The sequence below is a fragment of the Schistocerca piceifrons genome, chromosome 10 (genome assembly GCF_021461385.2).
Source record: "Schistocerca piceifrons isolate TAMUIC-IGC-003096 chromosome 10, iqSchPice1.1, whole genome shotgun sequence".
In the NCBI taxonomy this organism is placed as follows: domain Eukaryota; kingdom Metazoa; phylum Arthropoda; class Insecta; order Orthoptera; family Acrididae; genus Schistocerca; species Schistocerca piceifrons.
Window position 1 is genome coordinate 143,270,989 of NC_060147.1, and position 144,179 is coordinate 143,415,167.

General features: G+C 41.0%; 1 protein-coding gene across 1 annotated transcript; it reads right to left on the reverse strand.

Annotated features, from left to right (window-relative positions):
- Window positions 1-16,398: 16,398 nt before the first annotated feature.
- LOC124719049 lies at window positions 16,399-91,475 on the reverse strand. The gene is made up of 7 exons (XM_047244720.1): window positions 91,078-91,475; window positions 85,496-85,578; window positions 75,563-76,631; window positions 57,649-57,836; window positions 51,753-51,941; window positions 22,431-22,570; window positions 16,399-17,200 (listed from the first exon to the last, which is right to left on the reverse strand). Exons 1-7 carry the CDS (start codon window positions 91,136-91,138, stop codon window positions 17,185-17,187), a joined length of 1,746 nt encoding a protein of 581 aa, XP_047100676.1. The 5' UTR covers window positions 91,139-91,475; the 3' UTR covers window positions 16,399-17,184.
- Between the last annotated feature and the right edge of the window lie 52,704 nt (window positions 91,476-144,179).

Sequence of the window (144,179 nt, forward strand, 5' to 3'; positions counted from 1 at the left end):
TACTTCAGTTGATCAATGAAAGGAGGTATCAATATGTTCAGAGAAATTCAGGAATACAGAAATAAAAATGGTTGAGGAATGAAATAAATAGGAAGTGCAGGGAATCTAAGACGAGCTGGCTGCATGAAACATAAGAAATAAAAAAAAGAAATGATTGTCGGAAGGACTGACTCGGCATATAGAAAAGACAAATCAACCATCAGTGAAATTAAAATGGGGGGTGGTAACATTAAGAGTGCAATGGGAATTCCACTGTTAAATGCAGTGGATAGAGTGGATAGGTGGAAAGAGTGCACTGAAGACCTCCATGAAGTGCAAGATTTGTCTGACATGATAGAAGAAGAAACAGGAGTCGGTTTAGAAGAAAGAGGGGATCCAGTATTAGAATCAGAATTTAAGCAAGCTTTAGAGGACTGAAGATCAAATAAGGTAGGAGCGATTGCTAACATTCCATCAGAATTTCTAAAGCCATTGGGGGAAGTGGCAACTAAATGACTATTCATGTTGGCGTGTAGAATGTGAGAGTCTGGCGACATACCATTTGACATCCAGAAAAATATCATCTACACGATTACAAAGATTGCAAGAGATGACAAGTGTAAGAATTATCATACAAAAAGCTTAACAGCTCACGCGTCCAAGTTGCTGACAAGAATAATATACAGAAGAATTCCAGAGAAAATTGAGGACACGTTAGATAACGATCAGTTTGGCTTTAGGGAAGTTACAGGCACCAGAGAGGCAAATCTGGTGTTGCAGTTGACAATGGAAACAAGACCAAAGAAAAATCAAGACACATTCTTAGGGTTTGTCGACCTGGAAAAGGTGTTTGACAATGTAAAATGGTGTAATATTGTCGAAATTCTGAGGAAAACAGGGATAAGCTATACAGAGAGACAGGTAATATACAATATGTACAAGAGCCAAGAGGGGAATAATAAGAGTGGACGACCAAGAACGACATGCTCAGATTAAAAAGGGCTTAAGACTAGGATGCAGTCTTTTGCCCCTAGTCTTCAATCTGTACATTGAAGAAGCAATGATGGAAATAAAAGAAAGGTTCAGGAGTGAGATTAAAATTCAAGGTGAAAAGATATAAATGATACAATTCACTGATGACATTGCTATCCAGTGTAAAACTGAATGCAATGAACAGTCTAATGAGTACAGAATACAGATCGAGAGTAAATCGAAGAAAGACAAAAGTAATGACAAGTAGCAGAAATGTGAACAGTGAGAAACTTAACGTCACGATTGGTGGTCACGAAGTAGATGAAGTTAAGGAATTCTTCTGCCTAGGCAGCAAAATAACCAGTGACGGACGGAGCAAAGAGGACATCAAAAGCAGACTAGCAATGGCAAAAAAGGCGAACCTGGCCAGGAGAAGTCTAGTAACGTAAAATACTGGCCTTAATTTGAAGAAGAAATTGATGAGAATGTATGTCTGGAGTACAGCATTGTATGGTAGTAAAACATGGACTGAGGGAAAACCAGAACAGAAGAGAATTGAAGCATTTGAGACGCGGTGCTACAGGCAAATGCTGAAAATTCAGTGGATTGATAAGGTCCTGTGAAGGATGATACGACATCAGGGAATGATTTCCACACTACTAGAAGGAGCTGTAGAGGAAGACAGAGATTGCAGTACATCCAGCAAATAACCGAGGATGTAGGTTGCAAGTGCTGCTCTGAGATGAATTTGGCACAGGGGAGGAATTTATGGTGGGCTGCATCTACCTAGTCAGGCGACTGAGCACTCAAGGGGTGGATACTGATCGTTTCTCCTGGAGCACCACGTATACTCTCACGTATATTGCAATTCTACACTTCATTTGAGTATGGCCGTCAATCCAGTGCTGTCGTTTGATTTCTTTTCGGTGCACGGAGACTCTTTAATTGAGAGCGGTGGCTTTTTCCGAAGTACAATTTTTTTCCCTAACACAAACACATAAAGTAAACTTAGAAGCAATTATCTCTATTATCAGCTCGAGTGGATTAGTGCTAGCCACAATTTGTCGTCAGTACAGAGGGTCAGTAAAACGAGGGCAGAGCACCTACCACACCGCGACCACAGAAGTAATCGCCACACGTGTTAAGACATTTATCCCACTTCCCGTTTTAACGACTGTGGTCGGCTTGCCGACGGACCCACTGTCACACCAATTCTTGAACTCTCTCGTCTGACTGAAACCGAAGTCCACGCACACCTTTCTTCGGGTCACCGACGGTGTGAGAGTTGCACGGTGCAAGATCTGGGCTGTACGGAGGATGTCACACTATATTGCTACTCAATCGCACAAGTGCAGCCTTTGTCCAATCGGCAGTACAGGGTGGGCATTATAGTGGGACAGGACGATTCCATCCCACACCATATCCCGGCATTTCGACTCTACGCCGCACTGCGAGCTACCGGTGTGCCCCGTCACGTCAGGGGCCGACGGGGCCTTACCGGGCACAGATTGTCTCTCGGTGGAGTGCGCCCTTCCCAGAATCTCCTCTTCCAGTCGCGCACACACGTAAGGTACACACGGCAGTCACTGTACGCGGCGGATGTGCGATGACAATTTTGCGTACTCCAGTGCCCTCGGCCACTGTAAACCTAATCGCACCTCGCAGTTCTCTTTCGCTCGCCTCCACGTAAGAATCTGGACGAACACACTAGACGGGTCTGCCAACTATCGAGGTCATCACCTGACAACTGCACCGATGTGGCTGTTTCCTGGCGACAGTGGTAATAAAATCGAAATGTACTGACTGCAGAGGCCAACTGTTGTGCAGATCATGTGTTCCGTGTTTGTTTGACTGCCGTTTCCACTTTACAGGTGGAGCCAGCAGCGGCTGATCGTACCTACTTTTCACTGATTCTACATCCTTGAAGTCTCTTCTTTAGGTTGGGTTTTAGGGAGCAGGTTGTGCAACTGCTTAAATGAAAGCAGAATAAAGATTGTAAAAACTGCAACTATGATGATATGTGCATTTTACTTTTACATCATATGTGTTGTTGTTGTTGTTGTTGTTGTTGTTGTTGTTGTTGTCGTCGTCGTCGTCTTGTTCTTAGCCCCTTCATGTCAGCACAACTACTGCAGCTGACACCCATTTGAACCATTGTACCTGCTTATTGTGTTCACCCCTCAGTCTCAGCATACACCCCGCCGCCCCCCCCCCCCCCCCCACCTCCCCCAAAAATTTTCTTCTGTAACCAAATCCGATGACTTATTGACATCTCAGGTGTGCCATGTAACTGCCTAAAAAGCGAAGCATAAATGTGAGGTAAGCAAAAATGCTGATCCCCAACTAGTGCTGCAGGTAACCTAAACTGAGGACCACACGTGATCTCACTGTAGCAAACGATTAATTCGAGAAGTGCGAAATCCAATATGGGGAATAACAACAACACGCAGAGGACAGATTGCTACTCATCACATAGAGGAGGCACTGAGTTGCAGACATGCACAATGAAAATATTGCTAAATATTTAAGCTTCCGCACAAAAAAAATCCTTCAACAGTACTTCTGCCGGCCCCCAGTTGCCAGAGACAGTAGCTGTAGCTGTGTGTGTGTGTGTGTGTGTGTGTGTGTGTGTGTGTGTGTGTGTGTGTGTGTGTGTGAAATGGAGGGGTGGGACGTGGGGATGGGTTTGCAGGGTATGTGCTACTCCCGGAGGAAGACTTTTTTGTGTGAAAACTTAAATGGTGTTCAATCTTTTCATTGTGTCTATCTGCAACTCAACACCACCTCTACGTGATGAGTAGCAATCTATCCTTTTCAAGTAATCAATTCTTGTTTTTGAGGAATGCAAATATAATAATAATAATAATAATAATAATAATAATAATAATAATAACACAGCAGAAAATATAGAAAATATCTTTTATTACAAGCAGTGTGATTTATAAGTGACATTTGTAAATCAGTCTTAGTAAGTACATAGCTCAGAACTACATACATAAGGCTAAAGAAGCTTATACAGTCTTCTCAGTCACCACTACCATTCCGACAATCGGTGTGACAAATTTTTGGCAAGTTCCCACAACAATTTTGAGTATTTTCAAATATAAGTCAAATTCAAAATCAAAAGAAAAAGGCAACAAACTGTAATACAAAGAGAAATCATCAACTAAAGTATCCGATTTCGCAAAAGAAACAAACTGACAAATTACAGTTTCAGAAAATAAGTGAGATACACACAGAAGCTCCAATTTGTAAGAGGAGTGCCAACTGTGTTCTGACCAATGCGCATCTGCGTACCTCACACAGCATTACGAATCTTAAACTTCTGCGCTTGCAATCAGACGAGACTGAAATAAATCGTTAGCAGTTTCATAATTTTTTACGGTACCAAAGCATACTACATGAAATTCTCCACAAATTTCAGATTTTTCTCAGCAATTAGACACAATTTTCTGTGGAGGAGTAGGAGAAGGAGACTAGTGTTTAACATCCCACTGTCAACGAGGTCATCAGAGATGGAGCAGAAGCTCGGATTATGGGAGGAAATTGGTCGTACCCATTCAGAGTAACCATCCCAGCGTTTACCTGAAGTGATTTTGGGAAATCACAGAAAACCTGAATCGAGATGGCTGAACCGTCGTCCTCCCGAATGTGAGTCCAGTGTGCTAACCGTTACAGCACCTCGCTTGGTGAACCTTTCTGTCAACGCTAACCATCTGAGAACAAATTTAATTTAGAACCAATACTATACTACATGGCACACATTTAATGATACATACTGTAACAAAATTAGTTTTATGGATTTTGTGAGGAATTTCCTCAGCTGAAAGATTATTAAATTCACAATGTGCACATTTTGATTCTTACACGTGTATGGAAAACTTATTTTCTGCTGGTCCAATAGTGAAGAAAGACCACAGATTACATGCAATAAGGGTAAATTTAATTTTATGGTAAATTATTGTGTAATATTTTACTGTGTCACATAAAAACGACATCTTCACCTCCTTGGCAACAACCATACTGAACAAATAAAAATTATCTTACCTGCCATTTGAGAGAAGCTCGCTGACAGGTTACATTTAAAAATGTTTTCAAATTAGCATTGCCCAATTAATGGTACCGGACACTGACGCTTTGATGGAGAAAAGGGGAATATTGATTAACTATACATGTTTTTGTGTTTAATATGCAAACACAAGCGAGTATGAAATACAACTCAAATGTAAATACAAATTTTATATTACAACATTATTCATCTTCTGGAATGGGGGACATGGAAAGAGCATCCCAGAAGAGTGTATAACCCACACTTGGGCGTCCCCTGGGGAAAGGCGATGAACCGGCAGATCTTTCCACTCCAGTATAACCAACACTTATTGACAACGGTTAATAGCCCGCACAATCGGCCCCTCTCAGGATCGAAGCTGACAGTCATATCAATTAACATAGAAGGCATAACTTCAAACAAGGAAACTCTGCTACAACAACTGTGTCAAACCAATAAGTGCGATGTTCTCTGTGTTCAGGAGACTCACAGAAATGCTAACCAAAGGTGACCAAGAGTCGCAGGAATGCCCTTAGCATCTGAGAGACCCCATGAAGTGCTATTTTCATAAACCCATCACTACAAGTAATATCTACCACACAGACGACAATGACATCAAAATATTATCAGTTGAACTATCTAATTGTATAACAACATCTGTATGCAAACCACCGACTGTTCCCTTCCACTTTGCCGAACCAGACGCAGGGCGAGAGGAGAAGATCCGTGTGATTGTGGGAGAATTCAACAGCCATAGCTGCCACTGGGGATACAGTGAAGACAACGTAGATGGTGAAGCCGTGACTACACGGGCAGAATCTTATGAACTATCTCTAATACACAACAGCAAACTACCTGCACCTTTCAACAGCAGCCGATGGAGACGCGGATACAATCCGGATTTAATTTACGTCAGTGCGGCTATATCACAGCAGTGTGTGAAGAACGTCTGTGAATCTTTACCCAATACACAGCACAGACCCACCACGTGCCAAGTCGTATCAGCAGTACGCCAACAATCTGTCCCATTTAGGAAAAGATATAACTTCAAAAAAGCGGATTGGACGAAATTCACAAAATGCTTAGATGAAAGGATAGCAGATATCCAACCTGTCCCAGAGAAATATGTTGTTTTTACTACTGCTGTGCTAGAACGCTCTTGTAAGTCAATTCCATGAGGCTGTAGGTCTCATTATATACAGGGCTTAGACCCCAATACAGCACATACGTTGAAAGAATGTATCTCCTTTTATGAAGACTACCCATTTAGCAAGGACACTATTAAAACTGGCCGACAACTAATTCAGTCTACGGGCAAAATAAAGAGTGAACGTTGGGTTAAGCTGATGGAAGAACTCGACATGGCAAAAAAAAAAACAAACAAAGTCTTGATAAATGGCAAAACAAATAAAACAAGAAGATCATCTAAGCTCCAAAGAAATGTCGAACAAGAAACATCTAACTTTTCCAACCCATTCACTATCAGAGAGTTGGAAGACGCCATAAAAAAGAGTAAGACAGGCGAGGCAGCCGGACAGGTGATATGCGTATGGAGCAGATTCATCACTTTGGAAACCTTACCAAGCATTGGATTCTACAGCTTTTCAATAACTGCCTGGAATTATGACAAATCCCTAAAATCTGGAAGAAGACTACTGTTGTTGCTGTTCTGAAACCCGGAAAGCCAATAGACCCAAAGAACCTCAGGCCAATATCACTCCTGTGCCATCTTTACAAGGTTTTTGAAAGACTGTTATCGAATCGCATAACACTACTGGTCGAACCTCTTCTCATCCCAGAGAAAGCTGGAATTAGGCCACTAAAGAACTGCCGTACACAGATCCTTAAACTGACAGCACACAGAAGATGGTTTTCAGCTCGGACATATCACCGGAGTGGCCTTTCTCAATCTCTCTTCAGCCTATGAGACTGTACAACAGCAAATCATCCTAAGGAAGATTTACGGCCTTACCACGGACTTCAGGCTTACACAAATCGTTGCCACCCTGTCGCATAATCGACATTTCTTTGTAGAATTTCAAGGCAGGCGGATGAGATGGAGACTACAAAAGAATGGGCTCCCACAAGGCAGTGCCTTGACAACAATACTGTTTAATACCTACACCAATGACCAACCACTTCCTCGACCTGGCATTGGCAACTCGGGGTAAGAATTTTGAGACGGTAGAAGAAAATCTCACTGCTGCTCTGAAGATTCTCTCAGAATATTATGAGGAAAACCATATCAAGCCAAACCCATCAAAAACTGAAACACACTTTTCATCTGAAGAACAGAGAGGCTTCTCGACAGTTGCACGTGCACTGGAATGGAAAGGAGTTAGGACACTGCAGTGCTCCAGTTTACCTTGGTGTTACCCTGGGCCCCTCCCTGACCTCCGAGGCATGCTGCACCGCCCTCAAGCCGAGGTTTCGTAGCGAAATTGCGTACTGTCCGAGGTAACTGGTTCTGGATGGGGTGCCCACCCCCAGACAGTAAGAACAACTGCCGCTCCGGTGTGGTACAATTCTGCATGTGCAAAAAACGTGGACACCGCCCCGAATGAAACCTGCAGGCTGACACAGGCTGTCTGAAGCCAACAACAATACAGACGCTGTATACACTTGCAGGTACAGCCCCAACCGATATTAGACGCGAGATAGCTGGTAACAGTGAGAGGCAAAACATCTGCAATAACCCGGCCCACCCCTCGCACGAACATCAGCCACCACCACCTCGACTGAAGTCCAGGAAGAATTTTCTACAGTCTTCTGTTCCAATTGACAGAGACCAAAGTATAGTCAGGGTTGAACTGTGGAAGAAAAGATATCCTGTCCATCCAGAGCGAGACATAATTGAAGAAACTCTGCTACCTGGTCACCGAGAAGGACGGGTGCACACGTAAGTCCTCGAACGGACTGCGCTCCGGCGTTGCGAGAACGGAGGACGACTCGAAGAAATTGGGCATTGCACAAGGCGGAGACACACTGTGTGAGTGTGGAGATGAACAAACTACAAGCCATCTCCTGGAGTGTCGTCTCTGCCCATACTCTTTTACAGGTCTCGAACTGGTCTCGGCTTATAGCAACACAATGTTGCCAAATACTGGACACAACTAGTGTAAATGTATTTATTATGTAAAAATTGATTTCTTGCTCCTGTGCGTACTATGTAAATGTTGATTTCTTACTCTTTTTCCCCCTAAGTGTTCATTTTATTACGTTTATATGTCTTTGAATTACCTGTGTATACAAATATGCATATTTTTAAATCAGCACAGTCTGTGCCCTGGTACTTCTGACACAAATTAATATCAGTTGTGAGGACTACCAAGTTTCTATTAAACACTGATCCATGTTCATAATTTTTGCAGAACGTTACAAGCAATGTGCAAGTATACATACACTGAACTTGGCCATTTTGTAGCATTAGTGCAGGAATCTTCAGAACTACAACAAATTTCCCACAAATATTATTAATGCGTCATTGTAGTACACCTAACCAGACACCTGATTGTCAAAATTAAATGTTAAAGCATGTTTTTAGTGACAAGGCAGTCACAGGGTTGGAGAAGCAGTGACTGCAATAGGTATTCATTAATATTTTGGATAGCTGTCGGCCAGCACATCAAAAAATGTCACGTTTGTTGTGGCTCCAGTTCAGGAGCATTGTGAGTAGCTAGCCTGTACACAACATGTGATGCATGGGTACTCTTGTGCACAAATCTTGGAATGTTCCCTGGCAAGACACTACTCTATATTGCAGGAAAAGTCAATACAACTATTACCTATTACAGAGTTACTGAGAGATGGTCATCATCTCTCCAGCGTGCGCCCACACACACACACACACACACACACACACACACACACACACACACACACAGAGAGAGAGAGAGAGAGAGAGAGAGAGAGAGAGAGAGAGAGAGAGAGAGAGAGAGTGAGTACACTACAGTGCCCTCGAGCTGTGCCCCACTCTGCCTGCTGAAGCTTTATTTTTAGCAAGTACGCTAACTCTTTTATACAAGGTTATTAGACAATATGGATTCCATTTAATTCATTTTTGTTTCAGGGTGTATAAATTGGATACAGATATTCTACACACCGTCAGAAAAAACAGGATCGGAAGTACGGTCGATACTGCTACTTGACGAGAGTCATGTAAACGACCGCCAGACTGTCAGTTTGCATTAGCTGTGAGTGAGGTGGTTGCTGTCAGGTGTAAGGTTCTCTGCAATCTAGAGTTCAGAAGAAGCACAGAGGCTATTTCGTCTCCAGTTTGTTATCGAACCACCGACCCAGAAATTTATAAGATGTCAGTTCGATCAATTTCGACAAAGGGGATGTCTCGGCAAAGGATGACATGTGGGCTGACTACGTGTCTAGTTAGTTCTCAGACAGTTACTGTCTGACGAGAGGGCGACACACTGAACATTTACGACCTTCATTTGTAAACTATAAAACTTTCTGTTCACAGCTGCATATAGATTAATATCTAATTTATATTTAATGAAATGACAGTTAATTAAATTTGTTTATTTTTTTAAATAACCCTGCATCTGTACTCCACGTGGGGTAAAGGGGGCAGAGCTCGACACAGCCGCGTCACTAGGAGACTGCTGCTTTACCTGAACACTGTAAGTCTCGTGTGTTAACAATTAAGTTCATCACATTCCCGTTTCGTAGTTTTTAAAAGAAATTGGTCTGAGGATTGTAGTACAGCTGCAACTGATAACCGTATACAAGTTATCTATGATTTGGAAAGCAATACTGGGTAACACAAATGAATTAGTGTATGAAAGTTGCTTAGGAAATTGCTCCAGAACAGTGGCACGGCTAGACTGTCTGGAGAATCCTTAACAGACTGAGGATTGAAAGGAGCAAATCCAAAAACTATTTAGTTAACTGAAGATCCCATATGCTAATGCAGAAAAGCTCAAACTGTATCACATATTTTTACCTGCCCTCAAAATGCTACGTAGTTGGATATGACAGAACCACTGTTAGTGGCAGACAAGACAGTAACAATGACAGCATACCACAGTTTTAAAAAAAGAGCAGTGTCATTACAAATTTCTTTTGTCGTGAGCATTAAACTAACAACAGTTTCTCAGATTTTTAAAGTATATTACATCTGATGCAACATAAATGAGTTATTTAAAGCAGTGGTTATATTAAAAGCAGCAACATATTACAGTGAACTGTGAGAGCAGTAACAAGAAAAGTTAACTGTGACTCGGATTTTGAAGGAGACAATTTTGTTTCTGCCAATGTGCAGCAGCCTGGACAGTGAAGACTGACGTAATACAGAAACAACTTTTCGTGCAGTCCAGTACGGCAGGTAATGTGAAAAAGAAAAAGTGGAATCATTCTGATAAAAGTTACTGGCAACTAGTTCAGTACATGTAAACATTGCAGGGATAATGCAGAGGCTGTGCCGGAATTCCGGCCGTCGTGGTAAGAGAAGTAAGGGAAGAAATGCAGCATCAGACAATGGTGATTGTCTGTGCCTGAAACAGACGAATTGGTGCAAGTACCGACAGTCAATCTTTCCTTCCTGTCCCAACCGGTAAGTCTACCATGACCCAGGTTTCTGGGTGATACTTCTGTAACTCTTCCCACTACCTAACATCAGCAGTCCTTTCCCTTCAACCCTTCTAGAAGAAGGAGCCACAGGTTTCCAAAGAATGTGTATTTCCACACCTTCTATAAGTGTTTTGCTGCATTACTCAGTGAGTAGATTTTTTATCTATCTGACAATGTCCATCATGTACCACAAAATACAACAGATGAAATTGGAGAACATTTTCAATGAGATGTAAAGTACATGGGTGCTTTTAAGCAGGGAAATTATGGGAAATCAGTTGTAGCCAAGCATATACACGAGACAGGCCATCCACTGACAGAGAAGAATGGAAGAAAATGTTAGATACCTGAAAGATTTGAAATATCAACCCAGCAGCACAGATTTGATGATGTGCTTAATGTACAAACAGCAGACAGCCACAACGGATTCCGCAACATATTTGTGGACCTTTTATGATGTCAGCTCTCACCTGACATGTCGGATTTTCCCAGAGAAAAATAGTAACCATTTGAATTGAGAGAGATTGTAGAGTTACTTAAAGAACTGTATACTAATACAGCTGTACGTGCTGTCCTGTCGATGTAAGTCAGCTGGACAAACGATGTGCGAGTGCCGAGACATAAAACCGGACAGTTAGTCTGAGAACCATACTTAAAACTGTTACGGTAAGCCTCACAAACTTAATTGTAAGTTATCGCATAGTTCTAAGAGAGCTCAAGCTACTCCAACACACTCATTATGTACCTACATACCGGGACAGCACACATTTCTTATACATACGCTCCTACTATATATGCACACATTTCGTAAAATTACTAGCTTACTAACTTACCGTCACTCATCGTATCAAAACCACCACAGATATGCGAGTGAAGCAGCGGGTACCAGATAGTTAATGTATAGTTCCTCCGTCTCAAAATAACACCCATTCATCTGTCTAGGAGTACTGCCCTGACAAAATATACCTAGTGTTGCATAATTAATGTCCTTTTTTTGTGTTCCATTCGGTTAGCTTGCTCGATCGATTTGTTAACTGTGCCATCGTCTAGCTTTAGAGGCGATAAATTTATACGAAAGTGAAACTAAATGACCGTATTTCAAGTTTATAAAAAATTGTCATTGTTCTGAGAGATGACATTTCACATCTAAGAAATGAAACTTCTGAGTTGCAGAAATCTTGACAAGTTCCAAACAATAAAACAACTAAACCACAAAATGTGAATGGAGAGAGTTACGAGAAGCATAAAGGAAGCACCGAACAAGTAATGAACTTAACAAATGAAATTACGTTCATAAATAGAAACAGGTACAGTGTACTGTCGACAAGCGGCGACAATTGCAAAAGGGATGACAGACTTTGTAGGCAGCACAGACTGAAATTCACAACAAAGGACAACGTACTTTTGCTTGCCGATAGCTACAGAAGAAAGCTAGCTGATACTAAACGAAACGGAAATCGTTAAATTCCAGTTAGCAACATGGTGAAGTGAGAACAGAAAACGTCACAGTAGACGGAGTTTTAGACAGAAAAGTGTTTGACTAAGTATCTAGAACAAAATAGATTTGGGGGGGAGGGGGGGGGGGGCACAAAGTATGAAAAATGTTTGGCTTTAGGTATACAGGTAAGTACATTATATAACAGCATTTATAACAAATGTGAATCATATTTTAAATATGAGGTAAGCACTTTTTGTGTAAAAAAAAAATTAGCAAAATGATTGCAGAAAAGATTGAACTGAGTGGCCCAACATACGAAAACAGCTCATTTCAGAGTGAACTCGAAGTCCCTCTTTTGAGTGTAAAGTCCCTTTTTTGTGTAATGTAGCCCTCATGGGTGCACTAAGGAAGGCAAAACACACACTAACAGCACCAAAGAAGACAAAAAATTTAAAATGACCAAACCTTATCCTTGCAAGTCTTACACTGTGAATGGCCTTTATAATAAATACATCGATCCAGAATCCCATTTCACATTATACAGAACGAAGGGTAGGCAAAAAAGATGAGTACCTCTTAAGATAATGCACCTAATCTGAAGCGTGTTAGAAATAAGCTCAATTTGCTGCAACTTTTTTGTGGATGAGCACTCACAACACCTATTACTTGTAACAGAACATTAACTGAAAGTCAATGAAATTGAGTGTCATAAATTAAATGTTTACGCATTAGCAGATAGTTACTGCAGGCAATAACAGAATTAGGGTAAGTTGGCAATATTTGTTAATTAATATCTTACATTAATAAGAATCTCATTCCTCTAACAATACATTCACAAAGGAGCAATTGAAATGACTGGTGTCACAATCCACACAGAAGCTCATTCGAGTGGATTAGCTAAACATAAAGCTATTGGAATGTGCCAACAAGTTCTGATGTGTCATGCAGTACTGATATGCTTAACAGTGCAGTTTATGCAAACAGACTACTGACCTCTGTATTGTTGAAGACCTAAATAATGATGCAAACTGCTGTCATATAACATACATAAAAATGACAGATACATTAAATTCGTATAATCTCACAACAGTAAGCTCTGACACTCGAGCTCCTGTAAGACAGAAGTGTAACAGATTAAGTGTCGATTTTCATTACTCTGACCACTGCTGTCAGATGTTAAGAGTACTTAAGCTCTGCTGTACCAAAGGAACAGAAGTAACGGAGAGGAAGCGAATTCCGAATAGCGCCGACATCGGTGCCTTCGAAACTGAGCTGGCAGGAGGAGGGGTGGGACATAGTTCACTGAGCCAGAGCCTCAGAAATGAAACGGGATTAATTCTTCGTAATCGTGTCGAGGCATTTTGACAACTGCTGGCCTTTCAAAGAAATAACGTGGATACAACAAACTGTAATATTGGAATTAATAGGTCTGCTAGATTGAAACTTCTGCCTGCCCAAATTAAGTTAGCCAGAATATATATGATCCTGACCATTTACAACAAGACACAAAATTACATACGTTTAAAAAAAAGTACAATAAAGCCAAAAAACCTTCAAGGGAGACCTTTTACACTTCAGGAAACAGACAGACAGACAATGAGGCGACAGACAGACAGACAGACAGACAGACAGACAGACAATGAGGCGACAGACAGACAGACAATGTGGCGACAGACAGACAGACAATGTGGCGACAGACAACATATACAACGCATCCTAGAGAGAGCTCCATAATCACTGCAATCCTCCAGCAAGGTGCGGAGTTAACCACTCGGCACAAGACGTGAAGCCCACATAGCGAACGATCTGAGTGCAATATGTATTTATTTGATACGCACTTTATCTATCCATCTGGCCAATAAGTCCCCGTTACAGATCAACCGGCTTACACCAAATAATCTCACATACACTGCAGGGCTCAAATCTGTAGAGATTAATCGACAGGAGGCATTTAATGCAATGCGAAAGCTAACAAAAGAACACTCGTACGCATGGGACGGTATCTCGACAGTGGTGTTAAAGGAATGTGCCAATGAGATCACTAAACCTGTTAGATGAATTATTAATTGTAGTACTAGTGAAAATGAAAACCCGAGTGCCATAAAATAAGTGTAATTCAGCCAGTCCACAAGAAGGAAAGAAAAGAATAGGTTAAGTACTCAGTATCAAAATGGCGCCAATTGATGTAGAAGTAGTGCTCCGGCAAAATACACCTAGTGTCGCGTTACTGATGTCCTAGTTTTGTCTCCAGATCACTTAACTCGCTCAGCTGAGTCGTGAACTGTACCGTCATCTCACTCTGGTGGCAATAAATTTGCACGATGCTAAAACATTTGAGACAAGTGACTTACTTCTGTTCTGGCTGTGAATGAAAGAAGAGAGATTCTTCTAGATGAACATATGGCATTTTGAGACTGATGAATTATATACTACCAAACTGTTTAATAAAAAGGAGTGTTATTTCTGTGTTTTGGCTTTTACTTTTACAATGTGTTAGATTAAATCCTCTATAGAATTAACTGTTTTAGCAAATTTAGTAGATCTAAGAGAGTAAAAATGGCACATTCCACCGTCACGTAAAGAAATCTCGGCTTCATACAAACTGATGACGGAGGTTAAATTATTTGGCACAGAACTGAATGGAGAGAGAGAGAGAGAGAGAGAGAGAGAGAGAGAGAGAGAGAGAGAGCAGGCACTATGAATTGCTGCCTGTCTCTCGCTAAGATACGGGCTCCCCAGGTGGTGCACAAATACTCCCGTGTGAGCACGCAATTACAATAATCGTGTGCCACCCACAGAACGCTACTGGAATAGTCCATAAACTTCTATGCCTGAACTGTTATTGAATTATTATGAAAGAAATAAATGACAAACGACAGTACACCAAAGTTTTTTATGCTTAACAAGAGTGCCATAGACTTAACGCGATAGCACCTTTCCAGAGCACATCGAAATTGAATTTGACTGCATTCTGTATTAACAGTGCAGTAACGACAGCAGAATCTCTCCGTTCCGATTCTCTGAGAAAAGGACGTAAATAAAAATGAAAGTCTACAGAATTTGATGATTTTTACAGAAAGTGTCGGTTAGAACTGCAACAGAGGGAAGTACCCGACAGCTAGAAAAACAGACTGATCTCTCTGAAAAATATAAATTATTCTGGCTCAGAGACCTCCGTTCTTGTCTTCTCCACTCATTTGGTTTTTGATGCAGAAAGTATAATAATCGCAAACATTTTTATTGGAATGGAGAGACACTGCAGCAGCAAGAAAGAAATTTTGTGTACGATGCACTTACTCATGCCGAGGACAATAGTTTTGTAGCATACTTTGATAAAACTCGGGTTTCATAATACCACAAGCGAAAATATATTTTGGTCGACTTCTACAGAAGTATTGGCCAGAAAGTACCTACAATTGTTTTTGTAGAGCATACATCAATGGTTCGGGTAGTGGGTGCGGTGGCAAAGGGTTAGTAGGAGCTGCAAATAAAAAATTTTCAGGAGGTAGGGAATATTCTTGGTTGTATTAATGTGAGCTGTCGGAAGTAAAATCCCGGCACCCGAGTACTCACGTGCTGCCGCGTACTGCTTCCCTCGTAAATAAAATGAGTTTATATGTGATGTGATACAATAATGCTGTCTCCAATGTTGCCAAAAATTATTTCACAGTTTTCTTAGAAACTTTCTCGCTAGAAGTTTCTACGAGGTCCAGCAAAATGCAAAGTCATCAGCAATGACATTTCTTATTACACAGGCAGAACAGTTTCACATGTCTCTTATGGTATTTTATTTTTTATCTCAGAACACTTTGCTGTTTTCACAATGAAATATGTATCACATGCATCTATAGACTTTGATAATGTTTATATATAATTTTCATTGGAATAGATCTGTGGTTCTGTTTCTTTTCTCACCCCCCCCCCCCCCCCCCTCACAACTGCAATAAGAAAACATTTTTCTTCAAAATTTCTTGGAATGTGAGATTAGCTTTCTGAGAGAAGACTAAGGGCAGAACACTAAAGCAGTACTGGGTCACAAAGTGAACAGTTGAGATGCCTATGCACAGGAAGGTGCACGATATGGAGGTGGACTGAAATCACCTTTCCCACTAGCCCCCCCCCCCCCCCCCCTCCTCCTCCCATGACACTGAGAACAGTTTCCATCTTCAGGATAGGAACAGGCTTAACAATGGACTGAACACTCCTGCAATGTACTCGCAGGTTATCTGTCCCAAATTTTCACAACCTGTCAGCAGTTGAAAAAAGGTAAATAAAAAAATAAAGAAGCACTGATAGATTCACAGCCTCAGGAATAATTAAGTACAGTTAACTCAACTTACACAGTTACAAACGCACAGAAAAACAGTGGCAAGCTTCAATGAAAATAATTCTTTGTATAGTAAGAATTATTAATTATCTTTGGATTACATAAGCTCTAGTTCAGTCTTTTCGAGCTTGTGTCCCCGTTTATAGCCATTTACTCCATCATATTTAGCCTCTAAAAGGGTGATGCTCATCTTCCTTTTCCCTCCTAAAACAAACACAAAACTAATGCATTTTTTCTTTTTTTTCACCTATCTACTCATGCAGGCCACAGTTCAGTCTCACTATGTGACAAACAGGCACAAAACTTATATAATGAAGGCACTCATTAAATATTACCACCGACTGCAGTGACAAACGACAGTAAGTATTTAGCAAAAATGCAACGACCGTGCAGTTAAATGCGTAATTAATGTGCACGTCAGTACTGGACTAGATACAATTATTTTTGGTAGGTGAGGAACTATTTGGTAACCTATTCTTGTGAAATAAATGCTGGTTGTACAAAAAAATGTACAACGTTATCATTACAGCTTGTCACTCAGGAGAGAGCAATCGAGTGTGGTGTGGAGCTGAAGTGTTTTGTTGACATCTCATTTAGTATTTGTGCAGACAATATGGAAGGTGTGTAATTTCATATATATAGCGAGTCTAAAGTGGTATCTGAGTTCAAAAAGGCACAGAAACAGCACAGCCAACAGAACGGCAAATTTTTCAATAGTAGTACACCTCGTGTTGCAATTGGCTACTCTACAGTGATATTCTTCAGTGCAGGCAGGCTTCTTCTGCTGAAACAATCCACGTGACAATACCTCAATGTGGTACGTCACGCCTTCCGCTGCTATCGTGTGGCAGGCCTGCAACAAACCAAGAAAAGTCAGAGGTGTTGTGCAAGAACTTAAAAAGAAAATCAGGCTCTAAAGAGGGAGGGACAAAGGAATAATAACCACTGCACAAGCACTTTTTTAAATTGTGTAAAACACGAACAATGATACTGACGTTATGATTATTTTTATTAACATTTCGGCTCTGCCAGAACATGCAATGAACAAGAAATGGCATTTAAGACTTTTTCTCAGCCTCTCTCTTTCCCAATACTAATTTGATTTTCTCAGATTGGACTCTTTTCTTATCCTCAGGCCAAATGGTGCACAGTTGTGAATTTTCAGCTTATATTTTTTCCTTCCCAACTGACAACTTTAGAACGCATTTAGAAATTTCTTAAGTGAAACACCATCACAAAAAAGGAAGCCAGAAAGATATGTTACACTTCTCTGCTGCCTGTAGTTTCAAAACTTCTGGAAAAAAGGACTTTATGAAAAGACTTGTAATTTTTTTTATATAAGTTACCAATAGAATCACAACAAGGCTTTAGAAGAAACACTCAACCGAAACAACGATATTTTCTCTTCTACATCACGCGCTACAGGCATTGCATAGACAGGAACATACATCAAACATATTACTGAACTTATCAAAGTCCTCAGATATCATTACTTATGATAAAATACTAAGTATTAGGGGAACAGCACACAGATGGATTAAAGCATGTGTCCATGAAAAGAAAACAGCTCAGTGATAAGACACGAAGTGTCAGATTTATTAGCAGTCAAATACTGAGTTCCCCAAAATTCCATACTGGCTACAATCCAGTTTTATGTTTTTACTTTATGTAAATGATTTAGAAGTAAGCAGTATTACAGACAACAGTACAGATTTGCAGATGACACCAGCATTTTAATTACAGCAAGTATGAAAGAAACCTTCAGGGTGAGCGGGGACAAACATACTACAATAATTTGACGTAAACAATTTGCAGCATGCTGCTGGTGAAAAATAGGTTCACAACATGCTTCATAATTGAAATAAACGGTAGTAGCTCTGACGTAAGTTTCGTTATGAAGGATATTTTTTATTTCTTAAAGGTGACTACTTTTGGACACCTATGTCTAGTTTCAAACCACTTGTATCGTATGCCTAAGTACAAAAATTGCCTACGCAGTGACAACCGAAGCAGCCAAAAAGCTGACTTGACAGTAAACACACCATACAGAATACGCACTGGAGGTCTCCAATGTCTGTTCTATGTGATCTGTTTACTGCTGTTGAGTCAGCCATGGTGGGATCATCACTGCAGCAGTAATTTTTGTACGTAGGCTTTCACACGTATTGTCACGATTAAAATATAAGTGGTTTGAAAATGGACATAGGCGTCCAAAACTAGTCACCATTAAGAAATAAAAAAGGTACTTCTGAATGAAACTTATGATGGAGTTACAACCATTTATTTCAATTATGTAAACAATCTGGTAATAACTATGGAAAAAAAATTGTTGAAATGGACATATTAACCACCCATAATAGGACACCAGCTAATCCTCATATTCAAATGAATGGACAAGTGACTGGGGTAAAAAACAGAACACTATTTCTCAGGATGTGGATACAACAAGACATGAAATGGGATAGATATGTGGACTATGTGAAGAGAAAACTCAGAAAAACATAATTAGCAATACGAATACAAAGAAATGTTCATCATATTGAAAGCTCAGGCTTACATATTTTGATTATACTTGCTTGATATTGAAATACGATGTAGTATTTTGGCTAGACTGTGGAACAATTCTGAAATCACTAGGATTGCAGAAGTAGTAAATAATTATTATTTTCTTACATTTATGAAGTGGTTTTGAGCACCACCAAAAACTTGTATTGGAATTCATATATTTCAAAACTCTTAACATTAAGAATCCTATTTGCTATGTGCATTAGCATATATAGCTTAGTGTTTCAAATAAAATATATAAATATTTCTGAATAAAATGTTTTCATTGAAAAAAAGGGAAAGAATATAAAAAGCAAATAGAGTGAGACTTGAGGTTCACATAAGAGCACATCCATTTACACCTTACTGAATCATTAAAAACAGATTTTCATCCGCATCTGAGTCATGCTTTTTATTATTTTTCTGGAAAATATGAAAAGAAAAATTTCCTGCAAATTTTTTTGTCTCAGTAGTGAAGAGGCTACCTAGCTTAGCAGTAACTCGTGTACTGTGGGCTGTCAAAATGATTTCTCCTCGATGCTGATGAACTTTTCATATTGACAATTTAGTTTTATCTCAAGCACTTTCATATTTTCTCTGTGTTAAATGCAATATCAAGGTACAAATTAGGTCTTTGTTCCTCATGTTTCTGCAGCACTACTGATTACAATTTGAATTTCTTCTTCTTCTTCTTCTTCTTCTTCTTCTTCTTCCTCCTCCTCCTCCTCCTCCTCTTCTGCTAAATTTGTTCTTCAGTCTTAATGCTTCCACTGTTCCAGAAATTACTGCATATTATTTCACCATTTGTAGCGTTTTCACTTAGAGCTGTTTCTTTTATCTTAATGTTTACTTTCTTTGGCATGTAAAGATAATGATGAGTACAATGGCATGTATTTAACTACATTTATTTTTACATATGTGCACAATTTGTCAACGGACACCCATAAACTAATTATGTAAAGTTTCTAAGCTATTCCCACTGACCAGCAATGGCTTATTTGCAATAAGTTTCACAAGAAGAGTTACATTGGAGACCCAAAACATGACGACCACTGCTCGCCAGGAGTCTGAATGCTGCCTCGCGGCACGGTAAGGAAGGTACGTATGTGGAGCACAGATGAACAGGGGATCATTCTCATTACGACAAGGTCGTAAGGGAGGGAATTCATTGACAAGAGTGAATCGGACACTCCACGATGCCTGGGAAAGACATCTCGGAAATGCTGAAGCCTGTCACCTATTCACGAGTTTCTACTGTGAGTATGTGTGAAAAGCCATCATCGTACACTGAAATCACAAGTAGGTGACAAGGTAACGGATGCCCACACGTCATCACAGGACGTTAAGTTCAGGGGCTCACCAGCTCCGTAAACCAGGAAATGTGCCGATCTGCAGCCCAGTTGAAGACAAAGTCCAGTGCCGATGCAGGAACGAATGTTTTTAGAGCAAAGGATTTGCCACATCTCAGTCAAACGTGGAGCTCTGCAGCAGACTGCCCTCTAGGCATACCCACGTCGATCTGACGACATCATTGGTTACGAATCCAGTGGGCACAGGACCATTGAGATTGCACAATGTATCGACAGAAATGGGTCACTCTGTCAGACGAATGCGAGGTCTGTTCAAAAAATTCCACAGCATTTTTCTACACTTACCTTTTACTTATGTGCATACTCAAAATACTCTCCTCCACAATTGATACATTGCTCCCAATGCCATTTCCACTTCCGGAAGCAGGCTCGGTACACCTCTTGCTGGACTGCACGAAGCACAGTCTGTGAATTTTCTTTTATCTCGTCTATCGTTGACAATATTCATAATTTCAACGGGGTTTTCAACTTTTGAAATAAAAAAAGTCCACAGGGGCCAGGTCTGGTGAGTATGGAGGACGAGGCAGCACACTGATTTCGCTTTTTGTGCAACAGCTGTGCACCTGACAAATGTGCTGGTGTGTTACCGTGACCGAGAGCCACGAATTGTCCCCCCACATTTCAGGCCATTTCATTCTCACAATTTCTCGCACGTGATGCAACACGTCCCAACAGTACCGTGGGTTAATAGTTTTTCCCTATGGCACAAATTCAAAGAAAACTGTCATCATGGCTTTGACATTTGACCTGACCTGATGAGCCTTCTTTGGTCTTGGAGAACCTTTCCTGACCCACTGTGAAGATTGAACATCGAGACCCACGTCTCGTCACCAGTTAAGATTCTCTTAAGGAACATCTCATTCTCATTTGCGTGATCTAAAGGCTCTTCACAGACTGCGAGGTGAAGGTATTTTCGGTCTCGACTCATGAGTCGAGGGATGAACTCGGCGGAAACACTACGCATTCCGAGATGCTGAATCAGGAGTTCATCACACATTCCAACTGAAATGTTACATTCTTCTGCAGTCTCTCCGACAGTCGCTCTTCAATTGGCACACACAATTTTGTTGACTTTTCCGACACGAGGGTCGTCGGTAGATGTCGAACGGCGTCCTGAGTGACAGTCACCTTTAACTTCCATATGGTCATTTTTAAACTGTGTAAACCATTCATAACACCGAGTACGGCTTAAGCACTCATCACTGTAGCCTTTTTGCATCATTTGGTGCATCTCTGCAAAGATTTTCTCGAGTTGCACGCAAAATTTAATGCAGAAGCGTTGCTCCTCTAACTCTGCCACCTCGAAATTCTCAAACTGTGTGACACCACGTTCTACTCAATAGAGCACTGAATAATAACTAACAGACGTACAACAATGAAATTTCCAGCGGTTAGATATTCAACGCAGGTGTGTGCAGTGATGCCAATCGCATTTCGCTCCAACACACCATTGGTGCGAAATTACGAATGTTTTGGAATTTTTGGAACAGACCACGTAATGTTTTTCATTACACTAGGTCGACGCACGTGTCCGCATGTGCCACTGTACGCGCAAACGTCCGCTCGATACGTTCACCACGGTTACACCACAGACCGATTGTAGGCAGTACAGTGCTCTGGGTGGAATTTATCTGGGTTTCTGTGGGACCCGTGAGAATAACTGAAGGCACCGTCTGAGCTACGAACTACGCAAACATCATTAAGGGCAATCTACTTCTCTCCGTGTCCGATACCTCCCTCCCTACGAGGGATCTCCGAGCAGTATAACCGCTCCCGTGACACGGCCAGGATCGGGCTACAGTGGTTCGAGGAGCAGAGGGAAGGCACCTGGGACACTACTGGGTGCTAGCTGAGCGTCCACAAACCACCGGCTTACAATTTGTGGGAAATGTGTGATCCGTGCAGACACACCCAGTGGCACGCACATCTGGAAAGCTACGGGGTACTTGTCGAATCCACACCGTGCAGAAGTGCTCTTCGTTCTGGAGGTGGACCGGCAGCTGCTAAACGAGTGGTCACAATGTTATGGCTCACCAGCTTACGTTCTGCGAAGTACCTAAAATGCCCGACTCCCACAGGAGGTGCACGCAAGTCGACTGAGGGTCACAGCACCACATATTATTCTTACAGATATCTAAGTTCTGTTAGGCTGCAAGTCATTGTAATTACCGTATGCTGTGCAGACCAAGAGAGGCTGCCTTTAGCTGGAGATATTTCAACCTCTCCCTGTCAGCTGCAATAATCTTCATCCTCTCTCCAGTAGAAATATCGAAAAATGTTTCGTAAAATGTACTGCATGCAGCAGTCAGCTGAAAAGTTAAAAATATGTATATTAAATTACGATTAAACGGAAAGGAATTCGGGGACCAAAAAAACTATTACAATAGCTGATTGTAGATGAGGATATAGATGTGAAAATAATCTACAATTTTATTTACAGTATGAAAAGTATATACCATATTTTCAAAAATACACTGTCCAGACACACAAACACGGCCATCGCCTGTGCCAAAGTCAGTGTGCAATAACACTCGAGAGATGGCAGGTGCAATGCTACCAGTGGAGGGCATATAAATTGTGTCAGGAGATGCAGAAAACAGTGCAGTCATTGTCATAATGCAGAACTGGAGCTATTTATCTGATGTCCAAAAGGGAACGATTATTGGATTTGGGCCAAGGTTGGAAGCATTTCCGAAAAAGCTAAGTTTGTAAACTGCTAGTGTGATGTCACAGTTGAAGTATACCGTGCGTGCAAAACTAGCAGTATCGGCGACGGGCGACACAACTGTGGCACAGACGATGGGAGCGAGCGGAGGCTACAGAGATGTGAACGGGCAAATAGACGTGCTACTTTTGAGCAACTGAATGCCGATGAACCGAGGGGCTACCAACAGTGTCTCCTAAATGACTGACGAAAGAACACTGCCGCGTACCGGCCTCCTCACCAGGCACCCGGCTTGTGCACCTGTGCCGACTGCCGTTTTCTCGGCGACAGAAGCCGGCGTCTGAACTGGATGTCCACCGAGCTTCGACAGGCGACCTTTTCAGACGAGTTTGAGGAAATAGTTCGATTGGATAGATAAAAAAAATCTACTCACCAAGTGGTGGCAGAACACACACATAAAAGAGGGTCGTAATTAGCCAAGTTTTCAGAGCCAGTGGCTCCTCCTTCAGGCAGAACGGTTGAAGAGGAAGGAAGAGGGGTGAAGGAAAAGGACTGAAGACGTCCAAGAAAAGGGCTAGATTTTGGGAAAGTCACCCAGAACCGCAGGTCAGGGGAGACTTACCGCACGGGATGAGAAGTAAGACTGATTCCGTGTTTTCTTCTCATCCCGTGCGGTAAGTCTCCCCTGGCCTGCGGTTCTGGGTGACTTTCCCAAAATCTAGCCCTTTTCTTGGACATCTCGAGTCCTTTTCCTTCACCTCCCTTCCTTCCCCTTCAACCGTTCTGCCTGAAAAAGGAGCCAGTGGCTCAAGAGCTTCCCTACTTACAACCCTCTTTTACTCGTGTGTGTTCTGCCGGCATTTGGTACGTAGATTTTTTATCTGTGCAATTAAATTATTTCATACATGCAGTTTGCTTTTCCTCGTGATAGTGACATCTACCGGCAGGACAGAGCACGTGTCACGTAGCTCACACTGTACGAGTGTGGTGCGATGAGTGCCAGGGAGTGTTTATCGTACCCTCCCGGCCACTAACCTCCCCAGATTTAAACTCAGTCGAGAATGTGTCGGAGCTCCTCGATCGGGCTGATCGCACCACGTATCCTCGATTCGGAAACCTAGTGCTGTCGGGCACAGCCTCGGAATCCGCACAGCTCCACATCCCTGTCACTATCTTGACAGGTGGCCACATTAATGCGACTGGACGTGTACTGCTTAACAATTTTTTGGTTAAATTTCAAATTTGAAGTATTTTCAAAGCTATTAAAGAGGTATTTACTGCTTCAATAGAAGGTAAACACCAACAGGCCAAAATGCACAACTTATGGGAATGGGTAAAATCAACAACTTTTTAAATTTTTTCAAGCTATAAGAACAACAAAACAATAGGATTCCACCACATAAGTATGCATTCTAGGTAAAGTCACACTACAACTACAAACAATAGCAGTCTACAGATTCTATTAAATGTCTTTTCATGCCGGGCAGCTTAATACGTATCTTCCTGTTTGAACAGCAGCTAATGGAAGCCTGCTTGTTACCTACCGGTACAGTTACAAGTTTAGACAATTTCCAAATCAGCGAATTCTTGAGAATGCACAAGACAATGCAAAGAACTAAATTGTTACAGACAGCAGAAGAGTGTCACAATCCTTCTACAATATTTTTGTTAAAGCTGTGTGATCGAATTCGACGTGACTTGACCGATATTTCTGCAAAGATGTGTTTAGTTTCTGTGTGCACCAGCAACAGAACTGGTATGCTACTCTTGATGTGTAAAAATGACAAAGCTCAGCACACTTGGCGAAATGGACAACTGATCATTTCTTGAGAGCGACCATCTGGCCTCAATTTTGGCATTGTGGGGCCTCCAAGATTCAGGGCACTGTCATCGAGACGTCTTGGGATCCGCACGGCTCTCTAATCGGTTATAAAATTACAGACAGGCAGAAAGGCCATCCAGTACTTACCTTCACGAGGTGAAATACCCAGTGGTGCTGACACACACACACACACACACACACACACACACACACACACGCGCGCGCGCGCGCGCGCGAGAAAGTAGAAAAAAATTTCCTAGCTGTCCAAAGCATTCTACTCTAATTTAAATTAGGTGGCATCTAACTTTAATGGTCCAAAGGAGGGGGATTTGTCACAACAAGACTGTATGCTGGAAGCAACCATGGTGCTCTGCAGGGACTCAAAAATCACTATAATCTCTCAGTTTTCTACAAAACTCGAGCAAAAAATATTAAACCCAAGATATGGTACAATGTTCTTATGAAGTGTTTCAAAATTCTGTAGTTAATTTTAATTTACATTTTCACACAGCAACAACAGTTGCAAACCCTTCCTCCACCAACTGATCACCAGAAACTTATCTCTGCAACAGATCTTTCCAAAATCTTGTATCAATTTGTGTTAACAACATGAAACACTTTCTGCCATTAACAAATTGATGATACCTTCATATCTCAGGACGTGTCATATCAAACAATTCATCTTTTAGTCAAATTGTGTCATAAAGTTCTTTTTCCCGTCAATTTGATTCAGCAGCTCCTCATCAAGTACTCAATCTACCCATCTAACCTTCAGCATTCTTTATAGCAGCACATTTCTAAAACTTCTGTACTCTTCTAGTCTGAACTGCTTATCATTCATACTTCACTTCTGTACGAAGCTTTACTCCAAAATACCTTCAGAAAAAAGTTCGTAACAACTAAATTTATTTTCAATGTTAACAAATTTCCCCTGCCTCTTTTCTTCTTATTGCCAATCTGCAATTTTCATATTCTCTAATTTGGCCATTGTCAGTTATTTTGTTGTCAAAATAACAAATTGCATCTACTACTATATTTCTTAACCTACTTCCCCCAGAATCTGTTTATTTAATTCATCTCAATTCCATAACTGATTTTTGTTCACGCTATAACTGCTTTTCAAGACACGATCTATTCCATCTAACTGCTTTTCTGTGTCCTTTCCACCTTTGACAGAATTAAAATGTAATAAGAAAATGCAATTTTTTTAATTTCTTCTCTGTGAAATTTAATTTCTATTCTCAGTTTCTCCTCAGTTTCTTTTACTGCTAGGTCGAATACCATCGGGGGGGGGGGGGGGGGGGCACGGCACAACCCTATCCACTACCTTCTAAACTATCACTTTCCTTACATGTCCAACTCTTACAACTGCAGTCTGCTTTTTGAACAAATTGTAAATATCCTTTTTTTCCCTGGATTTTGACCTCGCTACCTTCAGAATATCTAAGAACATATAGGCACCGACAACGTCAAAAGCTTTCTGCAAACCCAAAAATTCTATTATTATTATTCATAGCCTTTTCCCCTGTAGATCTTCCCTCGTATGCGTTCGACTTTCATATTGGACACACCTCATCCACCCACCTCTAACTGGCCACCTCAGTCTGTCTACCTTCTCCTCCCCCTCCCTCTGACCATTTCCTCCACCCCTATCTCCTTTCCTTCCCCCTCGTCCTCTTCCTTTTCCTCCAGCCCACTATCCACCTACAACTTCCACCTGCCGCACGCACCTCTACCTCCACCCCTCTCTCTGTCCATTTCCTCCTCCCCTCACTCTGTCCATCCCCTCCTTTATCCACTCCAACCTTTCCCCAGCTGTGCCCATCAGCACATGTAGTCCCTGCAATACAGCTCGATAAAGCGGGCCAATATTCCTCCGACAACACGCCTGTCGTGAAGAGGAGGCTACGTATCGGGAGCTTATTTGCCTCTGACGTAGAAGCCAGTGTGCAAAAGAGGTCGATAAAGATGGCCGATGCTATTCCGACACGACCCGCCGGTCGAGGAGGGCAGAATACGTGTCGGGGCCCACAGAGCTCTTTCCTGCCCCTGAAACGTAGGCTGCCCTGCAAAGCAGGTTGATGTGGCAGGTCAATACTGTTCCCACACAATGTCTGTCATGCACAGCAGCCTATGAAGCAGGGGATGGAGAAAAAAAAAAAAGGTTTTGCCCATATCTGTTTCTATTAACACAAGAGTGCCAATATTCATGAGGCCCCCTGTTTTTATGCCAAATTTGATTCAAATCGATCCAGGGGTTTGGGAGGATATCCCGGACATGCACACTTACACTCTCCTTTATAACTATGAGACTATTAACTTTACTGGCGACATCAGACGTCTTGAACCATTACACATTCAAATTTTCTTTGAAATTTCTACTGTTTAGTTCCTATATTCCAGCCAATAGTGTTTCATTCTTTATAATCGTCACTTTCTCAATTGAAATTTTCTATAATATGTGCCATTTTTGTTGAAAATTTGTGGTTCTTACAAATAGTATATTAATTTAATCTTTGTTCTCTGTATCTTTCATTTGGAGTCAAACTGCTCTAAGAGCTTTCTGAATTTATTGGATCCATTTTCCTCCTGTCTTCTTTCTAAGACTTCTTCCCCCAAATTGTTGTAAAATTCTTTCTCACATTCACAAGATGCAAAAGAATTAAGAGATTCTTTTCTTCTTCACTGTGCCGATAATTGGATCAATCTATCGACAGACAGTTTCATCTGGGAGGAGTCTCCACAATCCTTTGTCTGTGCTTTTTCTATTTGGGCAATCTCTAATAATAATTCTTTCAGTTTTGAGAAGATGATCACTTCTTTCATTTTTATTTTTGAACAGGATTCTGAAAGCATATGTGGCTTCCGCGAGAGTTACAGATTTATAGTGTTTGATCAGTGCCTACTACAAGCATTTCTTATTATTCATCATTTCAATTTGTTGCTCTTGCATCTGCCATGTTTGCAGTAAAAATAATTTCTTATTATAGGCTGATCAGGTTAGAAATTGAGTTTCTTTTTTTTCCCCATTTTCTCAGTTCTGTTAACCACATTTTTTTCTAATTCAAGTTATGCTCGACAATTTCTCCCAAGATATTTAAACAGTAGGAGTACGTTTTAAGGCGATTTCTCAGACTGGTGATCTGGGGACGAACTACTTCCACACTGAGAGCTAAATCATTTGCAAATGCTTGTCAGTTTCTTTTTATTAAGGGTTTTGCTCCAACTCCATTGGGTTTTCTTTTTGCTAAATCTTCATGCCAAAAACCTGTTTTTAATTTCATGTATGTCCAATCTTTTCGTTTTTTTCCCCCCGAAATAGCTTCATTTTTCACACCTAGAAAAATTCTGTCCTTAAGAATTGCTGAGCAGACTGCTCTGTGGAGCAGGAGCTGCAACACAGTGGGAGCCGATGCTGGCAGTGGTGCGTGTGTACAGCACAGCTGTCGAGCTGCGATTTGCTGGTGGGGTATTTCAGCCTGCTAGCTGTCAAACAATGACCGATTGAAATAGGACTAGAATTCCTTCCTTGTGAAGGGAAGAGAAAGAAGTTAGAGAAGGCTAGAAGGAGAGACAGGTCACCCAGACCTCAGGATTAGAGGGACACCCTCCTGTTGTGAGGACACAGGAAGCAAAAGTATCCTTTTTCCTTCCCTCATTGTCACAGCTACAGATGGATCCCTCTACTTTCTTATCTTCCCAAACGCATTCTTCTGTCCTCCCTGAGGAACTAATCGCACTTCCGGAAGCTAGGTAATGTTCTTTTTACTTTAATGTGATTCTATCGGCAGTACTGGAATTTCACTTCCTGAAGGTAAGTTCAGACCAGTCATTCTCCCTCCTTATAAAATTATACAAGGTTATTACAAACGACTGAAGCCATTTCAAAAATTCACTGTAGCTACATTAATTGACAATCTGTCACGAAACTCAACACTCATACAGAAAAAAAATCAGAAAGTTTTGCACTGTTGCAGCTGCACTTTAGGTTTCTACCACAAGAGCGCAACAGTAAACAGTTAGGCAAGATGGCAACAGGCGCTGAGAAAGTGTGCACCGTGTTCAAAATGCGTGCATATCGGTCCGCTGTAACAATGCGGCGACAATTCAGAGTGAACTTTGACAAATATCCATTAACTGCCAGCTCCTTTCAGCAACAGTACGAGCGGTCTAAAGCTTCGGGATGCACATGTGAGGGGACATTGATGGGTTGGCCTACAGTGAGTGAAGCAGCTAATGGCATGCAGGCGAGTTCCGCACGTAGCCCAAAGAAGTTGACGAACAGAGAAAGCAGAGAGCTGAATGTATCACAACCGATCTTTGGAAAATGTTGAGGAAACGTCTGAAGCCTTACCACTTGCAACTGCTACAAGCCTCAACATTAGATGACAGAAGCCAGGTGCTTTCGATTTTCAGCACAGGAGCAATGGCTTACGGAAGATAACCGGTTTCGTGAGAAACTAGTCTTCAGTAATAAAGCAACAATTTTGGGTATGGGCCAGTGAACAGGCACAGTGTGCAAATCTGTGGGACAGAGAATCTCCACAGTATCATGTGGCACATTTGAGATTCATTAAAAGTTAATGTGTTCTGCGCATCTCGCAGTTTAACCCTTTTAGTGCCAAATACGATCTGATCGTGATCCAGATTTTCGGCGAAAAATGCCAGCAACGATCTGATCATGATGCCTTTCTCATTCGCTAGGAAATACTAACAACTTTGCCTTCAAGCGCGGAAAAAATGAATGAGAAAGGCATCACGATCAGATCGTTACTGGCATTTTTCGCTGAAAATCTGGATCACGATCAGATCGTATTTGGCACTAAAAGAGTTAAAATTTACTGTAACTTTTCCTTCTGCGAAAAGACCATAATTACACACGTGCATCTAGACATGGTGTAAAATTGGCTCGTGCCACAACTGGAGACAGATAGTGTGGATTTCATCCACCAAAAGGTCAGTGCTCCACCCCAGCTCCATCACGACATCCGTGAATTGTCGAACAGGAAATTGAGAAGGTGAGGGATCGGTTGTGGTGGTGCTGACGATCAGCAATTTACATCATGGTCTCCATATTCTCCTCACCCCAACCTCTCGTGATTTTTTTGGATGAGGTTATGTGAAAGATTCAGTGTTCAGGTACCCTCTACCGACAAACCTACAAGAACTGCAAGCTCGCACCGATACTGCTTTCGAACAAATTGATAGGGACACGCTGTGTCGAACGAGGGAAGAGCTCGATGAGTAGGGGACAGGTACGGAGCACCTGTACTATGTCAAAAACACTTTTTGAGTTTTTCTATGCGTGTGCAAATCCCCACGGCAATCTGTCAAATAATATAGCTACAGAAAACCTGTGGAAGGACTTCTATCAACTACAATAACCTCGTATTTTCCTCAGACAAGTTTTGCTGTTTAGTTACACAATCACTAGCCTTCAAGTTAACAGCTTCCATCTGTACACAACACTTCTAAATCTATGTACGGCAAGCCACTCTGCAGTGTGTGGCCGAGATTTTTATTATCTATTACCCACAATCTCCACCATTATCAGATGAATTTGTGCCGCATACCGGAGTGGGAACATCACTAACAGCAGTGCAAATCTGCTCTCTGAGATCTTCTCCGACAGGAAGGGATTTTCCGTAAAGATGACTGGAAGAACAGGAGAGAGACTTCAAAGTAATTAGAATACCTGAATATTTTCCGAATGATAAAACAACTGACCACTCAATTGTCTCTTTTGCTATGTGAATCCTGTGGTTCATTTTCTACGTTTTCTGATACACGCATACACTACCCAATCAAAAATACCTGCACAGATATTACTAACATCTACAGCTCTGCTGAGAACTTTTCAACGAGATTTCTGCACATATTTGAAAGAATAGCAGCCCATACTTCACCAACAGTCAAAACCGGTGAAGTCGGCGACACGTCTGACGCTTGAGTCCGGAGTGAAGTCAACGTTCTATCTTGTCCCGAAAGTACAATATATTTCATCTGGTGAACATTCGCAACTGAGAAACATATTTATAGAATTAAAATATGCTCCAGTTGCTAGGAATTTTCTTAATTTATTCAAAGGCTGGTTTTGAAGCTTAAAGCTTCATCCTCAGGTGCCACCAAATAATCACAGAAAGATAAATGTGTGGCATTTGAGTCACTTGTGGGAGATCACACCCACATCAGAGGAACACACGAGAGCTTAGGACCCGCAACAGCAGTGCCCGCCTAGAGAGCGCGACACGGAAATGACTAGAGTCGGTGCGACCACCACACATTTATGTTTCTGTAATTATTTGGTGGCACCTGAAGACGAAGCTCTAAGCTTCGAAACCGGTTGTGGAATAAATTAAGAAAATTACTGACAAGTGAAGCAGATTTTTATTCTATAATTACATCCCAAAGGTGTGCCATTGAGTTCAGGTGGGAGTGGGAACTCTGGGCAGGCCAGTACATTTCAGGAATGCTACTGTTTACAAACCACTGGCTCACAAATGCCGCTCTACGACAGGTGACACCGTTATGTCGGTACAAAGCACTGTCGTCTGCCAGCTGTTGCTCTATTGTATGCAGTACATAATGCTGTAAAATATGTTCGTATCCTCCTGCATTTAACATTTTCTTACGTGCAATAAGGGGCCCACACCCCAAATGGGAAAAACACGCCTACAGTATAACACCACACACTCTGTACTTCGCTGTCGGCACTACTCACCACAGCAGGCACCGTCCTCTAGGCATTCGCCAAACCCTAACCCTCCACCAGATTGTCGCAGGGCGTACCTTAAGTGTACAGAGTCTCTCTTATATATCCTGATTTTATATCCGTGTAATGAAGCTTCAAATGAAGGAACAGGCAGACCGAGTTGAGAACCAGTGCATTTCTCGTTAAGGAGATAATTACCATCATTTCAGTTTTAGAATTGTTTCGTTTTCGTAGTCTGCAGTTGTCGTATTCTCGTCCGAGGTATTCCTTTCGAGCTACGTGCGGTGCCGAGAGCAGTCGGGCTGCCGGTGACATCGTCGCACGTAGCGGCAGAGAGAGCCCGGGCTGGACGCAGTTCGTGAGGAATACCGAAGACCGGAACGTAGAGCTGACAAGAATTTCGAAGGGAAAGTCAATTGTTCCTGGCACGAGAACGAGATTTTTAGTCATCTCGCTTGTCTGTATTCGCCTACGTTTATAAAGGAATAATAGGTCGTTATCCTGTATTCGAGGAATGTCGCTTCTCATTTAGTAGAGTAGTGTCATACAAAACAAAGGATTCTGTCCCGAGTCGATCGACATTTGCTCTACTGAAGACGGTCAGAGAACCTCGCGTGCAGCACAATTCGTCAATCCAATCGGTCACCCACTGTCCAATGACGTCACTCTTTACTCCGCCTCGATTGTCGCCTGCCGAGAACTACAGAAATGTACAGCTTACTAGGAGCTGCTCGACCATCGTATTTAATTCTTTTTAACTCTCGACACACAGTCGTCATGGTAGCTGGACTGGTGGTAAGATTTTAGGCACTTTCAAATGTTTCCTTCCACAGATTTCTCCCGCAATGCCTGACGGCCCCCACCTGTCTGTGAACGAGATCTGCCCGGTCTCCGCTTACCTACGGTCTTTCCTTCGTATTTCCACTTCACAATCACACAGCAGTTGACTGGGGTAGCTTTACGAGGGACAAAATGTCTCCGACGGATTTTTTATTCCGGTGACGTCAGACGACCGGCCCACATTCGAAGTCAGTGAGCTCTCCTGACCGAGCCGTCCTGCTGTTACTGCTCCTCTGCCGACCACACGGAACGGCCCACCTCCTTTCGTACCGGCAGGTCCGCCTCGCATGGTCCCCGGTGCCCGATTCGCCGTTACACGTGGGTGTCCTCACACTTTCGATCGGACGGTGTACCGGTCGAGTGTCCGAACTCTACCATACTAGACGGCGCAGGTGGTAGCCGAACGGACCTAGAAACGGTACGCGGTGAACCGTTTAAAGTCTCAATTTCACAGAGACTCGCGAGTTCACCGAGGGCGTTTCGAATGGAATTATTTAAACGAGAGTCGGCTGCCGGTAGTCTCCGTGCGAGGCATCATCGGGCACACTTCTCGGTCGGCTCCTTCGGCAGAAGCTTGCGATCTGCGAGACGAGACGGGCACCTCGAGTTCAGTTCTCGCGACACGTCGTCCGTGTGCCCGCGCTGCAATTACTCGTTCCTGGGTCGCACCCACTGTGGTCTGCTCTCCTACGATTGTCAGAGGGCACCTTCGTAGTAAGTTCTTTACTGTTTTAACCCAGCTCTCTTTTGAATATCTTTCTCTAGTTTCTAAAATTACTCTCCAGTAATACCAATACGAAAGCATCCCGTGCAGTCATTTCCCTGAAAACCACGGTGAAGTTCAATACCTCTTTCAGCTTCTATGAAATTGTACAACAGCAACCTACATCTAATGGGGTAGTATGTATTTATAAGAGACTTGTATCGAGCTTCACTTTACAGCTAAAGATGCACTACCGAGCCACTAGTATGTTCACATTCCGAGTGCATATTATCAAATATCTAGAAGTTACGGGCAACATCAGAAGAGGAGCTACAAATGTTTATCACTTATTACTTACACAGTGGCTCTAACGGCCCCCAAATCTGGAAGGCAGCAATACAAATAAATTTATAATAACTGGCTTTCCAGAAATTTTCACCATTGAAAACTACAATAACGTTTGCAAACTAGTGTCAGCATAATGGCCGTATAATTCAAATCACTCTCAGAGGTCACATCGACGGACAGAAAGAGTATCAGTCGAGTAATTATTTTATACCACTAAATGAACGAAAATGTGTCAATAGAATCGTTTTGACATACTGAACAAGTGTATCTGATCAGTTGTCCGGTACGAAGCCACATCAAAATTTCTTCCTTTACCAGTAGTTCGGCTAGGAACCACCCACTAATGTTTATAAGAGTCAAACACTGATATTTGTCTACCCTCACAATCACCTGTTCTAGCAGATACCTGTGCATAAGCTTCTAAGGTGAAATATTGCAATTTGAGGTGCAGGTATCACAGACAAAATGAAGTGGTTAGCCAAACATGTATTACAAATAAGCACGTATTACGTGACAAACTGTAATATACTGACCGAGAATTATCCTAAAGTTCACTGTTCACAACAAATGTTTTCATTTATAATGAATTGAATGTCAAATAACCTTCAGCTTTCACTGGCGTTTATTCAATTGATGGCACATCGGCAGGTGGCCACATGAAAACGTGTGGTATCAAATGATTAATAGTTCGCACAAAAGTGTTAATTTGGTAAAGTTTCCCCTACATATTTCTCAGCCCGGGGTCACACAAACAGTACTGTGATCGGTTTCGACTCGTCAGTAAGTCGTAATACGATAATTTATTACGGGGTCACACCTGGTCACAACACTGTGTGACCGAAGGCTGAGAAATGCACAGAGAGAATTTCATTACGTTACAGTCTCTGTGTCAGACAGTACGGCTAGGCCGGACATTAATTTGCCGACATACAGTTTTTATGAAAAATTCTGGCCGGAAACATCAAAAATAGTTTTGCCTACCCCTAAACAATTACACTTCACTCAGTGGCAAGTGCTACTCTCTTTTCCAAAATAACACACACTACTTCTTTGTAATTCATTGAACAGGTTCTACTATTTTGGACCAGAATTTAAAAAATTTTCATCATCACATTTTTATGTGAACAATGAAAACTTTAAAAAAACCTAAAATTTATTCCATGTGCTACACGATCGGAGGCATCCAGGTGCCTACTGGAGGACACTAACACAGGGTGTGTCACCCTCTGCCTTTATGACAGCTCCCGCTCTTCTGGGACACTTTCAATGAGGTGCCCGACGTCCACAGAGGAATGGCAGACCATTCTTCCTCGAGAGCTCAAACCTCACGTCAAACACTGAAGTTACAATCTGTAGCGTATCAACCATACCTGTTCAAAAAATATGCCGGGGCAGAAGTGAGTCGTGACAGAGGCATGCGAGCACGTTACGCGTCTCGAAGCGAAACGCAGCCGATGGGTGTCGCAGAGAGCCAAGCGCTGTATAGCAACCTGACTGAACGATACGCTGGCGGAAGGATGGGAGCCTTTCCTCACTTGCCACCACAGAAGTGTTTAGAGTACGTGCCTTAACGCCTAAACAAACACAGTCCGGAGCATACGCGTACTCAGCTGTTCTTGTACCAAAATATTCTCATCTCAGTATAACAGCCTACACTTCGAGCCAGTGAAACTTGGAGCAACATCCCGGAATGCAGTACGGGATCCGCCGTTCGAACGAGGGACGGGGCAGCCAGTCCCGAGTCACACAGAGCAGCCACTCCCCAAACGTACAACAGCCCGCTTGCCGGAAGGATGTCACGGCTGCACTGACACCACCTTCTTAGAGTGGCGTCTGAACCTACAGCCTACAGTACAGTGAGCCCAAAACTTTAGAGTGTATTTTAGTTACAGAGAAAAGGTTTGACAGTGGTGCATTTTGCAAAGTAGATTTCACTGCAAGTAGCGAGTAGATGAATTTGTCTAGTTTTAGAGGTAATGGATGTCACGATCGGTTAGTGCCTGTTAGATGTGCACAGTCTAACCTCGAGGTCCGCTCCGTGCCAAGTACAGAACCGGTTCCAGTAACATGTTATACGTGTAATCGTTGGCGACGTGCAGCTGCGCAGTGTCAGGACTTGAGATGGCTCACGATTAGACATAAGAATTATTAAGTTAATTTAATCTGTTTTCTTGTCCTGTGAGGGTTAGTTCTCAAAACGAGTGTCATCAAAGACGGCGCTTCGTCAGAAGTGGAGACGCGAGGTGTGTCAGAGCCGGAAGCAGTATACGTATTGTTAGAAAAGGTAGCACAATTAACAGCGAATGATACGGGTCGATAAAATTGCGATCGTCACGACGGAGTGTACATTTGTCAGTTGCAAGTTTAATAGTTCCTCTTTCTGGAACAGCCTTTGTGGGAGACCCTGGAAATCTGGCTAAGATGGAAAGTTAGTCTGATAAGGAATTATTGAGTTTTGCAAAATTGAGACTAATAAAGGAACCTAAGACTCCACAACATTTGAAGAATTTACAGAAGAGTTAATTCAGAGATATACGAAATGAAATAGTGCCAGACACTACAAGGAATTATTAGGGGTAATAACTAAGAGAAATACAGAAACTGTGGAACAATTTGTGGATAGGACACGGAAAACTAATGGATGTACCTATGAATTAGGACAGGATACTGCAGTCAATGAAATTAGTTTGCACGAAGCTGAGTAGAGGCTGCTCAGTGCTTTTTTAAGAGGGCTGCCATCAGAAATGTCTAGATATGTACGGACAGGGGGACTGGCAGATTTGTACACACCAGTGTGGTTAACTAGAGAGCGTGAGGGGATCAATTTGTCGACTGGAATGCAGGGTAAACGGATAATGTTTGCAGTTAATATAAAACGTTTCAGATGTGGGCAAACAGGGCATGTAAGGAGGCACTGTCACCACCCTCAGGGTGATGTGAATAAAGCAACCAAGAAGTAGTAGTTTTACAAGTAGAGGGCCAGAGAAAAATGATGTGTTTAACGACAATGGGAACCCTGGGCTCACCGATAATCATTCCCAGTAAGATTGGATGCTACGAAATCGTATGCAGAGGCAGATTATATGATACGAGGAATAGTAGGAAATAAAGGTTACAGGATATTATTGGACACAGGGACAGATGTATCTGTTGCCAGTAGTAGTATGGTGAATCATAAGCAACAGAACCCACCACGGTGCAGATAGTGTGGAGTGGGAGATACAGATGTCACACCGTTAGCATCGGTGGACGTAGACTTTTGCCTGGATACGGTTCAATTTAAACAATGTGTAGACATTGTGCCACATACGAGTGAGGGCTATGATATGATTCTAGGATTAGATTTCTGCTATTAGCATTGTGCTGTAAACAATGTTCAGCAACATAGGATGGAACTTGCTGGAAAAATGTTTCAGTCACGTAAAGCCACTGCCAGTGTTGCGATGTCACGAGGGAAGTCTGTCGCAAAAGACGAACTGATTAAACCGTGAATGACCACATTAAGGGTACTGGGAAGTCACTTTGCATCAGTGATGACGCTAGCTTGCTGGTAGGAAGTTAGTGTGTGGTGGAACCACTCCAAGAGAATCAAGTATAAGACCAGGGAGGTTGCCTAGTTAAAAAGCGGTATTGTACACGTACAAGAAATAAAGGTTGAAAAGAAGGTACCTATAGATAATTTTAGTGCAGAGGATTATCAAAGGGGTTGTTAACCAATAATATGGTTATCCTGGAAGGAAGGAGGGGTGTCAGCCACAGAATTTCCAGACGCAACTGAAACTGCATTGCGAAGAAGAGTGATGCACCTAGAAGGAAGCAATAGAGAATGGACGGAAAAATTATTTTTGGAATTTAAGGGCCATTAGCAGCTATGCATATTATGCAGCAATGCTTACCAATGGAAAATCAATCACCAGTCTACAGCAAACCATACAGAATAACTAGGTACTTACAGCCAATTTTGGAGGAATTTGTAAATGAACAGCTGAAAGATGGAATAATTTAACAAAATAATAGCACACAGGGGGTGGGGGGCAGGAATAGTGGTTGTGCCAAAAAGGATCAATGGATATAACATGAAAATATGGCTTTTGTTGCGATTACAGATATCTAAATACAAAAACCATAATGAACACCTATCCTTTGCCAAACATCACAGAAACCTTGAATCATTTAGGGCAATGCAAATATTTTTTCAACAATGGATTTGAAGAGTGGTTATTATCAGATAGGGGCTGCACCAGAGGATCGTCACAAAACACCATTTTCAGCACCCTGGGGACAATACCAATTCGGAAGAATTCCATTTGGATTAAAAAGTGCACTTGCAATGTTTCAGTGATTCTCAAATGACATACTCCAGAGGTTTAAAACTACAGCAATGCTTAATGTATCTCAATGACATAATTGTCTATGGGAGTGATACGGTACAGAATATGCAGCGATTAAGGGAAGTATTCCTAAGGTCAGAAGCAGAAAAGTTAACACTGAGCACAGAAAAGTGTAATTTTGTCATGGATGAGGTAGCACACCGAGGTCATATCATACATAAAGATGGGGTTAAGATACGCCCAAGATTAGTCAGAGCTGTAAGTGAATATCCTGCACCACAATTTGCAAAGCAGTTACAATCACTCTTAGAAGTCACAAACTATCACTACCGGTTCGTAAAAGGATTTGCAGATACTGCCAGACTGTTGACACAGTTGTTAAGAAAGAGAGCTACTAAATTTGTGTGGTCAAAAGAGCGCCAGCATGCTTTTGAAGAGTTGAAAGAAACTTTAACACTGAGTCTGCTATTGGTATTTTCAGATTTTAATAAAGAGTTTGTTTTATCATACGAGCCATCAAACACTGTACTTCGCTCTGCATTATCAGACGAGGTAGAAGGCACAGAACATACAGTAGCTTACCTGTCAAGACGATAAAATCCTGCAGAAAGAAATTATTCCACAATGCTAAACCTTGTTTATGACATAACATATTTTAAATGTGAGCTGTGCGGTAAAAAGTTTAGATTAATAACAGACTGTGTAGCATTAAAATGGTTTTTGGGGTTAAAGTATCCTTCCGGTAGGATGATGCGATGAGCAGTAAGACTAAGTGAATTTGATTTCAAAGTCACATATAAACCTGGGAAGAAGCACAGAAATGCGGATGGCTTAAGTAGAAGAGTAGCAGTATTACATACTGGGGGTAATGAGCATAAGGAATGTCAAACGGCACAGACAGAAGATGACAAATGTAAGCAGTATTTAAGCAGTCACGGTTTTGTATGCAGGATGGGTTACTATACAGAGAAAACACGTTGGGACTGCAAGTAGTCATACCAGTGAAGCTAAGCAATAGAGTGCTATAAGAAGCTCACGATAACATACTAGCGGGTTGTAGAGGTTGCAGGGGAGTAGCAGAATGGTATAGGTGGAGGAATAGGCAGGCAGATGTAAACCAGTATGTGTGCAATTGCATTCAGTGCACACAGATCAGATTTGTGTCGAACAAGAGTACCATAGCAGAGGCTACCTGAAGCATTATCACCATTCAGATTTCTGAAGATGAATGATTTAGGTCCATTCGATAAAAAACCTGCAGGGAAACAGTACGTACTCACAATCACAGATTATTTTTCAAGATACACAGAAATGGTGCCAAACCGGCACACAGCAGCAGTGGCACAAACACTTGTGAATAATTGGATACAGGAACATCGAGGAATTATGTAAGTTACTGAATGTGAAGAAGCCAATGGGATAACTGGAAGGGTGCACAGTACAATCGGGACTATGCTCGGATACTACGTTGACTCACATCGTACCAATTGGGATACCTATTTAAAGTACGTTGTTTCTGACTACAACTCAAAACAGCATACGAATACAGGATTATCGCCATACAAAGTAGTATACGGTCATAAAATGCTGCCACCATTCGACATACTGAAAACGACGAAACGGAAGGCTGGAGAGTCTGTTATTGTCAGAGTGACTAGGAAAATTTGGAATAAGAGTACACACGGCAAGTACGTGAGCACCGAAGAAACGGGAAGAGGCAGCAGACCGTATGACAAGAATGTCACACTATGTGGTCGGTCAGTGGGTGATGCTATCAACTTCGTATATGCCAAAGAGACAGACAAAGGAGGGAGAGTAAGGAGAAAGGTATCGAGAGATTAACAAGAGGTTGTGAATGAACGGTAACGAGGAACCAGTACGGATTAAGGCCTACAAGATGGTCACTTATATTTTTTCAAGTTTGGTATAGATTTAGTGTAATTATTACAAGCAGATGTGGAGCAGCAATAAATTTAATAGGGAGGAAAGTAATAGGTATTCCTGCTCGTAGGTGAGATCCAGAGAAGGCGAGATGATGCAATTTATAGCAGGAATACTGATCTTCATCGAGGTGGAAGCATTAGGGAACCGGCACCTGGAAGGGGAGCTGTTCGCCAAGCAGGGAGACGTAGTCATCACCAGTCACCCCTTTGTGATACAGTTGGTATTCAACGTACGGGAGATGTGTACTGAGGTGAGAAGGTTGGAAGAAGCGTTCGAGAAATTCTGTCAGGAAACAGAAAGACACGGGACAGTCGAAGAGGATGCCCGGGTACGCGGGAGAGTACAAGGAGCGTACGAGAAATTGAGGAGTGAAATGCAACAGGTATTGTGGATCATTCCTCGTACGCGGAGAAAGAGGCGTCGGATCGACACTGGAAGTTGACTTACGAAAACGATATCTGGCATTGCTGATGAGGAAGGCATTTGAAGGGTGAATGACACCAAAGAGGTGAAGCAGTGTGCAAAAAGGAACAAAGCTGTAAGTGATTGGCACACTACGCAGATTACAAGTTTAGACTACAACTGACTGGAGCAGTAATGTGGTATGCCAGAGCTACAGAAGAGGCACTTAATCAGAATACCACGGAACCACAAACTGAAGTAGGAGTCTTAGATAGGGAAGTAGTAATGACAAAATTGTTGCAGTCCGTAGAAGATAGAGTTTGGGAAGCATGAGGGAAAGCGACAGAACTACAGGAGGCTATGCAGCAGGCTGTAACAGGTCGGCTACGGGTAAACTTGTTGTCACCAAAGCAGTATTTAGTGGGTCTAAGGAAAGTACAGAACGCGAGCACAAAAACTTACTTTTTATTTCAAGGTAGTCACAGTATTTGTAAGAACTAACGGAGTGAAAGTTTACATTTCTGTTTATATACCAGTAGCACACAAACGAGCACATTACGATTGCCACGTAGTTCACGCTTATGCTATCGTGTGAGGGATATCAAATAAATTTGTAAGATTAAAAACACGGCTACTACCATTAATTGCAAAAGACGAGGGAAGATATGTAGAAATGGAGGAAGTAAAGTTACAAAAATGCTACCGAGGGGAAATTGCAGTCTGTCCAAATACGGTGACAAGAGAGAGGGAGAATTCCTGAAGAGTGAAACTGCTAATGGGACAAAAGGAGGTAAGAGAATGCAATACAGAAGTGATTGAGCCAGAATTTTACTTTCAGCAGGTCGAGGTGCATCGGCTGTACTCTACCTCTGACAAGATGGTAGTAGTAGCTAGTTGTTTTGAGCAGGGGAAACTGACGTCAACAAAGAGGCTAGAATTAACAGGGAATGGTTTGTTATTAAATGGAACAGCACGTGAGACACTGGGACCTACTTTCCATCTGCTCGCTGCAATTTCAGGGCTAACCTGTCTGAATATTTCACAGCCTCGTTCGTATTGGCCAGAGGAGCTCACAGTAGTGCAACGTGCCACGAGTCTAACCATCTTAAATCAGACTCTAGGGCCCGAATTAATGCAGTCTTATAAACACGCTTCTGAACAAGCAGGAGGGATGAGTCTCCCTGGAAACCTTATTTCACCATGTAAATTTATATCAGGAAAATCAGTACTGGAAACAGACGTCACCGACTACTGTCATATTGACTACTGAAGGGGCACTCTGTCTGCTGAGCACAGTCCTCATTTTGGTGCACAGAATAAGAGAACGAGACTTAATTCAGATTCCAGTAAATTAGACACCCAGAGCATAAAAACAGAGTAAGGGAGATGTACATGCAAAGAATTAGTATTACGCATAATTGATTAGTAGTTATTGAGCAAGAAGCCTAGTAATGAAATAAGTTCCACGGTGTTTGAGTTAAGGATCAGGGCAAGATGCCCTGTGGAAATGTGTAAGGTTAAGTAGCAGCTTTAAGGAATCTGATCATTTGAATAATTCTTAAGAGGCAAAACAGGGCCAGAAGGGCCTGTCACCAGGAATCCCACGTAAAGGATAACCTAGTTCGGTCGACACGAAGGACAGGGTCTCGATAAAAAGGAGGGCAACGCAGCGTATCAACCGTATTCGATGAAAAAGTATTCCAGAGCGGAAGTGAGTTGCAACGGAGCCAGCTGCAAGCAGGCGAGAGTATTACGCATTGCGAAGCAAAACACAAACGACAGGCACTGTGAAGCAGAGCTGGCCGGGTGCAGTATAGTGACAGTTGACGCTGCAATACACTAACGGCAGAACGAAAGTATTTAGAGTACGTGCCTCGAGCCCTAAATGAACACAGTGCGGAGTGTACAAGTACTCTGCCAGTCGTGTACTAAAATATTTTCGTCTCAGTATCGCAGCTTACACTGCGAACTCTCGACAGCCAGAGCGACGTTCCGGAACGCAGTACGGGGTTTGCCATTTGAACACGATACGGGGCAGTCCACCCCGAGATACAGAGAGCAGCCGCCACCGGAGTGGAGAGCCACCCGCCCGTTGGAGGAAGGTCACGGCCACCTCCGCAGTACCGCCGGCAGCACTGCCGCTCCGTCGTCACGGTTGCGGCGGGAGATGTTGCCGACTGCACCACTCGAGTGACGCCACACTCGGCCCCACTCTTTGCGCTGTCGGCAGTGCTGTATATGTATCGTTTACAGGAGAGGCAACTGGACAACTTCACAGAGATGTTCCCAATGTACTACAGCCGAGGGCCAGAATAAAGAAGTAATTTAAACAAATCTGCTGTTGTCCTTTATGGGTGACAATCCGTGGATTGTGTACCAGTTCCAACTTATTCCACAGGTATTTCATTAGATCAGTGCAGGGCAGCTCTTAGTCGACAGACCAGTGCCTCACACGTGCTGTTTTCTGACAGGGACGCTGATATAATCAATCACTGTATCTGAACTGTTCCTATACTACCATGCAGTACACAATACAGTAAAATGTATTCACATCATTCTGCACTCAACATTTTCCTACATGCGAAAAGGGGACCGGGACCTAACCACGAAAAGCATTCCCGTACTGTAACACTGCCACCTCTGCAATTCACTGTTGGCACTACACACGATAGCAGGTAATTTTCCCCACGCGTTTGCCAAACCCAAATCCTTCCGTCAGATTGGCACAGGGTATATCACTCCAAACCACTCGTTTCGGATCTTCCACCGTCCGGCGGTGTCGCACCTTTACGGCGCCTGGTCGATCGGGAGAGCCCAGTGGATTTGAAGGTGGACCAGTCACTGGATGTCACCTGAGTAACAAATCTGTCAGGGACATTCTGACCCTTCTAAAGCTGCCCAAATCGACTGTCAGTAATGTGATTGTGAAGTGGAAGCGTGAAGGGATGACCACAGCTAAACCGAAACCGGGCAGGCACCGTCTTCTGATGGACAGAGACCGTCAAACATGGCAGAGGGCGGCTGTAAAAAAAATCACTTGAAATCGGCGGAAGGAATCACTCGAGAGTATCAGACTACAGATAGCTGTCCTGCGAAGGGACTTAAAAAGCATCGACCACAGTGGTCGAAGAGCTGCTCGTGAAGTGTTATGTGCCGTTTAGGCAAATAACATTTCACACAACCTTTGTGTAGTACGACATAAGTTGATTGTGACAGAGTAATATTAAGTAGGGAGTAAATCGCGTAATGTATGCTGGAGTGTCACTCAGCACAGAAGAGATGATGAAACTGGTATCAAACGTAGGCACTAATTCCGAGTTTTAATGAATGGCTGTCTATAGAAAGCAGCAGCAGGAGGACTGTGTATCCGTGCTCACCCGGTGTAGGCCTGGCACCGTGCAGGCGAACGGACTGTGCACGAACAAATTTTTGAACTGTTTGCGCATTTAGCATTTACGTTTCACTACTACAAATTAGTAATGGTAGTACACACTCATTACATATGTTCTGCGAGAGGAAAATCGGCCATTTATGCCAGACTACAGTGTTTGGCTTCCCAAAAGAGCCTCGGGCCATTCTTGGCTTCCTTTGTATTTCTTGGAATGTTCACCTGCAAGTTTTTTTCACTTCTACATATATTAATAGGCAAGCTGTTTCTGTAAATTAATCATTCACATTTGCTGTTCCATGTTTGCACTTTATTTTGATCTTACCATAATTGATATTCAGGTCTGTCATTGTACTTGTTATGATGTGTTCCTCCTCCTTTCGCTGAAGTTCTTTTGGATCTGTAGCAAACAAAACAGTGTCATCTACAAATTGAAGGTGGTCCAAATCGGACACGTATTCCTCCTCCGTGCCAGTTTAATGGTGTGAAGACCTCTCCCGAGGCTGCAGAAGACAGTTTTGCTGAAACAGAGCCCTTCCCAAACCCCTTTCTCAACCCGAATTCTCCGTTTTCTCGATGTAATGCTGTGAAGGCTGTGGCTAAGCCGTGTCTCCGCAATATCCTTTCTTCCGGGAGTACTAGTTCTGCAAGTTTTGCAGAAGAGCTTCTGTGAAGTTTGGGTGGTAGGAGACGAGGTACTGGCGGAATTAGAGCTGTGATGACAGGTCGTGAGTCGTGCTTTGGTAGCTCACATAATAGAGCACTTGCCCGTGAAAGACAAAAGTCCCGAGTACGAGTCTTGGTCCGACACACAGTTTTAATCTCCCAGGAAGTTTCAACTTAATTTCTTTTCATTATCCGTCACACTTACTACACTGCATCACATTAAGTAAAACACTGCACACAATTTTAAAGAGTTTTCAGAGGTAAAATCGCATTGTGTAAACTTTGCGTGCAGCTGATTTTAGTTCACACATTGGAATGAATGAAATGTAGATAAGATAAAAATTTACGGCACAACGATAGTTCTGTTGAAAAACTTTTATTTTACAGAAGAATAACTGCTAACAAATAACTATTAATGTAATGAGAATTTAGAAACCATAGCCTGTTACATAATTTTGACATACCTCTGCCTGGATGTCAGATGGCACTGGCGAGAAACCTGCAGTTCAGGTAAAAAAAACTCAGTGAAGAGACTGTGAAAATGAGTGCATCTGGGCAAAACTTTTGGAAGAAGGAACAAAAGCAATCTGGCAAACGGAGAGAGGAAAAAACAGGAAATTGTGCAATATGGGCAATCTCCTGGCTGTCCTCAATGGTTAAGAAATCAGCAACAAATGTCAGTCACCACCAGAAGTTCGATAAGGAGGCTACAGCAGACAATGCTGCCAACCACAGTGGGGCTGCGATGCCGGAAGACTGCAGCGACACCTGCACGGGATCGGTGGCCAGAGAAGTACACTACTCTGAAGTAAACGACAATTTCTTTCTTTGTTGAAAGATCGCCACCTGAGATGCCACCCAAAGCCACGACGACCCGAAGACCGACTCCAGGCACCCGAGAGGAACGCAACCTGCAACAACAGTGTGCCGGGCACACACGCACGCTACTATGGGGCAGCTCGATACGGACTCAGTTACACAGTACCGTTTCCTCGACGACGATGGGTGTGCCTCAAAATCACAACGGCCTTTTTCCAAGCGAACATGTTCTGAGATGCAGATATATACAAATTGCACTCAGATGTGAATTTCCAACTCGGTCGGAAAATGGTTAGGTGATTCGCAGAAAATGTTCAAATGTGTGTGAATTCCTAAGGGACTATTTGTAGTAGAAATATTGCTACACAGAAGACGTTAGAAAAAATTCACTGAACATTCCACAGACAAGAGAAACTTTGAGGCCCACATTACAACAGCACATTTAACAGTGTTCCGTATCTGAAGCCATTGTTAGTTCTGGCTGTATGTTACTCGAGTCACAGTCCCCACAGTAGGCAGCAAAATGGCTGCAGACTGCCTGCAGTGTTCACTGCTCGCCATTAAAACTGCAGCACCACACAGACCTCAGTTATTTGTTGGATGTATTCCAAACCAAGTTAGATATAGTGGGAATTAGTGAAGTTCAGGGGCAGGAGGAATAAGACTTCTGTTCAGGTGAATATAGGGCTATAAATACAAAATCAAATAGGGGTAACGCAAGAGTAGGTTTAATAATAAATAAAAAAATAGGAGCAGGGGTAAGCTACTACGAACACTGCAGGCAAGACAGACACGAAGTCCTCGCCTATGACAGTAGTACAATTTTATATGCCAACTAGCTCCACAGATGGAGAGATTGAAGAAATGTATGACGAGATAAAAGAAATCGTTCAGTTAGTGACGGGACATGACAATTTAATATTCCTGGGGGACCGGAATTCGACTGTACAAAAAGGAAGAGAAGGAATAGTAGTAGGTGAATATGGGCTGGGGATAAGGAATGAAAGAGGAATCCGCCTGGTAGAATTTTGCAAAGAGCATAACTTAATCATAGCTAACACTTGGTTCAAGAATGATAAAAGAAGGTTGTACGTGTGGAAGAGACCTGGAGACATTGGAAGATTTCAGATAGATTATATAATGGTAAGACAGAGATTTAGGAAACATGTTTTATATTTTAAGACATTTCCAGGGGCAGATGTGGACTGACCACAATCTATTGCTTATGAACTGTACATTAAAACTGAAGAAACTGCAAAAAGGTAGGAATCTAAGGAGGTGGGACCAGGATAAACTGAAAGAACCAGAGGTTGTACAGAGTTTGAGAGAGAACATTAGGTAGCAACTGACAAGAATGGTGGAAAGAAATACAGTAGAAGAAGAAAGGGAAGCTTTGAGGGATGAAATAGTGAAGGCAGCAGAGGATCAAGTAGGTAAAAAGACAAGGGCTAGTAGAAATCCTTGGGTAACGTAAGAGATATTGAATTTAATTGATGAAAGGAGAAAATATAACGCAGTAAATGAAATACGCAAAAAGGAGTACAAACGTCTCAAAAATGAGATCGACAGGATATGCAAAATGGCTAAGCAGGGATGGCTAGAGGACAAATGTAAGGATGTAGAGGCTTATCTCACTAGGGGTAAGATAGATACTGCCTACAGGAAAATTAGAGAGACCTTTAGAGAAAAGAGAACCACTTGCATGAATATCAAGAGCTCAGACATACATCGTATGTTCCCGTAACCCTCCCGGCCTCAACCTTCGTTAGCCACTGTCCTCGCCCATCCAGCCCCCTCCCTGTTCCCATTCCAGCACTACACAGCTGTCATTTCACCACCACCACACCCAATCTTTTAATTTCTTTTTATTTCTCTCCTTTCTGCTACTTAACCCTCCCCCCCCCTCCTTCTCTCCTGCCCTCTGTCTAAACTGCAGCACTGCTCTGTCTGCCACCCCCACCATACTATCCTTCCCCCTCCCTGCCCCAGCCTCCTCCTTACCCCCACCCAGTCACCACTACTATCATGGACTGGTGCTGGTTTCAGTTGTCTGAGACTGCAGACGTGTGTGCAAGTTGTGTTTGCGTGAGTGTATGTGTGTCTATTGCTGATAAAGGTCTTAATGGCCTAAAGCTATAATTGTGTGAATCTTTTCGTTGTGCCTATCGCGACTCAGCATCTCCGCTATATGTAGATGTAGATGTAGTACACTTTATGTCAGTGAGACGCTTACAGCATGTCGCCTTAATGCTGCTGCAGTTTTAATTTGTACTTGTAAGTACTCATAGAACATAAGCAGTTATATTAAAGAAGAGGTGCGACCGTTGTTCAAGTATACAATATGGCCCAAATCATTCATATTTAATGCCACCCGTATGAAGTCTCACCCACAGATTCTACTGATTATACTTAACAAATAAGAAATATACTCACCTACCAGATCCTGAAACCAGAGCAAATAGAGAAGAGGCAACAGACACAAAATTAGGAGGCGGCAACACAGCAAAAGGGCCATTTTTCACGTAAGTTATTAGTCGAGACGGAGAATGTGTCATCCCCCAAAGAAATAAATTTAATAGGAACTATACAAATGTTACTGTATTTGAATTGTTTTGCAGTTATCCTGTCCGAATTTTTTAAGGTAGATTATACTTCCACCTTAAAGGTAAGCATAATTCAGTAGTATATCCAAACTAATCACTTTAAAATATTAATACAAATACGAATGAAGAAATCCTCCAAAAGAAACCACCAAATTGGTCGGCGGAACCAACTCTCAAACGTCTAGGACTGAATCACAATGGGCCTCATATCCCTTCTTCGGCAAGTTATTCTGTAACTATGGTAGTTGTATCACAGAACTCTTAATTCTGTGGCCAAATGATGCACTGTGCTGCACCACACACACATTAAGAATGATACAGTGTAAGAACGTACACATTTGCAACCTCGATATTTCTCCATGTTCTCCTCTTTTCTGGCACATAAATTTGTATTTCTTCTGAATTTGGGTCTACACGTGCAGCATACGTACAGTATAGTTCGACAGTGTTCTTCATACACTGCTACGATTACTCTACCGTGTAAAGCAGAGTGAAGTCACAGCAAGTGTTCACGGGCCAAATGCAGGCCTATGGACGAGATTAAGACGCACGGCACGTGAAGGGCCTGTTCTGTGGGGACCGAGAGTGGGTGTTGGGCAGGTGGACTGCACCTGCGTTTTCACTGTGTCAGGCATGGGATCTGTCTCTTTCCGTGGCGCATCAAGGGCTGTACGAGGAAGTGGCAGAGAAAATATCGGGCATTACAACGGCCATGTTCTACAGAGGCTCTCCGATTACAAAGCCAACACGACAAGAAAACAGTACAATTTCTCATGAACAACATAACAACCAAATAATGTAGTGTTTACTACAGTTACAATGTTTCCCCTTACTTTCAATGAAGCTAAATCTGTAGTTGAGTAGAATTGCAGACAATCATGTCTAAAAATATGCAATAAATTTGAAATTAATAACACACACCCACTCACAAGCACATGCACATGCTCACCCCCCCCCCCCCCCCCCACACACACACACACACACACACACACACACACACACACACAGAGCTATTTTCTCTTAGCAAAACAGAAATAAAGATCAATACGTACTGATGATGGAAGGCAGGAAAAGTCACTCCAAATGCTGGGCAAGAAAGTTTATAATGCGCAGCAAATTAGTCATGTGAACATATGGAGAAAACCACTAAAACTTACATTTACAATATGATAATGTACTGGGTGCAAGTAAAAGATGGGATAGGCTCGAAACAAACTGTACTGAGAAAGACTTGATTGTTGCAGACCACACTGGGTGAGATTTGAAAACCTGAGAGCTTAAATCAGGGTGGCTACTCAAAACTGGAGGAAAAATTAAAATATCCTGAGGATTCTAGGACCGAGGAAGAAGACAGTTTCAAGAAGCTCCTGATAATTGGTGAATGGAGACTGGGGCAAGGGCAGCATACCACAATAATGACTTATTTCCTCTCAGCTGAGCTATATACCTGCCACAAGCAGTAAAAGCACCATTTTTAAACATAAGTACTCTATATGGAATAATATTCATATTATTTACACATTTGGACATATTAAGATTTTTAAATTTGTGATTTATAAAACTCAATAAAATCTGATTTAAATACGTCAAAAACGCACAATTCCTTGAGATTTTATGAAATTCTTGAAATTCCCAAAACTTCACCGATTTTTCCAGGTAAAATGTAATTCCCTGAGAATTCCAGGTTTTCCAGAAAGAATTGCCACCCTGTTAAATCTGGAATATACAGTAATACACAAGACAGAAATTACTGACTAAACATTATGAGGTGACTTACCGAACAAAAGCGCTGGCAGGTCGATAGACACACAAACAAACACAAACATACACACAAAATTCAAGCTTTTGCAACAAACTGTTGCCTCATCAGGAAAGAGGGAAGGAGAGGAGAAGGCGAAAGGAAGTGGGTTTTAAGGGAGAGGGTAAGGAGTCATTCCAATCCCGGGAGCGGAAAGACTTACCTTAGGGGGAAAAAAGGACAGGTATACACTCGCACATACGCACATATCCATCCACACATACAGACATTTGGTGTCTGTATGTGTGGATGGATATGTGCGTATGTGCGAGTGTACTGTAAATTGAGAATACCGACATTGATAAACGACCTCTGGTGATGACTCAGAAATAGTAAATTGGGCTGTTCTCTAACAAATTGCTCCATTACTGCCAGCAGCTGTATGTTCCATAGACATTTTGTCTAAGATAAAGGTTATTTAGGAGAACTGGTATCTCCAGTTTTATCATACGGCTGAAGAAACGTTACCTTGCTGCAGTGGTTCTAAAAGTTTTCTGCTTTTGCTGCATGCATGTGATTGTATACCTAGGTAAGTCTTTCCGCTCCCGGGATTGGAATGACTCCTTAACCTCTCCCTTAAAACCCACATCCTTTCGTCTTTCCCTCTCCTTCCCTCTTTCCTGATGAAGCAACCGTTGGTTGCGAAAGCTTGAATTTTGTGTGTATATTTGTGTTTGTTTGTGTGTCTATCAACCTGCCAGTGCTTTCGTTTGGTAAGTCACATCATCTTTGTTTTTAGATATATTTTTCCCACGTGGAATGTTTCCCTCTATTATATTCATATCGAAAAGTATAGTTACTGTGAATAAGGGTGTCTGGGGAAAGAATGCAGATGGCACGTGTGGTGAGAAAGGCACCGAGGTCACGACCGTCATGTTGAAGACGGTACTCTGCAACAGGATATTGTCTGCTACAACCATACATCCTCTGATTCTACAACTTGATAGTTATGACCTCAGTGCCTTTTTCACCACACATGCCATCTGGAATCTTCCCCCAGACACCAGTTTCTCAGAACTCCACAGGTGGGAACTGGCATTACAACCTGGCCTAAATTTATGTCAACTCCTTTGGACACAGGACTTCTTCTCAGTAACTACTCCTTTTCTTCACTTCCTTTTAGTTTTGTTCATCTTCCATTTTCTAACCTAACTAATTTTCACCGCCCTTCTCCCACCTCCATTACATACAACGCACTTCGATTTCTGCTCTTACACACAATGTTTTGTCAGTAATCTCAATCTTGCTTATTAACTTATCTTCTACCTTTAAGCTCTCAGTTCTTCAAATCTCGTCCGGTGTAGCCCCCGACAATCACAGTCTTTTATTCTCATCCCGTCCAGTAAGTGCCTCCATTCCCGGGGTTCTGGGCAATGTTTCCAAATTCTCATTTTCTACACCTCACCAATCCTTTTTCTTCACTCCTTTTCCTTTCCCTTTGACCCCCTTCTGCCAGAAGAGGCAGCCACTGACCCCAAGAGCCAGTAAATTTCTGTAAGCTTTATACACGTTTTCTCCTGCCGCTCAGTAGATTTTCTTTATCTATCCAACTATATCATATTTTCAAAAATTAATTATTTTCATCAATATGTACTGTGAAAGAAGAACACGGGTGGTAAACATTGTGGTAATGTGAAATTCTGTGCAGGCACTAGGAAAGATAACCAGTCACGGCAAAGAAAAAGTCCCACTCAAGCTAAGGGGACAGGAAGTCAACAACAGTGTGCGGTGCTCCTGGGGCACAAAGTGTGTACTCTGAGAGTTAAACTCTTATTGTGTGCCTCTGAAGCTGCTACTTTTGTTGCATTCAATAAGGTTCCTTTCGGGCCCTCGGGTCTTCAAAATATGTCACAGATTTTTAGAAATTTGTCAATGTCTGGCAAATGATTCACATGCATGCAGCAAAAGCAGAAAACTTTTAGAACCACTGCAGCAAGGTAACATTTCTTCAGCCGTATGATAAAACTGGAGATACCAGTTCTCCTAAATAACCTTTATCTTAGACAAAATGTCTATGGAACATACAGCTGCTGGCAGTAATGGAGCAATTTGTTAGAGAACAGTCCAATTTACTATTTCTGAGTCATCACCAGAGGTCGTTTATCAATGTCGGTATTCTCAATTTACAGTACACTCTAGCATGCGAATATCATGTTTGGTAAAGACACACCTTGTTGCAGTTGCTGCTATTATGCTGAAACAGTTATATGTACATGAATAGTAGAAATTTGGAACGATTTGCAGTAACATATCCTAAGCTTTACGTACTCTCGAGTCTGGGTTACAGCTAGCTGTGTTTCTTAAAAATTAAATGTAATCTCTTAACTGACAGGATGTTTAAATGGCAGATAGGCAGAGAAAAAGATCCGATCCACTGTTAATGCCATTTTCAGGCTTGTCAGTTTTATACTGAACAAGAAACAGCAGGGCGAGGAACAAGCGACTCCTACCTGCTGCAAGAGCCGATCGTACAGCTCCTGGTCGGCACGGAGTGGCCTCAGTGACTCTCCTTTCAACTCAAAGATGCATTTCAAACTCTCCTCCATGGTCTCTATCAGGTCCTGCACGTGCTTCGTCTTCATCAGCCTCCGGACGAGGTAGCCCCTCGCGGCAGCATTTATAACTGCCGACGCTTTCATCTGCAGGCAGTAAGAAATGGTACAAACTGAGAAGTGAATGTAGTTGTTATTAATGCAGGGAAATGTGAGAACCTGTAAATTAAACACTGGAAAATTCAGGACAGAGTAACTATATGAAATACATCAGTGGTTCGACCCATCTGTCACACCCGTAACCCGCATCTCCAACACCACAGCTCGAATCTCTGACGCCACCGCTCGAACACAGAGAGATTTTGTGTCATTTTTGCTTCTGTTTCACGCCCTTAAAATGCTAAGCCCCACATGCAACTCGTAACACTCTTTTTCCACCTCAATGTTTTTTGTTTTGTTTTCAAATCAAATACTTTTGTATTAAAGGAGATCACTCCAAAAAGCAGAAGCACTGAGAGCTGTCGATAGACTAACACAAAGAAAGAAAACTTGCTAACTTTTTGAGTTATCCTGTCTTGCGCACAGCCCCCCCCCCTCCCCCCCCCAAAAAAAACCATACCCATCCCATGACCCGAACACATCCAGCACCATGTAGGGGCACAGGATGGTGTGTGTGTGTGTGTGTGTGTGTGTGTGTGTGTGTGTGTGTGTGTGTGTGTGTGTGTGTGTGTGTGTAGTATTTCTGTCTTGCATTAATTCCCATTTTGTATTTTTTTATTTACTGCGTTAACAGGGTGATGTGTCGACAGAAATGCCAACACAGTGTTATTTCGAGGGGGCCGATAGGCACGCGTAATCTCACGTTGGCTAATGAAAGGTCTGAAACAGGATACGTAATAAATGGTAACAAGAAAAGTACGTAGCTGCTATTATACTTAACTTTTAATTCTTGTTGTATACATCGTTCTTGATGAGACATTTCATACGATAACTATCAAACTATGTAAGGCTAATGGCGCCTTGCTAGGTCGTAGCCATTGACTTAGCTGAAGGCTATTCTAACTGTCTCTCGGCAAATAAGAGAAAGGCTTCGTCAGTGTAGTCGCTAGCAAAGTCGTCGTACAACTGGGGCGAGAGCTATCCCGTATCTCGAGACCTGCCTTGTGGAGGCGCTCGGTCTGCGATCACACAGTGGTGACACGCGGGTCCGACATGTACTAAATGGACCGCGGCCGATTTAAGCTACCACCTAGCAAGTGTGGTGTCTGGCGGTGACACCACACAGAGTGTATACACGGACAAGGGAAAAAAATTCCCTTATTTTTCTGGATTTCCTGGGTAAAAATACACTTTCTCCCAGGTGAAAACACATCTTTTCTGTGTGACTGACTACTTTTCCTCTTAACTGTAAAGCTCAACAATGCTTTATGGTTTTATACACCGCCACAGAACTTCCTGGACATTAGAAAACAAAACTCAAGTGGGAAAAAAAAAATGTTTTGGAAAGATCTTTAATGTACACCAATATGTACACTGCATATTTTTCATACTACAAAAGCATAAATTCGAATTCCACCAAACACTGCACGTTGCTTTCCGAAGCCTCGAAATTGAGATTGTGATGCGCTTTCGTAAGCCAGTCATGGCTCGTGTCACGTGATCTCGCCAGCCGATGAAAGAGGATATTCAAAGCGTAGGACACATGACGTAGTCAGCCAATAGCAATATCACTGTTAAGTAGCGTGAACACACAAATAGTAAAAGTTAATGGTTTAAATTAGTATACATAATGTTGCTAGGAGAAAAAAAGCTTTCACATATAATATGAATCTCTAAGATTAATAAGCTGCAAGAGAAGCTAAGCTTTCATGTATAATGTCGATCTTTTTTCTGCGTGTTACATTTAGGATAAATCACACAAATGTACCAGTAAAATTTTTAAGGATGACACAAATGGCTGATCATCTGGGCTCGAAATTCTTCTAAATGGTCATCCTCAAAGTATTGATTTTTAAATAAGAGTCAAACGTTCTGCGATTTAAGAAATTCATTGTACATTCTCGCACATAGTTCATCTTCTGTAAAAAGAAATTTACTTCGAAAGTAACGCTTTTCAAACAACCATTCACAATATTTTCCCGCACCTTGTTAGGAATAGGTCCGTTTCAGCAATTGCCAGAGAGCGCCGGGTAACAGGCGTCACCACGCTTGTGCAACTACGGTGGCAGAGGAAGCCCACATGTTCGCATTTGTAAAACACTGAAAGATCTTACATTATGTCATGAAATAAACAGGACATTAGAGGACACTCCAAGAGCATAAGCATTTTGTGAACCATACTAAAATGCATAATTCGGCTTAAAGTGTAGATTCGTATGTCCAAATTTGGATGTAAATTTTCTTGGAGTATCAGTGCCGTGTTATATAATGTTTGGTTTTTTATTATGGCATAATGACACACATGCTAGAAGATGAAAATGTGCACTTGAAATGCAGTGAACAGTTGAAATTAGCTAATTGTATGGAATTAAACACTTCATTTCAAATAAACTGACTGCCTCAGTGGAAAAGATTAATAAAAGTCTAATTACTTTAGCAATCCGACAAAAATAACTTCATTGTTCTGCAAGGCGATTAGTGCTCAACTGTCAGAAAGGCGGAAATGAAATAAAATAAAATCTGAAACTAACAATATACTTCAGCCTTCTGTCATTATTTGAATGTATTTTAATTCACTCGATAGCTCCCGGCCACAGAAATCCGTTTTGTTTTCATTTGACGTGACATGAATAAATGAAGAGTAAACAGCAAAATCACTAAACATAAACACGAGTCACATGGAGACTACCCACCTCCCCACTACACACTACAACTCAGACTGCTCTGTGCATCACGTCCGGATCTCCGATATTTCCGGACCGGGGCAATACGAGATAGTGCCCCCCCCCCCCCCCCCCCCCCTGCCCCCCATCCGCACCCCAAGCGTTTGAGGTAGGACGCCAAAAATTTGTTCATTTTGTAGTGCACATCTTTCTAAAGAGTCTGACACATAAAACATATGTGCTTGAGGAAATGTAAGATGTGTTATTTGGTCTTAGGTGTGCCAAAGTGCAGTCCCACGCCTCTTCACACATTACTGTTCAATTGCACATCACTGTATTTCGCTCTGTGGAATTCGGACGTGTAATATTTTGTAATGGATGCCATCAAACTATATTCAGGACAGGGAAAATTAAAATGTCTTGTGGTGCCTCTCCTGCCCCCAGTCGGCCAGTTTTACATCCTGCTCCTCTTAAAACAAACTCGCAATTAATACTGGATGGGGTTATTTGTAACCGGGAGAACAAGAACTCTTCAGAAAACTTTCATTCTCTATTGCCTATTAGCTAATAACTTGGTGTTTTGTGTGACATAAAATTAAATATAGGATACACACAACCAGTAAAGACAAGAGCCAAACAAGACAGTACACATTTCTTCAGTCCTTAAGTCCTAGCATTATTTTCTTTCTAATCTTGCTACAGCTTTGCGTGGCGTGCTTTCCTTTCTGGGAAAGAGTTTATTAACTCAAAGTTCGTCAAACATTTTGCTACGCGAAAAAACAAAATGTCATTATCTAATACTGAAAAAGCTGAAAATACAAACACTACCTGAGACTGGTGTGGTTTCTCGATCTGATTACGCGTATTTTGTCACTGTCTGTTAGATAAAATCAAATAGGCCTGCCTAATATTGCAGCAGTTTTAACACACACACACACACACACACACACACACACACTAAATAAACAACACTGTTTTGCCACAAATGGCCATTTTTATAACACGACGGAATATAATTCGTGAAGTACCAGTATGAAATGCCTATTAGGCATACTACAAGCGAAAAGCTTTATGTTAAGAAATAGTTTCACAGTTCACTTACACTCCAGCTTCTCAAACATGAGATCAAAAAGTAGCAGTACAAAATTTTTATATAAATTTGGAATCATCATATTCTTCCATAATTTGTTTGATGTCCCTGTTTCATCTTCTTTGTCGTTCTAATAAACAATCATGTCATCAGTAATTGTGTAACTATTCCTTCCAGTGTCAAAACTTATTCTCCAGTTAACTTCACTAACCCTACCACACTCACCAGTTTAGTTATCCCGCATTTATTCTCCAGTTGGGTGTTATTACATGTTCGTACAACATGTTTTCCAGGCTACTCCCAGAAAAGATCTTAAGCGGCTGCTAGCCAGGAAATGTACAATGGTCCTTACTAGTGTAGAAGTCTGGCCAAAAATTTTCTGTCAAACTTTCACTTTATTGGCTACAATGAGAAGATGATACGTAATCTTTCTTACTTGTTATTCCTGTTAGTTGTTTAATTTCGTTCTTACTTGTTGTTCCTGTTAGTTGTTTATTTTCATTCTGGTAATCTGAACCTATGATTTCACTAGTAATTATAACAACGCTGATCATTCCCAAATCCAGTCAAACACATAAACAGCGATTGGCATTCACCTGCTCAGCTCGTATAGCCCCGTCCCCTTTTGTCTGCAGGAAAGTTTATTTCTAGATGCGACAGGGATTCCCCTGACAGAGACATCACGTACACAATGGATGCATTCAAAAAATCAACTTATGATTCATTTGGAAATCAAACTGGAATGTGTTCAAGTATGTTCAAAAACCAACAGGGATGCGATTCAAAATTATATGAATAATCGATAGACCAACATGCGCTGGATGCTAGGCTCTTTGTGAAACAAGATTTTTTTCCCTCAAGAATATGAAATTTTATTTTTTAAGCTTACTGCAGTGCTGCGTGAACAGGGTGAACTCGGTACTTTGGAGGGTCTGAAGATGGGGAATGACATGCCCGAGTTGAGCAGCTAAGACCATATAGATCAGAAAAGTCATTTGAAAATGACGAGGTCAGGCAGAAGCTATTTGCATAACTAACAGTTTGTAAGTCTTCAGATTTCACCTGATTATAAGCCAGAAAAAAAGCTTTTTGTTAATATCATGGCCGCAAGGGTTTTTTGAATGCATTTCTTGAAAAAACAAGCACCAGTGTTATTGCTGCAAGTCGATGTAGTTTAAGGTCTCAATTTAACACTAAGCCCAGGTCAAGACTTAAGATATCGCCAACGGATGCAGAAACATTCTGGGAACAAGTAAAAATAACAAGTAATTGAGAAAAAATGTACAAAGTCAATGACAACTGAGACTGTTGGCACATAAACAACAGCAGGAAATAACTCACAGACATGAGTGTCATCAAGATCGTTTACGTAGGTGGTGGAATATATTTAGTGGGACACACCACTCCGAGGCAATTACGCACTCCTCCACACAGTTCGTGCTGGCAAATGGTGACTGAAGCGGAAATGGGACAAATATAATTCTCAGATACTGTCAGCATTTCTATTTCTACGTACACGTGGTGATATATATCTGGGGTTGACTAGTGCCTTCAGAATGAGGCATTCACGACAATTTATGAAGGTGTGTCGAGAAGAAGTACCCACTCGGGCGTTCGGTCAGTCGATCTGGAAGAAACTTCGTGTTCGCTCAGCGAGTGACCTCGAGCACTGGCGCTACCATTCATTTAAAGCGGTCTGTTTGAAAGCGTACAAAAATTAACGCACATTGGATTATTGTAATTTTTCAAGGCACAATCTAAAGATCAGAGAAGTAGGTCGGATAGTCACTGTGAGAAGTCCTGCGACCGCGTGCATTAAAAAGGTCGAATGCTAAAGAAAATACGGCGTCAGCTGCACACGTGACAGAGTAACACCACAGCCCGCAGCAGCTGACCTGCTTAAGCCGCCAGTGACAGTAACACAGGGATTCCCGGCACTCACCTGCAGCCGTGCCGACTGCTGCACCTGCACGAACGACCTGGCCAGCGCCTCCTGTTCAGCCCGCTGCCTCACCAGCAGCGCCTCCATCGCCGCGTCGAACCTCTTCCTCAGCTTCTCCCGCAGCTCCGACACCTTCGAACTCGACACCAGGTCCACGGTGTCGTCTTCGATGTCCGGCAGCTCGAGCTCTGAAGAAAAAAGTCTGTGTGTGAATTGGTAATGCAAACTGTGGCAAGAACGTTGATAACATATGTGATATGACAATACTGAAAAATAGGAAGTGTTTCTATAAATCAAATCTTCTTTCAGTTTAATGGAGAACATAAGGTTTCAAAGTTATTATTTAATGGAAAGGCCAAAAATTCTCACACATATTTTGAACTATAAAACATCTGTGGACTCAGAACATAATTTATTGGTTATGAATGGAAGATTAAAACTGAAGGGATTGTGGGGAAATAAATCCAATGGGTAGCTATGAGAGGTGATACATTGCAGTCAGCAGAGGTTGAAACAGGCTAAAAGACAAGACTGGATAAATTCTTAAATAATGCATGCGATATTTTATTTGACAGAGAAAAGGGGAAAAAATTAAAATGTAGCAAATGAAGCATGCAAAATCCCGTGTGTACGTCTAAAGTAGGAGACTGACAGAAAGTACAAAGCAGTTAGAGGAAAATTGCAGAGCTATAGAAGCATTAGGGGAAAGGTAGACTGTCTGTAAACACTTTTGCAGAAAAGAGAAGGAGCTGTATGAATATCAACAGCTCAGATGCAAGCCAGTACTAAGTAAAGAAGTGAAAGCTGAAAGGAAGGAAGGAAGGAAGGAAGGAAGGTAGGTAGGTAGCTATTGCAAAACTATTCCACTAAATGTGGAAGATATGTGAGACACAGGAAGTATCCTCAGACATTAAGAAGAATGTAAAAATTTCAGTCCCAAAGAAGAAAGGTGCTGACAAGTATGAATACTACCAAACCATCAGTTTAATAAATGACAGTTGCAATATAGTGACAAATTATTTACAGAGGAATGGAAAAAAAATGGTAGAGCTTGGGGAAGATCAGTTTTGGTTCCAGAGAAATGTAGGAACATTGAAGAGATTACGGACTCGATAACTTGTCTTAAGAGGTTAGTTTGAAGAAGGGCAAACCTACACTTCCCGTGTTTGTACATTTAGAATTTTGATTGTAGCACGGATAAAACACAGGGAGCGAAAGATTACTTACAGCTCGCACAGAAACAAAACTACAGATTTTAGTGTAGCATTATCATTCTGGTGAAGCAAAGTGCCACACAAGCATTTTCCGAAGAGAAGAATGATAATCGCCACTACAAAAAAGTTTATTTTCTTAATGATTTAGAATAACCTACTGTTCAGATGTGTGCTTTACTTGTGCATGTGTATCATGAAATGAATGGACACAACAGATCTGCAAACTGGGTCACAGATAAACATCGTACCACATTCGCGATACCTGCCGGTCGGGCAGTTTACTCCGTGTCGTCGGTTCCTGCTTCGGAGATAATGTGTGAACCACTGAGGAAGACTGGCCGTGACTCTGCCTGCAATGTCGTGGGGACAAGAGAAAATGTGTTATATACTTACCCGATTGGAATCTGTTAAATATGACAGATCATTTTGGGACTCTTAGTTCACATCACTGTATTTGCCATGTTCTGAATAATGAAGCAGTTTTGTAATGCAGGGTCACAGGAAACAAGAGTACAATATACGGAACACGCTTTATGAGAAGTGTCGTATTTATTTCAAGAACTGGATTTAGGATTTGTACTGTTACACTTACAGCAGGAACTGCAGCACTTCGAGGAACAAAAGTGGATCAGAAGGTATTGGCGAGTGTGCGGAATTAATAAGGTGAGCGAGATTGAATAATAGGAAGTCTCAGCTCCAGATCAGACTTCACTTTGCCACCCACTGTCACGGCAAAGAATTGGCGGAACGTGACGATTTACGACAGTCAGACAACAGGAAAAGGAAGCACCGGTCGAGAAGGGGTCGTAGGTTTTCCTCGAAGGTAATCTGTACACTAAGCAAGCAACAAAGAACACAAAGAAAAATGCAGACTGGCTATAGCAAGAAAAGCATTTCTGAAAAAGCAGTATTTGTTAATATCCGACAAATTTAAACAACGGAAACTCTACGTCGGAATGTCAGCAGCATAGAAAAGATATATTGCTACTAACTGTAAACATGATAGGCGAAGGTCCCGAGTTCAAGTTTCGGTCCGACACACAGTTTTAATCTGCCAGGAAGTTTCAGTTTCCAGCACGTCTATCCTATCACCTTCCAGCCTCTCCGTTTGCTGCCCCCTCCTACTTTCCAAACTACACAGAAGCTCTCCTGCGAGGATGGAGCGTGAGTTGTACTTGGGTAGCGCAGATGGCAGAGCACTTGCCCACGAAAGGCAAAGGTCCCGAGTTCGAGTCTCAGTCCGGCACAGAGTTTTGATCTGTCAGGAAGTTTCGTATCGGCGCACACTCCGCTGCAGAGTGAAAATCTCATTCCGGCGTGAAAACTGTCGGGTGGAGGGCGTGGGGACAGTACATTACTGAGCCCGAGCCCGGGATACTTACGGGCGTGGAGAATGTGCGGTACAGATAGCTCGCATCTGCACAGTTTCAACTCTGTCACAGTTCATCCCAGAGGACAGGTGGTCGTCAGTCGTACCAATATAGGAAACATTTGCAGCACATCTGGTGCGCGACATGGCCGCTTTCACAGGTAGCCCGGCCCCTGACGGGGTAGGATAAACCTGTGACACGACTGGAATAGGAAGTACTGCACGGCGGATTCGGCAGGCCTTTCCTCGAGACAGAAAAGCTCCCGTTCACGAGTCTAGCTCGTACAAAACTTGGCTCGCCCTTTTGTCACGGTATCCTGTGAACCGGGGATGAGGGGAAATAGGCAGATTCCATATTCCCACATTTCCGGACAGCATTAGACACGGTGCCACACTGCAGCCTCCTAACGAATGTCCAAACGAGTTCTCAGGTGTGCGTGGCTCCGAGATTTCGCAATTAATAGAGCCCACTGTGTTGTCCCAAACGGTAAGTGTTTGCCAGATACAAAATATTATTAGGAGTGCCCCGGGGAAGTGGGATAGGACTGCTCCTGTTTTCTACGTACATAATGATTTGGCAGATATGAATGAACAGCTATCTGCAGCTAACTGCTGATGATGCCGTGGTGTACGGGTAGTGTCACTGCCAAATGACTGTATGAGGGTACGAGATGACGTGCACGTATTTGGTGTGATGAGCTGCAGCTCGCTCTAAATGTACAAAAATGTAAGTTAATGCGTACGAGCAAGAAACATTCCTGTAACGTTTCGTTGCAGTATTAGTGATGAGCTGCTTTCACACTCTTGTCAGTTAAATACACAGGTGTGACATTGCAAAGTATTACGAAACGGAATGAGCACGCGAGGGTAATAGTAGGGACAATAAACGGTCGACATCGCCTTATTACGAAAATTCTGGGAAAGTGTGGTTCATCTGTAAAGGCGACCACATACACAACACTTGTAATATCTATTCTCAGGTACTGGTCCAGTCTCTGTGTTCTCCACCAGATCTGACAAAGAAGACATCGAAGCAATTCACAGGTGTGCTGCTATGTCCATTTGTTACCAATATGGCTTATCACCACGTGAATATTACAGAGATGCTTCGTGAACTCAAATGGGAATCCTCGGAAGGAAGGTGATATACATCTACGTCGTACTCCGCGAGCCACTTAATGGTGTGTGGCGGAGAGTACTTTCGGTAACACTATCCGATCCTTCCAATCCTATTCCACTCGCGAATAGTGTGTGGAAAGAATGATTGTCAGTCTCTGTATTGGCTCTAATTTCTCAAACTTTCTCCTCAGGGTCAATATGTGAGATGTATGTGGGGGAGAAATAATTTGCTGTCCGGCTCCTCCTGAAAAGTGCTGTGCTGAAATTTTAATAGTAAATCTCTCTTGTAACACCTGCAAGTGGAGTTTGTTTAGCATCTCCGCAATACTTCCTCTCCAACTAAATGATCCAGCAACGAAACGCGCCGCTTGTCGTCGGATCTTCTCTATCTCCTCTATCGGTCCTACCTGACAGGGAGAATCGGGCAAACGAGCGCCTTGTAAGCCACTTCTTTTGTGGACGAGTTACATTTCCTTAAGATTCTTCCGATGATTTCCTCAAGATTCTTCCGACGAATCTGAGTCTGGTGCCTGCCTCTCCCACTATCCATTTTATGCGGTCATTCCACTTAAGATCGCTCCGGATAGTTACGCCTAGATATTTTACGGCAGACACTGTCTCCAGCTGTTTGTCATCAATAGTGTAGTTGTACAGTAGTGGATTTCCTTTCCTGTGTATGCACTTCTGTGAAACACTCTTAAGAAAATGTGGAGAAATGGTATTTGCAGCTGACTGCAGAATGATTCTACTGCCACCCACATATATTACATGTAAAGACTGCAAAGACAAGACAAAATAAATTAGGGCATATGGAGGAATATAGATAGTTGTTTTGCCTCTCACAATTTGCAACTGAAACAGGAGAGGAAATGACTGTCATACCCCTCTGCCATGCACGATACGGCAGCTTGTGGAGTGTCGGTACACGTGTGTTACTTAGCTCTGCCCCACCAAAAAGAGAGAGAAAATACAATCTGCAATGAAGGCCTCTGTCAAAAATTACAAGCAAATGAACCACTACTTGTAGGCCTAAAAACGTCACATTCGGAATGGATCGAGTATGTAAAGATGACAAATCGAACAGTAACAGCAAGAAAGTGGCTCGAAAAGAACTCTAACACGAGAGAACTGTAGGCTGGCCCCAGAAATGGTGGAGCACTCAAATGGGGCAGGACGTGGAAGGAGGAGACACGGAATGGTGCCGGTTAAGAGAGAAGGAGGCAAAGGTTTAAAGCACTCCTGTAGTGCCCCTGCGAGGCTAGGGATGGGTAATGGATGATGATGATGATGATGATGATGATGATAAGGTGGTATCCGTAAGTTCCCAAAATGTATCAATTTAATTATTACATCTTATCTAGGCCTTATTCTGCTCCTTACCCTTAGAAGTACTCCTGGGAAAGGATACACTGACCACGATGTTTCTGTCAGTTTTGAAATGCACCCTGCAGTCCTTTCTTAGTTAGTACGTTTATTACCAACAACCATTCTGCCCGAAACTCCTCTACTGTATCGAGTCTCTGATCCTTCAACTCGACTTCCATCTCAAAGAAGAGGAAGAAGTCATTCAAAGCTAAGTCTAGTGAGTATGGTGTGTGGAGAACAAAAAATTTCCTGAATACTGTAGGCCACATAATGTCACATATTGTTACAGTTGAGTACACACTCATTGTACGGCACTTCTACAGGCATTTTCTCCTCCTGTCCTCCTCCAAACATCTTGGAATCAACAAAAGAAATTTTATTGAGCATACAATCAGGAGGGACAAACTCTTTACGTACAATTCCCATAATATATGAGAAAAAGATCAACGAAAGCTCAATGTTATTCTCTCTAACTTTTTGTCGGTCGAGGTGAAGTGGGACACCTCCACTGCGACAACTGTGCTCAGTTTCAGGTACGTGTCACAAATCCAACTTTTGAAATTAAAGTTTGGACAGTTTAGGAGCAGTCAAAGTTTGCTGGAGACCTCCACACGATGTCACTTATGAGCACATTGATGCAATTTGCTGGACTCCTCCTCGTGTCAATTCTTGTGATAAAATACGTTCGTATGTACTGTAACTTACTCCCAAATTGTTGCAGAGTCTCAGATGATCCGTTTCTGATGTTGCAAAATCAAATCCCTCTCTTTCTGGACATTTAACTGTCGGACTCCAGTTGACTGTGAACTGGAGCAAACATCAGCAGTCGACATATGACCATTGTTTTAAATACGTATAGCATCACAACTCCGTGTCTGACTTAACGCGTTGCCTCCACAAGCTCGCTCCAACTGTCTGTGTGTTTCTGCAGCAATTTTCCCAAGTTTACAACAAAACTTAATACAAAGTTATTGCTCTTTCAGGTTGGCCACTGCAAAGTGGCAAACTAGTCCAAATAAAACAATGGAAATACATTCGACGACAACGAAACAAACCACCTGTCCTACAGCCGTTTACCACACTGACCTGAGGAAGATGTATGTGGAGACCCTAGCAGTATTTCAGTATACAGGTAAACATTGTGACATTACATGAGTATGTACTATATAGTCGGATCTACTTTGCATCATGTGAGTGTAGGGGAGTCGAAACTAGTAGTGACCCAAGATGTCATATGAACTTGAGATTTTTTGATATGTGTCATTCATTTCTAAATTTTATTGGTTATTTACAGAGTAAAGAATTTAATACGGTACAACATTTAATAGGTAATGAGTTTTCATGAGATAGATATAAATATGTTTTGACATAGCAAATCACCTTGTTGCATTACTCGTTATCTGTTCTCTCTTTGTAAGAACAAAAAACTTCCGTGTTGCTCGAGTGCACGATCAAGTAGTCGTCGAGTGCGGATATGCTGTAGCTTACATGTATGGGCATTGACGACCCACAGTTGATTTAAAAATTATTTTAGCAAACCATGGCCCGACTTTGGTGCAAACAAATCGCGCGCGAATTCTCAAATATCGGCGCAGAGTTTAAGATATGCGGCTGGATATCGGGTGTTATCATAGCGTGTGTGATTCAGTAACATTAACCGCAATTTACAGACATTAGCTTGATAATAACTATCAAAGACTTAAACGAGTGGCATAGTAATCATCTTGATTACTAATGCAAGCGAGAAGCGATTTACTGTCGGGATACGACAAATATTAATCATTGTATAGTCAGCTTGTTGATACGTTGCTTAGCAACTCATAAACGGACAGTGATAGAATTATTGAAACTATCTTTTAAGTATTAACAACCACTACATACACATCAGAAACTGATTACTTTAACTGTGAGTGACTTCTGGATTGGACGAGTTTTTTTTAATTTTATTTCAGTAAATTGGTATAATAAATTTCTTTCGAGATTGAAACGTCATCAATGGTGTCGCGCTCATTCAGTTTAGTAGAACGATAGATAGTACTAACTACGCTACTTTTTATAGTTTTAAAAGAAATTAGAGCACATACCTGTTTTTCTTTTAAGAAATGTTCATAATTCAGTCACAGTCTTCTCAAACCAGAGGCACGAGTGATGCTCCCTCACAGCACTACGATATCGTCAACCACCACGCACGTGCCCCCTCATCACTACATTTCTGCATTGAAAACCCTGAGATATAGCCGCGATACGAAGAAGGAAGAAAGAAGAGGAAAGATCAGCGAAAGAAACGGAGCAAAGAGAGAAGGGAAGGTCACATTTGGCACCCAATGAGTCGGTCTGAGTGCTTTGCCGTGCAGGAGACATCTGGTCGCAACGTCTATCTTCGCACGGACCGACTGAGTAAGTATTCGCTATTGAAATGCGAGACTTGCAGGTATTTGTAGACTAGTGAACCAGAACTCGCTATAGTATTCTTTTGTGTGTGTCGTAACGAGGTCAGTAGCAGCAGTGCGTTGGGAGATTTAATTTGTGAAGTGCATACTCGAAGAAAAAGTGATTTGAATAAGAGTACGAAAAATATGGACACAGGGAGTAGTGATTAGGAAACAGAAGCTGAGCCTCAGGGTGAGGCGTTTCAGGAATTAAGTGTGGGACAGTCATTGCATGCGCTGAGGGTGGAGAGCCATGAAATTTCACATGTGAAAGAGATAGAATCACAAACACCAGGTTTGGGTGAAAGTGATGTGCACGATACTGAAACAGATACGGAGACAGGTGCCATAGCCGGTGACACAAGTGAGGTAGAGATGTTCACTAGCATGATAACGGACAGGGATGCCAAGATATTGGATTTGTTTGTGGTATTAAACACAAACGTGCGTTCACTGAACACGATATGAGTTCATTGAAAACAGACATGTGTTCCCTGGACACAGATATGAGTTCATTGAAAACAGACATGCATTCCCTGAACACATAGATAGGTTCATTGAAAATGGAAATGGGTTCCCTAAATGAGAAATCTGAGAAATTACAACTTAACTGGGAAGAACAATTAAATGCTAAGTTTCAAGAATTTGAAACAAAATATTAATGACTTACATTCTGAACTTACAGGAAAAATAAATGAAGTAGACAGTAAATGTGATATTATTTCACAAGGGTATACCGATTTATCAGAGTCAGAAGTTGCGAAAGTAGCTGTCTGAAAACCGGTGTGCAGATCGAAGATCTGTCCGCAAAAATTACAGGTTTCGAAAACGATACATGTAAGGGCATTCATAAGTATTTAAAGGAACACCCTTCAAAATTGGACGAAGATCTTAATGAATGGATTGAGGTTAAGAATAAGGAGGTTGAGGAGAAATTTAATAATGCTCTCAAAATGAAACAATCTGAACTTATCGAAAGGGTACAGTTGGAACATGACAAGCTTACCAAATTGTTTACGGATGAATTTCAGGCAATTAAGGAAAGGATAATTGTAGAACTGCTGAAGGGGCAAAGCGACATGAATTTTAAAATGTCTGATTTGGTTGGAGGTCATGACTAAATGTTTGGACTGACAACAATCATTCAATGGACAAATCAAAAAACAGTAGACACTGTAGTGAGAGTAAATGTAACTACAATACCACGGTAACTGATAAATCTTATGAACGTTACGAGAGTGAACATGATCCGTTTGTACAGAGAGGGTGCCTATTATCTCTACAAGTTGAAACTAACACATTTAAAAGCAGGCAATTTCAGACATTTTCGTCAGATGGAAACCAAACGACACACTGTTGTTGTTGTAGTCTTCAGTCCTGAGACTGGTTTGATACAGCTCTCCATGCTACTCTATCCTGTGCAAGCTTCTTCATCTCCCAGTACCTACTGCAGCCTACATCCTTCTCAATCTGCTTAGTGTATTCATCTCTTGGTCTCCCTCTATGATTTTTACCCTCCACGCTGCCCTCCAATACTAAACTGGTGATCCCTCGATGTCTCAGAACATGTCTTACCAACCGATCCCTTCTTCTAGTCAAGTTGTGCCACAAACTCCTCTTCTCCCCAATTCTATTCAGTACCTACTCATTAGATATGTGATCAACCCATCTAATCTTCAGCATTCTTCTGTAGCACCACATTTCGAAAGCTTCTATTCTCTTCTTGTGTAAGCTATTTATCGTCCACGTTTCACTTCCATACAAATACTTTCAGAAACGACTTCCTGACACTTAAATCTATACTCGATGTTAACAAATTTCTCTTCTTCAGAAATGCTTTCTTTGCCATTGCCAGTCTACATTTTATATCCTCTCTACCTCGACCATCATCAGTTATTTTGCTCCCCAAATAGCAAAACTCCTTTACTACTTTAAGTGCCTCATTTCCTAATTTAATTCCCTCAGCATCACCCGATTTAATTCGACTACATTCCATTATCCTTGTTTTGCTTTTGTTGATGTTCATCTCTTACCCTCCTTTCAAGACACTGTCCATTCCGTTCAACTGCTCTTTCAAGTCCTCTGCTGTCTCTGACAGAATTACAATGTCATTGGCGAACCTCAAAGTTTTTATTTCTTCTCCATGGATTTTAATACCTACTCCAAATTTTTCTTTTGTTTCCTTTATTGCATGCTCAATATACAGATTGAATAACATCGGGGATAGGCTACAACCCTGTCTCACTCCCTTCCCAACCACTGCTTCCCTTTCATGCCCCTCGACTCTTATAACTGCCATCTGCTTTCTGTACAAATTGTAAATAGTCTTTCGCTCTCTGTATTTTACCCCTGCCACCTTTAGAATTTGAAAGAGAGTATTCCAATCAACATTGTCAAAAGCTTTCTCTAAGTCTACAAACGCTAGAAACATAGGTTTGCCTTTCCTTAATCGAGCTTCTAAGATAAGTCGTAGGGTCAGTATTGCCTCACGTGTTCCAACATTTCTACGGTATCCAAACTGATCTTCCCCGAGGTCGGCTTCTATCAGTTTCTCCATACGCCTGTACAGAATTCGTGTTAGTATTTTGCAGCTGTGACTTATTAAACTGATAGTTCGGTAATTTTCACATCTGTCAACACCTGCTTTCTTTGAGATTGGGTATTTCGCCTGTCTCATACATCTTGCTCACCAGATGGTAGAGTTTTTTCAGGACTGGCTCTCCCAAGGTTGTCAGTAGTTCTAATGGAATGTTGTCTACTCCGGGGGCCCTGTTTCGACTCAGGTCTTTCAGTGCTCTGTCAAACTCTCCACGCAATATCGTATCTCCCATTTCATCTTCATCTACATCCTCTTCCATTTCCATAATATTGTCCTCAAGTACATCGCCCTTGTATAGGGTCTCTATATACTCCTTCCATCTTTCTGCTTTTCCTTCTTTGCTTAGAACTGGGTTTCCATCAAAGCTCTTGATATTCATGCAAGTGGTTCTCCTTTCTCTAAAGGTCTCTCTAATTTTCCTGTAGGCAGTATCTATCTTACCCCTAGTGAGATAGGCCTCTACATCCTTACATTTGTCCTCTAGCCATCCCTGCTTAGCCATTTTGCACTTCCTGTCGATCTCATTTTTGAGACGTTTGTATTCCTTTTTGCCTGCTTCATTTACTGCATTTTTATATTTTCTCCTTTCATCAATTAAATTCAATATTTCTTCTGTTACCCAAGGGTTTCTACTAGCCTTCGTCTTTTTACCTATTTGATCCTCTGCTGCCTTCACTATTTCATCCCTCAAAGCTACCCATTCTTCTTCTACTGTATTTCTTTCCCCCGTTCCTGTCAATTGTTCCCTTATGCTCTCCCTGAAACTCTGTACAATCTCTGGTTTTTTCAGTGTATCCAGGTCCCATCTCTTTAAATTCCCACATTTTTGCTGCTTCTTCTGTTTTAACCTACTGTTCATAACCAATAGATTGTGGTCAGAGTCCACATCTGCCCCTGAAAATGTCTTACAATTTAAATCCTGGTTCCTAAATCTCTGTCTTACCATTATATAATCTATCTGATACCTTTTAGTATCTCCACTATGACTATCATAAAACTAACAATGAAAGAGATCAATATAAACAAAATGCTTATTATACTAAGAAAACTTATTGGAATAATGGTAATTGCGTAAATTATGTTAACACAAACCTAATCGTAAATGGAGACATGATAGATATCCGGAAGAAGACCCTGATAAGATACAACCGTGGGTAGATTATCCGCAAGGTAATGCTACAGCACTACAACTGCAAGGACTGATACCACTGAATGACAAACCAATAAGGAACCCTGAACACAATATTCGTATAGTGGAAGTTCTTGAACCAACAATGAAGACATCCACCGAAAGGTTAAACTAAAAACGGTCTCCAAAAGCCTTCCTAGGATGACCGGGGATGGAAAGGAAGGCAGGCATCATTTTTCAGCAGATGTATTGAGATAGAATAATGATTTGGACTTAAGAGAAGAGCTGAGTGAAGAAGTAACGAATATTTCCAATAAAGGTGGACGAAACTTACAAGCTGTGCAAGCAGTAGTAAATGATATCGATATTGAGATCTTGATCGACACAGGAGCAAAAATTAGCATAATGACGCAAGCATGTTATAAACAGATCAGCAGAGGACGGAGAGTATTAAAGTTTCCTGTTACTGGATGCACTGTATCCGGCGCATTTGGTGCGAAAGCACAGAGAATCTCAAAACAGGTACAAGTCGACATTATAATGGGGGGGGGGGGGGGGAGGGAGGGGGGGGGGGGGAGGGGGGGGGGCTACTACAGATAGTACCTTCCTGATTGTTTCGAAAATGGCCGTACCCTGTGTTTGGTGTCTTGGTTTTTTGAGTAGAGCCAGAGCAGTAATTAATTTGAAAGAAAGGACATGTACTTTGAACACTGGAAGTGAGATTATGACAGTTCCTGTGATGAAGGGGCAACTAGTCCCAGAGCAAAGTTGTATAAAGCTAATGGTTAGCTGTATTGGTGTTAAGTGCGAAGTGTTAAGTGCGATTCAGCAAATGAAATTCATTTTATTGAATCTTCTGAAGAAGAGATAGATCAAGGCACAATATGAGACAAAGGAAGACTTACTATGTTTGTGAACTAATTATGCATCAGTATTTAGTGAACGTCCAGGAATCATCAAAGAGATCGAGTTTAATATTCAAACCTATCCTCATGAAGCCTTTTGTCGCACTTCATACCCTATTCCGTGATCTAAGAGAGAGGCAGTGAAGAAAGAAATCACTAAGACGTTAGAGTGAGGAATAATAGAAGCCTCTAGTTCTCAATATTCAAGCCCTCTCTTGGCTGTCATAAAATCGAGTGGTGATGTAAGACTAGTTCTTGATGCTAGGGAAATTAACAAAATTATTATTCCAGTACAAACGAGACTTGAGAATTTAGAAGAACTTATTCAGAAGTTTAATGGTGCCCGCTTTTTGACATCCCTGGATATGAGGAGTTCCCATTGGCAGACGAGAATATCACCTGAATCACAGAAGTACACTGCTTCTATCTTTCTTGGGAGAAGCTATCAATTCACGGTTATGCCATTCAGCTTAAACATCAGCAGAGGAGTATTTATTTCTGCATTATATACTGTACAAGGACGAGATCTCCTTGACAAAGTTACTTTGTAAGTAGACGACCTTTTGATTGCGACTACGACGAGGGAGGAGCGTATCAATTTGTTAGAGAAAGTATTAATGAAATTCTCAGAGTACGGAGTGACAGTGAATTCGCCAAGAATCAAACAAATTTTCTCGGACACACAATTACACCGAACGAAATTATGTCCAACCCCAAGAAGATGAACATTATCAAAAAGTACCCATATCCTCGAAGTAAAAAAGAATTAAAGTCTTTTTTGGGGCTCGCTTCATTCTTCCGTCGACTTCTACTTGACCAAATAATTAGCCAAGACTGTTTACTACAACCACAGCGAAAGAACGTTACTTGGAAATGGATCCAGGAATGCAGCCAAGCATTTGATAAAATCCGGCATCCTTTGATTAATGCACAACTTCTGCACCATCCGAATCTGGAACAGGACATTTGTATTGCAATGAATGCTTCAGAAACAGGTTTAGGTCCCACATTGTCTCAAATAGATGATCCGTGTGACCTGAACGCCATCAAAATTATAGGGTTTGCAATCAGAACATTGTCTAAATACGAGAGAGCATATTGTACCACTGAATTAAGAGGTTTAAGCTGTCGTTTGGGCACTCAGGAAGTTCAGATATATTGTTTATGGCAAGAGGACTACGATATACTGTGATCGTAAGGCTTTACCTCATACCTTGACAGGTCGAACATTTCATTCACGGTTAACCCGATGGGCCTTGCTGTTACAAGAATACAACATTTCGGTGCAATACATAAGGGGAATAGACAATGTAACTTCTGATGCTTTATCTCTACTATCAAAAGGGAGAACGAATGAAGACGATGATGAACTTTCTTTAAATTTTAAAGTAATGGACATATCAGAAAATTATTATGAAGGCAAGTTTCAGAGCTGTGTCAAAAGCTGCCACAGTTACAAGAAGAAGACCTACACTGGAAGCCTGTTAGGGACAAGATAATGCACAAAAATCCTACTGGTACTAAATATCAATATACTGTACGATCTGAGGTATTATTTAGGGAAGAATCTACCAATACCAACTGGAAAGTTTGTGTCCCACAGGGTTATATAGAGCCATTACTTTGGGTGAATATTGCTATTATCCGAACCTAGAACGACTAGCGAACAATATTCTGAAGAAACGCAAAATATGCCAACAGACCAAACCCATAAATTATTGTCGAAGAATCGAACTACATCCTACAATTCCTCACCGACCTTTAACACTAATAGCTTGCGATGTGAGTGGTCCGTGTCCGACTGTACAAGGAAGATTTAAGTATATAATTATCCGTTACAGAGTCTACATGTCCAACCAATGTTAAGGAAATTTATCATCAGTTACATTACTGATTATGGGAAACCGAAAATGATTTTGACTGACAATGCAGCATATTTTACTAGTGGATAGTGGAAAAGGAAGACAAATGTTGGGAATTAGACCGCTTTCTACGGGCACATACACCACAGCGACAATACCAATGGATTGATTGGTTGCCAGAATTCGAGAATATGACCTACCACATGGTTCTACTGGATATTCGCCGAATCAAATAATGCGTGGAAGAAACAAATTTCAAGATTGGTTAAGGAATTGGCCCAGAATTCAACAAGATGATCGTACGCAAGGGGATGTTCTGCAAAAATTTTATGAGAACCTACAACATAAGGCTAAACTAAGGAAAGCCAAGTTTGACAAAAGTGTAAAGAACGAAATCACATTAACAGTTGGTGAGAAAATACTATTAAGAAATCACCCAAAACCATCCAGCGAGAAGAAACTTAACAAAAAGTGGCAGTATTTGAATACCGGGCCTTACAAGATAATTCAAATACCACATGAAGGAAGTTACATATTAGCTGATTGTGACTCAGATACCATAAAGGGACCGTTTCACCAAACAGAAATTAAGAAATACTTTCAGTAAGAAGTGGAGGACAATAATATGGAAATAAACTGCAAGAAAGAAAAAGAAAGAAGAAATTTGATAGTGAGACACCATTAATGGAATGAAGCCTTATGAATAATACAAAGGCATATCATGACTGCTATTGTATGTTGGTAATATACGGTTAAGAAGAGTATTTGCTTTTTCTTTGTTATGAAAATACTATATATACATAGTAAAAGGTATTTTTTATGAGGAGATGGAATGAAGAAAGTCATAAGAAGCAAAAAGATATATCCGAATTGGAAAAATAATTGGATAACAGATTTTCCATTACAGAGAGAGAGAGAGAGAGAGAATGCTAACGGATTCCAAAAGTGTTATTCAGAGGACTGAAGAATTGATTTAAGATTTGTAAATATTTTTCTCACATTTTTATATGTTATGAAGAATATGTTATTAATAATAGTATTAAGATGAAAAGTAATTTCGTGTGTGTGTGTGTGTGTGTGTGTGTGTGTGTGTGTGTGTGTGTGTGTGTGTGTGTGTGTACTGGGTATGAGAAAGAAAAAGGACACGACTTGATAAAAGGAAACATGTATACGGAAAAGGAGATCATCATCATCGAGAAGATGACCTACAACAGATCACATCGGAGAATTCATTGTCAATTACAGTGAATCTGGACATGAGATATGTAAAATAATTTTGTGACTTATCAAAAAATAATCACCAGTAAGATACAAAATGGGGGGACAAACATCGTGTAAACACGAAAATGATGGAAACACTGGAACGGTTCATCGAAATAATTTAGAAACAACGGCAGATAGGAAAGGATTTTAATATAAAATGGAAGAGTATTATGACACAATGTAAAAGTGACTTGCAAGCAAAAACACAATAAATATACTCACTGTATCTCTGAAGGATAAACCAATCCAACATTGACGAGAACTCACAACAGATTCGTACAATGTATCACACAATAGTGAAGTCTGTATTCAACAATCAACAAATGGAGTATAGTAAATGCACAGCAGTGCTAAGATGTATTAAGACTGATAATATCTCTTATTAAATTAAAGTTGGGAATCATTCGCCGTATAATTGTAAATGAGAGCTGGAACAGATTACATTAACAAATACGTGTTGATAAACATGAAATGTCAAGGATACAATGGTAACACCAAAGAAAAGAAACACGCACGGTTGAGAAACGGGGATGACATTATCAGCTGAACTATTAAATAACCCGGCAATACGAGGGGCCTGTTTAAAATCTGGAATCGACGATCGACGAGCAGCAGTACCGGGATCGTCAAAAGACGAAGAGCCGAAGAACACGACCGAGTCGTCTTTAGCAGCCTGATCAGCTTGGTGGCAGCCGTTGCCTTGGTTATTTTTCTATCGGATCTGGCTGCAGTCCCTGCTTTGTGCAGTCAGTTAAAGAAGGGCTTCTCAACTAATAGTGTTGTGAAGTTAGTGCAATGAAGTGAAAGTGTAATATTTGTGTGAAAAGGTGCTTAAACAGTTTGGACAAATATTATGACATTTGTGGTTTATTTAATGGGCAAATTCTGTTAGGCCCCACATTTAATCAATGTTGTAAAGATCAATGTACGATGTTCGTAACTTGTCATATGAGTGCGTGAATGACTGGTCCAAAAACAACAGTACACAACACCATATTGACATCATTCAGAGAAACCTCCAATATCTGTGGCCTTTCAAAGATATTAAGGTTTGGGGGGGGGGGGGGGGTGATGTAACATTACATGAGTATGTCCTATATAGTCGAATCTCCTTTCTGTCACTTGAGTGTAGAGGAGTCGAAACCAGTAGTGACCTATGACATCATATGAACTTGAGATTTTTTGATGTGTGTCATTCATTTCTAAATTTTATTGATTATTTACAGAGTAAAGAATTTAATTATGTACAACATTTAATAGGTGGTGAATTTTAATGAGATAGATATAAATATGTTTTGACACAGTAAATCACCTTCTTGCATTACCCATGATATGTTCTCTCTTTGTAAGAACAAAAAACTTCTGTGTTGCTCGAGTGCGCGATCAAGTAGTCGTCGAGTGCGGATATGCAGCAGCTTACATGAAGGGCATAGAAACGTTAATTCACAACCAGCAGTTTATTTAAAAATTATTCTAGGGAACCATGGCCTGACTTTGGAGCAAACAAATCGCACGCGAATTCTCAAATATCAGCGCAGAGTTTAAGATATGCGGCTGGATATCGGGCATTATCATAGCCTGTGAGATTCTGTAACATTAACCGCAATTTACAGACATTAGCTCGATAATAACTATCAAAGACTTATATGAGCGGCATAGTAATTGTCTTGATTACTAATGCAAGCGAGAAGCGATTTACTGTCGGGATACGACAAATATTAATCATTGTGTAGTCAGCTTGTTGATACGTTGCTTAGCAACTCATAAATGGACAGTGATAGAATTATTGAAACTATCTTTTAAGTATTAACAACCACTACATACACATCAGAAACTGATTACTTTAACTGTGTGTGACTTCTGGATTCGACGAGTTTTTTTTTTTATTTCACTTAACTGGTATAATAAATTTCTTTTGAGATTGAAACACCATCAATGGCGTAGCGCTTATTCAGTTTAGTAGCACGATATATAGTACTACCTACGCTACTATTTATAGTTTTAAAAGAAAAGAGAGCACGTACCTGTTTTTCTTTTAAGAAATTTTTGCACTTCAGTCGTCAGTCCTCTCAAACCAGAGGCATGAGTGATGCTCCCTCACAGCACTACAATATCGTCAACCACAACACACGTGCCCCTTCTCACTACATTTCTGCATTGAAAACCCTGAGATATAGCCGCGGTACGAAGAAGGAAGAAAGAAGAGGAGAGATCAGCGAAAGAAATGGAGCTGTTGTAACTTCAAATTGAACAAATATATTTCAAGGACGACGCAATACATGAGCGTCACAAATCAAGTAAACAAAGTAAGATGTGTGTACACTTTAACAGTCAAATCATAACTGAGTCCGAGTCTAGCGGTCGCTGGGTGGCTGGCCACTTAGGTGGCGCTGCTGCTGCTGCACGGCTGGCAGACAGCGTCGCATGTAGAGGACGCGCGTAACTGCGCGGCAGCACTTTGAAAGATCGGCGAGTCACAACAGGAGCAAAGGGAGCAAGGGAGGTCACAACACTTTCCATCAAAATTCATAGTTTGGGAACTATCACATATAATCTCCAATTGCTACACATAAAGGAGTACCAACTGATACCTGCAAAAAAAAAAAAAAAAAAAAAAAAACTACAGAAAACAGAGTACATAAGAACAAAAACTGACTTACCAACTATTTCTGTCTGGACTGATGATTCTTTCATAGGTCTGACAGGCCGATGAAGCCCAGTTTCGCCCGTGCTCTGTTTCTTCAGGTGGTCCAACAGTGCCTCACTGGGCTTATCCAGGACGTACGAGCCCTGGCGAACGAGCCGGTAGCCGCCGCTCCGGTCGTCGTCGGCACCGGGGTTGGGCGGGATGTCCAGCAGCACCGCGCCGCTCTCCCGTGCCGTAACGTAGTCCGACGACGCGCTGTGCGAGCCGCCTCCCGAGCCCCCAGTCCCCGGCGGCTGCCTCCCGTCGACCTCGTCTGACGAGTCGGAGTCGAAGTTCCTGTCCTCGTTCTCCAGGGGGAACAGCTGTCTGTAGACGCTCACTGCCCACGTGGAGTCGGAAACAGAATTGTCACTCGGGTCGTTCTTCTGGGGCGACGCCGACACGAGAGAGAGCTCGGACTCGGCAGATGCGACACCCCCGCCTTTCATGTATGTGATCTGTGGCCCGTTTCTGTCACGAACCTTAGCTGGCAAACTGACTTTGGAATTTCTGGCTCTCTGCTGCTCCGAGGAAAATGACCGGCTGCTAGATACGACAGCTCGATCGGGTTCTCTGACGCACCTACAGAGGGTGCACTCCGAATCCGACTTATTTTCGCTCTGCCGTTTCACTGGCAGGTATTCTGCAGAACTGCACTTTCTCAAAACTTTTGTCGACCCCGTAGACTGAGAGAAAGGAAGGATCGTCGACCTTCTGGCAGAAGAGCTGCCCGTCTGCGACTTCCACGGCACGGCATTCGGTGACCCGTCCGTCAGACACGGTGCGGAGGTAAAGCTCCTCGAGATGTGATGTCGTCCTTTTCCACCACAAGTACACTGCGGGAAAGCCTCGCTCGCATCTCTGGGACCTCTGTCGCACGTACCATTCTGAACTGACAAGCTAACCGCATATTCTCTCCTTTTCTCTGCCAACTTTTCGGCACACTTTTGTTCTCGGTAGCCATCAGTCCACCCCAGCTGCATTTCCAACTGCAATGCCCTGTTCTTTGCTTCCACTGCCATTGTTTTGGTGCTTTTGTCCAGCTGAAAATAACAACCAACAAAAATTAAAGTAAATAAGTATTATGGAAGAGCAACTGTGACACACTTAAAGGTATTAAAAAATTAGATTTGACTAGAAATGATACAAAGGAAGTGATACCTATAAAAAGGGAAACTATAGAGGGTGGTAAAAAACAGCCTGAATAGCTAGTAAGAGTGTTGCAAGCTGCGTTGTGCTGAGAAATAACGGTTACGAAAATATTCACTATATAGTGACATTACCAAGTTAATCGGCATCGAAATTAGCCAATTGGACTACTTTGTGCTCAAATTAGAGCGACCCCCCAGAGAGGAGTTGACAAACGTGTTCTCCGTTCGGTTTCCTAAAACCGAACAAGAGAGAGATACAAAAATTGGGCACGTGACAGTGGTAAGGGTCAAGCTCGAGCCAAAGTCTGGGAAGTCTCGTGCACTATCACCTGTGCCACGAGAACAACTGACACTAGTGTACCTGGAGGCCCATTCGAATTTGCACACGCAATGCTAATTAAGTCGGAAATGGTGCAACATACAAGTTTTTTCTTAACAATTATGTCCGAGCACAACGTACCGTACAATACTCTTACAGGCTTTTCAGACTGTTTCTGACCACCCTGCCAACAATATGTCGGCATCGCAACCCGAGGATGTCAAAGGTGTGACACAACACGTTAATTCCTCAGCTGATAAACTGTCCAAAACCATATTTGTCATAAATATCAATGTAAATAATGTATGGCCTATAAACTGAAAATCATGCATATTTATAATCAAAAGTAAATTATTCGAGAATAAATTAAGTGCAAAGACAAACAGCTATCTTTGTACATCATCATTACTGTAGAAACATTTGTGGTGTTCATCCCAGAGCTGCTCGTTCCCCCTACACTGCTCGTACTTACGGTTGTATTTAATGGAAGACTGAACAATAACTGTGAGAGGCAGCAGTGGTACATTCTGTACGAGCACTCAACTCTACCGTTTCCTTAGAAACAGACACCTCGACATCACACACTACCTTCTGCATCGCCCAGTATCATAAATGGCACCTCGTTTGCATAGAAATGCCGTCAGCATAACCAATATAACCAGCACCTGTGGCTAGAGTGTTTGAAGTGGGACAACTGAACTCACTGCCCACGTGAAGATACAGTAAAGCAGTTTCATTGCAAGTGAGGACTGCGAAACCACACTGATACCTTCTGAAGAAAATCTGTTACCAGAGTGCATCCAACCGGGTTTGTGACAGCAATGAAAATTTCCCGACAGGGAGGTCAGAGGCCGAGCACTCTCTCCTGCACAAAGACTCCTCCACAGACACTGGAGTAACGGCTGCTACGTCTAAGGTAGACCGCTGCCGTTCACATTGTACATTATAGACAGCAAATTCTATCACATCCAGGCTTTGAGCAATTGATGCTGTTACCGGCAAGGAAATTGTATACAGTAAAATTAGCTCTAACATCTGCAATATCCGCCCAGTAGTCGATTGCATCTACATCTACATTTATACTCCGCAAGCCACCCAACGGTGTGTGGCGGGGGGCACTTTACGTGCCACTGTCGTTACCTCCCTTTTCTGTTCCAGTCGCATATGGTTCTCTGTTGGCACTTCTTAGAATCTTCGTGCCTAAGTATTGATTAATTTTCCCTAATTCATGCATATCAAATTCTGACCATAACTGTTCTTTAAAAAAGTCCATCTGGCTTGCACTATTGGTTAAAATAAAAAATCATCTACCCGTATGGCCACGATTACAATTTCTTCATTGCTCGTTTTATAATATATATACTGGGATCTGCCTTTTATGCAAACATTTATTCCAGCAATGGCCACTTTGCTTTAATCCGTATATGCCTTTCTTCAAACACCGAATTCTCCCTTTCACTTAATAAACGGCCTTGCTGTGCTGGTACTGCGAACGGCTGAAAGCAAGGGGTAACTACAGCCATAATTTTTCCCGAGGGCACTGTCAGTAGAGGCAGGTATAAAAGACGTGGCGACGTGTATTTAGTTACAGTAGACTCAGGTTCTGTTGGTGGTAAACAGCACTCTTGGGTAAAATATTCCGGAGGTAAAATAGTCCCCCATTCGGATCTCCGGGCGGGGACTACTCAAGAGAACGTCGTTATCAGGAGAAAGATAACTGGCATTCTACGGATCGGAGCGTGGAATGTCAGATCCCTTAATCGGGCAGGTAGGTTAGAAAATTTAAAAAGGGAAATGGATAGGTTAAAGTTAGATATAGTGGGAACTAGTGAAGTTCGGTGGCAGGAGGAACAAGACTTTTGGTCAGGTGAATACAGGGTTATAAATACAAAATCAACTAGGGGTAATGCAGGAGTAGGTTTAATAATGAATTAAAAAATAGGAGTGCGAGTAAGCTACTACAAACAGCACAGTGAACGTATTATAGTGGCAAAGATAGACACGAAGCCCATGCCTACTACAGTAGTACAAGTTTATATACCAACTAGCTCTGCAGATGACGAAGAAATTGAAGAAATGTATGATGAAATAAAAGAAATTATTCAGATTGTGAAGGGAGACGAAAATTTAATAGTCATGGGTGACTGGAATTCAACAGTAGGAAGAGGGAGAGAAGGAAACATAGTAGGTGAATATGGATTGGGGCTAAAAAATGAAAGAGGAAGCCGCCTGGTAGAATTTTGCACAGAGCACAACATAACCATAACTAACACTTGGTTTAAGACTCATGAAAGAAGGTTGTATACATGGAAGAACCCTGGAGATACTAAAAGGTATCAGATAGATTATATAATGGTAAGACAGAGATTTAGGAACCAGGTTTTAAATTGTAAGACATTTCCAGGGGCAGATGTGGACTCTGACCACAATCTATTGGTTATGACCTGTAGATTAAAACTGAAGAAACTGCAGAAAGGTGGGAATTTAAGGAGATGAGACCTGGATACACTGAAAGAACCAGAGGTTGTACAGAGATTCAGGGTGAGCATAAGGGAGCAATTGACAGGAATGGGGGAAAGAAATACAGTAGAAGAAGAATGGGTAGCTTTGAGGGATGAAGTAGTGAAGGCAGCAGAGGATCAAGTAGGTAAAAAGACGAGGGCTAGTAGAAATCCTTGGGTAACAGAAGAAATATTGAATTTAATTGATGAAAGGAGAAAATATAAAAATGCAGTAAGTGAAACAGGCAAAAAGGAATACAAACGTCTCAAAAATGAGATCGACAGGAAGTGCAAAATGGCTAAGCAGGGATGGCTAGAGGACAAATGTAAGGATGTAGAGGCCTATCTCACTAGGGGTAAGATAGATACCGCCTACAGGAAAATTAAAGAGATGTTTGGAGATAAGAGAACAACTTGTATGAATATCAAGAGCTCAGATGGAAACCCAGTTCTAAGCAAAGAAGGGAAAGCAGAAAGGTGGAAGGAGTATATAGAGGGTCTATACTAGGGCGATGTACTTGAGGACAATATTATGGAAATGGAAGAGGATGTAGATGAAGATGAAATGGGAGATATGATACTGCGTGAAGAGTGACAGAGCACTGCAAGACCTGAGTCGAAACAAGGCCCCCGGAGTAGACAATATTCCATTGGAACTACTGACGGCCGTGGGAGAGCCAGTCCTGACAAAACTCTACCATCTGGTGAGCAAGATGTATGAAACAGGCGAAATACCCTCAGACTTCAAGAAGAATATTTTAATTCCAATCCCAAAGAAAGCAGGTGTTGACAGATGTGAAAATTACCGAACTATCAGTTTAATAAGTCACAGCTGCAAAATACTAACACGAATTAATTACAGACGAATGGAAAAACTAGTACAAGCCAACCTCGGGGAAGATCAGTTTGGATTCTGTAGAAACACTGGAACACGTGAGGCAATACTGACCTTACGACTTATCTTAGAAGAAAGATTAAGGAAAGGCAAACCTACGTTTCTAGCATTTGTAGACTTAGAGAAAGCTTTTGACAATGTTGACTGGAATACTCTCTTTCAAATTCTAAAGGTGGCAGGGGTAAAATACAGGGAGCGAAAGTCTATTTACAATTTGTACAGAAACCAGATGGCAGTTATAAGAGTCGAGGGGCATGAAAGGGAAGCAGTGGTTGGGAAGGGAGTGAGATAGGGTTGTAGCCTATCCCCGATGTCGTTCAATCTGTATATTGAGCAAGCAGTAAAGGAAACAAAAGAAAAATTTGGAGTAGGTATTAAAATTCATGGTGAAGAAATAAAAACTTTGAGGTTCGCTGATGACATTGTAATTCTGTCAGAGACAGCAAAGGACTTGGAAGAGCAGTTGAATGGAATGGACAGTGTCTTGAAAGGAGGATATAAGATGAACATCAACAAAAGCAAAACAAGGATAATGGAATGTAGTCTAAGTCGGGTGATGCTGAGGGAATTAGATTAGGAAATGAGGCACTTAAAGTAGTAAAGGAGTTTTGCTATCTGGGGAGCAAAATAACTGATGATGGTCGAAGTAGAGAGGATATAAAATGTAGGCTGGCAATGGCAAGGAAAGCGTTTCTGAAGAAGAGAAATTTGTTAACATCCAGTATTGATTTAAGTGTCAGGAAGTCATTTCTGAAAGTATTCGTATGGAGTGTAGCCATGTATGGAAGTGAAACATGGACGATAAATAGTTTGGACAAGAAGAGATAGAAGCTTTCGAAATGTGGTGCTACAGAAGAATGCTGAAGATTAGATGGGTAGATCACATATCTAATGAGGAAGTATTGAATAGGATTGGGGAGAAGAGAAGTTTGTGGCACAACTTGACCAGAAGAAGGGATCGGTTGGTAGGACATGTTCTGAGGCATCAAGGGATCACCAATTTAGTACTGGAGGGCAGCGTGGATGGTAAAAATCGTAGAGGGAGACCAAGAGATGAATACACTAAGCAGATTAAGAAGGATGTAGGTTGCAGTAGGTACTGGGAGATGAAAAGGCTTGCACAGGATAGAGTAGCATGGAGAGCTGCATCAAACCAGTCTCAGGACTGAAGACCACAACAACAACAACTTAATAAGGTCACTTAACTTCATCAGGCAGAATCACATATATTTCCTCTTTCAGTCTTCCATTCAGGTAGGCTGTTTTCACATCCATTTGATGAATTAATAAGTCTTCCTTTACTGCCAGAGGTAAAAGGTATTTTAATGATGAATACTTCACCACTGGCGAGTAAGTTTCATTGTAATCTATTCCTTCTTTCTGGGAATATCCTTTAACTACCAGTCTGGCTTTGAATTTTGGTATTGCACTCTCAGGTTTTTTAATACTAAACACCCATCTTGTTCTTAGTGACTTTTTACTTTCAGGCATGTCAACCCATTCATATGTATCATTATCCACAATAGATTGCAGCTCCTTTTCAATAGCCTTTTTCCAATCTTGAGCATTTGAACTTGCTAAAGCTTCATCAACTGTGATTGGTTCATTGTTGATTGTTTGGGCAGCATTACATTTCATAATCTGGATATGCTTTTGGTTTTGCTATACGTGAATACTGCCTTAAACTGACTTCCTCTGTTGAATCTTCTTGTTCAATTTGATTCTCGGGTAGCGCATCAGCTTCCTCTTTATTCTTGTCTTCCTCTGTTTCAGTTTCCATCTCTGTTTCAGCACTATCACACATTATGCTTGGTTGCATTACTGTATAACTTTGACTACTTTCCTTTATTTTAGGTCTATAATCCTCCAAAAATACTACATCTCTAATACTTATTATCTTCTTATTCACAGGATTATAAAATCTGTAGCCTTTTGAATCCTGACAGTAGCCGACAAAAATATATTTTTGAGATTTTGCACCCCACTTTCCTCTTAATGGTTTTGGAATCTGAACCATGGCTTCACATCCAAAGATTTAAGTGCTTTAGATCTGGTTTCTTCCCAGTCCATACTTCATAAGGTGTCTTGTGTCTCACAGCTTTGGTAGGTGATCTGTTAATTAAATACACTGCTGTTGACAGAGTCTCTGCCCAAAAACACTTACGTAACTCAGCATCGCTTAACATACTTCCTGCCTTTTCTACAGTGGTTCTGTTGGCTCGTTCTACAATTCCACTCTGAGGAGGACTGTAGCCAATTGTAGTCTGATGCCTAACACCCATTCCATTCAACTGTTTCTTAAACCGTCTGTTTACATATTCTGATCCATTGTCTGATCTAATAATTTTAATTTTCTTCCCAGTCTGTCTTTCGACCATTTTGCAATAAATAAAAAATACATCATTTACTTGGTCCTCACTACTTATAAAATAAACAAGCATGTATCTAGAAAAATCAACTATGAATGTCAGGAAATAGAAGCTACCTCCTAAGGATTCATTCTCCATAGGTCCACAGAGATCTGAATGTATGAGTTGCAAGACTTCGGTAGATCTGCTATGACTCTATTTAAATGGCAATCTAGCCTGCTTCCCTTGCAAACATACCTCACATTGAACATTATTCATTCCATAATTTTCCATCCCAGTTGCTATATTCTTCAGTAAAGTCATACTTTTCCTAGTCAAATGTCCAAGTCTCCTATGCCACAAGAAACTTTTTGCAGCATAAACAGAGTGACTTCCTGTTTCAGCAGTATTTTGAACTGTATTCACTTTGCAAATACCTCTTACGTTAGTTGCAGTAGCTACAATATCACCACAAGAGTCTATCACTTTGGCTCCCTCTACATCGAAGATAACTTTATTACCCTTCTTTACCATTTCGCTTACTGACAACAAATTAGTTGCAATATTCTTTACACAATGTACATCATGAGCAGCAACGATTTCCTTTTCCCCATTCACAAGCAAATTAAGATCCACTTATCCTGCAGGTTCACACCTTAATTTAGATCTGTCAACTGTGGAAATTCCAATGTCAATCCTTGACTGAACATCATACTTTAACACTATCCGCTGTAATTGATGTTCCGGAACTTTCCAAACCCATAATCATTGGCAAATATTTCTCTGGTAGTCCAGCTAACAATATAGTTCCAATCCATTCATCCGCAATTTCAAAACCAACATTCCTCAGATGATTAGAGATTGAAATTATTTTATTCACACATTCATCCACGCTTTTACACTTAATCAATCTTGTGGTTATCAGCTCACGAAGTAATCCCACTTTTCTGGTTAAACCACCATCTTCAAATGCATTTTTCAGTTTGTCCCATACCTCCTTTGGTGACGTAGCCTTTTCTATGCGAACATAATTCACTGGATCAATCAAAAGGATTAGTTTTGATTTCGCCTTCCAATCCTTAGTTGCAAAACTTGATTCCGTAGGTGCCAATTTACCATTTACAACGTCCCATTAGTCACCCAAGTGCAAATACGCCTCAACGGCAAATTTCTAGGTCGTGTAATTTTCGTGCCCAACAAGCTGCTCTATTTGCGGTATCTGACTTGTATTCATTTTACAGTTATTTTCTTCTTCGTATAGCTTACACAATCCAAGTTTAACCGAACTTCCGCGCACCTTTTGCACAAACACATGTCACCTCAAAGCTTATTATTTCGCTTTAATCCAGTACCTGGGCCCATAACCTGATGTAGTTCATGCTGATTAACCCAGCTAAATGACAGGTAACTACTATTTAAGGGACAAAATAAACTTATGCTTTATTCACAGAACACATGTTAATACATTTGACTACCAAATTATATTACGTTGCCCCATCAACAAACACGGAACATGTATATTCCACAGAGTCTAATGCACTCTGCACATCATATCTTGTACGCCACTATGCACGCTGGAAAATGTTTGTTCAGATATCCCCAACAGCCTGCCGACAAGCACTGCAGTCCTAGGTCCATGGAAAAACCATAAAAATCCGCTACATTAAGTCACACACAAACAGACCCAGCCTGCGGGCCAATCGGTGAAACTAGATACAGCAGGCAGGATCTGCACATTAGTGACAAGCTGTGGGCTTCAGTTCTGCAGGCTTGATCCATTGGATACACCCACAAAAATGGCCTGCGGTTTTAGCCTATCTTTTCCAAGTCCACTCATGTGGAAAGTTATTTACATGTCAGCCGGCCGGTGTGGCCGTGCGGTTAAAGGCGCTTCAATCTGGAACCGCGTGACCGCTACGGTCGCAGGTTAGAATCCTGCCTCGGGCATGGATGTGTGTGATGTCCTTAGGTTAGTTAGGTTTAATTAGTTCTAAGTTCTAGGCGACTGATGACTTCAGAAGTTAAGTCGCATAGTGCTCAGAGCCATTTGAACCATTTATTTACATGTCACAAACACCGTGTTGATGAAATGAGACCAGGGTGATCGATCCGCACTGCAGATAACTTGCTCGAATACCCTGAGAATCGGTGGCAAATCCCTGTAAAGATGATTGCTGAGCCGCAGACAGGCACATAGGAAAGACAATCACACTCTCACAACTAAATTTTCAGCCATAGGCTTTGTCAGAAAATGAGAGCACATATACATTCACGCAATCACTCAGAGGCAACTCACGCACACACGGCTGCTATCTCCGGCCGCTGTGTCAGCAGTCTCTGAGTATCGGATCCAAACAGACCACTCCTCACGTCTCCCTGCCTCTCGTCGGCAGCTGCTAGGCTGGCGGCAAGACTCGCTGGCAGCACTGACTGCAAGCTGAGGGGAGGGGTAGAAAAGGGGAGCAGCAGTAAGAATGTGGGAGCAGGGAAGCAGCGCACGTACTCAGCTGCACGGCATCCCAGTAAACAAACCGTTTCATCTACTGCGACAAAAATGAGATTTTTCTACGCCCCCCTCCCCGACATGTTTGAAATTCCCCAATTTCCAGAAATTGTGGCAACCCTGTAATACAGCATCAAACTGAAACACCATAATAAAGAATTAACAAATTATCAAGGAAAGAGCTACTTACTAGTGGTGGAAGAATGGGGACTCCATTCAGTCTGATGCAGGACACGAATGGCCTCTTTCTCTCGACACCACATGTCACGGCCACTGCAAGATATACAATTCAATTATTATTCGTTGCAACGGCTACATGAAAAGCACAATTTAATGCACTTTCTTCATTAAAATAACGGCAAGGGACTTCAATTCCGAGCACACGCTCGAGATAATTACAAAAACATTTTATTAGCAAAAACCTGAATCTGAACAAATTGACTTCACCCTTGTCAGCCTGGTGTTCAAAGTCCCATCTATTATATAGTGAGTGGTTACCTTTGCATATTACAAGGCAGGTATTCCACACTCCTACCCATGGGTCTCCAGTATCACAAAACATATAAATCTTAAGATTATTTGCCAGCTACTTCCTCTTTTAATCATTACAGTAAACACTTAATAATTCAAGGTGCATGTCTGGAAGGGTAACACATCGAGTTTTATAACTCCACATATAACGGTTAGTCCCATAACCAAATGCCTCCTTCCTGATTGCAAAAAACCTGGCAGGTTACTAGGCTCTTGGACAAAAATGACACAGTTAACTACTAAAAAGACCTCAGGGTCGTGAAACTTTCCTCCTAAAGCTTTACTCCCACAGAAGTATCGGACCTTTCCAAAGGCATTACGTTTTGCCCCAGTCCCAAATTCAGTCGTGCCGAACTTCCCTCCTCCTCCAGGTACCTACAGCCACCACCCTACTGACCAAACTCGACTCGAAGCCAGTGCCGAACACTGCCCCCGACTCAGTTCACTCCTACATCCCCCACTACTCTCAAATCACCCCTGTCAACATCACAATTTCTTAACCTCGAACCTCGCCTCACCGTCATTCCCCCGAGTCTCTCGACGTGGAAGCCAACCTTACATCTGCAGACACAACCGCAATCATCCACCCAAAGTCTGATCCCATCCTTACAGCCCCACCTGCTGACAAAGGCTCCACCACTGCGGTTTTGAACCGCAAGGACTACACCAGCTGTCAGATTCGTCCACCAACAAACCCTGCCACAGTGACCCCATTCCAAAAATCCAACAGAGTCTTAAATCAGTCCTCAGACCCTTAAGCCTATCCCAGAATCTCTCCCCAGAGATCCCCCCCCCCTCCCCGCCCCCCCCCCCCCTCTCTCTCTCTCTCTCTCTCTCTCTCTCTCTCTCTCTCTCTCTCTCTCTCTCCCCCCCCCCCCCCACATCTCTCTGTACCCACTCTCCTACCTTCTACACACCTCCTAAAGTCCATAAACCCAAAACCCATTGTGGCCGGTTTCTGTGCCCACCACAAAGAACCTCTGCTCTCGTGACACCTTCAACCTTTTACCCACAACCTACACACCTACATAAAACACACCGATCATTTCCACCACAGACTCTCCACAATTCCTGTTTCTTTACCACACAGGATCCTGATCATCACTTTCAATGTCACTTCCCTCTACACTAACATCCCTAATGCCAGTGGCTTGGCTGCAACTGAACACTACCTTTCCCGATGTTCAACTGACCTCCTAACCTACGAGCAGTCTCACTCGAAATATATCACATGTCTCACTGAGGCCTTCACAGACTAACTACCCTCCCAACCTTTTACAGAAACAGATCTCCCGTGCCTCGTCTCTCCGGCGACCTACTACATCAAGAGCACTCGCCCCATAACTAAACACCAGGATTAGAGTAACCTAATCACACTCCTCACCAGGGTTTTGACTAAATCTTGTCGAGCCCCAAAATGAGGAATATTCTACCCGCTATCCTTCCCACCACTCCCACAGTGGTATTCCGCCACCCACCCGGCCTACACGGTATCCTCGTCTGTCTCTACACGACACCTGCTCCCGACCCCTAGCCTCGTATCCCTCTAATAGACCTGCCCCCGTGTGTCCTCCAACTGCACCTACTCCAGACTGGTCACAAGCATCATTTGTTCCACCAATGGCAGGTCTGCGTGTGTTAGCAGTCACGTGATCTACAAGCTAAGCTGCAACCACTATGCTGCGTTCTACACAGGCACGACAAATGACACACCGTCTGGCTGCACGAATGGTCACAACGACGAACATATGCCATGTTTGTTTAGAGTATAAATTAAAAATTACAAAGTCAAAAAACAGAAATTCTTTTTACATGTTTTTAAAAGTGTTGCACATAATAATGTCACCTAGCCTCCGCAGAGAAGGCTACGATATTTCTTCACTGTTAATAATTATAAAAATATTTGGAAGTTGTCAGATAAATACTAACAATGTTAACAAGATCCGTCAGCATGTAAATATTTGATACACTTGCTTATATAGCACATGAAATTATAGCCTGCATTCGGAAATATGGAAGCGTCCGATCCCGCCCGTCTGCTTTGACCCATGATGTCACAAATATGGCGGAAACAAAAACAAACACACACACTTTCCACAAGAAGCCTAATGACACTAACAGGACAAGCGCGGGAAATGAGGTGTTTTGGGTGGGGGGCAAACTAAATATAAACAAATTTAGACGCCTTGCATAGCTACAACGGGTAAGTGAAGACAGCCATGCATGAATACCCACCCACCTCCCCATGGGTCGTAACCCCTGCAACCCATAGAAGATAAAGATGCTTCAGTAGCTGATTAGTGTTTTTTGTCTTTTAAAAAAAAAATCTCACGGGATAGAACGAACAGATCGGAAAGATAAATATAATAAACTAAAACAGAAATTCGAGGAAACAGATAATTAAAATAAGTAATAAGTGTTTTTAAATTAAAAAAAATCTCACGAGATAGAACGAACAGATCAGAAAAGTAAATAAAATAAGATAAAACAGAACTGGAGACAGCCACACTCAAACCAAACTCCGTGCCATCATGACGTCACACACGACAACACCCTTACGTCACGGGTCAAAGCCGACGCGTGGGATCGGACGCTTCTGTCGACCCCTGCATTCTTCACTCAGGCTTTTGAAGTAATCAGGCTATAGACATGTATAACAAATGTCCTTCCGTAACAAGTTTTACAAAATAAACATCTATTAAATAGTCGTGTTTCATGTGGATTTATGCTACTGAAGACATCATAATACTCTTATATTTGAAAGTTATGGAAAAGAAAATTTTATATTAACTGTTCATTATATTTTATACTGAAATTATGTCAACAATTTGCTACGGAAGGATATTTAGAATTTTGGGGGAAATTTTATGTCTTTGATAAACATACCAAATTCCTTCTTTTAATAACAATGTATTCCTGTTAGGCTAACTTAACTGCCCACATAGATTTTGTCACAGGATCAACAATGTGTGTGATACAAATAATAAAAATGAAATGTCCTTCCAATACAGAAAATATTTTATTTTTTCTAAATGTGTGAGAAAAAAATCACATAATTTTTTAAAAAGGAAAATGACTATGGCATATGAAACTACACAGTTTTCTGAACGATATAGCACAAAGTTTTATGGTGATTAAAAGATTTTTGAATTTCAGTACTTGTGGCATACAATATCGTGGCCTGACCCTTAACTATACGGAAATACGGAAGCGTCCGATCCCGCCCGTCTGCTTTGACCCATGACGTCACAAATATGGCGGAAACAAAAACAAACACACACTCTTTCCACTAGAAGCCTAATGAGAAGCGCACGAAATGGGGTGTTTTGGGTGGGGGGCAAACTAAATATAAACAAATTTAGACGCCTTGCGTAGCTACAATGTGTAAGTGAAGACAGCCATGCATGAATACCCACCCACCTCCCCAGGGGGGGTCTAGGGTAGCAGGGGATACAACCCGTCGGCTTTGGACAATGACGTCACAAGTCGCCAGAGAGCAGTTTACCATTTTCGCTTTTGCTGCTATGTTTCAGTTTCGTTTTTTTACTGATTGCTTAATAAAGTGGATCTGTTTATTCTATTTCGTGAGATTTTTTTTTTTAAAGCCAAAAAACACTTATCAGCTACTGAAGGGAGCTATAACACTAAGAAGAATCGCTTCTCGTTTGGCGACTTGTGACGTCATTGTCCAAAGCCGACGGGTTGTATCCCCTGCTACACTAGTCCCCCCAGGGGTCGTAACCCCTGCAACCCATAGAAGATAAAGATGCTTAAGTAGCTGATTAGTGTTTTTTGTCTTTTTTTTTAAAAAATCTCACGGGATAGAACGAACAGATCAGAAAAGTAAATAAAATAAGATAAAAACAGAACTGGAGACAGCCACACTCAAACCAAACTCCGCGCCGTCATGACGTCACACACGACAACACCCTTACGTCACGGGTCAAAGCCGACGCGTGGGATCGGGCGCTTCTGTCGACCCAACTACACATTGTACTACATATTGCCAAAGTCAATTAACAGCTATGAAATAACAGGGCACTAATTATTAAATAAGCTTTCAGAACCTATACAAGTTTTCACATTCAAGTAGGTTATTGTTTATAGTTCTTGCATATGGATTGAGCTAACCGTAGATTCTAGATATATTATTGCATTATTTATTGTTTGTTTGTACAGCAAATAACATGTGAGGTGGTACCATGTCATGGTACTATTGAGGACTGAAGTTTAACCCTGGTATGGCCATCCTGACTGGTTTCCCCTGAGTCTATTAAGCGAATGCTAGGATGGTCCCGTTTGAAAGGCCATAACTTTCTGCTCCACTGTTGCCTGATATAAACCAACTTCATACATGTTGGATAACTGTGTAAATATATCTTAAATGTATTTGCCACATCCTATACCACTGTATTAAATGTTCAAGAAACAAATAGGTAATGAATAAAAGATATTTCTGAACAAGCAAACAAACACTATGGCTGGTTAGCTGCTATCCCCTTCTACACTATAAAAGTAATTATTAATTATATTATAAACTTGTAATGTCGCCAATCAATCCATTGAAGTTTTGTATAATTATGTGCATTATATTGTGTATTTGATGCATAGTACTTTAATGCCCTTAAGATAGTGAGGTTATTTATAGGCAATAAATGTGCTTCATTGCATTAAAAAACGTTGAAGACATCTATTCGAAGTTCGGGAATTGATGTTACGCCAATCACAATGAGTAAATCGAATAACGATGATGATAAATGATATTATTATTATAAGTTTTCGTGGCATAGATGTAATGCTGAAATGTAATGGTAATGACAGTTTACTATTAACTCTATTAGCTATAACGATCAATCGATTCCCTTCTATATGAGTTGGCGAAAGAAATGCGGGCCTGTGGATTCATTATAGACCTACAAGACCACTTTTCATTCCGAAGAACGCTGAACTCTGTGTCTAACAGGAGGTAGTTCGAGCTTTGGGCGATTAACAAATGTATGTTACCGAGTGCACACAATGTTTCTTCCAAAATTTCACTTCGTAATTGTTAATACGTAAGAAACCTAGCTCTTCAGTCACTGTTGGCACTTCAATGGCAAATATCAGTTGACTTGTTTTAACAGAGTTATTACACACTAAACGACATACACAATTGTTACTGGAAATTAAAAGCAACCACAACGACATTTCAATATAAAAATTATGTTTGTAAAGGTAGTTTATCAAACGTGCAACACTAACCTTTTTCTGCTCCGATCATCGTACATGAAATTGGTATTGTGATATTAGAAAAACAAAGCATTTGGATGTATTTTCCTATATCCTAAGATGGTGCATGTCACCAGTATCCAAAGTTTTTTGTTTATGCCAATACTAGTTTTCCAGATATCTGTACTTCTCAATTCGGCGACTGAATTAGCCTCACAAAACACAAATATGAGTATTTAAAACGAAACGCGGTTTTGGTGTTAACAGCTGTCACAGACTCGCTGTTGGACGCCAATTGTGCGGTGTTAACTAATGTGTTTATTTTAACACATCGAATAACACATCTGCTCAAGACCCGTAAATGTCGCAAAGTTCCATTCACTACATTATCCTTAAAATTTGTACACATACAACACCGTTCCGATAGCAGAATACCAGGAGCAGTCAAACCTGTCAACACATAAACAAGTCTCACAGAACTCATACACGCACAGCAACAAAATATACTTCCCGCGTTCGCATTCGATACACGGTATGTCAGAGAGAGAGAACTGGCAAGTCAAGAGCCATGTATCAGTTGTGATTTACTAAGTCCCGTTTTACTCTTTTTATGTTTGATATGGACGAAATGCACTCTTTTAATTCAAGTGATATCCGAAGAAACTGAGAAATCAGAATATGACAATGTGGTTCAACGACGATCTTTATATGTAAGAAAAACTGGATGACCAGTAGGTAGTTAGGGTAGATGCTTCAAAATATCTGGTTTTACGTATTGATACCAAACCAAATCTCAGACCTATGCAAAATGCTATGTTAGCTATTTTCATTCGATTATAATATATGGAAACATCTTTTGGGGAAATCAGCCATCGGCTAGAAAAGTGCTGCTATGTATGCATAGACATGAGTGAAATATGATTTATTCATCTGGCTACATACAGTTATCTAATCATTTGATTTGTATTGTATTGTATTTTTATTGATCCAGGCAATCATAGTATTCTACAGCTGTACATATGATATTGGACAGGTCAAGAGAGCTATTTACAAGTAATTTTTATAAATTGATTTTTATATTATTTTTGTAGCAAGGCAATTATCTATCTTAAACAAAACAGTTAATACAAATCATGGAATTGTACGGTTGTACATATGATATTGGACAGGTCAAGAGAACATATATGCAAGTATTTTTTAATAAATTGATTTTACATTATTTTGTAATGGGGAAGTTAGCTGTCTTCAACTAATCAGTAAATACGAACGTTGTATAGTAAAATACAAATAGCCAATACAAATGTAATAGTAAAATAATCCAGTATATTTACTAGACATGCACAGTATATAATAATCCAGTATATTTCTTAGACATGCAATGTATATAATTTTCAGACCTAATTGAACATTATCATAAAATTGTTTAAAATGTTAACCCCTTTCAAAAAAAATGATCAACTGCATAAAAGCAATGATACAAGAGATATTTTTTTAACTTATGTGTGAAGGCTCTTGGGTTCTTTGTTGCTTTGATTTCATTTGGTAAATTATTATACATTTGTATCCCAACATTTAAAACACTTTTTTCGTAGCAGGTAGTTCTGGACTGAATAATATGTAGGTCAGATTGATGCCTTGTTGCATAGTTATGAATATCTCCATTGAATTTTAATGTGCAGTCATTGTTTAAGAGGTATGACTTGACAAATGAGACGATGTTATAAATGTAAGCAGAGGGCAATGTCATAATGCCACTTGTTTTGAAATGTTGTCTGCATGATTCGTTATGTCTTAGGCTACATATCATGTATATTGCCTTTTGTTACATTTTGAAAATCTATCTACCTTGAGGTGAGTTCCCCCAAAATATGATTCCATACTGTAATGTAGAGTGGAATTAAGCATAATATACATGTATGAGAACAGATTTTGTGACTGATTATTTGAGTATCCTTATAATGTAACACACAGTTGATAGCTTTTTGAGATATAATTTGTGTGAGTCTCCCACTTAAGATTTTCTTCAAGCCATATGCCAAGAAACCTGACAGAGTCCACACACATAAGCTCTTGGTTATTTAGAATCACATTGGGCATTTCTTGTTTTTGCGATGAGAGTCTGAAGTTGATGTACGTTGTTTTCTGTATATTTATAATCAGTTTGTTCTCGTTGAACCATTTGCTGAGTGACGACATAAGCGGTTTAATTTTTTGGTTGTGATACTATGTATCAGTACCGTTGTATTAGTATACTCGTGTGATCGGCAAATAGTGTGGTATGTCCTGTAGCAAGCTTCATGCTTATGTCTTCAATGTATGGCAGAAACAGTATGGGTCCCAGGATTGAGCCTTGTGGCACACCATCTCTAATAGGCATTGTGTCAGAGGAGTGGACAGTAGATTGATGGGTGGTTGTATTCTGTTTTCCAAAGTTAATTTCAACTTTTTGAAATCTGTTTGACAGGTAAGATTCTAACCATTTGTCTGCAATTCCTCTTATACCTTTATTTGCTAACTTCTTAAGGAGTATGGTATGGTCAATTACATCAAAGGCTTTGGATAAATCTAAAAAGATACCAGTAGTGATTTCCTTATTATCCAGTGCTTTTAACGTTTTGTTGAGATACTCATAAATAGCTGTGGTAGTTGTCTTTTGCTTTCTAAAACCATGCTGGTTGTTTTGTTAATAAGGATAGATTTGTTGTTCCAAGACTCCGAGGAACTATTTGAAGCATGAATAAAGAGTGGCGATGCAGACGTAGCCGACGAACTGATACAGAGACTGGAGGAAGCACGAAGAAACGGGGATTAAGACAACTACTGGAATGGTTTTAAGAAATCTAGCAGGCCAGCATGGAGCTTACTGATGAATTTGGAGAGTCAAAGTAACACATTCATTATCACCAGACCAAATATCAAGTGGAATTGCATCACTATTTAGAGCACCAGGAGACAGATATCACACACAGAAAGTATAAAGGGAATATACAAATGCACAACGATCAGTAGCACAGGAAACTGAATACTCTTGGGGCTTCACCGCTGAAGAACTAGAAGCAGCTATCAATGACGTTAAAAGGAGCCTGATTTTGATGGGGTGCGCCCTGAATTGTTGACTCAGTGTGGGAAGGAAACAAAGAATTGACAGACCAAATTTTAATCTTGCATACTGACATCGGACCGTCTGCCAAAAGCTTTTAAAGTTGCTAACGTAATTTCAGTATTGAACTCAAAGAAACCACGGGATAATGCGGAAAGATACTGCTCGATAGCCCTTTTCAGCTGCCACTACAATCTCTTTGGAAGGGTGCCTTTGAATAAGATAGGTCCACAAATCCTGCAGTCATCCCACAAGAGCAGGCGAGTTTCAGACAAAAAAGGAATTGCATTTTGATCCTAAATGCACAGATTGAGGTAGGTTTTCAAATACAAAAAACGACAATAGTAGCTTTCATATTCCTAACAGTTGCCTATGACACTATGTGGAAAGAGGAGCTTAAACATATACTGATTACAGTAATTCCCTGCCGAACTACGCTGAGATTTAACAATAACACGCTTTGAGCTAGACACTTCCATGTGATACAGGGTAATCAGATAAGCAAAAAGAGGAAGCTGAGTAACGAATTGCCTCAAGGATCAGTGTTAACACTAATTTCATTTAATTTCATGTTTTTGAACCTCTTCATTTCTGATCTGTCTGAAACTACGTCGAGGAAGTTCAGCTACGCTGATTATATGGCTCTAGCCACCCAACACTAGCACTTCGAAGATGCTGAAAACATTCGCACTGCTGACGTAAATAAAATGCATAGGTATTTCGCTTAACCTCACCAAGACTGAGGCAGGCTGACTGTTTTCATTTGAACAACAAAGTGTCGGGATATGAGCTGAAGGTTCACAAGAATAACATTGAAGTTCCCAATCACCTACATCTAAAGTGCTTCTTGGTTACTCGTGATAGTACCTTATCCTTCAAATGACATCATGAAAGTGTATTCTACAGAACATGTTCATGCAACACTAAATTCGTAGACTCCGCAGCACTAATTGGGGAGCATCAGCAGATACACCTTTGTATTCATGTATTCTGCAACCAAGTACTGCTCACAAGTGTGGCTAACCAGCAAGCATGCAAAGAAGGTGTACACCCATCTCAATGCTACTATGAGGTTTATAAGTGGATTTATAAGGATGACCCCATTATATTGGCTTCTAACACTAAGATACCTTCCGTGTGTAGACAGGAAACTTTTGTGAAGGAAAATATGAAAGTACTGAGCAATTCTCTACTTTCCGTCGACAAACCACAAAATGACCCAATTTTGGAAGCAACCTGACCTCATTCTAGAATCCTGCCCCCCTCTCCTGCCTCTGAGAGTGGCCCAATAACTGATAGCTGCTTACGTCATCAGAGATACTAAATAGCATGAGAGCTGGAGTGATAATGCCTCCTCTGAGAACCGTGGCCAAATCAACCCAATAGAAAATATAAGGGTTTTGAACTTTCACAATGGATTTGGAAGAGCTTAAACAGATTCTGAACGAGACATTGAAGATGAGCACACAGTCTCCACTAGTGGGGAAAGCCACCCAGACCTAGCTGTGACTGTAGGCTCCAAATCAAACCGTCCAGCACGTCAACTGGAACTGTCAACTAAGAGCCTTTTAGGGTAACCTGGCTGATTTTTTCAATGCCACAGCATCCTGCCTCGAATGGGTCACCCATCTAGACATCAGAATATGAAGACACAAGATATGCAGTTTATCTTCTGCTATGTTATGTTTTGTTATTATCTTATTGTATTCTATATTTTATCTCTTTTATCTTAGTTCATTATGTATCCTTCATTTATGTTTTATAGCGAATTTTGTCATTGATTATATAACCAGTATAAACCACATGTGTAGTCCCATAGGCTACATAAAATAAAATGAGTGTGACATTGGATATGTTATTTACGTTTCTTGATTTTTAGGAGCCACTGCTATGTTATATGAGTTTTTCCACTACGTCAACATAATGTTGATTAAAAATATTGCTGACATCGTTTGGATCTCAACATTCCTTCCTGTTGTTCCTATCAGATCCTTTCCTTTATGCATTTATATTGGACTGTATTGTCTTAGAAACGCTTTTTAAGCTGAAATTTCATTTTGGTAAAAACTAGACTTAGTTTCTCTTGTTATTCTACCACAGGTCCTCTTTTTGTCTTTATAAGTGTCAATGCTAACCGCAGTCTTGTGTATCATGCAATTTTCAAATGCCATTTTCAGATCTTTCCTTGATTTTATAATGTCTGACGTGACTCATCTGTTAGTATTTCCCATATCTAGATTTCTACATACAATGGGGCAATCAATATTTATGAACTTTCTCTATGTTATTTATTGAGTTTATTTCCCTACTTTCTTTTCCCATAATTAATGTTTTAGTAGTCTACAACAATGTTCTGACCTATGCTGTCAAAATTATTACTTTATTTCTTCACAGCACCATTTAGCTACTCTGAAGGAGATTAGTAATAACATGATCTATCGATGTTCATGAGGTCTGAACACATCTTGTTGGTCTTTGTACACCCAGCTTTAGGTTTTAAGCATTGGGGGTCTAACAAAAACTTCTTGTACTACAAACAATATTTTAATATATCAATAGTTAGATCTCCCACCACATTTCTACCATGAGTGGGCTTCCAAACTATCGTCTCTAAGTAGATTTCAATGTGGTGCTATTACCCACTCTTGGAGCAAAAGCTATAAATCGTTAGCAAATATAATAAGAAGTAGTGAGAAAATCATTACAGAGGATCACGTTAGCAGCTGTAACCCAGTAGCTGTCAGTGTGGCAATGTGTGGGTCACAATAATAGACAGTTGAGTGGAGTGGTTAAATTCATCACACAGCAGTAATCGTGTAGTGAACAGGGTGAAGTCACCAGAATAGGTCAGGCCGCTTGCTAATGGCAACAAGACCAGATGCCAGGTTTAGTGAAAAAATTCATGCCAGAGCCATACAAACATGTCTGAATTTCGACGCACTCAGTGCCAGCTGCCTATCGACTTCTGCCGGAAGGCAGCAATTCGTACCCCATGCACAGCTGTCTTCATGCATTACCATGGTGATGTGAGCAGAGTGAAGGGCCTCAAGGCTCCATGACACTGAGGAAAGATTACTTTGATGCGGTTCTCCAAGCTAGTCTATGTTGTGCAAGCCTCTTCATCTCTGCACATCTGCTGCAAAATACATCCATTTTGAACTGTTTACTGTATTCAAGCCTTGCACTTCCTGTTCACTTTGTGTCCCCACCCCCCAACCCTTCTTTCCATTACTAATATTATCCTCTAGATACAACCTATCACTTAGTTTAATCAAGTTGTGCCATAAATATCCTTCCTCCCTAATTTGTTCTGTATGTCCTTATCCATAATCCTACTTGTTCATCTCAGCTTCATTATTCTACATCTACATCTATATCTATATCTATACTCCACAGGCCATCTTACAGATTGTGGCAGAGGGTGTACTAGTGTACTATCGCTTTTCCTTTTCCAGTTGCGGATGATCTGTGGGACAAAGGATTGTGGCAAGCCTCTCTGTGTTCCTGAATCTCTCTGATTTCAACTTGGAGTCTTAAATGTTGACTTCTTCATAAAATGACATAATTATTCTCATTACTGGTTTGAGTTGCGGCCTCACAAATTAGAATTCCTATGGTCGCTAGACAAGGTAACATTAGACTTGGATATTTGGAAGATACAAGTTGCTGGTCTGAAAGGACACAAATTACAATACGAGACTGGTCATAAAATATTAGTTAAGCGCCATAATGCTACATCAATTATCTTGGCTGATTGCTGTGAAATATTAGTATAGAAATACAAATTCCTTATGACATAAGCATATTGAACTAATATACTGTCATTTTAAATAAAACACCGATATTTACTTTATCAACTAAGTAATTGTCTGCTAGATTACGCTAATATGTTCCTCTCCAAACTCTAACAGACAGAACAGAAAAATAAAAATTATTGAAGTTTTTGTCTTTTGTTTTAGAAACAAAAATTAAATGAGATACTATCTCTGATGCCTGTCACTTGTATATAAATTAATTTTTTGCCGCTACTTGAGATTTTTGTTCCACACAGATTTTTTTGCATCATATATTACAGTCTTTTCGCGAGATATATGTAGGAGGAAGCAATATACTAGTTGACTTTTCTGCAAACGTAGCATGCTGTTTTGGTACTTTAACATCAGAGCATACTGTAATGCAGATTGCCTTTTCTGCTGATTCTGCCATTGGAATCTGCTGAGCATCTCCTTGACGCTTTCACGCTTACTGAATGAACCTGTAACGAAGCATGCTGCTCTCCTTCGGATCTTCTCCATTTATTTTATCAGTCTATCTGGAAAATGTCCCATTCTGATAAACAACATTCAAGTAAAGATCAAACCAGCGTTTCGTAAGTCACTTCCTTTGTTGATGCACTGCATTTCTTGAACATTCTTCCAATGAATCTCAGATTGGCATCTGTTTAATTCTATGTGGTCGTTCCACTTCAAATTGCTCTGTACACATTCTGTACTTCTAGATATTTTTTGGAAGTAACAGCTTCCATGGATTGTTCTGCAATTGTATAAACGTATAATAAAGTGTCTTTCCATCTATGTGTTCGAAAGTTAGAGTATTTTATAATACAAATTAATTTATATGTAAATAAAAAAAGAGGATCTTTTATTACAAATGTGACTGTAACGAACAAAATTGTGATTTATGGCAGACAACCTAATTTGTGCTCCATATAATCTTCGTAACAAACGTAATTATATGATGTGTGCAAGATAAGTAATATCTATGTAATAATATTTATACTGGGTGAATCATCTGAAACGTTCACAGCAAATGTTGTGGAAACGAAAAAGTGCTATTGATGTGCGGTTTTCACAGAATGGATTGGTAACCAGGGGCTCATATTGTTAGCCAATAAATAACTGTAATAATATTTAAACAAGTTTTAAATGGAGCAATGCCTACTGACATTAACAAACTCTAACTATGGCAGATTAGAATGTGAGTCGTTTACGAGATGTATTTTGTAAAGTTCCCACACTGCACACACTAAAGCACAACACAAATGGGTACACTAGTTATGTGGAGTCTGAACAGCAACGAGACAATTGACCATCACAGGTTGTGTTCAAAATGACCACTGGCAGCGGCAATACACGCTTATAGTCTGATATCAAATGACTCCTGCACACATGCTAGCATTTCAGAGAAGATGTCGAGCAGGCTGCAGTAATAGGTCGTTTGCGTATTATCAGGTGTAGTTAGTATGTGCTTGTAGACATCGTCTTTCAGCGCTTCCCACAGAAAAAATCTACGGGTGTCAAATCCAGGGTACAGGCCATCCAAGGTACAGGTCCTCTGCATCAAATCCAACGATTTGGAAACAATTCATGAAGATACACTGAAGTGCTCCTTCCACTGTGAGTTGAACATTCATCATCTCGGTACCACAGGTTCCTCATAGTCTGCAGGAGTACTTATTCTAGCACCCACGGAAGATGGTCTGTTAGAAGGCTGCAATATTTGTTCACATTCAGTATTCCATCTATGAAACACGGGCCTATGATCTGGTGGTTCACTAAGCCACACCACACGTTTATACTACACGGATGCTGACATTCCACCTGACACGGATTGCCAACAGAGCAACAGTGTATGTGTCGGCAGTTTAGCTGGCGATGATTGGCTTCATCACTAAACGAGATACCTGATAGATGTGGAGTATCCTGTGTTAATGCCCACGTACAGAAGTTCACACAATTCTAACAATCGTTTCCGTACACCTCTTGGTGGAGAGAGACGTGTTAGTGATGAAACCTATGTGATTGGAGGATGTGTAGGACACTTTCCTGACTCACACCACTTCTTCGTGAGGTTGCACGGGATCTAACATGTGATTCGACTCAACAGCAGCAAGAACATTAATTTCTCCCTCTTCTCTCGTCACTGGTTTCTTTCTGTTACGTTGTCTGAGTGCTATGCTGCCACTTTCACGCATCTGGTTGAAGAGGTTGATAAATAATTGCCGAAATGGTCAAAGTCTATTGGGATGTATTGCCATTCACACCATACAACAACGAACTGCATACTTCCTATATGAGCACATCCTTCATTGCTAAATCCCACCACCCTCTCACAACCTCAGCTGGGACTGTCACACACTAATTGAACAGCAAGTCGCAATGCATTCAAGGAACACACAAGCACCCTGAAAGAAAGCATAGCAACATCCTACCCAGCAGCTACGCGGGCTGAAGACACAAACAAGTGTCAGTATGGGAACTTTTCAAAATGCGATAGCTCGTGAAAGCGTTGCACTAGAATCCGGCAATGAACACTACTGACTTTCTTACTTGCCCTAATTTTAGTTTCTTGGTGTCAGTAGGTACTGATCGCTTTTAAAAAAGCATATGTTAACACAAAAAATATATTATTTGAATCTGTTTATTGGATAACAATAGGAGCTCCTGATTACCAATCCATTCTGTGACAACCGCACATCATTCCCACTTTTCATTTCCACAATATCTTCTGTGCAAGTCTTCGGAGATTCACACTGTATTTGTTAATCACATGTATAATCATTTGTATAACCAGTTATATAACTATATATGCACTGATAATGCCTTATAGGCAAATAAATCAATTCAGTTCAATTAGGTCAGTTTATGTTAAGGGTCAATCGTAACTTCCTACACCAGGCGTCAATCCTCCCCTTGCCATCCTTCCTTCCGCTACAGTTTTCTAGCATTGTTTTAGAAAAGCCTCACAGAACTACCAACATTATCTACAAGGTGATTTATATGTACTGTGAAAAATAATAGTCCTGTAACACTCCTCTGAGGGACACCTGAAGTTACTTTTACGTCTGAAGACTTCTCTCTGTTCATAATGACATACTGTATGCTGTTTGCTCGAAACGCATCAACCCAGTCACACAGTTGGTCTGATATTCTATACATTCACATTCTGTTCATTAGGCGACAGTGCGGTACTGTCGAGTGTCTTACAGAAGTCAAGGAACACGGCATATACTTGGGTGCCTGTATCTACAGCTTTCTGGGTCTCGTAGACGAACAGACCGAGCTGGGTTTCACACGATCTTTGTTTGCAGAATCCATGTTGGTTCCTACAGAGCGGATTTTCCGTGTGTAGAAATGTCCTGGTATGTGAACACAAAACATGTTGCAGAATTCTACAACAGACTGACGTCAGAGATATAGGTCTATAGCTTTGTGCATCTGTTCGACAACCCTCTTGAAAATGAAAATGACCTGTGCTTTTTTCCAATAATTAGGAATGCTCCGCTCTTCCAGACCTACAGTCACTGCTGCTAAAAAAGAGGCAAGTTCTTTTACGTATTCTGTGTGGAATCGAATTGGTATGCCATCTGGTCCAGTGACCTTTCCTCTGTTGAGCGATTTCTGTTGCTTTTCTATCCCATGGTCACTTACTTCTATATTTTCTGTCACTTTGTCGTATGCGCGACGATTTAAAGTAGGAACTACGGCGTGCTTTTCCCTATGTAAAAGTTTCGGAAAAAGACGTTTAGTACCTCTATCTTTTCTGTGTCATTCTCTGTTTTATTGGCGTTATGGCTATAGAGTGTCGACCCGCTTACTGATTGAACATAATACATCTACATCTATATCCATACTCCGCGAGCCACCTGACGGTGTGTGGCGGAGGGTATCTTGAGTACCTCTATCGGTTCTCCCTTCTATTCCAGTCTCGTATTGTTCGTGGAAAGAAGGATTGTCGGTATGCCTCTGTGTGGGCTCTAATCTCTCTGATTTTATCCTCATGGTCTCTTCGCGAGATATACGTAGGAGGGAGCAATATACTGCTTGACTCTTCGGTGAAGGTATGTTCTCGAAACTTTGACAAAAGCCTGTACCGAGCTACTGAGCGTCTCTCCTGCAGAGTCTTCCACTGGAGTTTATCTATCATCTCCGTAACGCTTTCGCGATTACTAAATGATCCTGTAACGAACCGCGCTGCTCTCCGTTGGATCTTCTCTATATCTTCTATCAACCCTATCTGGTACAGATCCCACACTGCTGAGCAGTATTCAAGCAGTGGGCGAACAAGCGTACTGTAACCTACTTCCTTTGTTTTCGGATTGCATTTCCTTAGGATTCTTCCAATGAATCTCAGTCTGTCGTCTGCTTTACCGATGATCAACATTATGTGATCATTCCATTTTAAATCACTCCTAATGCGTACTCCCAGATAATTTATGGTATTAACTGCTTCCAGTTGCTGACCTGCTATTTTGTAGCTAAATGATAAAGGATCTATCTTTCTGTGTATTCGCAGCACATTACACTTGTCTACATTGAGATTCAATTGCCATTCCCTGCACCATGTGTCAATTCGCTGCAGATCCTCCTGCATTTCAGTACAATTTTCCATTGCTACAACCTCTCGATACACCACAGCATCATCTGCAAAAAGCCTCAGTGAACTTCCGATGTCATCCACAAGGTCATTTATGTATATTGTGAATAGCAACGGTCCTATGACACTCCCCTGCGGCACACCTGAAATTACTCTTACTTCGGAAGACTTCTCTCCATTGAGAATGACATGCTGCGTCCTGTTATCTAGGAACTCCTCAATCCAATCACACAACTCATCTGATAGTCCATATGCTCTTACTTTGTTCATTAAACGACTGTGGGGAACTGTATCGAACGCCTTGCGGAAGTCAAGAAACACGGCATCTACCTGTGAACCCGTGTCTATGGCCCTCTGAGTCTCGTGGACGAATAGCGCGAGCTGGGTTTCACATGACTGTCTTTTTCGAAACCCATGCTGATTCCTACAGAGTAGATTTCTAGTCTCCAGAAAAGTCATTATACTCGAACACAATACGTGTTCCAAAATTCTACAACTGATCGACGTTAGAGATATAGGTCTATAGTTCTGCACATCTGCTCGACGTCCCTTCTTGAAAACGGGGATGACCTGTGCTCTTCTAGAGACCTACGGTACACCGCTGCAAGAAGGGGGGCAAGTTCCTTCGCGTACTCTGTGTAAAATTGAACTGGTATCCCATCAGGTCCAGAGGCCTTTCCTCTTTTGAGCGATTTTAATTGTTTCTCTATCCCTCTGTCGTCTACTTCGATATCTAACATTTTGTCATCTGTGCGACAATCTAGAGAAGGAACTACAGTGCAATCTTCCTCTGTGAAACAACTTTGGAAAAAGACATTTAGTATTTCGGTCTTTAGTCTGTCATCCTCTGTTTCAGTACCATTTTGGTCACAGAGTGTCTGGACATTTTGTTTTGATACACCTACCACTTTGACATAAGACCAAAATTTCTTAGGATTTTCTGCCAAGTCAGTACATAGAACTTTACTTTCGAATTCATTGAACGCCTCTCGCATAGCCCTCCTCAGACTACATTTCGCTTCGCGTAATTTTTGTTTGTCTGCAAGGCTTTGGCTATGTTTATGTTTGCTGTGAAGTTCCCTTTGCTTCCGCAGCAGTTTTCTAACTCGGTTGTTGTACCACGGTGGCTCTTTTCCATCTCTTACGATCTTGCTTGACACATACTCATCTAACGCATTATGTACAACGGTTTTGAACTTTGTCCACTGATCCTCAACACTGTCTGTACTTGAGCCAAAACTTTTGTGTTGAGCCAACAGGTACTCTGAAATCTGCTTTTTGTCACTTTTTCTAAACAGAAAAATCTTCCTACCCTTTTTAATATTCCTATTTACGGCTGAAATCATCGATGCCGTAACCGCTTTATGATCGCTGATTCCCTGTTCTGCGTTAACTTTTTCAAATAGTTCGGGTCTGTTTGTCACCAGAAGGTCTAATATGTTATCGCCACGAGTCGGTTCTCGGTTTAACTGCTCAAGGTGGTTTTCAGATAAAGCACTTAAAAAAAATTCACTGGATTCTTTGTCCCTGCCACTCGTTATGAACGTCTGAGTCTCCCAGTCTATATCCGGCAAATTAAAATCTCCACCCAGAACTATAACATGCTGGGGAAATCTACTCGAAATATTTTCCAAATTATCCTTCAGGTGCTCAGCCACAACAGCTGCTGAGCCAGGGGGCCTATAGAGACATCCAATTACCATGTCTGAGCCTGCTTTAACCGTGACCTTCACCCAAATAATTTCACATTTCGGATCTCCGTCAATTTCCTTCGATACTATTGCACTTCTTATCGCTATAAACACGCCTCCCCCTTCACTGTCCAGCCTGTCTCTGCGGTATACATTCCAATCTGAGTTTAGGATTTCATTACTATTTACGTCTGGTTTCAGCCAACTTTCTGTCCCTAGTACTATATGAGCGTTGTGACCGTTTATTAATGAGAGCAGTTCTGGGATCTTTCTGTAAATGCTCCTGCAGTTTACTCTTAGCACATTAATATTGTTATTCCCTGTTGCATTTTGCCTGCTCCTACCTTGCTGGGACTCAGAAGGCGTCTTGTCGGGCCTAGGGAGGGGATCCTCTAACCTAAAAAACCCCGATGTGCACTCCACACGTACTCCGCTACCCTTGTAGCCGCTTCGGGCGTGTAGTGCACGCCTGACCTATTCAGGGGGACCCTACATTTCTCCACCCGATAGCGGAGGTCGAGAAATTTGCACCCCGGGTCTCCACAGAGTCGTCTGAGCCTCTGGTTTAAGCCTTCCACCCGGCTCCAAACCAGAGGACCGCGATCGGTTCTGGGAACGATACTACAAATAGTTAGCTCTGATTTCACCCTGCGAGCGAGGCTTTGCGCCTTCACCAATTCCGCCAACCGCCTGTACGAACTGAGGATGACCTCTGAACCCAGACGGCAGGAGTCATTGGTGCCGACATGAGCAACAATTTGCAGTCGGGCGCACCCAGTGCTCTCTATCGCCGCCGGTAGGGCCTCCTCCACATCTCGGATGAGACCCCCCGCCAAGCAGACAGAGTGAACACTGGCATTCTTCCCCGACCTTCCCGCTATTTCCCTAAGGGGCTCCATCACCCGCCTAACGTTGGAGCTCCCAATAACTAATGAACCCCTCCCCCCGTGTGCCTGCTCGGACCTTGCTGAAGGAGCAGCCACATGTCCACTCACAGGCAGAGCGGGCGATGCCACACGGCCAGCCTCCACATTGACCCTGCGCCTCGTGCGCCGCGAACGCCGCTGAACCCGCCGCTCCCCTTGGGGAGAGGGTGGCCCAACCGCGCCCAGTACACGCGAAGATGTCTCGACAGCAGGGACAGTGGGTGAAGCATGTAACACCTGGGGTGTACCTTGCGACGCACCAGACTCCCCACTGCCGCTACACTCCGAGGCAGCAGCCTGAAGACGGCTGACTGCGGCCATCAACACGCTCAGCTGTTCGCGAACAGTGGCCAGCTCCTCCTGCGTCCGTACACAGCAGTCACACATCCTATCCATCCTAAGGAATCAATTTACTGAAGAGAGTTAATCAACCTTTAACTAGACTGCTAATTCACTAAAGGCGGCTGTTTATTCACTAAATTGTGGTTGCTGGGCACTTCTTGTAGAAAACAATGAAAATAGCACTACCTGTCTCTGGACCGTATTGCAAACAAACACTAGCACTACTGGCACTATGGTTGACTAAAGGGACTCTCTCTGACTGTATTCAAAACAAACACGAAATCTATGGAACTATTAATAGCACTCGACAATTAAAGCTTCCTAAAAGCAAATACACACGGAAGAAGAAGTGACAAGTAAGAAAAATACAGATAATACTTAAATTAAGGTAGCTCGCTGCACAGCAGACGTGAAGCAGACGGCAGTTACGACGACACTGACTCTACTGGCACTATGGCTGACAAAAGGGACTCTCTCTGACTGTATTCAAAACAAACACGAAATCTATGGAACACTATTAATAGCACCCGACAATTAAAGCTTCCTAAAAGCAATTACACACGGAGGAAGAAGTGACAAGTAAGAAAAATACAGTTAATACTTAAATTAAGGTAGCTCGCTGCACAGCAGACGTGAAGCAGACGGCAGTTACGACGACACTGACTCTACTGGCACTATGGCTGACAAAAGGGACTCTCTCTGACTGTATTCAAAACAAACACGAAATCTATGGAACACTATTAATAGCACCCGACAATTAAAGCTTCCTAAAAGCAATTACACACGGAGGAAGAAGTGACAAGTAAGAAAAATACAGTTAATACTTAAATTAAGGTAGCTCGCTGCACAGCAGACGTGAAGCAGACGGCAGTTACGACGACACTGACTCTACTGGCACTATGGCTGACAAAAGGGACTCTCTCTGACTGTATTCAAAACAAACACGAAATCTATGGAACACTATTAATAGCACCCGACAATTAAAGCTTCCTAAAAGCAATTACACACGGAGGAAGAAGTGACAAGTAAGAAAAATACAGTTAATACTTAAATTAAGGTAGCTCGCTGCACAGCAGACGTGAAGCAGACGGCAGTTACCAGAACTTCTTAGCATTTTTCTGTCAAGCAGGTCAGAAAGTTTTACTTTTTTATTCATTGAATGCTTCACGCATAGCCCTGGTTACAATAGTTTTGATTTTGTTCAGTTTCTGGCTGTGTAAGGCTTTGGCTACCAGCATATTTAAATTTGCAGTGATGGTCTTTTTGGTTTCGTAGCAGATTCCTATAACACGGTGAGTCTTTTCCATCCTTCATGCTTTCGCTCCAAGAGAACTTGTCTAAACCTTATTGTATAGCGTTCTTGAACTTTGTCGATTGATGCTCAACATTGTGAGTGTTGGAGATTAAATTTTCTAGATAGCCTGTAAGGTAATGTGAAATCAGTCTCTTGTCACTCTTGCTAAAGAGAAAGATCTTCATGGCTTTCTCTGTTTTATTTCTATTTACAACTGTATTCAGTGATGCTATAATGGCCTTATGATCACTCGTTCCCTCTTGTACGATGACTGAATTGAAAAATTCGGCTCCATTTCTCACCAGAAAATCTAAGAGTATTATCTTCACGAGTCGGTTCTCTGATTAACTGCTTAAAGTAATTTTCGCATAGGGTACGTAGAACAATTTCATATGGTTCTCTGTCTTTAGTACCAATCATAATAATTTGAGTCTCTAGTCCATTCCTGATAAGTTAAAATCTGTACTTAAAACTGTAACATGATCAGGCAGTGGTTAGCATACTGGACTCACGTGTGGTAGGTTATGGTCCTAACCCGCGTCCAGCCATCCTGATTTACGTCTTCCGTGATTTCCCTAAATCGCTTCAGACAAATGCCAGGATAGTAGCTTTGAATGGGTCCAGTCGGTTCCCTTCCCCTTCTTTCCCCTATCCGTACTTGTGCTCTACCTCTAAAGACCTCGTTGTCGACGGGATGTTACATTAATCTCCTCTTGATCACGACCAGGAAATTTACGCGAAATGTTCTCTAAATTTCTCCTTAATTATTCCACCACTGTTACTTTTGCAACACCATTTTTCCATACCTTGTAATTTCATCTTATACGAAATGTTTATCGTCCATGTTTCGCTTCCACTATAATATCTTCAGTAAAGACTTCTTAACTGTTAAATTTGTGTACGATGTCAACAAATGTCTGTTTTTCAAAAACATCATCTCTTTTTTGGCCATCGACTGGTATTTTTCTGTGCAAATAGCAAAATTCATCAGCCAGTTTCAGTGCCTCGTTCTTAAATGAAATCTGTCCGCATCGCCTTATATAGTTCTACTACTTTTCACTATATTGATTTCACTTTTTACTAATTATTCACGTTACAAATTCTTAAGCAATATAGAGACCGTTTATTGTTAATATAGTGTACAATTAAGTTGCTTCACATTGCTGCTGCCTTGTAACGTATGCCATGACTCGTTACGTCGTTACACATTCGCAGAGGCATCCATTCCAGTAGAACACTATGACCGAATGAAAAATATTGATTTCATATATATCTACTGATTTATCCCGTAGACTGTGGAGATAAAACAGACTAATTAAATGTAACTGGGAGGCGTATACACTTCAAATAATAAATGAGTGCATCTCTGGATGGAGAAGCGTGAAGATCTTGATGTCTGATTGGATAAGTAGTATTGTAACCTCTGCCACATGTTTTCATCGTTGTATACGATTGTAGAAGAATAAATATGAAAAAAAATTAAAAATTTGGATAATATCATCGCACATTTTATTCTACATATGTTCCTGTGGAAGTTACGTACGTGAAAAAAGAAAATGAAATGTGAAGTAACAAGAATCAAAATTATTCTTCATCCTTATTCTGCTACGGCAACAATGCAATTGGCAACAACCTGTATGATTGCTGATTAGCCTTGCCTGTTGCTCCCTATGTGTGTGAGTCTGGAGCTGTGAAACGACGTTCAAAGTAGTGAGTACGAAAACTTATGTAGCACGTATTGTGTAATAAATTAGCATGCTGAGGAGAAGTGTAGTATTATAAAGTAAGTAACGAACATACGAATTTGTGTTAGTTATTGCCGTTTGGAACATGGGAGTAACTGTACATAATTTTCGTGGTATGATTTTGCAGTAATTACGCATGCCACTGCGTAATTTGAATTATGCTAATACGATAGGTTAAACTAATCGCACGTTTAATAGTATGGTAAAAAGAGTTGGATAGTGGTATTGTGTACCGATTTTCAGTGAAAAATAACGCACTAAATCAGCAGGTTTGTGTTTCCGAGAAAAAAGTCTGCCTTTCGGGCGGAAGAGCACTTTGGATTGTTATCATTGTTTCATGTACCGGTATGTATGAAAGAAGTACCGAGAGTGATACTGCGTATTAATGCTGTACTGTTGTATACATGTACCTTAAATCTATTATTTCATGCCTGCGATGAACACAACTTTAGTATGAGTGTATCTCTTCACGATAAAGAAATATTTACAATAGCACGTCAACCTAGTGTGAGGAGACAATGTTGGAATGAAAACAGGCAGCAGATACTAAGTATTGTAACCCTAATATTTGACACCGAAAAAGTACTTGTACATGAGAGGTTAAAAACTAATAAATTTTGAGCTCGACGCGTTTGGGATCAGGCAATACGGCAAGAATTTTTCGTGCCGTGGCCGACCTAGTTCAGAGACGCGCGATGCTGTAGCGTGTCCATGTCGTATTTTACAGAATCCGAGTTCCATTAAGGAAACTTTGCAGCACAAATAGAGAATTACGTGGAAAGAGAAATAAGTTATTGTTAAAGATAACGTGCGGTCACCCCACAAGTCTTAGTGTTTTCTCACACGCCTCCAGCAGGGAGTCCAGAAACGAAAGATGTTCAGAGACATGCTGAAAATAACATTCTTATTGATAAAACGCCGCCAGAAAACAAATTTTAAAGTACACAATTCATGCAGACAACCTTCTTTAGAACTAGACATACTCATAAATTGACAGAAAAATTAGGTTCATCCAGTTGTAATTCGGCCAGTGCACTAAATCAATTATCCTTATTGCATCAGAATATCCAACGACTTAGGGGTAAGCTTAATGAGTTGCTTATTTGTGTTAAAGAATTAGAGTTGAGCACACTAGATATAATCAGTCACTCTGAATATCATGTGACCACAGGTATAGATATGTTCAGTGTTACGGGTTTATAAATATGTTAAACAGGATTCAAGCTAGCTTCTTACTTCTGTTGAGGAAATGTGGCAAAAGGGAGGAGTTTCCATATTTGTCAGAAACTATTTTGATTGCAAGAATATTTATATTAATAAATTTTGTTCAGTGTTGCACTTAGAAGCTTGTGTAACAGATTTAGTCAGAATCACAATTTTTATTGTCCCATAACACACAGAGTTAGATCTCAAGATCTAGTTTACAGGGGACTCGACAATACTGCAATTAGAATTTATATGTATTACAGAAACAATAATTATTAATTTATAATTTACAGAGAATGTGTGTAGGCTAACAACAGTATTATTGAAAAACATAATTTATTAGACATAAAAGTTCTAAGCTAAATTAACCAAACATTCAGCCACTTGCTTTCTTGCTCATATTGTCATAGTATCATTAAGAAATTCTTGTAAGGAGTAATAACATTTCTGTAGTAACAGTTGTCGTAGTTTTTGCTTTAGTTGCCCCATCTCCGTGCTGAGGATTTGTTTCTTTTTTATAGAATGTTGTAAATTTTCATACTCATGTATTCTGTGGTTTGTGTAAACATCTTTAATCTCTAAGTGGGTTGCATGAAATTCTCCTTGTTCCTAGTAGGATATTGATGTGTAAAGTTATTGTCTATGAATAACTTCGGGTTACTGTATACAAAAATAATCAGTTCATAAATGTTCAAACATGTAGCACTTAATATTTTTGAATTTTTAACAAGATACTTTCAGTTTCTCATTAGACATATTTCTAACAATTGATTTTTGTAATTTTAAGATTCTAGTCATTTTGTTTCTGCCTCCCCAAAAAATAATGCCATACCATACAACTGATTCAAAGTAGCTGTGGCAAACTGTTTTCCTTGTCTCCATGCCAGTTGAATATGACAGAATCTTCATTGCAAATGTCAGACTGTTTAATTTACTTGCTAAATACTTTATGTGTGAAGACCAGGATAGATTTTGGTCCAAATGCATGCCTAAAAATTGACACAGTCCGCTTCTTTCAGTTCTTGGTCTCTACAACTAATGTGGAATCCTTGTACCTTAGAGTTTTTGGTTTTAAAGTGCAGAAAATGTGTTTTCCCAATATTCAGTTTTAACCCACTAAGTTGGAACGAGTTTTCCAAACAGTCTAATAATTTTGTGACAGTTGAGGAATTTATTCGGGGTCATTGATTTCAACAAGGGCAGAAGTATCATGAGCAAATAAAAGTGAGTGTGAATTTATGTTCAGGGGGTAAATCATTTATATAAAGTAAAAACAAAATTGGATCCAGAATTGAACCTTGAGGAAGCCTTGCGAAATAATCACCCATTCAGAGAAGGAATTTCCCTTACTTGATATAACTACCCTTTGTTTTCTGTTCATGAGAAGTACCTAAACCACTCTAAAGCGCAACCCCCAATTCTGTATCTTTCCATTTAATACAGGAGCAAATGATGGTTTACGCAATCAAATGCTTTCGTAAGGTCACAGAATAATCCTGCAACATTTCTCGACATGTGGTACTGATTTGATTTTTGTTCACGAACTTATTAATAACTCTGTTGTACTCTTGCCTTTTTGAAAGTGATATTGACTATCAGAAATTATGCTTGATTTCTATATAAATTTTATAATTTGTGTTACCACCACTTATTCAAATATTTTTGAAAATATGGGGAGAATACAAATTGAGCAGTAGTTCCCCATATCTTCTCTTGAGCTTTTCTTAAACAAAGGTTTTACTTCCACATACTTTAGAACATCTGCAAAGTGGCCTTCTTTGAGTGATTTATTAATTATTGTTAACAATTTTACTCCCCACCTTAATTTTGGAAATATCTTTGCTGTCAGTTCCAAAACAGGGTCTTTGTTGTATTTCAGTTCCTTGTGCTGTTGCCTTTTTTTTCACTGGATATTTTTATTCCAGCAGTGATCCAATTTAGCTTATTAGACACTTTTGTCTGGCACACTATAAGTGGAAATATTTCATTAAATATATATAATAAAATTTCAAAAAGTATGTTAAAATGTACAGAGATTGGAATCTCATCTTGGACTTGCCACTCCTCCTTTTGCAATTTAGAGCAGAACAATTTTAAGTTTTCAACAGTAAAATGTCTTTTGAGTCACTGGTTTCATTTGATAAATTTATATTGAAATCAGCAGCTATTAAAACCCTTTTCTTTACTGACTTTTTGTAAAAAATGCATTATCTTTAATAAAAAATAATTTTGTAACTCTTCAGGCTTTCCCGGCGATCTAATGACATCTTGGGTTGTCGGGTATTCTGCCGGATATCAGCGTCGTACTTGCACGATATTTCGGTCACGTAGCTCGAGACCTTCATCAGGTGCGACCTGAGACTGCTCCTCGAGTGGACCTGGTCCAGTATTTATGCCTATGGTCTTCCCCCTCCACCAACGGCTGCAGGCGCTTCCTCTGTGGTCCGCGCCCATTCCCTGTGACCTGCTGGAGCGTTGCTGCTCCGTTTTCCGTCCGCTGCGGTTCTAGGTGTTCCCACTGCGGTCCGCGCCCACCAAACCCGCTCCTGGGGGTTTCATCTACGGTCTGGGGTACCAGGCATTCCCCCTGCGGTCCGCGCCCGCTCACCACGACCTGTTGGAGCGTTGCCGCTCCGTTTTTCGTCTGCTGCGGCTCTGGATGTTCCCTCTGCGGTCCGCGCCCACCAGTCCCACTTCTGGGTGTTCCATCTTCGGTCTGGTGCTCCTGGCAGTCCGTCAGGGGCTCGTTTGCCATCTCCATGTCTCTGGTTCTTCTGTTTGTGTAGTGTTGCAGCTGGCCCCGTTGCTCCTTTAACAATTCCAGAGCCGGATCCCAGGCTCTGCTTAGCTGGTACCCTGTGTCACGATTCATAAGATCGTCAGCCATTTTAATCTCAATCGATTCTCTTATAACACTGTCCCAAAATCTGGGTGTTTGTGCTAGAATCTTGGTATCCTCATACTTCATGGCATGATCTAGTTCTAGACAGTGTTCAGCAATGGCTGACTTAGTCACCTGTCTTAATCTAGTGTGCCTCTGATGTTCTTTGCACCTGATCTCCACAGTTCTTGTCGTCTGGCCAATGTAGGACATGCCACATTGACAAGGTATATTGTAAATCCCTGGTTTTCGTAACCCCAGGTCGTCTTTGACACTCCCCAGCAGTCCCCCGACCTTGTTGGATGGACAGAAAACACACTTGATATTGTGTTTACGCAGGATCCTGCTGATTCTGGCAGAAATAGAGCCAGCATAGGGCAGATATGCCACCTTCCTTGCTTCATCTTGGTCTTCTTCAGGAACCTGTGGTATAGTGGCTGGTCGGAGTGCCCTCTCAATTTGTCTCTCCATGTATCCATTCTTGGAGAAAACTGTTTTGAGACGTTCTATCTCTATGGGTAGATTCTCTTGGTCTGATAGGGCACGTGCTCTGTGGACCAAAGTCTTCAGAACCCCATTCTTCTGTGCAGGGTGGTGACAACTGCTGGCCTGCAGATATAAATCAGTGTGTGTAGGTTTTCGGTACACACTGTGGCCAATTGATCCATCTGCTTTCCTCTGGACTAGTACATCCAGAAATGACAGCTGGCCATTCTTCTCCAGTTCCATGGTGAACTTGATATTAGGGTGGCACGAATTAAGATGTTCAAGAAACTCATTGAGCCTGTCCATCCCATGTGGCCAGATCACGAAGGTGTCATCCACATACCTAAAGAAGCATGTGGGTTTAAATGTGGCTGTCTCCAATGCCCTCTCGCTGTTCACCAGGGTCCCACTGAAGGACTCACTAGAACTGATTGCAGAGAAATTTGATGGTGCTCTGTTGGACCTGTTCAGTCATACACTGACATCCACGTATTTCCTGTACAGAAACCAATATTACGAGCAAACTGAAGGTGTAGCTATGGGCAGCCCACTGTCCCCTGTGGTTGCCAACATGTTTATGGAGAGTTTTGAGGAGAGGGCATTGGAGACAGCCACATTTAAACCCACATGCTTCTTTAGGTATGTGGATGACATCTTCGTGATCTGGCCACATGGGATGGACAGGCTCAATGAGTTTCTTGAACATCTTAACTCGTGCCACCCTAATATCAAGTTCACCATGGAACTGGAGAAGAATGGCCAGCTGTCATTTCTGGATGTACTAGTCCAGAGGAAAGCAGATGGATCAATTGGCCACAGTGTGTACCGAAAACCTACACACACTGATTTATATCTGCAGGCCAGCAGTTGTCACCACCCTGCACAGAAGAATGGGGTTCTGAAGACTTTGGTCCACAGAGCACGTGCCCTATCAGACCAAGAGAATCTACCCATAGAGATAGAACGTCTCAAAACAGTTTTCTCCAAGAATGGATACATGGAGAGACAAATTGAGAGGGCACTCCGACCAGCCACTATACCACAGGTTCCTGAAGAAGACCAAGATGAAGCAAGGAAGGTGGCATATCTGCCCTATGCTGGCTCTATTTCTGCCAGAATCAGTAGGATCCTGCGTAAACACAATATCAAGTGTGTTTTCTGTCCATCCAACAAGGTCGGGGGACTGCTGGGGAGTGTCAAAGACGGCCTGGGGTTACGAAAACCAGGGATTTACAATATACCTTGTCAATGTGGCATGTCCTACATTGGCCAGACGACAAGAACTGTGGAGATCAGGTGCAAAGAACATCAGAGGCACACTAGATTAAGACAGGTGACTAAGTCAGCCATTGCTGAACACTGTCTAGAACTAGATCATGCCATGAAGTATGAGGATACCAAGATTCTAGCACAAACACCCAGATTTTGGGACAGTGTTATAAGAGAATCGATTGAGATTAAAATGGCTGACGATCTTATGAATCGTGACACAGGGTACCAGCTAAGCAGAGCCTGGGATCCGGCTCTGGAATTGTTAAAGGAGCAACGGGGCCAGCTGCAACACTACACAAACAGAAGAACCAGAGACATGGAGATGGCAAACGAGCCCCTGACGGACTGCCAGGAGCACCAGACCGAAGATGGAACACCCAGAAGTGGGACTGGTGGGCGCGGACCGCAGAGGGAACATCCAGAGCCGCAGCAGACGAAAAACGGAGCGGCAACGCTCCAACAGGTCGTGGTGAGCGGGCGCGGAACGCAGGGGGAACGCCTGGTACCCCAGACCGTAGATGAAACCCCCAGGTGCAGGTTTGGTGGGCGCGGACCGCAGAGGGAACACCTAGGACCGCAGCGGACGGAAAACGGAGCAGCAACGCTCCAGCAGATCACAGGGAATGGGCGCGGACCACAGAGGAAGCGCCTGCAGCCGTTGGTGGAGGGGGAAGACCATAGGCATAAATACTGGACCAGGTCCACTCGAGGAGCAGTCTCAGGTCGCACCTGATGAAGGTCTTGAGCTACGTGACCGAAATATCGTGCAAGTACGACGCTGATATCCGGCAGAACACCCGACAACCCAAGATGTCAAAAAATAATTTTGTTACTGCTACACCTTGAATTCTGTATATTGTTATAATTACAGTATTTTGTTTTTATAATTCATCAGAGCAGCTTTCAAATACACCTTCTTCATTTAGAAAATTGAAACCATTTTTCACTTTGTATTCTAAAGGAAGTATGCATGAGCCTCCATGGGTACTGTTTGTTCTACAGAAACTTGAGGCTACACTGAAATTGTTTGAATTATTTAAAATTGTGACACAATCTTTTGTAAGCTAATGTACATTTAAACAAATAATTTTAATACTTTTGCATTCTGAGAGTGAAATCTGTGGTTCATCAATTTTATTCGCTCTGACATTATGACTGGTTGTACCAAATCCATTTATGTCCAAGTGCATTAAGAAAGTGCTGGTATTTCTGTCTTAAGTCTCAAAATTAGCATTCTTTATAAGATTTCTGCTCTGACTATTTTCTGGTTTCTTATTTATACTAGAGTGTGTGTGTACACCTAAACATTTGGTTCGACTTTGTAGTATTTTCATAATATGCCCTTTATAATATTAAGTATATGCAGAGCAGAAACTGTAACCTCTTCATAAATAATCTTGAAGCTCTGTTGTCCCATCTCACAGTAAAAAAACAAGTTAATAGTGGTTGCTGGTAATTTTAATGTGGGTTTATTGAAAAGCTCTGTTAGTGAACAATTATTGCAATCAATAACACTGTCATTCAATTTAGTTCCTTCTGTGAACTTTGCAACTAGGATGTGTAGTAAGTGCTCGGAGAATGCTATTAAATCTGAGTACAGGAGGATAATAAATCAGTCAAAAATTGAGAATTTTAGGACATTGCTCTAAGATATGATGTGTTTACACTACTTTTGGCTCATACGGAAAATACAAAGCATTCATTAATAAAGTTACTTTTGCTTTTGAAAATTGGTTTCCCGCAAAAGTAAATCACATCTAACACAAACCAAAAAATAAACCATGGATTACACAAGGAATAAAGATGTCATGTAGGACAAAAAGGAGACTGCATCTACTATCTTGGAACAGCTCTAATTTTAGCATTGTAATGCATTACAAATTGTACTGCAAAGTATTGAAGCAAGTGATCCAGAAATCAAAGTAGCTTTATTATGAGAAAAGGGTAATTACATCAGGCAACTAAATAAAAACTATACGGGATATAGTGAAATCAGAGACAGGTGGGCCCCAAAAGGAAGGGGAACAGATAACGCCAAAAATAAATCAGACATTGGTAGCAAGTGCATGTAGTGTTGCAAACGTCTTAAACAAGTACTTTATTTCTGTTACTGACAGCTTGGGGCTACCAAGCTCGGTGAACAGCGCAATGATGTATCTGAGACCTATCGATAAAAGCAACTTAAGTAAAATGGAAATGACACGTCTCCCAAAGAAGTAACATCCATCGTAAAATCTTTAAAATCTTAAATACTCTAATGGGTATGATTAATATCAACAAAGTTAGAGTGCTCATGCGAGTTGAGTCCTGTTGTAAGGTATTTGTGTATAATCAATCTCTTATCAGCAGAACATTTGCAGACTAGCTAAAATATGCTGAAGTTAAGCCTCCTTGCAAGAAGGGGGGGGTAAAGAGATATCATCAGATAAAGAGATACCATCAAACTATCAACCAATTTCACTTTTGCAAGCTTTTTCACAAATATTTGAAAAGGTTGTGTTCAAATGTCTCCTTAAGCATTTGACAGCAAATAATATATTGACCATGTCACAGTTTGGCTTTCTTAAGGGCTCTCATATAGAGAAAGCTATTTACACTTACAATGAGAATGTGCGAATCACAGGATTCTCTTAAATAAATTAGAATATTATGGAGTCACCAGCAATGCTACAAAATGGTTTGAGTCTTATCTAACTAATAGGAAACAAAGGGTGTTGTTGTGAAATACCTATGCAGTAAATAGTTAGTCTTCATCCAGTTGGGAATTAATTACAAGGGTAATCCCAAAAGTAAGGTCTCCTATTTTTTTATAAGTACATAGACCTGTTTATTTCTACAATGGTTTACATCTTGAACATTTAGCTATTTTTCGACATAATTACCATTTCTGTCGATGCATTTTTGTAGATGTTGTGGCAGTTTTTGTATGCCCATGTCATACCAGCTTGCCACCATGCTGTTCAGAAAGTTATGAACCTCTTCTTTCACCTTGTTGTCGCAGCTGAATCGCCAGGACCACAGTTAACGCTGACAGGTACTGTGAGACTCCGAAAAAACTCAAACGGGAAATTCAGAACCGGAGAAGAGGAATATTGAGCAAGGGCGTACGCATTCGCCGTTACAACGCTCGTCCACACATCGCTCGGCAAATCGTTGCTCTCCTGCAACAGTTTCAGTGGAATATAACCACTCACCCACCCTATAGTACTGACTTGGCACCCAGTGACTATCACCTGTTCCCTAGGTTAAAAGAACATTTGGCAGGAAAGCGATTCAGCTAGGACGATGAGGTAAAAGAAGAAGCTCATAACTTTTTGAACAGCATGGCAGCGAGCCGGTATGACATGGGCATACAAAAACTGCCACAGCATCTACAAAAATGATGATTTTGTCACAAAATAGCTGAATGTTCAAACTGCATGTACAAAAATGATGATTTTGTCACAAAATAGCTAAATGTTCAAACTGCAAACTGATGTAAACCATTGCAGAAATAAATAGGTCTATGTACTTACAAAAAAAAAAAAGAAGACCTTAGTTTTGGGATTACCCTCATATAAGTGGTGTTCCTCAAGGTTACATATTGGGTCCATTGCTTTTTCTTGTGCACATTAATGATCTCTCATCTGTTACATTGCCATATGCTAAGTTTGTTTTGTTTACAAATGATACAAACATTGTAATAAGTAGCAAGTCATGTACAGATTTAGAAACGGCTGGTAATCAAATTTTCACTGACATTCATAAATGGTTCACACCTAATTCACTCTCATTAAACTTTGAAAAGACCCACTAAATGCAGGTGAGAACCGGTTAGAGATTTCCATCCAGCTTGTGTATGACATATGAAGACATGCAGATTGAAGAGGTTGACAGTGTTAAATTTCTGGGATTGCAAATCAATGATAAATTTAGTTGGAAAGGGCATACCACAAAATTGCAGAAGTGCCTTAATAAGTCTGAATTTGCAGTGAGAATGATGTCAGATGTAGGATTTCTAAATATAAAAAAACTTGTATACTTGGCTTACTTTAATTCTGTCCTACGGGATCATATTCTTGGGTAACTCATCAAAATGAGCATAGGCTTTTAATGAGCAAAAGCATGCAATAAGAATTGTTTGTGGTGTAAATTCAGAATTCAAGAACATCATGTAGAAACCTGTTTAAGGGACTTTGTATTCTAACCACTGCTTCTCAGGATATTTATTCCATAATGAAATTTGTTGCCAGTAATGTATCTCTGTTTCCAATCAATAGCTCAATACATGGTATCAATACTAGGAATAAGAACAATCTATATAAAGACCTAAAATCATTTACCTTGGTCCAAAACGGTGTCAGATATTTAGGAACACACATTTTCAGTAAATTGCCAGCAGTCATTAAAAACTTGGTTTCAGGTAAAGCATGGTTTAAATAGGATTTGAAAGACTTTTTGATAGACAACTCCTCCTGCTATGTAGATGAATTTCTTAAGAAACTGTTAGACAAGCTTAAATAAAAATGTCTGTTAGGCTACAGTTTTGACAGTACTAGATCACAACAGTCAACGTTAGGCATTTTGTGTCTGATAAATTTATTAAAAGTGCAGAACAGTGTTTCATTCTGACAGCGTATTTATTCTGTAAATATTTGCAATACCAGTTCATTGTAATGTATTCATCTATTTTGACAATCTCCTGACAAATGATCAGGCTAGTAAGTATTATATTCAGATGTTTTGTGTTTTTTATGTTATTCTTTCTTACATGATCCACTCCCATGAGAATCCTCTCGTTCTTACCCAGCCTATAGGCTGCTTTCACGTGCTGATATCCAGAATTCACAATTCGCAGCCACCAAAGGAGAACTAAATAAAGAAGTGTAGTGGTCTATGAATGGTGGGCTCCATGTGGTTCCCAAGTCGTGCAGCGACCGTAAACCATAAAATTACCAAATATGCACCAACCAGTAGCAAAATCATGTTTTATTTATTCACTTTTGCAAATCAATTTCAACATAAATGTTTGGCCTCTGCTTAAGACAGCATTACTACTCAGGGCACATTGGTTGAAAGCACCAATGATGGCTGTTAATCAGTTGAAATCGATTTGCAAACATGAATAAATAAATAAAACATGATTTTGCTACTGGTTGCTGCAAATTTGGTAATTTTAAATGTAGAGGTAACATCGTGGAAGTCTGTTGGGTTGCATTATGGTGTATATTAATGACTTGTCAAATAAAATTAATATTATCGGTAACCTCAGACTTTTTCATATTATGCAGTTATATATAATTAAGTACCATCAGAAAGAAGTTGCACTTAAATTTAACTCTGATCCTGATTAGGTTTCAAAATAGTGTTAAGATTGAGCAGCGTGTTTTAAACACTGCACAAAATGCAGAAATTCAGTATGCTATGACTACAATATCAGAGAACAACAAATTGAATCGGTGAGCTCACATAAATAGCTGAGTGCGATAGTTTGAAAGGATATGAAATGGGACAGTCTCATAACCTCAGCCATTAAAGCAAGTGGTTAATCAGTGACTGATACAAATTGCAGTTTACAATAACCAAAGGTTGCAATACTTAGATGTAACTCGAGGCGTTCCTCACGGTTCCGTGTTGAGGCCTTTATTTTTTATAATATTTGTGAATGATCTTCCCAGTAACATGCCCTGCAGATCTATACTTCATGCTGATGACAGAATATTCGTTAGCTGCTTGAAATTGTAAAACAAAGAGTACCTTAAACTGTTAATACGTGGTTGACAGCCATCATCTATGAAAAGACGGTGAACGTGATTTTCAGTTTATCAAGCAGTGAAACTCGGCTGTTTAGCTGCTTGGTGTATACCTCGATTCCAAATTAACCTGGTACAAATGCACAGACCACACGTGCAGAAAGCTCTCACATGTTACCTTTTTATGGACTAAGGTACAGACATGTGTGCTACAACACCTTCAGTAATGTGTGTGTGTTTCTTGTGCACTTGACACATTCCACACCATAACAGTTACTGTGAGATTGATCAATGGAACACCAACTATCAACACATCTGTTACTTAACTCCTGCTATGCCTTCTTTCACTGCCACCTGCTATATGCTATCCTTTTATGGAGTAATTCTGCTGGGTCCAAAAGATTTTTCATCTGGCAAAATAGAGGATCAGGTCTATTTCTGGAGTTATAAACTCCAAAACTTTCTGCAAACCACTCTTTGAAGACTTAAAAATATTGGCATTCCCATCACTTTTTATACACTGTCACCTACTAAAGATTAGAAAAAAACTTAAATAACTACATCTTAAGGGAAACTGTTCACCAACAAGAATCTAGGCAAACGAAGCAGGCAGATATGCCCACAGCTTGATTAGAGAAAACACGGGCTAGTTATAAGGCCCTGAGTATGAAATTATTTAATATGTCATGCCTCGCTTAATGACTTCAAAATAGAAACTGAAAAATGGCTGGAAAGAAAAGGCTTTCTGCAATATTCCAGTATTTCATAAGTGTTCTAAGGATGATCTGAGATACTGAATTATGTCTAATGTGAACTATTTTGTATTTATCTTAGTATGTCAATAGTTTATTTTATACTTACGTATGTTATTTTCTATGTACTGGAAAAATAAGACATTGTTCTCTGGTGTATATTTTATGTGCCTTGTATTATTATTAGTATGTGTAGTGCAACTATGTCAACAAAATGTATTTGTACAATATATGTAAACTATAATGACATCAACTGACTAAAAATGATCAAAGATGGGTAAAAACAAATAAATAAATAAATTTTCCTGTAACTGTCAAGATCTGTCACTTCAAAGTTAAGAGGCAGGCAGCTGCATCACCTTTTTTTATTACCAGTTCTGTGTTGTTCACCAGCCATGGCTGGACAGACTGCATCAAGATTATAATAATATAACCACAAGAAAATGAATACAATATTGCCATTTAAAATCTGATACAAAAATGGATGTTATAAAACATACTAAACTTAAGAACTATGACTACAATATACTGTGTAATAATGATACATAAATAAAGTCTGTACTAGAACACAGTGTAGTTAAATAGTAGTGTTGCAATAATTGCCACGGCACTGCGTTGCAGCTGAGGCAAACACTGTTCTATCACCGAAGGAGAATTCTTCAATACTTAACAAAGGCAGCTCTTTTAATGTACACAAAATTGCTCAGTTGGTAGTTGCTGAATATACTTAGGTAGTGCTTCAAATAATATTAGGGCCAACATCGGGAATCTTTTTTGTCTCTCTGTTAACTGATGTCTTGGCCTATCTGTACTGTCTTTATTGTGGCTCTGCTGTATTGATGAACTACATTTCTCTTTCTGTTGGTCTTGTGAATGAGGCAGGTGAATATATATTGTCTGAAAACAGCCAAACTCCTAATGGAAAAAAAATTGGTTTACAATGGTCTTTTTTTTCCTGTGGTAATGATCCTCATTGCCTCATTTTGCAATAAAAGCCCGTTCTTACAGTCCGCAGAGTGTCCTCACGGCAGGATCCCGTAGCTGATTTGCCTGTGGAACATTGTGCAGTACGCAGTTAGTACGCAGGCTTAGGTACTGTTCTGATATATTTTTTAGTTTCCTCAAGAGATTCAGGACCCGTGAAAGTTTGTAACATTAGTGTGCTGTTGCCAGGCTAACTTGGTATGAAGTTTGAACAGCTGCTACGTCATCCAGTTTGACAATATCTCTGTAGCTGTATTTCACCCTCTCCATTTTGTCTTCATTAATTTTTATCTCATTTGTGATAAACCGAGCCCCGACCTCGCCGAATAGGGATTCTGGCAGAATGACCTGAAGGACAGTCTCCCCTTCAGAGAACGAAGTCGTGATGTCTGCGAACTGGGCGCATTGGAGGTGGAGAGAGACAAGGAAAGGAAAGACGAGGCACTATTGATGTCAGTGTCAGCTGCTTTAGGACTTTACGTGGAATCAGTGATGACGAGTGATAAAGTGTGAGGGACCGGGATCTGAACCTGGAACCTCCTGCTTCCTAAGGCATTGCTTTAACTACTGCACTATCTGGACACAGCGTTTATTGCAATTACGCAGGCTACCTCGGCAAGTTTCTCGGTTGACCCGACCCCACATTTCCACCTAGTGCCACCCATCTGCAGTCCCCGTCCGAGATGGTCTGCGCAATTGCGATAAACACTGTCTCTGAATGGCACAGCGCTTAATGCGACTGCTAGTAAGTGGGGAATCCCGGATTCGATCGTGGTCTGCCACACATTTTCACTCGCCACCGTTGATTCCTCATAAAGTCCTGATGCAGCTGACACCGACAAGAATAGTCCCTTCCATTTCCTTTCTCCCCCTCCTCCTTCAGTTTACATAATATGTATCACAGCTGCCGATTCCGTGTGGTGTCTGTTCTTTTCGACATGTCCAACTGAACAGACACCTCGCTTTCGTATCATTGGACTTTGGTGTCGTTAACGAAACGACAGAGACCCTATTATGGATCCCTGTGTATCACACCACTTTGTAACATCTTTTCGTCTGAGAATGTTTTTGTACTGATACAAGCTGTTGTCAGTTATTCAGGTAGGATTCAGTTGTTTGCAGAACAGCTCTCTCAGCACCATACAATTTTAGCTTACTGAGCAGAGCCTTGTGTGGGGTAGAATGAATGCCTTACTGAGGTGACCAAGTACCAGTGCTATAGACTTTTTGCCTAAAACACTTACTCGTAGTAAGTCAGGTACTGCTGTTGATGTCGAACTATCCTTCCGAAAGCCTCGCACCACTCGTAATGCCCGCATCTCGTGGTCGTGCGGTAGCGTTCTCGCTTCCCACGCCCGGGTTCCCGGGTTCAATTCCCGGCGGGGTCAGGGATTTTCTCTGCCTCGTGATGGCTGGGTGTTGTGTGCTGTCCTTAGGTTAGTTAGGTTTAAGTAGTTCTAAGTTCTAGGGGACTGATGACCATAGATGTTAAGTCCCATAGTGCTCAGAGCCATTTGAACCATTTTGAACTTGTAATGGAACTACTCCGATAAAAGCCCAGTGCTGTCGAATTGACCTTCTGGTTTACTGCATCGTCATTGCACTAAGTAGCCTTAATTGTAAATAACTTGTTTAGTTAATTTTAACTTTACATTATTTTAATCATAATCCATGGATCCCCTGAAGAGCAGTCTCTGGGATAGGGAATGAAGTCAAAGATGTACATTTAATTTAGTTACAGTACAGTGGTATGACTTTGCATTTCTGTATTATAGTAATAATTCTAATTGTAATCTAACCTAAAACATTAAATTTATTAGTTTCCATGGGATTTGCCACAAACTCCTCGATCTACGTGACATTTAGGGTGCTCTGGTAGGGTATTGAATAATGGGTACCCATATATCTTGACTCCTTTTTGTACTAATGTTAACAGCTTGAAGTCTTTGTGAAGGCTGACTTGACTCCTGATGTTATATTCGTGCTTTTTGCTACTTTTATTGAGAAGAGAAATACAAGTACCTAATGACAGAGGACATAGGTATTATGAAGTAGTACTCAACATACTCAGTTAGCGATTACATCAAATTGAACGAATAAGTAAACCCTATAACAGATAATCAGAATCTGAAAAATACAGTACAACTGACACAGAACTTAATTAGTAGACATTGGTTCTTGCTAAATTCCTTGACTACTGAGGAGCTGTGTTGTTGTGAGATGATGTTATTTTGTTAGCTTAAATTTTATTTTCTGATTCACAAGTAGTGGGACATTCCCCAAAAGCAAATGCTGATTTCATTAGTTATTTATGGGTTCTTTTAATCCTTTCTCTAAATGGGTGCAGTTAGGTATTGGACAAGTCATTTGTTAAAAGCTAATTCACTGTCATTAAACTTTGAAAAGACCCGCTACATGCATTTCAAACCTGTAAGAGATTTCTTTTAAGCATGTCTATAACATATGAAGACGTGTTGATTGAAGAGGTTGACAGTGTTAAATTTCTGGGATTACAAGTCGATAATAAAGTCAGTTGGGAAGAGCACACCGCAGAATTGCTGAAGCGCCTAAACAAGTCTGTATTTGCAGTGAGAGAGATGTCAGATCCAGGAGATATAAATATAAAAAAAAGCTTGCATACTTCGCCTACTTTCATTCTATTATGTCACACGGGATGATATTCTGGAATAACTCACAAAATCGAGCACAAGTTTTTGGCGTGTAATGAGAATCATTTGTGATGTAAATTCAGGAACATCAAGTAGTAGCCTGTTCAAGGAACTTTGTATCCTAACCACTGCTTCTCAGTATATTTATTCCTTAATGAAATTTTTTGCAAATAATATATCTCTATTTCAAACCAATGGCTCAATACATAGTATCAGCACTAGGAATAAGAACAGTTTACTTAAAGACGTAAAATCACTACGTTGGTTCAAAAAGGAGTCCGATACTTGGGAACACATTTTTTCAATAAATTGCCAGCAACAATAAAAAACTTGGTTTCAGATAAAGCACAGTTTAAACAGAGTTTGAAAGACTTTTTGATAGGCAACTGCTTCTACTCTGTTGATGTATGTCTTAACAGGAACAGTTGGAACAGCTCAAGTAAAAATGTCTGTTTGAGTTCAGTTTTGACAACACTTGGTCACGACAGTTAAGATTAGATATTTTGTGTATGATAAATTTATTAAAAGTGCATAACAGTGTTCCATGCTGACAGCGCATTAATTCTGTACATATTAGCAGTTCCAGTTGACTGTAATGTATTCACCTATTTTGAAGATCTCCTGACAAGTGATTGGGGTAGTAAGTATTATATTCAAATGTCTTATGTTATACTTTCTGACATGTTCCACACCTACGAGAATCTTCTCATTTTTGGGTCTACAGAACGAAAACTGAATCTAATCTACTCTAATGAGAATGGTACTATGGGAATAAGGTTTAGGTGATACTATGGGTGCAGGGTAATATAACAATAGAATCATTCAATAAATTATAAGTTTTCAGCATTAAGCAGTGAATATAGATGAGATTTATGAAATACATACAATATCAGATTAAAGTAGTGCTGAGACAATCACATACATGCACTGGACACAAATATGGAAACACTGCAAGAAATGTGTGTTTGAAGATAAATGCTGGTGCCAACAAAGCCTGCAGGTTGCACTTTTGTATTTCACCACTAGTGGCACCTGTGTAATGGAATGTCCTCAATATGTCACTTGGGTCAGTCGTGGTCAGAAATAGCCGAGTGTTTTGCGTTTTGAGAGACACCGTATCGAAGATTTATACTGCTTACAGGGAGAGCGGAGAAACACCACCCACTAAGTCAGAATAGGAATTAAAGTGCGTGTCGAGTGATAAATTTATATCCCTATTTGAACATTGGTTTCCAAAGGAAATTACTAAATATGACACCACACACTTTTCAAAGAAACCTTGGATTACTACAGGTATTAAAGAATCTTCAGAAAGAAAAAGAAAACTGTATGAGACAGCAAGAACTAGTAAAGATCCAGAAGAAGTTTTACACTATAAAAAGTATTGTAACATACTGAGAAAAGCTGTAAGGAAATCAAGAAATATGTATGTTAGAGAAGAAATTAACAACTCCGGCAATAAAATCAAATCAATATGGAATGTTGTTAGAAGGGAGACAGGAAAAGTAACCGCTGGGGTAGGTAGTATTACCATTAAAGAGAATGATACCATCCTAACCAACAGTACACAAGTAGCTACTGTATTTAACAACAATTTCTTAAGTGTAGGAGAAAAAATTGGTGAGAACAGTTCAAAAGAAAAAGCCAGGCAGTACGTGGAAGAGTCTTGTTTTGAAAAAAAATTAGTCAGATTAAGTTTCACATAACAACCTCTTTGTGAAATAAGTAAAATTATTAAATCTTTGAAAAATAAATGCTCTGTTAGAGTAGATGACATCTCTAATATGATATTAAAAAATGTGGAGCAATTACAGCTGATGTTCTGAGTCACATATGTAATGCATCAGTACCTCAAGGTATTTTCCCAGACAAGTTAAAATATGCCATTGTCAGGCCTCTCTACAAAAAGGGGGACACCACAGGTGTCAATAATTATCAGCCAGTATCCTTGCTTACTGCATTTTCAAAAATCTTCGAGAAGGTAATGTACTGAAGAGTGGTTAGCCATCTCAACAGTAATGGGATACTTAGTAAATCACAGTTCAGATTTCAAAAATGCTGTTCCACCGAGACAGCAATATACAATTTCACTGTCCATGTAATATAGTCTTTAAATAGTAAAATGTCACCAATAGGAATTTTCTGTGACTTGTCCAAAGCATTTGATTGTGTGAACCATGAAATTATGTTACAGAAATTACAATTTATGGTATAAATGGAATAGCATATGAGTGGTTTAAGTCATACCTACAGAACAGGAAGCAAAAAGTTTCTTATATGAGTCAAGTGATTTAAATAAGTTTTCCACTTCATCTAACTGGGGTGAAATTATATTAGGTGTTCCACAGGGTTCAATCATGGTCCCCTTCTGTTCTTGATATATGTGAATGACCTCCCTTCCTATCTGAAACAGGAAGCTGAACTGACACTGTTTGCTGATGATACAAGCATCATTTTTAATCCAGTAAAGAAACTCCAATTGAAAATGATACAAATAAAGTCTTTGGAAAACTCATTAATTGGTTTTCTGCAAATTGGCTTGCTCTAAACTTTGAAATAACACAGTACATCCAATTTTTTGCTGCAAAAAGTACAGTTCCTTCAATAAATATGACACATCAGCAGAAGTCAGTAGACAGGGTAGGGCATAATAAGTTTTTGGGTGTACGTATAGATGAGAATCTTAACTGGAAAATTCATGCTTTGGATCTTCTGAAGCAACTAGGTTCAGCAACTTTTGCAATCAGAATAACTGCCAATTTTGAGGATATAGAAATTATTAAGCTGACATACTGTGCATACTTTCACTCTCTTTTGTCATATGGAATAATATTTTGGAGTAACTCAACATTTAGAGAAAAAGTATTCACTGTTCAAAAGAAACTGGTTAGAACAATGTGTGGGGTTCATAGTGCACATCTTGTAGGCATCTTTTTAAAAGATTGGGAATTCTTACAACAGCCTCACGGTACATTTACTCACTAATGAAATTTGTTCTCAACAACATGGACCAGTTTAAAAACAACTGTGACATTCATGATAATAATACCAGAAAAAACAAAGACTTACACTATCCTTTACTCAACCTATCTTTGGCACAGCAATGGGTAAAATATTCTGCTATAAAAATTTTTGGCAAATTACCATTTGAAATATAATGTCTGACAGGCAGCAGTAATAGCTTCAAAAATAAATTGAAATCAAATCTCCTTGACAACTCCTTCTATACCATAGATGAATTCTTGAATAGGAATAAATAAATCTATAAATATAGTATACGCATTTTGTGCCATTTAAGGGAATGGGGTAAATAATAGAAATATTAATCTTTAACTCTGTGTTTAATATATATATATACTTACTTACTTATCGTGAATGGACCCAGAAGGATCACGCAAAGCTTTCTGACGTCGTTTCTTCCATACTTCTTTCATTCGTTCTCCATGTTTTCTTTTTCTTTCTTCTGTCCATTTTGTTCCTGGTCTCTTTAGTGCTTCCTTCTCCGACAATACAATCCACTTTTCCACCTTATTTCTAAAAGTTTTTCTATCTCTGACATCTTTAAGTTCAATATTTGCTTTTTGTAAATCTAATTTTACTTGGCTAATCCATGGTGTTGTTGATTTGACTTTTTCTATGTAAGTGAGAATTCTGTTGGTGAGTCGTGTGGGGGGAAGTCTAGTGACATGTCCATAAAATTTTAATCTTCGCCTTCTTATGTCTGCTGCCAGGTTTGATATAGTTTCTGTGGTTCTTCTTGATTGTATCCGGTATCCTTCGTCTGTTAATTTTGGACCTAAAATCTTTCTCATAATTTTGCGTCCTTCTTTTAGTATTTTTTCTAAATCACATTTTGCGTGGAGTGTGAGCGTTTCACTAGCATATAGTGCTGCTGGCTTAATTACTGCGCAGTAGTGTCTGATTTTTGTGTTCGAGGAGATGCATTTTTTATTGTATATTTCATGTGTCATACCATATGCTCTCTTCATTTTCTGTTGTCTGATCTTCTGTGCAACTTTCTCTCCTCCGGTTGGCTCCAAAATTTCACCTAGGTATTTAAAATGTTTTACTCTATTTATTTTTCCATATTTGTGTTCAAACTGTGTATATGGAATTTCATACAGAAAAATTCTGTCTTTTGAAACGAAATTTGTAAACCTACTTTATCCGCGCATTCCTTAAGGATCTCTATTTGTTTGGTGGCGATTTCTTCATCATCTGCAAGTATGGCCAGGTCGTCCGCGAATGCTAAACAAGATATCTCCACGTTGTCTTTGGTTCTACCAAGATGGATTGGTTTCCAGTAGGATTGATTTTTTAATTCTTTTTCCCATTCCTTAATGACTTTATCCAGGACTATATTAAACAGAAGTGGAGATAGCCCGTCACCTTGACGTACTCCAGTTTTTATGAGAAAAGGTTCAGAGATTTCTCCCCTGAATTTAACTTTAGATACAGTGTCTGTCAGTGATTCTTTGATAAGCCTTAGTGTTTTGGAGTCAAGTCCAAGTTCCTCTAAAATGTTAAACAAAGATTGCCGGTCAATTGAGTCATAGGCTTTCTTAAAATCTACAAATGTACAAATTATGGGGGCATTTCTAATTGCTTTGTGCTTTAATATTGTCTTTAAATTAAATATTTGTTCTATGCATGAGCGACCGGAGCGGAAGCCTGCTTGATAATCACCAATTTGGCGTTCCAGCTGCTCTTGTGCTCTTTTCAGCAGGCAGGTTGAGAGAATTTTGTAGGTGACTTGTAAAAGTGAGATTCCCCTGTAGTTATTGACATTTGTTCTGTCTCCTTTTTTATGTAACGGGTGAATAAGGGCACATTTCCAATCCTCTGGTAATTTTTCTGTTTCCCATATTTTTGTTATTATTTTTGTGAGCTCTTGCAACGTCTTTGGTCCTAGGTTTTTTAATAGCTCTGCAACAATGCCATCTTCGCCAGATGTTCTATTATTTTTTAAGTTTTTAATGTGACATTTGATTTCTTCCTGTGTTGGTGGTAATGAATCCGGTTGAGCGTTGGCACAGATTTCTTTGGGAAACCTTAAACTAGGTTCTGGGCAATTTAGTAGGTTAGAAAAATATTGAGCCAATACTTGACAGTTTTCCTGGTTTGTTAGGGCTAATTTACCATCTGGTTTTCTGAAACATAAATTTTGAGGGATATATCCTCGTATTTTATCTGCGAAAGTTCTGTAGAAGTCTCTTGTACTATAGTTTTGGAAATTTTCTTCTATGGCATCCAGTTGTGCCTTTGTGTACTTCGTTTTTGCTTGCCTAATAGATTTTGAAACCTGTTTTCTAACATATATATTGGTCTTTAAATATGTCTGCTTGTGTCTGTATATGTGTGAATGGATATGTGTGTGTGTGCGAGTGTATACCCGTCCTTTTTCCCCCTAAGGTAAGTCTTTCCGCTCCCGGGATTGGAATGACTCCTTACCCTCTAACCTTAAAACCCACTTCCTTTCGTCTTTCCCTCTCCTTCCCTCTTTCCTGATGAGGCAACAGTTTGTTGCGAAAGCTTGAATTTTGTGTGTATGTATGTGTCTGTTTGTGTTTCTATCGACCTGCCAGCGCTTTCGTATGGTAAGTCACATCATCTTTGTTTTTAAATATATTTTTGCCGCGTGGAATGTTTCCCTCATATATATATATATATATATATATATATATATATATATATATATATATATATATATATATATATAATGTGACTTACCAAATGAAAGTGCTGGCAGGTCGACAGACACACAAACAAACACAAACATACACACAAAATTCAAGCTTTCGCAACAAACTGTTGCCTCGTCAGGAAAGAGGGAAGGACGAAAAGATGTGGGTTTTAAGGGAGAGGGTAAGGAGTCATTCCAATCCCGGGAGCAGGAAGACTTACCTTAGGGGGGAAAAAAGGACGGGTATACACTCACACACACACACATATCCATCCACACATATACAGACACAAGCAGACATATTCCACATCATAATGGCCATGAGATTGATCAATGGAACATGCAACTAACGAACTGCGCCCTCCCTATCAAAAAGCCAACAATCTGCTCACAAATTTCACTTGATACCCCATACGATCACATTTTTGATAATAAGAGCAGGTGCGGTACCGATTCAAATACTTTTTGGAAATCGTGAAATACTGCACCTACCTGACTGCCTCAATCCCAAGCTTTGAGTACGCCACATGAAAAAAGTGTGAGTTGGGTTTGACATGATCAATGTTTTCAGAATTGGGGTCATTCTATTCGAGATACCTCATTATGTTTGAGCTCAGAATTGGTTTTGAAATTCTACAACTAACGGAAGTCAAGGATATTTTTTATGGTAGTTTTGTGGATCACCTCTACTACCCTTCTTGTAGATGGATGTTACCTGTGCTTTTTCCCAAGACCTGAGCACAGTTCTTTGTTCGGGGGATCTATGACAGATTACAGTTAGAAGTAGGGATAACTGAGCTGCACATTCGGCACAAAATCGGACAGGGATTCCGTCGGGCCATAGAGCGAGCCTTGTTCAATTTTAATGATTTCAGCTGTTTCTCAACATCATTGACACTGATCTTCACTGTGAACATTCTTTCATACACCAACAAAACGTGGAACGTTACTTCCAAAATGATGCTTTGTTCATCACTTTACCGTAAACTTCAGTTATCTGTCTATAAATTTTGATAGGTCAGACTTCTTGACTTCGAAAAAGCAGTTAACATGCGCACCTTGCACTTGGTGGGCTTAACAGTTTTGCCTCACATTTTAAAGTCATACAGTTATGCAGTAGCAACCGTATCGAATCATTGCTGCTGCCAAACTGAAGCGGACGAGTACTGAAGTTAGTGGTCAGTTGGCAGTGGTGGTAGGCGGGTTGTGTCACTGGTTAAAACAAAATGTTCTTTCCTTTCCAAATGACTCTCGTATGTACTTTTTCCTGGTCTCCGTTAGCTAAGTGATCCTGCTTAATACTGTGTCTACCAATCTAACCCTTTTAAGCATCCTTCTGTAGCACATTTTGAAAGCTTCTGTTCTCGTCTTGTCTGAACTGCTTATTGTCCACATTTGTCTTCTGCACAAGGCTATACTCCAGAAAAATACCATCAGTAAAGACTTCCTAACATTTAAATTTATATTAGACGTTAACAAATTTCTCCCCCTTTTTTCTATTTCTACCGTACATTTTAGCCATTTTCTCTTTCTCTCATTTTTTTTTCCTTTCTTTCTGCTTAAGCAACAAATATTACCTCATATTTTTAGTGTCTTATTTCATAATCAGTTTCTCTCGGCATTGCTCGATTTGTACAACAAGACTTCATTGCCATTGTTTTACTTTGTTGTCATTCATCTTATAGCTTCTTTTCGAGAAATCCATCCATTACATTCAGCTTTGTACCAATTCTGCTGCTTATGTTGTGTGTATCACATAGGGATAAGAAAAATAATAGAGATTAGGAAACATACTATTATTTTCACTTGCTACACACACAGATGTAAAGGATGACAGCTGCCTAATTTTGGTATGAAATATCCACTGTGCTCTAGTTTGTAGAGTGTAGTGGGTACGACATTTTGCACTGCTGCCACCCCCACCCCCCTTCCTGCTTCTTCCTAGCCTCTGCCCCTCCATCTGTTTTTCCAAAGCCGCATTTACTGTGTGCAGACTCATTCCATTGTTCGTAACACCTTTTTAATTATACTACAGCCTTGCTGTGCTGGTACTGCGAACGGCTGAAAGCAAGGGGAAACTACAGCCGTAATTTTTCCCGAGGGCATGCAGCTTTACTCCATGGTTAAATGATGATTGCGTCCTCTTGGGTAAAATATTCCGGAGGTAAAATAGTCCCCCATTCGGATCTCCGGGCGGGGACTACTCAAGAGAACGTGGTTATCAGGAGAAAGATAACTGGCATTCTACAGATCGGGGTGTGGAATGTCAGATCCCTTAATCGGGCAGGTAGGTTAGAAAATTTAAAAAGGGAAATGGATAGGTTAAAGTTAGATATAGTGGGAACTAGTGAAGTTCGGTGGCAGAAGGAACAAGACTTTTGGTCAGGTGAATACAGGGTTATAAATACAAAATCAAATAGGGGTAATGCAGGAGTAGGTTTAATAATGAATTAAAAAATAGGAGTGCGAGTAAGCTACTACAAACAGCATAGTGAACGTATTATAGTGGCAAAGATAGACACGAAGCCCACGCCTACTACAGTAGTACAAGTTTATATGCCAACTAGCTCTGCAGATGACGAAGAAATTGAACAAATGTATGATGAGATAAAAGAAATTATTCAGGTAGTGAAGGGAGACGAAAATTTAATAGTCATGGGTGACTGGAATTCAACAGTAGGAAGAGGGAGAGAAGGAAACATAGTAGGTGAATATGGATTGGGGCTAAGAAATTAAAGAGGAAGCCATCTGTTAGAATTTTGCACAGAGCATAACTTAATCATAGCTAACACTTGGTTCAAGAATCATGAAAGAAGGTTGTATACATGGAAGAACCCTGGAGATACTAAAAGGTATCAGATAGATTATATAATGGTAAGACAGAGATTTAGGAACCAGGTTTTAAATTGTAGGACATTTCCAGGGGCAGATGTGGATTCTGATCACAATCTATTGGTTATGAACTGTAGATTAAAACTGAAGAAATTGCAAAAAGGTGGGAATTTAAGGAGATGGGACCTGGATAAACTGACTAAACCAGAGGTTGTACAGAGTTTCAGGGACAGCATAAGGGAGCAATTGACAGGAATGTGGGAAAGAAATACAGTAGAAGAGGAATGGATAGCTCTGATGGATGAAATAGTGAAGGCAGCAGAGGATCAAGTAGGTCAAAAGACGAGGGCTATTAGAAATCCTTGAGTAACAGAAGATATATTGAATTTAATTGATGGAAGGAGAAAATATAAAAATGCAGTAAATGAAGCAGGCAAAAAGGAATACAAACGTCTCAAAAATGAGATCGACAGGTATTGCAAAATGCCTAAGCAGGGATGGCTAGAGGACAAATGTAAGGATGTAGAGGCTTATCTCACTAGGGGTAAGATAGATACTGCCTACAGGAAAATTAGAGAGACCTTTGGAGAAAAGAGAGCCACTTGTATGAATATCAAGAGCTCAGATGGAAACCCAGTTCTAAGCAAAGAGGGGAAAGCAGAAAGATGGAAGGAGTATATAGAGGGTCTATACAAGGGCGATGTACTTGAGGACAATATTATGGAAATGGAAGAGGATGTAGATGAAGATGAAATGGGAGATATGACACTGCGTGAAGAGTTTGACAGAGCACTGAAAGACCTGAGTCGAAACAAGGCCCCGGGAGTAGACAACATTCCATTAGAACTATTGACGAACTTGGGAGAGCCAGTCCTGACAAAACTCAACCATCTGGTGAGCAAGATGTATGAAACAGGCGAAATACCCTCAGACTTCAAGAAGAATATAATAATTCCAATCCCAAAGAAAGCAGGTGTTGACAGATGTAAAAATTACCGAACTATCAGTTTAATAAGTCACGGCTGCAAAATACTAACGCGAATTCTTTACAGACGAATGGAAAAACTGATAGAAGCCGACCTTGGGGAAGATCAGTTTGGATACCGTAGAAATGTTGGAACACATGAGGCAATACTGACCTTACGACTTATCTTAGAAGAAAGATTAAGGAAAGGCAAACCTACGTTTCTAGCATTTGTAGACTTAGAGAAAGCTTTTGACAATGTTGACTGGAATACTCTCTTTCAAGTTCTAACGGTGGCAGGTGTAAAATACAGGGAGCGAAAGGCTATTTACAATTTGTACAGAAAGCAGATGGCAGTTATAAGAGTCGAGGGGCATGAAAGGGAAGCAGTGGTTGGGAAGGGAGTGAGACAGGGTTGTAGCCTATCCCCGATGTTATTCAATCTGTATATTGAGCAAGCAGTAAAGGAAACAAAAGAAAAATTTGGAGTAGGTATTAAAATCCGTGAAGAAGAAATAAAAACTTTGAGGTTCGCCGATGACATTGTAATTCTGTCAGAGACAGCAAATGACTTGGAAGAGCAGTTGAACGGAATGGACAGTGTCTTGAAAGGAGGATTTAAGATGAACATCAACAAAAGCAAAACGAGGATAATGGAATGTAGTTGAATTAAGTCGGGTGATGCTGAGGGAATTAAATTAGGAAATGAGACACTTAAAGCAGTAAAGGAGTTTTGCTATTTGGGGGGCAAAATAACTGATGATGGTCAAGGTAGAGAGGATATAAAATGTAGACTGGCAATGGCAAGGAAAGCGTTTCTGAAGAAGAGAAATTTGTTAATATCGAGTATAGATTTAAGTGTCCGGAAATCGTTTTTGAAAGTATTTGTGTGGAGTGTAGCCATGTATGGAAGTGAAACATGGACAATAAATAGTTTGGACAAGAAGAGAATAGAAGCTTTCGAAATGTGGTGCTACAGAAGAATGTTGAAGATTAGGTGGGTAGATCACGTAACTAATGAGGAGGTATTGCGATAGGATTGGGGAGAAGAGAAGTTTGTGGCACAACTTGACTAGAAGAAGGGATCGGTTGGTAGGACATGTCCTGAGGCATCAAGGGATCACCAATTTACTATTGGAGGGCAGCGTGGAGGGTAAGAATCGTAGAGGGAGACCAAGAGATGAATACACTAAGGAGATTCAGAAGGATGTTGGTTGCAGTAGGTACTGGGAGATGAAAAAGCTTGCACAGGATAGAGTAGCATGGAGAGCTGCATCAAACCAGTCTCAGGACTGAAGACCACAGCAACACCAACAGGTTGATTCAAATAAAAACCTTAAATGTGCAATAATATTTTTAATTGTAACAGTGAACAAAAAGCTTACACATCATTTTTCAATGTAGTCTCCCTGACATTGATTGCCCATATTCCACCACAGGACGAAAGAATTCTTTTGGTCATGCTTGTAGCCAGTCGTGCACCACAGTTTTCACCTTGTTGGCATGTCTGAAATGCCTGCCTCCTATTACTTCTTTGAGTGCACCAAACAGTTGAAAGTCACTAGGAGTGAGGTCTGTTGAAAAACGAGGATGCACAAGACATTCAGATGTAATTTCCTGAACAGTCTCAACTGTCTTATGGGCTGTATGTGGTCAAGCATTTTCATGCCGTAGCAGTACTCCTCAAGTCAGAAGTCCTCGTCGTTTACTCCCGACTGCAGGGTGGCGTTGATTTTTCAACACTTGTGAATAAATACTGGTTACTGTCACACCCCTATCTGTGTAATGCTCCAATATTACTCCATATGCACCTTGAAGAGAATGAGCATTACCTTTCCTGCAAACGGGTGAGTGCAGAATTTTGGTTTCGACATGAGCTGTGGTGCTGTGCCTTGCTTAACCTTTCCGTCTCTGGTTGGTGATAGTGGACCCGAGTCTCAACACCTGTGACAATTTTTCCCGCAAATGCACCATCTCCGACACAGAAACTGTGCAAAAGTTCGTCACAGGCATCCTCACGACAGTCTTTCAATTTGGCAGTCGACTGACGTGGCACCCCTGTCGCAGAGACCTTATTGGAGAACTTTGCGAACAACGTTCTGCACTGAACTGACACCAGTCTTCAAACTTTTGGCTATTTCATTCAGAGTTTGGCACCTGTTCTCCTTTTCGAGCTCCTCCACTAGCGCAGTATTCTCGTCCGTCACTACCTGGTGAGCGTGCCCCGGTCTTGGTGCATTCACCACAGAATTTCCAGAACTTTAAAACTTCCTACACCCCTCATACACTTGCTGCAATGAGAAATACGAATCACCGTCATTCTGTGACGTATTTCAACAGTTTTGACGCCTTCACTGCATAAGAAACTTATCACAGGTTGCCACTCAATTGCGGTGCACGTCGACAACAGGGTGGCCGTCTCATTGTGGACGCTACTGCCTTCTTCAGTGTCGCAGCGTCACTCTTCTGCACATGGAACTTTTAAGGTTTTCCTTTGAATCACCTCTGTAGTTTGTCCACATCATCATTTCTACAAATTGCGAATATTCCACTTTCAACACTGTACGAGAGACCGTCACATAACAACGTGCAGTGAGCGACAGTGTTACGCTAGTTGTCGATTCCCGATACAGAGATTTCTCCTACACGGAGTAATTTATTCTACAACGTGTCAATCACTGACTCTCCTTTACTGTGCAGATATTTTGGTGTATTACTGTTATATTTGCAGCAATTTCTGTTTCAGGTGAAACCGTATGGACCCATTGAATCTTAGTAGGGGTGCCCTGTACACCCGGATGCAACAGTACACTTTACAGACCCACAGCCTGCCGGACGAGGAGCCGACGCCGACCATGGGCAGGGAGAACCGACGCCAGGTGAGCCGGCGGTCGCCGCTAAAAGTGCGGAGTCCGTCTGTCACTCGCGATAAGTTCAGCATTTTTGTCGTTTTGTCGTAGGTGAACGTTTCGAGTAGAATAAACGGAAGTGCGATGTACACGAGGACTCAGCGGTTCACTCTGCAGACGCACAGCTTACCGGATGCAGAACCGGTGCCGAGTACCAGCGGGGAGGGTCAACGCCAGGTGAGTGAGTGGAGGAGAGAGGGAGCACATTTCAACTGGAGCCACATTTGACAGTTTGAATTTCTCACTGATGGAACGTCCGTGTATTTGGCCGACAGATAAGCATTCCAGTTCCACAACAGGACAGGAGCTCACAGTGGATTCCTCACCTTTATTACATCTACACGACTACTCTGCAATTCACACTTAAGTGCCCGGCAGAGGTTCATCGAACTAGTTTCATTAATTAACGTTTCATAACTGGGATTCACAGTCGTGTAAAATTTTTTGAAAGACATCATGTTTACGCTAGTGATTGTTTAACTTTTTATTTCCACTAATGCAATTTCAGCCTTAGACCATTATCAAGTGCAGATGTTTTGGCTTTAAGCCATGTCAACTTTATACACACTGACACATTTATATGTCATCGTCATTCGCTGTTATATACATTCGTAATGCTGCTAATTAGTGCGAGTGCACGTGCCCGTATATCGTAAAACAGCGCAGTCTGTACGTACACCTTGTTGTTCTACCATCACTAGTAACTTTTGCACTAAACCACAGTAGCAAACGACTGTTATAGGGTACTGGTAGCCATTTTGGCCAGGGCCAGTATTCGGAAGAGCAGTGGCTCGAATCCGGCAATTGAAATTTAGATTTTCCACAGGTTCCTTTAATTTCGTAAGGCAAATGTGAGAATGCTTCTTTTTAAAGAACACGGCTAATTGTCTTTTCCCTCAACCTTCTGTAAAATGAGCTCGTGTTTAGTCTTCTGTTACTCCGTTGTCGATAAGGTGTTAAGCCCTGAACTTCCTTCTTTCTTCGATTTGTGTACAAAGGGATTTTAATTGTTGTCTGACTATCCTGATGCAGCAGCGCACTAGAGGTGAATGCCAATTTAGCTCTTTAGATTGTGGATTTTGGACTCTTACTTTATCTCTTGTGACCATCACAGTGGTGGCCTGTTATATTCTGATCTTCTTTTAAATGACACTTTTGAAGAGTTACTCATTTGAAGAGTTACATGACATCCCCCCAAAGGAATATGGAAGTTGGGAAACTCATATGACAGGAAGGAGCCAAATCAGTTTGACTCGTTTTGTGTCATAGAACATCACTGTCCGAATTATATCTATTTCTCGTGTACGGAACTGAAAGATGAGGATTCTCTACTACTGAGTCCCGCCTAAATAACTGTGTAATATTGTGGGGAAAGTTTCATGCATCACTGTCTATACACACACACACACACACACACACACACAGTTTATGACAATATAATGTAATTGGATAAACAAAAAAATCTACTCACCTAGTGGTGGCACCAAGTGGTGGCAGGAGAACACACATATAAAAAAAGGTTGTACGTATGCAAGCTTTCGGAGTCGGTGGCTTCTTCTGGCAGAAGGGTTGAAGGGAAAGGAAGAGTGGTGAAGAAAAATGACTGGAGAGGTTTATGAAAAGGGGTAGAGTTCGAAAAAGTCGCCCAGAACCCTAGTTCAGGGGAGACTTACCAGATGGGATGAGAAGGTAAGACCAATATGTGTGTTTTTCTGCTGCCACTTGGTGAGTAGGTTTTTTATCTGTCCAACTACATTATTTATAACAACAAAAACAATCAATTTTTGAGAAAACAATTTAATTGGATGGATAAAAAAGCTACTCACTACGCGGCGGCAGAACACACACATAAAAGAAGGTTGTACTTAGTCAAGCTTTGGGAGCCAGTGGCTCCTTCTTCAGGCATAGGGTTGAAGGGGAAGGAAGAAAGGGGAAGGAAGAGGGATGAAGGAAAAGGGCTGGAGAGGTCTAGGAAAAGGGGTAGGTTTCAGGAAAGTCATCCAGAACCGCGGGTCAGGGGAGACTCACCGCACAGGATGAGAAGGAAAGACCTTTTCTTCTTTCCTGCTCATACCGTGTGTGTGTTCTGCTGCCAATTACATTACTTAACTAACAAAACTGCAAAGAAACTATGATGTTCAAAAACACAATACTAGGCCAAACATAAGTATTAATGTCATTCGCACTGATACTGTATAATGTCAGAAGGACACATTTCATGTATGTCTTAAGCTGCTGAACAAAATTCTTGCAGAACTTAAAAACTGTCAATGATATGAAGGTCTTTAAAATGCCCTTAAAGTCATATCTACTGTGCCACTGCTTCTACTCAGTTGTGGAATGCATTGTCTTGTAAAATACTGCATTGTGTTCAATGTCTTATACATGTGTACTTCATTTAAGTATAAGTTACGTACAGATTTAGAATGGTGACAGATTTATAATTCACATACCAATTTAAAGGGTTACTATGCAAAGTTATGTACAATTTCGATGCATTTCACACGTGCAGTATCTGTAACACTCAAATACATAAAAAGCACAAACAAATAAATATACGTAGAGTACTCATCTTCATAGAAGAAAAAAGCACAACTCTCTATGGTCTTTTACTTTGTTGTCATGGAAAGTGATGGTCGAGATTCTGAAATCACGTGCACTACCATTATTATATTTTTGTTTAGAGCTGTGCAAATAATTTTAAAATACAAGCATTACAATAACTTAAACAAAGATGTATGTCATTGTAATACTATGACAGATTGAGATTATCATGTGACAAGGCATTACACATCAGGTGCAAACAACAGTTCGTGTTAAATCATCAACTAGAGAATTATGAACACTGACATACTATCGTACGAACCCGTCCAGGTGACAGCAACATCACCTGGCGAGAAATAACCGTTAGTGAGACACGTGCACAGTGCACTTAGTATCTGCGATCGTGCTGTCTGTAAGTAGAATGTGGAAGGCACGTGTCTATCAGAGTTTGACCGAGGGCAAATTGTGACGGCCCCGAGTCTCGGCACGAACATTTCAGAAACTGGACGACTTGTAGGGTGTTCGAGGAGTGCCGTGGTGAGTGTCTTCAAAATGTGATGAAACCGAGGTGAAACCACATTCAGGCCTCGTGGGATAGGCAGCCACCCCTCATTAGAGACGGTAGGCTGGGCAGACTGTTAAAACGGGACGGCAGAGAACTGTGGCAGAACTAATGTCAGACTTTAATTCCGGGCAGAGTCCAAGTGTGTCCGAACACACAGAGCACCGAACACTCCTAACGACTGGCCTCCGCAGGCGACGACCCGTGCAAATGCCAATGGTAACACCACGGCATCGGCAACTATCACTGAAATGGGTACGTGACCGTCAGCGCCGGGTGTTGGCGCAGTGGCTGAGCGTCGCACGGTCAGTACCTCCTCCGACGTACCAGTTCGAGAGCACCAATTCGTCATCTTCCAGGGGAACAGCTCCTCGACATCTGTACTACGAGACTGAGACGAGGTGGCGGTGGTTTCATTATGCTCTGGGCAACATTCAAGTGGGCATCCCACATCCTCGGGTCCAGTGAAGCTCTTGCAGGGAATTGCGATGGTCTTTATGTACCACACACTGGTTGCAGATCACATACACTCCTCGACAATTATGTTTCCCAATGCCAGCGGCAGTTGTCAATGAGTCGAGGCATTGTGTCACGGGGCCAATTATGTGATGGAGTGGTTCGAGAACACAGTGGTGAGTTCCAATTGATGTTTTTGCCCCCCCCCCCCCCCCCCCCCTCTGCCCCCCCCCCCCCCAAGCCCAACTCACCAGATCTAAACACATCTGGGATGTGATTGAATGTGGTGTCCGAGCTCGTCAAGCCCCCTCCCCGGAATTAGGTGACACGTGCTTGCAGACGTGATACCAATTTCCCCCAGTGACCTACGGAGGTACCGAGCGAGGTGGCACAGTGGTTAGCACACTGGACTCGCATTCGGGAGGACGACGGTTCAATCCCGTCTCCGGCCATCCTGATTTAGGTTTTCCGTGATTTCCCTAAATCGTTTCAGGCGAATGCCGAGATGGTTCCTTTGAAAGGGCACGGCCGATTTCCTTCCCAATCCTTCCCTAACCCGAGCTTGCGCTCCGTCTCTAATGACCTCGTTGTCGACGGGACGTTAAACACTAACCACCACCACCCACCTACGGAGGCCTCGTCACTTCCACACCACAATATGTCAGCGCTGTTATCCGTGCTAAAGGTGGATGTACCGGCTATTAGGTAGGTTATCATAATGTTCTGGTCGATCAGTGTATACAGTGATAAATCTGCGTAACAGAATTCCACAATAGTAAGAAAATTTAAATGGAAGGTGCTTTGAAGAGGGATTGAAGGGATTTCTTACAAGTATGGAATTTTATGGTATTAAAGAATTCCTCTCAGCACAGATTCTATTATATTTTTTGTAAGTATTAGAAATACGTTGCAATTTTTAAATTGTTGCAACAGAGTTGTCACATGGATTGTAAGATACAGGGGTTGGACAAAAATATGAGAACACCAAAAACACAACACATTACCGTGCCTAATACAGTGTCGGAAACCCGTTGGCACTCACAACAGCTTCCAGTCATCTCAGAATGGATGAATACAAGTCCTGTGTGGTTTTCAAGAGAATCTTTACCATTCTTTCTGCAAAATAGTGGCTAGTGCAGGTAATGATTACGGACACAGATATCGATCGTGCTTCCTCTCCAAATTAGACAACAAAAGCTCAGTATTGAGAATAGTGGCCGTGGTGGCCAGGGGAGGTATAACAATTAATTTTCGTGCTCACAAAATTGGTCCCAGACAGTGCGAGCTGTGCGAACGTGCAGTGTCGTTTTGGAACACGGCCTCACCGTCGGGAACAAACGTTGTACCACGGGTTGGACACAATCGGCCAAAACGGTCACGTAATCCTCGGTAGTAATGTGGCCGTGCACAGTTAACTGTGGGGTCGAGGAATACCGGGGAAGTAAACTCGGCCAGAAATCGGAAACAGTGCGATACGAGACTCATCCGAGCAAATGGTTTTCTTCCATTGCTCCGTAGTCCACATTTTACAGCTTTGGCACCGTATTTTCCTGTTACGGACATTTATGTCAGTAGTGAGTGGTTTTGGAATTCCAGTTCAGCCTGCAGTTCGCTGCTTACGGAGCTCTCTTCATGTTGTTTCAGTGCTCACAGAGTTACCGAGTGTGACGTTCAGTCCTGCAGTGTCATTTGCAGCTGCTGTCATCTTATTTTTCATTACAATCCTTTTCGGTGACTGCCACCAGTCGACACAGACTTTTGTCCGTGTTGTGACTTTGCGAATCGTGTTTTTTTACTTTTTCTGTACGTGCTATAAATCTTTGATTCGGTGCCTTGTGAAACACTAAACACTTTAGCTACAGAAATATCCACCGTACGAGCCTCAACAATTAGCCCACATTCACATTCACTTACCTCTGACATAATCCACTGATAACTTTACAGAATACTGTTACGGCTACAATTGACACTCGGAATGAACTGAGGGCGTAGCACGGGTGCCACTCGTGGTCAAATATAACGGTGCCACCTGTGTGCTTCACTAGCGACAGCTTTTGTGTTTGAGCGTTCATTTCTTGTGCTGTTTCTATGTTTTCCTCCAACCTCTCCAGGTCCGTAACCCAGAACAGCTCTTGTAGTTATCAGTGTAAAATATAAAAATCAATAAAAAAAATTTCATGTTGTCAGTCATATATTTACCAAGTTCAGTCGAAATTGTTCGAGGCATTTTGGAGTTGTGATGGAACGTGCATTCATTTTGATACGAATCTTTTGTGTGAAATGCATCAGGAAGATGTGCAATTTGTTTTCTTGTGTATGTGCAGGTAACTGTAGCAGGAGAACAAAACGTTGATGCAGAAAAGAGAGGGAAGAGGCTGTCTGAGAAAACAACTGGTGAAACTCAAAGCAGTAATTCATCCACAGATCCAAACTATGGGAAGAGGCAAAAAAAGGCTGCCGACTCTCCTACTGCTGCAAAGCGTTCGACGAGGTAAACATTTTTCTCTCCTGTAACTGCCTTTCCTGTGTTTTTGCCTGCCACACATATCTTCTAGTTAATGCAGTCATTGTGTTGTCGTTTGATGAAATTAGAAGACAAAGTGAAGTAAGATGTATCAGTTATTGTAATATCGATACGTGCACGTTACGAATACATTCCAAAAAGCCGTGCGCGAAAATGCGATTTTGCACGGGGTCGAGTCGGGGGTTCTATTGATCACAGAGATAGGCGTCAAGTATTTCGGATAGGCCCCGGCCTAATGACCATTTGTATATCTGCCGGGAGATCGGGCATACTGCAGCTGTCGTCATTCAGTACAGGGTTGAAATTTAAACATTACACACTTCAAAACTTCCTGGCAGATTAAAACTGTGTGCCCGACCGAGACTCGAACTCGGGACCTTTGCCTTTCGCGGGCAAGTGCTCTACCAACTGAGCTACTGAAGCACGACTCACGCCCGGTACTCACAGCTTTACTTCTGCCAGTACCTCGTCTTCTACCTTCCAAACTTTACAGAAGCTCTCCTGCGAACTTCCTCCAGTCCGGGTAAGTTGAGCACATTGGTTGGTTCTTTTGCATCAGGTGTGGTCTAGGGTGGACAATGGATGGCTTACAAAAACACCACTTGTTCATATGTGTTTCCCGAGGAAACCGTGATAAACATTGATTTTTGTGTACGAAAAGTACTGGTTGTGGGGACGTCCACTGCTATAATTTCTATTAGTGGCAGATTGTTGATATTTTTGCAACATATTCTAAAGATGATATTCTGAGTACTTAAAACTTTTTTCAGTGTCATTATCTGTTACTGAGAAGGAAAAAACAGCAAAAACCAGTTTTTAGCTATTTTTGCACTGTGAGCTGCAATTATCTATATGACTGACCGTAGCAAAGCACTCAAATTTTTGTACATTCTTTAGACATTCATCTAGAAATGTTATTTTGACAAATCTGTATTTGTTATCAAGATCCATCTGAAAAACAGTGATTTTTGGGAACCAAAAGTAGCAATTGTGGGTACTACTACTTCTATCATTTCTGTTTGTGGCAGATCATTAAAATTTTTACTGTAGGTTCTTAAGAGGACAGTCTCAGGGAACATCAATTTTTTTTTATATATATATATATATATATATATATATATATATATATAGTGAGATTCAGAATTTCAGAGTTATCGTACTTACGTGTGCAGTACCTGGTCTGAGATTAAATGTAGTTTTAACTG

Excerpts from the sequence above, each read along its gene's own strand:
- LOC124719049 (XM_047244720.1), bottom strand. The coding sequence starts at position 91,138 with ATGCTTTGTTTTTCTAATATCACAATACCAATTTCATGTACGATGATC. Across the intron at positions 85,579-91,077 it reads GATGATCGGAGCAGAAAAAG|TGGCCGTGACATGTGGTGTC; the intron begins GTTAGTGTTGCA and ends TATATCTTGCAG. Across the intron at positions 51,942-57,648 it reads AGCAGTCGGCACGGCTGCAG|ATGAAAGCGTCGGCAGTTAT; the intron begins GTGAGTGCCGGG and ends TACTGCCTGCAG.